The sequence below is a fragment of the Apteryx mantelli genome, chromosome 1 (assembly GCF_036417845.1).
Source record: "Apteryx mantelli isolate bAptMan1 chromosome 1, bAptMan1.hap1, whole genome shotgun sequence".
Taxonomy (NCBI): domain Eukaryota; kingdom Metazoa; phylum Chordata; class Aves; order Apterygiformes; family Apterygidae; genus Apteryx; species Apteryx mantelli.
Genome location: NC_089978.1, coordinates 172,177,325 through 172,299,792, shown reverse-complemented (window position 1 = coordinate 172,299,792; position 122,468 = coordinate 172,177,325). Strand labels below are relative to the sequence as shown.

Below are 122,468 nucleotides of genomic sequence, written 5' to 3'. Positions count from 1 at the left end.
GTGTCCCCAGTTTCTATGAAAAGGTCATTCTTAAATCTTTCAGTTCCACTAGACATGCTAAAAAAAAATTTTATACATATATATATATGTATACACACAAAATGAACAAAAGTACAAAGGTGCCTCACTTTCGGTGAGTTGAATTAGTATGGGAGATATTTTTTTACCTGAAGTTTTTTCATCACTTAATTATCAACAGATTTGTCATTATGGATTGTTTGCTCTCAGTTCATGATTAGGCTTTGGAGTTTAATTTGCTCTTTCTTGTCTTTTCAACTTTACTTCAAAAATTTAAGCATCATCTTTTGCATTAAACCATTCAATACTTCCCTGCTATCCCACATCTGTGGCCCACATAACAAGAGTATGCACTTGTTAATCACCAATTTTTTTTTATTTTTTTTTTTTAGATACTAGAAGAGCCCCACTCTGCAACTGCCTGCCACAACATTCATGCAGGTTACTTCTAAGAAGGGACACTTCCCTGTAGCCACTGTAAATGACCCTCTTGCTTCTTCCTCTCTCTGTCCCCAATCAGAAAAGTTAGCCTTTAAAATACCTCTTCAGTATCAGAAATTATTTCACAGTGACCTAAACAGAGAAGCTATACAGCTGAGGACTACACTGAAGAGTCTAGGTATCCACTACCAGCTGTCTGAGTTGTTCATGGGAAGTCAGCATACCTCCTTAGCACTCACCTTTGCTGAAGAATCAAATTAGTCACAAGTTCAGGTGTCACACCTAATCCAGCTCCTCACCAGCAACCCACTGGGATGTGGTGGTGCCTTCTATCTACTTGAGCTGATTCACCTTTGCATTCAGGCTAGGGCTTAGAGGTTGTTTATACATACATTACCTGGTTCATCATCCTCCAGCCTTAGCGTAGGCCACCGCAGTACATGTTCCTGCTCCTCCACTCTGCACCTGTGATGGGCAAGCTTTTGCCACAACTTACTGGGAAAGAAGCACAGCTACGCAGCCTCCAAGCCAAGTGGCAAATCTATAAGGCAGGAGAGCAAAAGAGAGAGGAGACAGTCAATAAGCTCCAGGAAGCAGATGGCTGAGCACTCCAAGTAAGCTGAACAACTCAAGCCAGCTGAGCAGCAGCAATTAGCCACAACTTGACCACAACCTTCACTGATCCTTATGTCAGCTGCACACTGTAACACCCTTCCACCTGTGGTGCCTGACCAGCACCTCTCCTTCTATACCTTGAAGCCACTGCAGATCCCAAAGAAAGGTTTTCAAAGCCAGAGAAGGGTTGCAGCTGCCCAGGTTAAGCTCTGTGCTTTGCACACCAGCAGAGCTGGGGGGGGCGGGGGGTGTCTCTGTATATTTTTGCCAAAAAATCTGGAGCCAACTCTGCTCAGGTAACCAGAGAACGAAATACTACTTGATACAAATCCAGAAGATTCAGTACTTCCCAGAGGTCAACAAACCTCCAAGGGAAGGAAGCATTCACACAAAGACTGTCTTTAGTCTAGGGAGATGTAAAAGCTCAACAGGCTCTTCTGTGGTCAAGACAGAGAGAGAGACTCCCAGAAAGCAATCAAGAGTAGAGAATAACTTCCCAGCCTGAATTGCCTTTTAGAGGAGCCTTCTTCTCTCCCTCTTTCCCTACTGTCTACACAGACACTCCTAGGAAGATCTTCAATAACTAAATGTAGTTTGTGCAAATGCCCCCATAACTCAATAAAGGTTTGTCATGGGACTGACCACGCACACCTCAGTCACCAGGCTTCTCTCTGCAGTGCAGCTGCACCTCTGAAGAGGCTTTCATCTGGTGAGCTCTTCGTTAGTCTGAAGAACAAAAACAAGCACTTTGAGTCTTCCAGTTATACCAACTGTCAGACTACATCGAATGCCATTTCTGAACATAGATTTTAATTGAACCTGGATACCCAGCACCCATATGCAGTTATCGGGAATGGAAAAAGTATTCTGAATTAAACTTGTGAAAAATAAATTTGAACAACAGCCTTTATCACTGCCTCCTCATGACAGTGAAAGCTTTTGTTGCAGTCCCCGCAGAACTAAGAAATAGGGAAGTTTAGCTTGTTCTCAAATGTGTGGCTTCACAGCAGTTCATTTGTAAGACAATACATCCACCATTTTAAAGTAATTTTGCTGCCTACAGTGGGGCAAGATAGTTTTGAATGACAGAACTGGTCTATTAGAAAGGTCTAACTTTTTTATTGTCATTCATCATTCCTTTAACAGATTAGAAAACAAAAATTACATTTCAGTAACATTTCATCATTCTTTATACAGAACTGGTTGATGCATGGTGTCATTTGCTTGTCCAAATCCACAGCCACCTTCCAAACTGCAGAGTTTAGGAATTACAGTGCACACTGGACTAAACTCTTTCACAATGTAAGGCACAACTACATGATCACAAGTAGTAAACACAAACATTGAAAATAGGACTTAAAGAATCAAACTTCTTTTAAAAAAAAAAAAACACACACATGCAAAAATCTATCTACCCCTACCAAGATGGTATGATCCAGTTTAAAAGAAGTGCAGTATTCTGTAGGTAAAACTGCATCATAAGGTTATTATAATACATTATCTCTAAATACTGGGTAAGAATTTAAAACTTTTTCCATTTATATATTTATACAATTATACAGAAAATAAGTTGTTTGCGCAATATTCACATCTGCAATAATAAACTGATCATTAAAATTCAGAAAGGAGGCAAACAAGACAATGTAATTTGTGGCACGCATCCATTACAGAATACCATTCATCAAGTTCACATCTTGAGTACTGAAGAAATTAAAAAAAAAACTAAATTAATGGTTCATTTGGTGAATGAGGCTATCTATAGCCAAATGACAAAGCTGCATGTAAAATTATTGTTACCCAGCAGACCATGATTATGAATGCTTGTGGTTATGATTTATTTCCTGTGCAGCAGCTAGAATCTGCAGGATTGAAACTACAGAGGTTAAAAGAATACAGAGTTTACAATAACTTGAAACTATTGCATACTTTCAAACACATACAAAAAGACTTAACTTTTTTCTTTTTGGTGATAAACATTTGCAATTTGGCGTTCACTATAACTTTTACATAACATGACAGTGAGCAGACCCTATTAAACTTACCTAATGGATGAATTTCACACTGAGAGGTAGTTTAAACAAAATTGTATGTAACGGCATCAAATGGTGGGGTCATATTTTTTTTGTAATTTTTTTTTTCTTTTCTTACAAAAGTGACAAATCCTATACAAGCAGCATTTTGGACACATTACTATAAAAAGTTCTGGTATTTGCTAACCCAGTGAGACATTCTTTTAAACATCCCTTTTGTGCCAGGAATCAGGATTTAGCGTGATATAACAGAGTACTCTGCAGCAAAGCCAACAGCAGGAGCCTGGACCTGCCAGTGCTGGCCTGTTGACTTATAACCATGAATATGTTCTCTGTATGCCACTCTTCCTAGATCTCTTCACCCAAAAAAGGCAGGAAGTAAAGATGAATTTGTTTTTAATTTAAGGTTGTAGGGGGAAGGAAAAAAAAAAAGGAAAATACCCCCACCAGGCTTCTGCTTTCTTAGTAATGTTGTACCAAAAGGGTTAGTAGGGTTTCAGTAATCTTCAAATGTACTTTACCTAAGCCAGCGAGCAGATACTCCTGTACCTGCTGCACAGTGAGTGCATAGTATGTGGTGCGCTACAGACAAAGGCAGAGTTTATTACATTAACTAGTACCTGTTCTCTTCACTACTGTGATCTGAAGTGGCATCTACCTTTTTCTCTAGAGACACACACACACCCCTTTATTCAGTGCTCCTTATAATGAAAAAAATACCCCAAAAAAGAGTTTCTGAGGAGGGATTTTACTATCCAATTATTGCTGGTTTTGAAAGCAAATAAATCATTTATTGTTTATTGTTTCTGGAGAAACACTGTGGTTGGGCATTAATTTTAAACTTATCCTAGAAGAGATGCTGAGGTCAAGACTTCAAAAATTTAAAATTGGACAACTGGCAAGAACTTTGAAAATACACACAATTCACATACTGTATTTCAGATCTTAAAATCAAGCTCCACAAAGACAACATGTGCATGACTACATGAATTCTGTTGTTACATGTGCTCTCAGATGATGATCTCATTTTTAGTACAAAGGAATTAGGAGGGGACAGATGTAATTCAGTGAAAAGTTCAGCCAAAGATAAACCTTCTGTCTAATGATTACAGCTAATACATACAATGCCATTTCACTATCTGTAGATCATATTCAGTTATGTTAGACAGCAAAAAGTGCACAGTGCAAATGACAGTGTTGTTTCCTAGTCCTCCAGGGATATATGAGAGTGGGAGGGGAGGTACTTGGAGGAGTAATTTATCAGCTTCAACATATTCAAACCATAGTATCATTCCAGAGGTTTTGCTTGGTCTTCTTGACATAGTTTATGTTCTGTTTGAACTTAAGCTCCAGCAGTTTTCTGTCAGCCACCAAGTACTGGTCATAAATTTTTAAGTTTTGCAAAAAGCATTTGCTAACACTTTGTTTTTAACCAACATTTAAGTCTAGAAAAGTACTTGAGTTTTCCAGTTCCCCTCTTCTTTAGGAAGTGCACTTCTCTTACTTAAATCTAGTATATGAGACTCGATCCTTCTTGCTAATGCAATGCAAAAATGGCAAGGTTACTTCACACTTCTGCTCCCAAACCCCTTCCTGCTTCACTAAGAAAGGTTTTCCAGTAAGGATTCATAAATAACCCTAGTCACCCCCAAAGCAACAAAAATGGTTATTCATTGTTCTTGTGTACCTGATGCTCACAGTCCATGACAACTTGGTTACTCCTTACCTTCCAAAAACAGAGGAAAAAAATCCACATTGTGCCCTACAGTCAGACTCTAGTGTCAGAGAGTGAAGCCAACTGAAAAATGAGCTCCCTCTAAACCCACAGCCTCTTGCCTCTGTTGGAAGTGGCAGCAGAACATTTCTTTTGGCTCTTTGCAGGCAGCAGCTTTTCCTGTTGTGACTCATTAACTTTATCCTCTTTCTTCAGCCTTTGCAGAAAGGGGTAGATTAGAGAAGGGAAGGAATATAAGGAGAGATGAAGTAACAGTGAAGCATATCCAGCTAAGATCAGAAGCCCACCACTCAGCTCTGCAATGCTACATGCCTCCATAGGAACTGCAGTACAGAAGTACATATTACCTACACGAGGCAGGAGTAGAACAATAGGATTTAGCATTTTGGAAACAATAACTGAGGACATCACGCCTCTTTGACTGAGAAGAGATCCAACATCTCCAAGAAGACCCTCCCAACAAGAATAACCTTTACACCGTTCAGATGGCCTCTGCAGTTTGCCTCAGTCCACGTAGCAGCCAGTCTCTCACATTCTGCTTCCTCAGCGATTCTGACGGTCCTCTCCGTGGGACACTGAATCCACAGTTGCAATAACAAATCCCACACTTCATTGTCCCATTCCTGATGCCACAGTAATGGCTAGTAATCATAAAAGCAGCTCAAGGAGCTTACATACCCACTGGTTCGAGCAGTGGTTTTACCATTTTTCTCCATCTCTTGCTCTACAATGACTTTTCCCTTGGTGAATCAGAACAGTCTGGTTCTTGCTGCTTAGATTGTTAAAACACAACCCCAAACTTTCTCTCGTTCCCAAGGTTCTAGTCTCTTCTGCCATTTTATTAGTTTTTTCCTCTGTTTCTGGTTTTGCAATCTGCAGACCAGTATATTAGACTATTTTGTCTGGAATCCTTTAACTCAGTGTGGTAAAATCAACCAGACTTTTTACTAGGTTTTTCTTTTTTTATTTTTTTAAAGCAATGCAACAATCAACCACATTCCCACTGACAATCTATCCATGCCAACAGCCCATCAAAACATTCAGAATCTGCAGGCAGAATTATAACAAAACTTTTCTCCTTCCATTTTCCCTTTTTATGCATCTCACAGGTCATTTTACTGAGCTTGAGCACAACTCTTAACCTGGCAGACAGGCTGAGAGCATTATATGGCCTATTATACCACCAACTTGTGAATGAATACAGAGCACCATGAAGAATCATGAGCACTAAGGAAGGAGCATAAAATTTGGCAATAGAGCCATAAATTTACTCCAGTGAAAAGCTGCAGAACTCTCCAACTATTGCTGCAGACTCAAACTTCAAGGATGAAAGCTTCTACCCCAACACTGTTCCTCCTTATTTTAACAATCCTTCTTTCTATAAACATACATTTTAAAAGCATTTTCATTCCCTCAAAAAGCTGGTCACATAAACCGGTCAGCAAAAAACAACCTTCAGAAATCAAGCTGGCTTTGCCACTGAAGGTGGGAGCTCCAGACTGAGCGTCGTTCTGCAGCCAAGCAACCCCACTGCTTCAGCCACCAGCTGAGTGAGATGACTTTGCCTGCCATCACACAGACTTAATAAGGCATCCCAAAAGGCATAATTAAGAACAACTCTACTTGAGCTTCTACCATTTCCTCTTTAGTACAGAGCTTTCTCCTCAGCTTGCAAACAGTCCAAATCAAAGGTACATTGCCTGAACACAAGTGAGTCTTTTAACCATTTCCCTTAGTCTCCCTGAGAGACTTTCAGCTTCCTCTGCTTCATGCATTTTGCCCTTTATGTAATCATGGAGATGGTTCTCTCTTCCCTCTTAAAATCCCTTCTGCTCCATGTGATTGTCCTTCACCCTCGAGGCAGCACTAGCATCTGTGTTATACAACACGACAGAGCATATCTGGAGCAAGAGCGTGACATCTTCACCTTTCACAGTTTTCTAAAGTCATGTGCAAGACAAAGGAAGGCTTGAAAGCAATCTCTCTGGGTTCTCTTAAAATAAAAAATAAAATAAAAATTCCAGAAGCAGAGATTCTGCCCACATTTTCTGTTCAAAGAATTCTTATTCTTAACAGTTACACTGACCAAGAAAAATAATGAGTCCAGGGGCTCTGTTCATATGGAGTTCTCTGAGCAATTATTTCTGTAGAGGAAGCAATTCTCAAGTCTATACCTGAACCAGAAATGCTGGTAAGTACTTCAGATAAACTCTGCTTGCATTCCAAGCCTTTCCACAGCTAGAAGAATCAGCTATGCACTTTGCACTTCAGTTGTCTTTTCAAACATACAAAGGTAATTTACAGAGAACTTCTCTTTAAGGAAGAAAAATGGATACAAAATTATAATTATACAAGAAAACTAGGAAGGGTTATGAAGCATATAGATCACTATGTCTGGGAAGAGGAGTTAAGTAATCTTTTTACTAGAGGGTTAGGCAGGGCTAGACATTTTTCATAAAAGAGACTTTTTATTCACACAGAGAGCTGCGGATAGATAAAAGCAAACTAACTCGCCTAAAGATGGCTAAGCTTCCATCACTCTAACAGAATTTGTTTCCTTAACTTGGTCAAGGATAGTAGAGGATTTCAGGCTACAGTCCTTCTCTTTGAGCAATTGGCACAGTATTCTAAGACAGAGAAAGTTCTGGGGGTTTTATTAGGATTTTCAAGACAAAGGATCCCTTAATATTTGAAGGAGTAACCCCAGCTCAGAAGAAATAACCCTAATGGTTTTGTGGTACCAGATAACCTATTTTGAAAGGAGAAAAAGTTAGAGACAGGTAGGCAAGGAAAAACAGATGTAAGTAAATCACAAAAAGAGGTTTGGATGAACTCTGCAAAAAAACTCTGTTGCAAGAACAGGGAAGAAAATATGAACAAATGTCTAAAGACATATATATAGACCTCTTAATTAGAGCTGTTTGGCTTATAATTAAGCCAGTTGCAGGAGATTCACACTACCGTTCTGAGCAGACTAAATCACAGAACTAACATACCAGTTAAGACCCCCTGCTAAGAAAAGTTCAGCAACACAAGTTCAGATGGAGCAGCAGAAAAATCAGGTTTGTTAGGGGTAGTATGAATTCAACTTCTTCCAGCAAAAGCTGGAGGAAGGGATGGAAGTAGAGGTCAGAAATATTGCAGCAGTCTCAGAAACTTTTAGTATGCTGGCTACCTAGCATGGAATTTCTACATGTCCCTTAGAAAAATAAGGACTTCTTTGGGCTTCCAGAGTACAGACAGATGGGGTACAGGCTACTATGAGTATTGTCTATTTGCTTTTTAAGACTTGCATATGAGGATTTCTGGACTATTAAATTCCATTTATCAAATATATAAAAGTGAAATCAATCAACTTGGGAGAGCTTCATCTATTATTCCTACAATGCCAGCTAAACTTGCTCTCAGCATTTGTTCACACCTATTCTCTCACACACACAAAGAAACTATGCAGTACAGTTTGTGTACAGATATTCCAGTATCCAGGTGCTGTAGTTGGGTAAGGACGCAGGTGCCGATACTGCAACAAGTTCTAAGTTGGCAGAAAAAACTCTGAGTTGGAGGTGAGTCCAGCTGTTTATCCTCATTGTGGAGCTGAACTTTAAAGTCCAAGAATAAGAGAAAAAGAAAGAAAACAAAATCACAAGGGATTATAAAGAACATCAGATATGCAATCAGATACAACAATTAGTTATGCCATTACAGCAACATTTGATACACAAAATCCTCACAGATTTTTGCATCTTCCTTTTTCTTTGAAGGAAACAAAAATAAACTGCAATATCACATAAACGCTGTTTCTCTTGAACAAAAAAAGATAAAAAAATACATTGTTACTCCTCTGTTTAAACTTTATTTACAAATAACTGGGTATTTCTAATCTAGACATAGAAGCTCTTTCCAGGATAAATGGCAATAAGCTATGGATGATCTGAGCCCATGTCTCACAAAAAATACAATAGTTTTACTTGGTATCAATAAACATTTTAAAATATACTAAATTTTGCCAAGTGTTACAATCATTGTCCAAACTGAATAGTAGTCTGAGTGCTGAACGAAGTGCATCAACAGAAATTCTAAACTTTAGTGAAACGTTTCCTTGTCACTCAAGATAAGCCAGTTATCCTTGCAAGTCATTAAAGCAAGTATCACAGACCCGGACAGGCTTCTTAGAAGAAGGAGTTAAGGCATTCTTTGCTGAGCACTCAGCACAAAAGATATTTCCACATTGTCTACAGTGATGCTGTGAAAGAGAAAAAACATATATGCTGAACATCAATTACAGTGTTATGAGAATAGATCATTAACAGAGATCATTATCACATCAAGTCAACTCTCTCATGTTTCAAAAGTTAGTTTGAATTTTTAAATAGTAGACAGTAATGTAGCCCTTTGGGCTTATCCACGCACAGAAGGGCATAGGAGTAAATCCTTTCCTAACGGCATAGGAGTAAAATATTCAGAAGTGCTTCACTGACTCAGAAGACTATATGCCACTTGCATAAATGAACTGGGTCACTCGGGAACATCACTAGCTTAGGTACTTCTTAAAGTTCTCCTCTTGAACTTGTTTTGGTCCCCTAAAACATGTTCTTCCTACAGTTAACCAACTGCTTCAAATTAAAAGTATCCTTGAATCAAAGGATGAAGCTACCTTTGTTCAAAAGCTTCCCAATGGAGACCACTACAAATGATGCAGGACAGGCAGAGCCACCTAAGCCTGAGTCAGGGAGCACTGCAAAAAATGAACTTCATGGACGTCCATCCCTCACCTGTTTCACTGCCAAGTCAGTTGTTGGATGGATGGTAATCTCTGGATGAAGGCCACACCGTGCCAACATTAACTAACCACAGCTGTTTTTGCAAAGGATACATGACTACAGACCTAAAACCTAGCCAGCTGGTCTGTTCCCTGTCTAGTTTGTGTTTAGAAAGATATAGTCACAAAGAACCAGATCACATTGATGCCTCATATACTCACATGCATCTGGTTTCAACAAATTTACATTCCTTTATATCTGCAAATACAATCCAGACATAAACCTTATTTTAAGTATTTAAGGCACTGTAAAAAATATCAGTGTTTTGAGATGTACTGAGTATCATAGCACTTTTAAAGTCACTTTCTAAAGTTTGTATCCAAAGTAAAACAAATTGAAAGGAACAGAAGAAAAATCCCACAGAGACATGGTAAAATACACCTACCCTTCTCACTGTCACCGAAAAGCCTTTCCCACAGGCCATACAATTCTGTACCTCATTGTCTTCTGCCCATTTCCTATTGAGAGCTTGGGTGTGTTTGATCTAAACATATATACATACAAAAAAAGGCAACATTTTAAAATGCATGTTTAATTCATACAGCTTGCTTCTATTTCTTTGGACATTCTACCCAAAGCTGTATAAAAGGACTAATTCAGCCACAATACTGAAAGCTGTATTTGTTCAAGAAGAAAATCTTCCAAACTTGGAATCTAAGAGCAGAGTTCTGAACCCACAGACAGCAACATGGCCCTCATGCATCATGAACATAAGATCTTAATCACTCTTGAAAGATAACCCACCACTGATATGACACAAACCTGAAATTCTCATGAGTTCCCACACAGAGCATCAATAGAGTTAACAGCTTCAAAACAAATTATACCTGTAATGACTGGTTTTCTCGGCCTAGCTCCTGCATTGCAGCAGTAGTATTGTCCAGCTTTTTCTTCATTTCTACAAGTTTGGTTTGAAGCTTTTCAATTTCTCCCTCACTTTTTATACACCTGAGGATGGACAGTAAATATTTCAAAGCATATAAAGCAGTCCACATTGCCTCCTTCGGGCAGGCTGTCATAACAGAGAAAGAAAGTCACTCTCAGAAAACTCAACTAAAAATACCCTTGTTAGGAAAAGTTCTTGAATATCTTTGCTGGGAAAATGTTCTGTTGTAACAATCAATTTAAGATTATCTGGAATTGGTCCCAAATATCTGGGAGTTATTAACATCTGGAGTTACTCCCAAAGCCAGTCCGTCAACAGCACACCCTGGTAAGTACCACTGTGAAACAGGACACAAAGCGGTAGCAGCAAATCAGGTCAGACAGAGGAGCAAAGGAGAAATCTTTTTACAAGGCCACCTCCCATTAGCTGAAATTTGGTTAACTGGTGAAAGGCTAATTTCAAAAGGTGTTTTTCTGTTATACGGTAAAACAGCTAATGGATGAGTACAACACAATATAGCAACAGACGACTGAAGAACAAGGATCTCATCTTTACCCAAAGTCTGCTGCTCAAAAACCAATCAGAAAGCTTGACAGTAGAGAAAAAATTTTCCATTCTGCCCTCAAACATCCCAGGAAATTAGGATGGAAAAAGTTTCACAGGTGCTTGTCTCACAGGTGTTTTTTCTACCCTTTTAGTCTCTACTCTTAGGTAACTCCCACTACCTTGCATGTCTCCTGTTGCCTGAAGAAAAGGAGCTCTACTTGAATGAATCTTAATAAGTATATTGCAGAGACAATAAGAGAATGGTAGAAAGTAAGATTTTAGGTTTGCAAGAGGAAGAAGGTACTTGAGGTGAACCTTAGAAAGCCTGTCTAACCCGGTACATGTTCAATCTCCTACCACTGAGCAGTGGACATACAGAAGTTGCTTATGGACTTCTAGGTATTATTGAAGTCGCTAACTAGTCTGTTCCAGACTTTTGGATGACTAGTGCATGTACTCTGATTCATTCAAGACAGAGGAGTCAGAGTAATGGATAAGGGGAGTTTACTCAGGTATTTGAAGCCCTTCCCCCCACCCCATCCTACCAGACCTAGCAAGGTTCACACAGTAGATGAGATGAGAGGCCATGGTCTATGCCCCTCAAAGTTCAGAGGCGCACAATGCATTTAGCAGGCTCCTAGGGATGGGCAAAAATCCCTGAGTGTGAGGGTACAGCTGTGGCTTTGGTGATAAGGTCCTGCCTTGTTTTTGAGGAGATTGTCACCCTGTCAAAGCCCACAAAGTGTGGTTTGTTCAAACCGCAGCTTACTAGGCTTTGGCAGAGACAACCGAAGAAGGTTCCACTCTGGAAACCACACCCCACGTTCTAGGAACAGAAATGGATTCAAATAAAGCATGCATACAGAATCCTAAGTCAACTGAAACACATTTTCCAAGTAAGGCTATCCATTTCCCAAACTACACTTCCACGTCATCGTGGCCACAGCTTACCTCTCCAGCAACGCTCTTCTCTCATCCTGATTATTCTGCACTGTTGCTTCCAAGACAGCTATATCCCCACGTAAATCATCCGTCTGTTTCTCCAGCTCACTCACTCTCCTCTGACTGCTCTGCCACTCTTTCTTCATGGTAGCCAAGTTTTCATTCAGAGCTGTGACCTGCATGGTGAGCTTGGTCTCCTTTTCCTCATGTTTCCGGTTTTCTTCTTCTTTTTCTTTTATCTCTGTGTTCTGAGAAAACAAGGAAATACTGAAAAACAACCTTCCGGGTATCAGAGACCTCAGCCGTGCTAGGCAAAGACACTCTCTGTTGTGTATTGTCAATTCTGGCAGCTATTTAACTGGTATGTCTGCAAAATCTCTTTAGACATTTTATAACTAGTGGTGATCCGGAACATTTTAATAATGGAGCATTATTTCTTATAAATGAAAGAAACCAAGATTCTTTCCCTATATACTACGCTATAATCATTATTTTTAACTTACTAACCCAGTTATACATGGCTATCATCCCCCTGAATCTTCCTGTGCTATTAAATGCCTTACCAAAGATTTCTGAAGGTATTTGCTCGTCATTTAAAAATGAAAGTAATGTGAAACTGAAGTCAACTCTTTGCCTCCCCTCTGTCCCTGAAAGAATTCAGAGGCATATTTTGCAAAGCAGCAGTCCTAAACACTCTAAAATACTAACCAGTTTATCTTCGATTTCAGCACATTCTTTCTTCAGTTCTTCTTCTCTCTTTTTCAGCTGATCTTTGATAGCTTGTTGGGTTTTTTTCTCCTGTTCTAATGCTGAATTCATATTATCTACTTTACCCTGCAGCTCTAATTTCTGTTGAATCAGTAGCTGTTTTGCATCCTTGAGATTTGTCACCTCCTGTTAGAATACAGAGCTCAAAGTTAAAGCAGCATTTAAAGTGTCAGTAATTTAAATTCAGAACTACTGTAATTTTTTCCAAGGGCAGGAGAGCAATAATTGTTTTAGAACCAGAAGAGAGGACTATTTTATAGCACAAAGTATCAATAAGTCTCATAATCAAAGATTTTAAGCTTATACCTATATTATGAACAATATCCAATTTTTAAAATAAACTTAAAGTATTTTCCACTAAAGTAATGGAAGTTCTATTGGTTTGTTTTCTACATTTCTTTCAAACAGCCACATCATTTTCTACACTCAGTTTTTAAATGTATTTCACATTGCTCTCCACATGCAAAAATCAGATTAAAAAAATCATTGTGACAATATAAAAAAGAAATACCGATAGAAAAAAGTCAACATGCTAATTTCTAATAGTCCTAAATGTAGAAATATTTACTCTATGTTTTAAGCAAAGAAGGATGATCCTTTTGGTTTTAAACATCTGTTTTACTTGTTTCTCTGCAATAAAAATAAGAAGTCCTAAGTAGAATATTCTAGTTAAATTTTGTAAGAATCATTTTCCTCAAAATTAAACAGCCAAGCATGCAGGTATCAATCAACTAATATGAGTTGCCAGATTTTCCATAAATCAGAAATGACATCAGAAATGAAAAACAAGTCAAAGGCAGGGAGAGAACATATCCTGAGGATAGGGGAAAATTCATATCTATATGAATACCTATAAATTCATATCTCCCTGTTCTCTGGTAGGAGATTGGAAATAAGAGTATAGGCCTGTAGGAGGCTCTTTGTCTATACAAGCAGTTGGGCTGAAATACATCAAGAGACAAACATTAAGCTGTCATCAGTGCGCGCACACTTTATATACATCTCTGTAAATTATTTCTTTTTTTTAGAATAGAGATTTCAGAAAGTGATGAGAATTATAATTAGATTTTCCAATATCCAAGAAAATAAAGACTGGGCATAGATTGCTTGACAGAAACAAAGTGCAGACTTCTCTCTCCAAAAATAAGGGATCATTTTTTAAATACTGGAGAACAAAAGAACATCTGAAACTCATAAAATATTGTGTTGCTTCCTTCTTTTTTTTTTTTATTAGCACATAGGCTTAGAAGACAGGGACTGTACCTTCACTTATACTTGTGCAGCAACTTAAACACTGTGTGCTTAACAGATGTAAATATAATTACTAATACTATAATATGGAAAATACAACCAACAGACTTTTCGGAGTTTTTTCTTCTACAGAGACTCAAAGGGGAAATATGCAGAATGTAGAGAGAAATAGTTTGTTTTACTGAAGACTGCAAATTACTTAATTAAAACCTCCAAATTTTTACTCTTTAGAGAGCTCATTTGATCATTATGAATTTGGAAGAGTTGTTTTTTGTTTTTTTTTTAAATGAGGTTCCTAACATATTGTTTCTTTCCCCAGGAGTGATTTCTTTTACAACATCTTAGAAACCACAGCACATCAAGGGAGTTTCAACTCTAGCACGCACAATTGAGAAGTGCCAGATGTGCCTAGAGTATCTGGAAAACTTCACATTCATGACACTTTTGGACATCTTTTCTGCATTTCAGAACAGTAATCAAGGGTATACACAGTGAATCTACAGTGAAACAGAGGAAAAGCCAAGACATACAGCCCACCCCTAAAGCTAAAACAAGTTATGTGGTCCACCTGGCCAAGAAAACTGGGCACCAATGCTCCAGGATTATCACTAATCAAGTCAGCATTGCTCAGGAACCTCAGTGAAATCTGTGCTTTGGTTCCCTTACCTGTAATATTGATATTTACAGCAACCATCTTTGCAAAGCAATTCCAGATTACATCTACTGAGTAGGCACATATTTCTTATCAGACAACCAACCACCTGAAGATTCAGTTTGTCTCAATATACCTTCTCAAATTCTTGCTTGCAGGTTCTAAGCTCTTCACTCAGCTTGGCACTTTCTTTTTCAAGTCTACTCCTTATTTCCTGGAGCTCTGTTGTTTTACATTTTTCATTGGCCAAGTCTTTTTCTTTCAAAATCTTGAAGGGAAATTAGAAAAAGTATGCTAGCAAAGGGACTTCCAAATTCATTTAAATAAATAAATAAATAAATAAATAAATAACACAACCAAAAGCCATGCAGCACCCAAAACCCTCAGTTACAAAGGTTCCAAGTAAGAAAACCACTGCCTCGTATTGCAGTCCACAATTAATAGTGCAAACAACTGGCAGCATGTTTACAGTTTTAGGTTTGAAACTAATAAAGTTTTTCCGCATGTCTAGCCTCTTAGAACAAATTAACAGACTAATTTAAACCAAATTCATTATCTGTTAAAGTCTTTTGCACCAGAGGTTCAGAAAAACCGCCACTGCCTCAGATATTCACATTAGAGCTGTGTGCCAAAAACACTTGTTAGAGATGTACCAGGAATTAATTAAGGGAGGTGCATGTGTGTGTGAAGATTTCAAAAGACAGATATTTACCCTGTCATTCTGAAGATCCTGTAACATTTTGATCTTCTCACCCAGCTGCTGCTCCTTCTTTGATGCATCCTGTTCCAGCGTAGACTTCACTTTCTTAAGTTCCTGAATCTGCTGGTTATTGCTAGCAATTCGATTTCTGCTTGAAACTAATTCTTCTTGAGCCAGAGCAAGTTTTTCTTCTGTGGACTAATCACAAAGACAACTCTGCAAATAATCTGTCAGTACAAGAGCTTCAGGTACTCCATAGTCATTTAAATATTTTCTATATATCTACAGCGAAAAACGTTATCTAATGTGCAACACTTAGCTTCAAATTTTGACAGAGTCAAGTTAGAGAAATTCCTAAGTTAAGTAAAAAAAACCTTCCCCAGTAACATTCCCAGGAACACTAGCTTAATGTACATATTCCAGTTCTGCATCCTTTCACAGACAGGATGTATAGATATACAAAAGGGCAGGGCAAGGAGAGAAAGAAGGAAAACTGTCTAAGGAAAAGAGAATGAACTTGCCTACACAAGTATATTTTACTACCTGGGCATATCAACTGTGTTATAACTCTAGAGAGTTGTTACTTAAGGAACAGTGAAGCTATAGCATGGAGATTTCAAAAGTCACTCAGTGACTTATTTACCAGTTACTTAATGGAGCTTAATTAATGAAAATCCTAAAGTAAAATGTACAACCTAAGAAATGCTACTATCTGGACAAAAGGTTTCACAGTCTCATTTACATCAGCATTTTAAACACACAGTTTAAACTCTCATTCAAAATCTGCTACAGACTATTTTAATTGTCATCCAACTGTTGCCATTACTTAGAAAAAGAATTTGGATGCAACTCTCCACAACAGATCGCAAACCCCAAGTAATAACCTAAAGCTTGCACCCAAGACTCATTATATTTGCTTAGAGCAAAGTCAACTTTTGTGGTTCTTTTTAATTTATAGAGTTCTGGAAGTCTGTTTGTTTGTTTTTAAGCCTCAGGCAAGGGCTAGTTCCATTTAGAAGCATCTTCTTTCAAAAGCATGAAAGAGAAGGAAAAATGCCAATCTCACCCTCCACCCTTCCAAAATCCTGAATTTTTATGGCAATATTTCACGCTAGAAAACAGAATTTGAGGCGTTTTTGGCAATAAAATGCCAGTGCACTAAAGGAGTCCTGAAGGTGCACCAGTAAGGATTTAAATTCTTTAAAGATAAACTAATTACTTGTCTGAAAGCTGTCACTCCTCTCACTTTCTGAGTGTAACTCAGAAACTCTTAATGTAAAACAGAAGGTGCTTTTGCAGTTTCAAGCTTGAAGCAGGGTGGATCTTTCAGAAAACAAACCCTCCCCATCACGGGCAGTGGAGTACCACTATTTTCCTAGCAGTGAGAAAGGACAAGAAGAGTAGCATCACCATAAAACATCCTCATGAGAAGTCCCATCTTTGCAGTTTTAGAAAGAAGCCTGATGAAGACACAGCCTTTATTCAAATCAGTTTCCTGTAGAAGCAATGTAGTTACATCCAGTTTTTTAGCATAGGATGATAAAAACTTGTCCATGAAGTAGACAGTGAGACCCAAGCTAAAAACCTTATCTACAGAATATTCCTTCACCCTCCCCAAAGTGTCTTCACTGGACTGCATAACTAATTGTGCCTATGTCTAGACCAAGATAATGTAAACATTTGTACAAGGGCAGTCAGTATTCAGTGAACTCTGCAACATATTATACATAAGCATTTGGTATAATTCAGTAGTTTGCAATATATGAAACTTGGGATTTTTGCGATTCCATTAGTAATGATACTTCCTACCCTAACTGGGAAACAATTCAATATAATTTTAATGGTAAATCCACCTTTTATCTACCTACTCCTTCTTATCTGCTTAGCCCAAAGGTCCCTCACAGCACCCTTTGGAAACAAACAAAAATCTTGCGGCACATGGCTAAACATTCAAGTTATCCTTGTTCCCAGCTCAGTCTCCATGAGACTATAATTCAGTTCGTTGAGTGTGATTTGTCCGGACTGCTAAGGAATTCTCATCCTTAACATAAAAATCACCTGTCACAACATCTGATGACATTTATTTTATTTAATTATTACTGAGTTTTACCATTGCTCCCAGAACATAATAGGTGTTTGCCCATCGAGATACTCCTCATCATCAGATTGCTCTTTAAGATGACAGACAAACAGAATGTAAGGAAAACGGACAGAACAAAAGAGGCCAATCTGCACTCACTTTTGTAAATACAAACTGATGTTAGCTTGACTGATACAATGTAAAAAAAATAATAATAATAAAAAGATATCACAATCAGATTCAGTACAACTTGGGCTGCTGCAGCACAAACAACAGGTACCAACAGCAGAACTAGCTAGGTGCTAAGATTTGGATTTATTCAACCCAATGGAGATGCATAAGTCAGTATTTTAGCCTGGTTGCCCCCACAAAGCCCACAAGGAGAGACATGAAAGTACTCAGAGATGCTAACCTGATCTGTCTCCCCTTCAAGGATTAGACTGACTGTAGGGAATCTAGGCTCCTGACTTAAGAGGCCTGAGGTTTGGCAGCATGAATAATCTCCCAGAACATCCGCTGAAGGTACGCTGACTGCAAGGCCAATATCAGAGGCAGAGAGATATTCTTTCGAGAACACAGAGGAAACCAGGACTGATTACAAAGAGCACAAATGCCAAGACTGAAGGACATTTGGCAGAGCTCAGGAGAACAGGATGCACATGAAGTATGTATGCACTAACACAAAATCAAGGCAAAAATAACAGTTCTGCATTTTCGTCAACTCTTGTATACAAAAATTGCCTTTTCACAAAACAATGAATCCCACAATATATACTAAAAACTGTACCTTTCACAAGCACTCAAATCCTCCCTAATTTCTTTTTTTCTATTGACACAGACAAAAATCTACAAGTTTGGTTAACACTACTGCCTTTCTGTTCCTACTGGAAACAGGCTGAAATGGAGTTCTCCCAGTTGTATCTCAACATGACTTTTGGGGAGGGCTATACAAGGTGCAATATTTAAACCAAAGTAAATCTGTAGCAAGTAGTATCCCTAAAATTATAACTACATACTCACCTTATAATTTGTTACAACACCTCTCACTTTTTCTCTACAACACTGATGGCTTCAAAGTTTGGAGCTAGCTAAAGTTACCTAACTAGTACTTTCTGCTAATAAACCAGAAACTCTGATTTTAACAGCATCTTTAATTCTTCAGCTGTGCTGATGGAGCCCCAGGGAGCAGCTGCCTGCTCCAAGGCCAGCTCTTGTGGAAGGCTGTATCTCCAACTGCAAGACTTCACTGTAGCATTACTCACTTTTTAATCATACATCAGTCTCCTTTGCCATATCCTGAGAAGGTCAGACTGCCAACCAGCCTAGCAGTGATATTCCAACTACAAGCCAGCAGATGGTGCTCTCAGTACACTCCAACTCATGCTATCCAGTCCTGGGAACTGGACCTACCATCCTATTCATATCACCCGTATGTTTACGGCCTTTTATGATCTCCCCCCACGTCTGAAAACTGGCCTAATATCGCGGTGCTACACTGTGTGAGAACATTTACGTTTTCCCTTGCAGTTTTTATTATTAAAGAAAACCTAGCATTGATAACATCTGGCATTATTGCCTAACCAGGCTTGTCCCACTGGGCTTGAAACCATGCTGTCTCAACACAGCTTTGCAGGGACTTTATACTTCTAATAAAAATCCTGACGGTAGAAGACAACCAAGATCACGTACAAGTTTCAAAAACTTCTATTACTGCCTAATGATTAAGGCCAGCCTGAATTCCCTTCCCAGCCCACCCACCAGCTTCTGTTCCAAACTTGATCCAGAATTTGTAGCTTTGGCTCAAATCTACCTTTGTTTGATAAGTCCCCTAAGGCTTCATTTAAATGAAATTTATACCAAAAAGCCCAGTTACTGAGCAAATCCAACGCTTTCACAGGTCATTCTATTACCAAGTGTTGATCTAAATGCACTAAGAGAAATTAACTCACAAATGAGGTTAGTGTGTTTTAGTAACAAACCATAAGAAAGAGTATTTTTAAATCACCTTTGCTTGTTAAGCATGCCAAAGTTCTTCATGCCTGCTGTACAGGGATTCAACTGAGAGCACTGGAAATAAAGCTTTTGTTACCTGCCACATTTTGCTGCAAGCTCTCTAACGCTATAGAGGAGTTTTATTAATAAAGCTCCTATGACCTATATGTATAGGAGCTATTTCTCTTTTGCTTAAAATAGCCCCAAACCTGGAGTTTGGCTAGGACTCCACAGTTCACATGGGCCTGTCTTAAAGGACCACAAGACCTTTAATGATTTCAAGGGTGAGACTGAAAGGCCTACACCAGGATAGGTAAAAGTGAGCTGTTAAATCTAAGCAGTCAAAGGCTCCCTTTATAGTTAACGAAGGGAACAGAAGCCAACATCTAAAACAGATTAGATGACCTGTCTTCCAGAAGTACCTGTCTCTCTCCATAAGCTTCAGAAGAGCCTAAAGAAGTGGGGTCAGACAGACACGGACAAAGCTGGAGTGGGATTCATCCTTAGTGAAAAGAGCCAAAACTATACATCTTGCCAGACCTGCCTCTCTGCAGTGCAGTATACCCTGGGACTAAGTGGAGCATTGGGTCAGCACTGACATGAAGGAGAAAAAAAGCCTTTATAGACTGACTCCACTCCCAGCAATTACCTAGACTTTTTGAAGGCATTGCATCCTAATACCAAATCAGATAAATTCCGCTTAGAAATGGCAAAAACTTCAAGGACTACATTTAGACAGTGTATTCCAGCCAGGTCCCTAAACCAACTGTTTCTGTTAGTTTGACACCTCTGATGGTCTAGAAACAGCCAGGAAGAAGCAGAAGAGGCAGAGACATGTAAAGAAACTGACAGTCAAAATTCTAGCTAAACCATCTAAGAAGAAAGTGATTACTCACATGCTGGCAGAGACTTTGCCCTAATTAGCTATGCTATTTCAATCGGTTGAGAGCTACAAGATATAACAAGAAAAAGAAACATTAAAAATGGACTTTTAAAAGAATATGAAAATAAATTATCTTTCACTTTGCTCCCACAGCTCAGATCACTGATGCAGAAGTGGAAAGGTAGTTTAGGTACACTGACAAATACACTTGACATTTAAATTAATTCCAGTACGTCCTTTGTCCCAGGGGAAGGGATGGGACAACACAAAATTCTAAATATAGCAGAAGACCTTTTTCTTCATACAGTGCTTGCACTGTTTCTTTGTCTTCAAAATGGATATAAACAGATCCATTAAGTCACATATGACATTAAAATGATTAAGTACCTTAAGGTCTTGTCTGGTTGCCAGCAGCTCAGACTCTTTCCCATAAAGGTCCAGCTGAAGTTTTTCCATGTTTTCCTGATGTTTTTCATGGGTCTTCTGCAAGTCTGCTAGTTTTCCTTTCTCTGCTTTAAGCTCCTGTGCTGACAAAATCGTCTGCTGTTGCAGTTTATTCTCCAGTTCTGCCTGAAACATAAGTATAGGAAGTGTCAGTTAAAATGACGGATAGTAAAGTAAGCACAATCATTTCAGTAAACTGCATTCCTACTGCAAAATGAAATGAGAAGTCAGTTTTTCCACGTATGAAATAGCAAGTCAGTAATCTGATCATTTGCAATTTTTACAGTAATAGTTTGTAACTTATTTAACAACAAATAACTTAATTCATATCAAAAGACTAACTGAAACACATCAAAATCTAAATAATGTTTCAAGCCTGTACTTTCCATAGAATGAGTATGGTTACTTTATTACTGTTGTTGTTTTTCAACCTCTAGCCTCATCTTAATTCCACATCCTGATTTTATCATTTCCAAAAAAGCTATAGTAAACAGCTGTTTATCACACAGATAATGACATAAAAGCAGCAGCATTAATGAGAGAAATTCACATTAATTTTCTTAAAGGAGAGAGGCCAGCCTCACCTTTTCTAAAAGGGCAGTTTTTAATTCAGCTTGCAGTGTTTCACCGTGCCTTTTCTTCTGTTCAAAGGATTCCTTCAGTTCTCTCAGTTTTCCCTGGAGATGCTGCTCACTTTTTTCTTTCTCTTTCAGAAGACCCTGAACTTCCAGGACTTGCGCTCGTGCTGAATCAAGTTCTATCGACAACTGCTTAGAAATCTATATTCAAAAGTATTAAATAACTGCATATGATTTTAACTTAGATCATATTTGTACATGCTTGTAGTACATGAAACAGCCTACTGAACTGTGTGGATGACAATTTACAGAGTTCAAAAACCAAGCGGACAAATTCACAGGAAAAAATAAAACAGTCAGAGCTGTTAAACCTTAAGGCTCAGGAAACCCTGCCCCAAAAGACTGCTATAAGTATCCCCTGGTTGTAGTAACCTGACAGGCATGTCCTATGCTCTAGGCATCTCCTATTTTCCTCTGCCAGAGACAAGATACCAGGCTATATCTTTCCTGTGATCCAGTACAACCATTCTTGTATTTTCACAAAAAAGCTGCAGATTATTTGCGGCAGTTTCCAGGTATGCTGTTCTTATTTCCTGCAGTCAAAGAACTAGACTATCACAATGCCACTGCTGTTGCTGCTGCCTTCTGCTTCAGAATGAGGTGGTCCAAACTGGCAATTAGATTTAGCTTTTTATGAGCTCCTATGGCACACTTCCACATAAAGATCATTCTTTATCCCCAGCTCCTGCCCTTACAGCAACTCCAGGTTTTTCTCACCATGCAAAATTAAAAGCAGGCCATTCTTCTCCAACCAGCAGTGGCCTCTGGTCTCCCACTACCTGCAGCGGCAGATACCATACTCATCCTCCTGCACTTGCCACAGAGCACCACAGTGCTTCTGCCAGAATGAAAGAGGAGTCAGTGGAGTAGCACCAGTTGTCGCTGAGGGAAGATCCATCTTTCAGCAATCACCATTAAACTTGCACAACCCCAAACCCTCTGTCAAGCAGTAGGAGTCCATCACAGTCCTTCAAACTATGTCTACTGCACATATCTTTTTCCTGCTTCCTTTAGGAAAAAGGTGACAGTTTAGGTAAAGAAATTCATAAAGTGGATTTGGCCTTCAGGCTACCAGCTGGACCACATGATTCTGCGAACTGAAAGCTCAGTCTTTAGAATAGAAGTTCATTTTGCCCTTATGTAGTCACAGGCAATTATAAAAAGAGAAGTTTGCAAAAGCAACAAAATCCATCGAGGATATCTGCAAACTTCCTGTCAGTCACACAGAGAACACATTGATTAGGTGACACAGTGACACCTGAGCCTGAAACAGGTCTAAGGATATGAAATATCAGCTTCTATTGCCCAAAGACTGAAGCATAAAAACAAAATGATGACATGCTAATGAAAAAATAACTATTTCACTAATGAAAAAAAAATTGAGAAGGGCTGAAACTACACACTATATTATACAGAGCACAGAAAGGTAGGTATAAAACCTGTATTTTAAAATTCTATATTAACATGGAGAAAATCTTTAGTATCACTGTGTTTCTGTATCCAAAGTGGGTTATAGTTTGAGAACAGCAACTTCTTTCACCCTCATCAATCCCAGCATGTAAGATTGAAAACAAAATCTGTTAAAAAAATATTTATTACTATTGATTTCTAGATTTAGCCATGAAGTGGACAGCTTACCCCCTCCTTTTTTTCCAGTGAGTTTTTCAGTTCATTCCTTTCTTTAGCTACAGACTCAGTTTGTACCTGGAGCTGGTGTTTTACTTCTTGGCAAGATTTTTCCTAAAGAACAAATGAAAAGCAAATATTTCTGCAAGCTTCTAAGTCCAGGTACCAATATCTTCACAGAAGCTATAAAGCCTTGAAAAAGAATGCTTTCTTTTTCAGCGAAATTTAGTTGCAGGCATATTTTCAGCCAAAAACTTCTCAAAAGTTTAGCAGTGGTAAATAGAAAGTCTCACTGACTGAGGGTACCTGACAAGGCCCCAGTTCAGAAAGGCATCTAAGCACAGCTGATATCCTGTACTTAACAAACGCGACCATGTACTAAAGTGTTTCTCTGATTAGGAACAGTCTGTTTGAAGCTGCTTGTGGCAGCCCTTCTTCTCATGGGAAGCAACAGTCTCATTCTTCTCCTCAGGATCCCAAATTTCTTGAAGTTCTAAAACTCAGGAACAAGTACATTTGCAGGAATTGCACGCAAATCCAACTACATTTTAAGCCCAAATCCTACACACTTAAGTCAATGGTGAGCCTCTAACTGACTACAGAATTAGAAGCAGAATCTAGACTCTTATCTTCAAGTCTAAATTGGGGAGAATAACCTTCAAGTTTTTAGAAGGAACATAAATATTTAAACAGCAGTAACTAAGTAAAGCAAACAAAAAGGCTTATCTTAAAAAGGTGAAAGAGTAAAGGAAAAATATTGTTTTTAACTAGGAGCAGAATTTTTTTTAGAGCAGAATAAAAGAGCTATGCATGGGTTCTGGGAAATGGTCAGATGTAAGATAGGAAGGGAATGAGAAAAATACCCTGACAATGTCTGATGTAGAGATATAAGAAAACTTGTATAAGATAACTTGTATAAAATATATTTGTGTGGTACTCAGTCATATTACTTCCACAGCAAAAGAGGAAGGAAAAAAGTGTATTTTAAATCTAGTAAGAGTTCATTCTTATTACTGTAACAGATGGCTCTAGTCAAGCATTCATTGCTACACCACCACTGTGAGACCTCTCTGAAACTCAAGTAATTCTAGTTAAAATACTTTAAGTCAGTCACCTCCCCAAAGGAGAGATACTATTATGCTAACTGCAGTAAGCAGCCTTCCATTATGTCTAGACAAGTGCACAGGAACGTTCTGCATAAGAGATTCTAGAAAGGAAATTAAAATGGTCGCAGAAAAACAATGCTTTCTTCAATATGGTGGCACTTTAGCAAAGGTTTATGACTATGTTTTGTTTTGCTTTACAAGGCTGACATATTTTTAAAAGGGGACATTTCCTGTCAAACTGTTTCACCACCCATCTCTCTTTGGTTTTCTTCACCACACCAAAGGTATGCAGAGGAGAAAAGGGGATCCCATTGTCTGATACGAACTCCTGTTTAGTACTAAAAACATCTAGACAAAAATCTAAGTTAGAATGCACGTACGAACAACAAAAAACTGCAGATTGTTTTTTCTTAAGGCAATTAATTTCCATGCAAGCATCATCATATGTAGAGTACTAGGAGTTTCCAGACAGAAAGCAAAGTCATCTTATCAGAGTGTAAATATGCTAAACCTACTGTCTAATGAAAGAAATAACTAACCAATTCTGCCACAGCTGTTTTTCCTTTTTGTATTTCTTTTTCTAATTCTTCCTTTCTTTTTCTAAAGGATTCAGAACTTTTTGAGAGCTTTTCTTTGGTAACCGTAAGGTCCTTTAATAGAATATTCTTCTCTAATTTCATTTGTTGGAGCTCTGATGTCGCTGCTTGCATTTTACAATCCAATTCCTTGAGCTGTTTACTTGTATCTTGATTTGATTTCTCAAGATCTTGTTTGAGGCTGCTCTTTTCTTCCTCTTGCTTTGAAATTTGCTTTTTTGCTTGTTCAAGGGCCTCAGATTTCTTCTGTAACTCCAATTTAGCACTAGACGCACTGGAAATACAAAGTAAAACAGAGGAAAACAAAATATTTTTAAAATTCTTCTTCATAGGTTCTTTTGTATGATTGAATGTCTCTATTATTTAACATATTAACTGTACAACTGATTCAAAGCATACCTTTTTCACCTAGAACATCTCAACATCTTATCTCTCCCATGAAGACATACCAGGAATTCTAAAGACCATTTTGAGATGCATTTTTCTTCCTCAAATATTAGGAACAGAAACTATCTCTTTGCTACTTATACGTAAATTGCAAATTAGCCTTTGAAAGTTACAAAACTAAAGATATTTAGAGATGAACCTGAGTGTATAAAACTGCTTAGATATTTAGCTGAAAACCTGAACAGTGAATAAACTGAAGAGGTGCGTATTAAATCCCAGCCGTCAGTGATACACGTGAGAGGATGGGACAGATGGAGTCTGGTACCTATGTGGCAGATAAAGCGCAAGAAAACAGGTAGAATATAACTCAGTTCCCCTAGCAGGAGGAGGACATGACTTCTATCTAAAGTTTTAAGAAATCGTAAGAGTGAAGAACATTTCAATTCTAGTCCAAACATTCTAGTTTAAAGTCTGACTTTCTCTGAAAAGTACTATCAAATAGGAAACGCATACGCCTCTCTTTCTGCTTCAAGTTGTTTACTCAGTTCTGCTGTTCGGAGGCCCAATTCTGTAGACTGCTGTCGCTGCTTCTGTAACTCTTGAAGAGCTTGTTCTTTGCTTGCTTTAGCATCAAGAATGTCGGCTTCAAATTTCTGAGAAAGGAAAATAAAAAGCCAGAGATATCATAACACAACCAACAATGCAAAAACAACAATAAAAAACAGAAGTCACCCAGTCTATGAGGAGAAGTCTTTGCAAGCCTGTGGAAGAAATCTTTGCTGTAGAAAGCAGTAACAGTTTTCAAACACTGTCTATGTATTTCACTAACTTTGCTATTTGCCTTTCATTATTTAGTTTCTGCAATTCTGTTGCTTCCCCAGAAGTGAACTATTTTGGTGAAACATTCTGAAATCATCCTTAAATTAAATGCCAAGCAGCCATTTTAACTGCAAAGTAATAAATAAAAATGCAGAAATCTTTAAAAATCCTATTCCAAATAGCTATACAAAAAAGCCATACCCAGTGCTCAGCTTTGGGGCTGGATTCTCAGTTGCCACAGAATAGGCCAATATAGTCACAACAGTTTCAAATCAGGACTACTGATTTACATACCCCAAGAACTTCACCGTTCTTTATAATAAAACAAAAAAGGAAGACATGAACTACAGCTTTAAAGGGATTCTATAAATGTCTGCAATATTTTTTCTTTTTTTTAGAAAGGTAACTTGTTCACTTGCATGGGATATTAAAGAACACAGGAGTCTTCAGCAAATGGGCACTGCTTAGACTCATCAACACACTGGCTGTTCTATGTGCACTTCCGCAGTCGTGCAGTGGCCATAAAATGAAACACATAAGTCTCTCCCAGGGAACACCTGAGTGCTTTTTTGTTTGTTTGAAATACCATGCATTCAGCTGGAATAACCCCAAAGAATGGTGATGATGCCAAGGTTTTCACCCAGAATTGCATTCCTGTTGACAGTATCAACAACCCTGCTCAGATTCACACTGGAGCTCCCAGGCACCTCACAAAAATCTTGTGCCAGCAAACAGTGCAATTCTCCTAAGCACTCATGTCTGCTGGTTGCTTGCAAAGCTCTAGCAGAAGGATGAAAATAATGAAAACAGGAATGAAGAGTGGGCAGGAAAAACACTGTGCAAATAAGAAAGAGATGAAAGCACAAAATAACTGCTAATAATGCAAATGTACAACTGCTTTATTCTTTTAATGGTGTTGAATTTAAAACTTCATACGGGAAGAAAACTTTGCTTCTCTACTACAGATTACATAAGGTAAGAAAAACACCCAACTCACTCATGAAGCACAAAGATTTCTCATCTCCCTCATAACGCACAATCCTGCAAAACCAATTCTGCATTGCTAAGAGCTCTGTATCATATGGTTTTATGTATTGTGAATTTTGAAGACCCAGAATGCTGAATAAATACTGAACAAAGATTAAAGCCCAAATTTAAAAAACACTGAAGCATTAATACAAATTTATATCCTTAACTGAGAATATTAGCATCTCAGAACATCAATAGATTCTGCAAAACTGCCACTATTATGTATACTATCATAGAAAAACTAATTCCAGAAACCGAATGGAAAACTCAAGGTCAAGTCAGATGAAAAATATTTCTCTTGCATGAAAACATGATAAAAAAAGATTCCATAGAAAAGCCTATTGAAAGGTTTTAGAAATAAATTAAAACACACAGGTCATGTTAACTTGACCTAACTGATGTTAACACATATTCCCTGGCACTACCTGTAAAGTATATAAGCTCAAACCATGAGGGCTCTGATTTCAGGAAGTATTAATGTTTCCTCTTGTAATACTCGACAGATAGCATAGAGGTTGGTAGAAGTACACATACAGGAAAATGATGTTATAGGGGCAATTTCCTAAGCCTGTCTTCTTAGTGTAATATGCTAGCATGGAAGAAGAGAAGAGGATTAAAGGGAAACACTGATGAAAAAGAAAAATAACTTACAAAAGTGGTATTGATATAATTCTTCCACCTGTAATTTGAGCACAGCTTTTATCAAATACTATCAAACAGTGGAGAACATCGGTTTCAGTAAGCTCAGATTCTGTGTTCAATACAAACCTTAAACTGTCCCTCCAGCTCTTCAGCTTTCTGTTCTAAATTAAGATGTTGCTCTTTGTACTCTTTGATATTGGCTTCCAGCTGAGCACAGTACTCCTGCTTGTCATTCAGCTTAGCTGTAACCTGATCCAACTGAACGCTGACCTTATTTAACTCCTGAGGTAAAACACAAATGAGACGGTTGTTAGTTTTTAAATAACTTCCAAAAATGACTAACATCCTCAGAATAATATAGATTTTAAATGATCTAATGTGTTCAAAATTAAAAAGGAAAATAATGCTTCTTTTTTTTTTTCAGAGCAAGGAAAGTGAGAGTGGAAAACAAACACTCACAAATAGAAGCTGACAAAACTTCTTTTAAAGTCTCAATGCTCCTCTCAAATTTCACACACTGTAGGCTACATCTTAACAAATTCCTTTCAAGTTATAAATGGAAGAGAAGTTTGCTATTACAAACGCATAAGATCCTGCAGTTAATACAGCAATAGCTTGAAAGTAACACTACAAAGCCTTAGGGAAAAATTTTGCTGTCTTCAAGTGCTACCAAACAGGAAAGCCAATACCATGGGAACAGCCAAATCTCCACGTCCCAAGATTATTTCAAAGCATTTGGTTCAACACAAAACAACGTAATTTCCACAAGAGAAATGAACACATTCAGCTAGCAACCACTAACGTGACAGTTACATCAAAGTCCCTTGTACTCCAAGCAAGCTGGTTTAATTAATTATTAAACCATAAAATAGTTGCAAAAAAAGAAGTCGTTTGCTATTTATAGCACCATTTTTCAGGTTGGAATGTTACTGCTAAGTTCAGACCTGCTGGATGTTTCCACTAAGATGACAGTAGCACTGATTTTAGCAATGCAAATATTCAACTCAGCACCCAGTGGAATGCTTCACTAGGGTTAAAGCACACACAGCCAGGAAGTTTTAACAAGACTCTTCTGGTTTCTGTGTCAGTTTGCACACAAAATTATTTCAGAATAAAAGCATCTTATTTTGAATTTATCTGAGTATGCAATTCAAGTTAAGAGTTTTTACTTACACTCACAGTGCATTCTATAAACTTTTATTCATAACATATAGTTTAGAAAAAAATTATATCCTGATATGACAGCTTAGATTCTGAATCCTAATTCTGCGATAAGGAGTGGATTCAAAAGTAAATTCTTTACACTGCAGAATCTGTCTGGTCCAGATCGCAGCAAAAAGAGTCAAAGACATATCATGTAGTTAAAATATGCTAAATTATGATTAAAATATGCTAAATTATGATTTCCAAATGCAAATTCACGTACGTTTATTTAGTTTGTAAATAGACTAATCTTAGGGGGGTTTTAAGGGTTTTTGCTTGTTTGTTTGCTTTTTAGGTAACCTAGAAGCATTAAGTTTGCAATACCTGTTGCTTATCTTGCAGTGCATGTTGGGCAGTGTCCAAATGATTCTGAAGATCTGCTCTCTGAGCAGCTTTTGATGCCTCTGCTGAAAGTAGCAATTCAGTCTTCGCTTTTACCTGAAAGAAAATTTTTACTTGGCTAAAATGTCTATTTTACTGCAGCTGATTTTAATTCATTTTTATACTAATCAGTAAGTTTAATAGTTACTACCAGTAATTTTCACATGCTAGATTATAAAAAGGAAGAAACAAATTCTCATGCTTTAGGAAACAGGAAAAAAATACCAGGATATGAGAGCACAGCTAGTTTTTATATTGAGCTACAAAACCCAGTCCCACTCATCTTCTAGTCCAGGAAAATATTTTCATTTACAAACAAGGAACAACAGGATAAGCTCATTGCATCCACAGACAGGCACACCTGGATAATGTCGAACATGTACATTTGAGGCCCTCCAAAATTATTAAAAGCAGAAGATCAATAAAAAACAAAAATATGCTTCCACATGTGTGCCATCTTTCTCTGTTTCTATCTTGCAATCCTCCTCCCCTCCGAAAAACCCAACAAGCAAAATTTAGAAAGCAGGTATGAATAGTGTTGGTGAATACAGGCAATATTCAGAGGTTGTTGGCTGCTGCAGTTTACTATTTTTCTGGGTTTTTTTTACTATCGTTTACCATATGCGCAGTTTTTCATGACCAGAGAATACAAAGTTCAATTACCTGTATATCAAGTTGCGATACTTTCTCTTTGCTTTCATTTAGCTGGCTATTTAGTTCAGTGATGTTTGATTCCAGTGAGAGCACACGGTCTTGAGCAGCCCTTAGATGTGCCTTTTGCTCCTGCACTTGCTCATGCAGATTCTCTTGGGCTTGTTTATGACTTTCTGACTGATTCTTCAGCTTCTCTGTCAGCTGAGTTACCTGCAGATAAAAAAAGGAGGTAATTAGAAGAGAAGACAGGAACTTTATGTCCAGACAAGTCATATATCTTTTGAATTTCAGGGTGTCTTATCATGGCTTTGGAGTCCCGACGCTGATCAACTATTACATTTTTCTTTCTGACCTATCACAATAAAGCTATACTTTGCACAATACCAAAGCTTAAATCGGTTACCAGTTCAAAATGAAAGCAAAAGGGATTGGCCAATTTGGCTTTACTGTCACAAAACCAAGCTATTAAGGAGGTATCAGATGTAGGTTGAACTGAATTTTGGTGTTTAAGGCAGGAATTAAACCTCTTTCTCAAAGAAGAGAAACAAACATATATACATGCAAAATATATTTCTTAGGCATTTATATTATTATCATATGTACATATCATAGGAAACATCTAGGAATTTTTTCCTCTTTGCTGATAGCAAGTCAGTCATGAAAACACAAATCCTGTGAAATTTACAGCAAGATACTTTAAGAAGTATCAAAGAAACAGCAGAGTACAGGAAGGATTAATGGCATATCTAATTAGACATGAACTAGGGAAATAAGATGCAATAATGAGAATAAGAGAACAGAAGCAGGTCTCTGAGCTCTTACCTGTATTTGCAACGCATGATTTTTCTCTTGTAGCTGGTTAAGAACTGCAGTTTCTCCTTCACCAGCTTGAATTTTCGCATACAAGTCCTCTCTTTCCTTTTCTAGCAAGGAGATGTTTTCCTTACTCTTTTGAAGCAAGGCCTCAAGATTTTGAATTTTTTGGTCCTTATCTCCAATTTGTCGTAGTACTTGCTCCAAATCATTCTAGAAAATCGCATAATAGCTTCCTTAATTATATGGACCTTAGAAGTTATTCCTAATGCATAAAACGTTGGATAAATGTATTAAACACGGTATATTCTGTTCTAGATTTATTTATTAATTTATTGAAACTACTATAAAAACATGCAAGTCACCTCTACCAAGTAATGCACTGAAAATAATGAGCTGCTGACATACACATTTACATGAGGATACATAATAACTAAGTTACCTGGGCTTCTCGTAGTTTTGCTGTAGTGTTTTGTTGAAGTGTCTGCTGTTCCTGGTGCTGCTGTTTTGCTTTATCTAACTGATGCTGTAATTCAGTGGAATTTGCCACTTTTTCCTTTAGCTTCAAAAATAACAAAAACAAACAAACAAACAAACGTTGTTCAAATTTTCAATAGCATTTAATGTTTATTCTAGTGCTAAAAGATTCTAAACTAAGCATGAGTATTTGAAAATTGATATAAGTGTGTGTGATGCTAGTTATAGAATCAAAATCTAACCAAAGCATTCTTATACTATTAACAGGTGAGATTCTATATCACAAGCAAGATACTATAAAAGCAGAATCAGACATATGTATTTTTAGTTCTCAAAACTCTAACAGGTAAAGGAATTTTAGTACATTTTTCTTCCAAGAGTTGTTAGGACATAATATAACTGATAATATAGATACCCTTAAAACAAAATTATTATCATCATTATTTTTATTATTAGAAGTTCTAGCAGCAACTTTGGATTAGCAGTCTCTCCCCTTTTATTGCATTTTGTGCAAGTAATACTGGTCAAGGCTTTGCAAATTAGCTATAGAAAAGGTTTAAAGCTTTGAAAACATACCACTCAGATATTTGGCCAATCCCCATAGAGGTAGCAGTAAACCAGCAATATATACAAGATGCTCATTAAAATAAATAAAAACTTGACAATTAAAAATTAGTAAAACAAGTGTTTTATACCCTTCCACCCTACAGTTTATTAACTATGAATGACCAACTGTTGTGCTATGTTCACTTTTTTCCTGCACGTGGAGCTTTATCTCACAAGAATATCTACACACAAAATTTCACTTGTATTGGCTTAGGTGCACCTAAGTCTTCTTCCATTATAAGATCCTTAGACAAAGTTCTTAAGTGCAAGTAATCTTTTATTCATCTGTAACACACCAAGAACACTCTTTGCTCCTCTGATGCATGTATAAGTTCTTTAGCCTTATAAAATCTGCAATGCAAGTGGCATTTAGGCAGATTTTGACAGTTTTGCCAGATTTTAACAGTATCAGTCAAATGAAATTCCTGTAAGGACAAACTTTATAAACCTCAACATCACAATGAATGTATATACAGGCTACTATCAGAACCACTAAAAAGTAGAGTCTGCATAAAAAAACCTACCTGCTCTTCAGCACGAGAAAGTTTTAATTGCAGATCAGCCACTTGCTGTTCTCTGTCCATCAGTTTTTCACTAGATAGTTGTCTCTGTTCCTTAAGCCGACCGTGTGCTTCCCCTAGCTGGCGCTCTGTCTCTAGAAGTTTATTGTGCAACTGCAAAAAAAAAAAATCATCTGTTTTATCAGTCATTCTTTAGGAAACAACACTGTATTTTAGACACACTATGTGAATTATAAAATGTTTAACACGAATTTTTTTTTTAACCAAGAATAAAACAATTACATGAATTCAGGAATTCTTTATGTATACAATATACCTCAGAGAGGCAAATCATGTTAAACAGTGTCAACTGCACAAGCATGAACAAATATTTAAAAAAGTAGGTAAGAACAACCCAGAAACATCCTCATTTATCTACAGAAGCTCTTCAGTATGATTATAGAGATTTAACAGAAAGACAAATAGGGCAATCCTTCCCAAAACATAAGAATAACATGTAAAATAGCAATGCTTAGAACAATCTCATCTTACACAGAACGCAAGAGCGCACCCTCAGTCCTGTAGATGCAGTGTCCCAAACGCCATGCCCTTACCTGCTCCACTAGCTCCACCAATATGATGTTCTGCATTGCTAGGCTAGTAAGAGTGTTATTTTTAGCTTGCTGTAGGTACACTAACGGCATCCCTTCTCTGCAGAGGGGACAAAGGTATGAACTCTCTCTCTCTATAGGGTGCACAGTAACTTTGGTGGCTTATACTCCAGCATCTTCTACAGCAGAGGGCAAGTAGGGTGGTGCGCTCTTCTAGCTGGACACAAGCCTGCCTTAGAATTTTTTCAGGCATCAAAAGCAATGACGTGCTATCTTCTAAGTGCATGGATGAGCTTTTACAATTCACCCTTATATAAAAAAAAAAACTCTATAAAGTCAGCTTTTCTTCCCTCTGAAACTGTCGCTATAGGTTCTGAGTTACCTCCTGCTTACTTCTACATTATCAAACGGAAGGATACACACATGAACTTTCCAGTTAATACAAACACAGGGACTGAATCAGATCTTACAGCACAGCAAGAACTCTCAACAGGTATCAGAATTCATGAAGCTTGATACATAATGAAGCTTGGAACAGAAATCCTACGGATTTATGTCTGCGACCTTGAAATCATTCACCTTATTCCTTCAGGTCCTCTCTATGATACTCCTAAGGCTTTTCCACAATTTCCTCAAATTCCTAGTACTACCTAGGCAGAATGCAGTATGATCTTGCTGCTCACTGCAAGCTATCCACTTGCTGACTGGCTGGCCATATATGCACACCAGCTGGCAGACTAGCAGGACTGAAAAAGGAATACTGCTGTTGATAACACTACATCTTGCTCCCCAGGAGTGTGTGTGATGGGGCAGAAGACATGGATGCGAGTGTCTCTCTTTTAGACAGCTGCCTATTCCCACAGAAACCTAATGCCGAAGGACCTAATGTTGAAGACTTTTTGACTATCTGTTAAAATTGGCTGAAGTTATCAAACAATGCAAGAGTTGCAGGGGACGGGGACAGGGAAACAAATGCATCTCTGCCTTATTTTCTTAGCAAACCAGGCTGAATTATTCCTTTACATGTCCACAACCACATACAGTGTGAATGAGAAGTTCTGCATGTGGCTGAGACACTGACTGTTAACTGTGCGGTCGTAGAAAAAGAAGGAGGACAGGGAGTAGGAAAAGACCATACCATTAAGCAAGAACATTTGTTTTCTTCCCTGCAGTAACCACTGAATTATTAATACTTCCTCCCTAAAAACATGAACAAGAGCTGAGAAAAAAACAATCTAATAAAGAAAGGGTGCAACAAGAGATAACTACAGAATTTATGGTCTTGCAGTAACCACTGAATTATTAATACTTCCTCCCTAAAAACATGAACAAGAGCTGAGAAAAAAACAATCTAATAAAGAAAGGGTGCAACAAGAGATAACTACAGAATTTATGGTCTTGCTGAAACTGGGAGAGAATATTTGGGAAGGTAGAAATCAACAAACATAGCATTTTCAAAAGTCACTCTTATTACAGATACACTAATAAGTATTTTGCAATAATAAGTTAGCAGACATCTTAAACATGCTAAGTTATGGATACCATTGCATGTTTTACATTGTTACTGGCCACAGTTATATGCAAAGTTACAAAACTACAGATCTCCACAAAAAATTATAGCTAATAACCATTAATTAATAATCTCTAACAGATCATTTATAAAAATTTATATAGGTACCTGTAAAGTCTGACCATTTTTTTTTCCTGTGAAACACTTGTAAGCAAAATACTTATGTTATAGCATATTCTGCTTTAGTTTCACTAAAAATACATTTACAAAAGCAAAGCACATAATGTGTGTTCAACGACATTCATGGGGATCTAAAGTTAAATATTTTTTGAAGGACCTTAAGATGGACTTTAAGTCAACAAAACCATAAAATCTAGGATTAACATATATTACAGAATACCAATATTAGAGTTTTTAGATATTCAGAAAAAAGTATATTTAGATTTTAAAAGTTACGATCAAGTAGGTGCGAAGTTTCTCAACAACAACAGTATTTACTGGGAGATAACATTTCTTCAAGACTGAAGGGGTTAATTGGTGCATGCACACGTGCATGTGTGCGCGTAACCCTCTTCCCTATACTGTCTTAGAACCAACATCAGTCATTGAAACTTCCTTCTATAGTTCCATGATGAAGAGCACTCTCTTCAGTCACCCTAAATTCCAATTTATACAAACTCGACCAGTCCACAGAGGTGCACATATCACTGAAAAATTGTTTAATCTTTGCAGAAGAATCTTCATCTCACCTCTTCCTATTCCTCAGAGTAGAAGCAAAATACAAATTTGCATTCATTAAAGCTACTGGATCAGTTTTCTTATCATTACTTAGACAGTAAGCTTGCAAGCTTACTTATAAGCTTGCTCTGCATCTACCTTCACAAACACAGCAATTCATTATGTCAACATGAGCTATTGAAATATATCCATAAACAGATAATTCCATTAAAGTATTAAATGAACAAGAAATTTTATCTTTTCATGACAACAGTAACTGAATGCTTGGTTGGAAGGAGAAATAGGAAGAGAAGTTTTTGCTTGGTTTCATTTTTTTAATTTTACCCCATATGTAAAGGGTTTTGTATTTTTTAATCCACTACTCTTTTACGATACAATTCTAAAATGCAACCTGAGAATCAGCAGTTTGTGCAGGTTTTCTTGCTGAGACTGAATTCCTTCCCAAAGGTATCACTGGAGATGTTTTGCTTTTCCTCTCCTAGGAATTCATGCAGCAATGAATGACTCACACACCCTCCTCTTCATCTTCCCACCCCCAAAATCCTTCCCAAAAACGCCCTCCAAATCTGAAGCCAGATTTCAGCTGAGCTTCTTGGCTGTGCTTCAGAAACCTGCATACTTGTTGCCTAGGCAGATTGAGGCAGTTTTACCAACTCCTAAGCAGACAACTAAAATAACTTTTTTTTTCTTCCCCTCTTAGAAGACTGATGAGAGAGGGAAAGACATTTTGGAGGTGTAATACATACATACACAGAGTCCTGCCAAGCCATAATTCTTCCAATGCATAGCTTGCTACAAAATCTATTTCAGACTTTGACAAGGGGTTCAAAATTGAGGCATGCTCACTTTCAAATGATAAACTTACAGCAAAGGATTAGTAAAGTATGTCATAGTAACAGAAATCCGGGGTTTTTTCCTGTTTTAGAACTCAACATGATTCCTCACACACAAACATTTCTCCAGTCTCACATATTACTCCCCAAGATGCCAGAAAAAAAACAGAGTTCAATTAGCCTTAGAAGTCAATCTGATCAATGTTAAATGAAAATCCTACTTCTGTAACTCATTGTACTCAACAGGAAAACAACATGTGAACTGCTGGGGGACAGTATGCTCTCAGTGTACTAATAGCAATAAGCAATATAAACAGAATATGCTTGGGGAAAGACACAAGGGAAGCAATATTAAGACATCATATTAATCTTGCTTTTCACATTCAGAATTCTCTATTCACTATTCAGTTTTAAAGGAAGCCAAGCATATTCAGATCTAAGGCAAATGAGAAGGTTTTCACTTCTTTTAAATTTCCTATGGAATAATGAGATTACTACTAGGAATGAAACTACTTTCATACTCTACCTGAACTTGTTTTTTCATATCCTCAACTCTTAAGGGCTTCAGCTACCCTACTGAACCAGAATAAATAACCTTGCTGACTTCTTAGTGGTGAAGGCCCTCCAAAAATTTTAAGCAGTTGAGGATGAGTTGTCTGTTACAGTATTTGTCACAGAAACTCAGTATTCTGGGTTGCACTGTCATTTGACAGCACTTTACTTATTTCTGGAAATACATCAACAAAAGTAGGGGAGGGGAAAAACTGCAATATGAAGGAAGAGTTCATTTAACAAAACAGTTATGCATGAGAAGGAAGGTGGACAAGAAACAAGTCTCAGATCAGTTAAAGGCTTATTTATTCACACACACACACAAAAGTAAATCTCAAACTCTCAGAACACGAGAAAAAAGCTACAAAGTTTATGTGGGCTTATTAAACATTAATCTGCATAAAGTGAAAGCTATTTGTACAAAGATTTTTTGACAGAAAAGTTCTATGTTAGAACAGAATTAGTAAGACTAGTATCCATTTCAGAAAAGGGGGAGTTATACTACAGATAGATAGATAGACGGATAGACAGATGGATGCAGACATTAAAGGGCATTAGCATTCCCAGAAATGAAAATGCAGAAGGTGGTTGAATTCTAAATCTCACCAAGTGTGATTGTGTCAAAGTAGCTATGACTGTACCAATTTGCCCCTGATAAGGGTTTGGGCCTATTAAAGGATTTAGGTATAACAATATACAGATCCCAATGAGCTTTTGCACTCTTATCACAGCCTCTTCTCTCTACATGTTCTTTTTTTACTTCTGTAATGAGATAATGTGATTATATTTCATTTTCTTCAGAGTTGGGAAGACTGTCTTATATTTATTTAAACACCAATTAGCTATTTGTATACTCCCCTTCAGTAAGGAAGTGCTCTTGCAAGGAAAAGCATAGAGAAAGAGAAAGTAAAAAAAGAAAACAGATGTAAAATTGAGGAACCTTACCTGACTGAGCTCACTTTGGAGTTGCAGGCCATGCTGTTCTTTTTCCTCCCTCTGCTGCTGGAGCTGTTTGCACTCTGCCTTGAGATGCTGACACTTTGTCTCTACTTCTGACAATTCTTCTTTAAGTTTTTGGTTTGCTTCTGCCTTCTCACCTAGCTCTGTCTGTAATCTCTGCATGGAGGCTTCAGATCCAGACAGCTTGGCCTGAAGCTGTTGGCAGTCCAGGTCCTTCTGGTGAAAGCTTGCCTGCACGTTCTTTTTACTCACAGATATTTCATTGTGTTTTTCTTCTAGCTGCGTGTAATCCAGTTCTTTCTTCAGCAGCTTCTCTGTCAGGCTCTAAAAAGGGAGTTACACAGCAATTTAATTGCAATTTTGCTTAGATCTGTTCAATGTATTGTTCAAATTTCTTCAAGTGCTGATCCAAAATAGTGAAGGACTCTCTCACGAGTAGTCTCTCCAAAATGGCATTAAAAGAAATGTTGATTTCTATTTCATATTACAGATGTCAATTCTGGAGACCAGACAATGCACAGTTTCAACTGAAAATACTGTTTTTCACAGTCTCATAAGCCACTTGCTCTTAGTTAGAAAACTACATACACTCTGTTCCCATATCTTGAAGACTAATTAGATTCTCCTGAAAGTTCAGATTCGAGGTTATTGCAGGAGTATTAGGGGAAAGGGGGAAATAGTAATTTGAGATTTTAACACACAGAAAATGGTTTAAAGTATCCCTGTCCTTCATAAAATTCCCTAAACAATAACATGTATGGTTTAATTCCTGTCTAATTCCGTGCAGTCATCCAGCTGGCTCATTTTCAAAAGTATCCTAATTTTGCCCTAGTTTGCCATACTTGCAGCATGATCTGCTATCCAAATTATGGCAGAGAATTATGGAAGAGAATCTGCAAAAATGAATAACTTTTGTGATGTTGATAAATCACAGAATGAAAAACTCATGATTTAACCTTCAATTTACAAGAAAATGTTTTTATACTTTAATTCATACCATCTAATTTCCTGTATATAAGTCAGTTCAATGGTTGTTTTGAGTATGAAAACACCAAAAATTATGATTCCCTAAAGGAAAGGCATAAGCTTCCTTGAGTCTCAGATTTCTCTTACTGCATTAACATCAAATATTGCAAGTAAATATCTTACCATCAATTTTATACACCCAGCCAAAAAAATGGAAGAAAGTTCTTTACAGACAATTTTGAGCTATCACATAATGCTATGATCAAATTTCATGAACTAATCAAAATTATACTGAAATAGAAATAAAATATCTTAATGAACAAAATATAGTTTAAGAAAGTTTATGTCTTCCCCAAGGTTATTTGAGGCATTACCTGAATTTTAGAGACTTCCAAGTAGGATAGAGATGCTATGAGGGCCATTTCAATTTTCCGGTGGCAGTTCTTTAAACACAGAAATACAGCTGCCAGGAGGCCCTAGTCATCGTCCAACTCAGGTCATTCTTTCTAGCTTCTTGAAATCAGGTCCCATTTCTTGCTGTATATCTTATTGATATCTATCTCAGCAGAGCATTACTATGCACATCTTTTAAATACTCATGTTCATCCTACAGTTTCAGGGGCTACTACATTCTCCAGTGACCCTTTCAATTATATATATTTTAAAAAAAAAACACTTCTGCAGATGGCAGGTTGAAAAATGTGGATACTCAGTATCAAAACATATGTATCAAAACATTAGACAGTTCTGCAGGTTTGGAACAACAGGATTCCTAGAGAAGACAGTCAGAGCTGCAATTCTAGCTATAGTGAGCATCTTAAAAGGATACTTCCTCATAGTATCCAGGGATGAAATCTATTTTGCTAGAAGAAAAAAAATGTAAAATCACTCAAATAAGTTGAACTGACCTTTTGTTCTTTACAGATTTCAACAGATGACTCTATTTTACCACTAACATGAAATAAAAGTGTCTGTGTGTGGTTTATAAAAACCAATGAACTGAAGAATCTTTAAAAAAAAGGGAGGTTGAAAAGACGCAAACTTGCAAATGGCAACTCTAGGAATCTAGCAACCCATATAACAACAAACATAATTAATTCTCTAATAGGTCTTAAGCATCCATTAAAATATATACTTTCTAGAGCATAAAACTTAGCCAATAATTCTGGCTCAAGATTGAAGTTTGGCCATTCAAGATTGAATTCTGGCCCTGAGATAGTATATTTTGAAATGTTTCTTGAAAAATAAAGCATGTTTTTGCTGTTATAGGCATACAAAAGTTTTTTCATATGCATATATAAAACACAGGAATAAATCACATAAAGAATAGACTGATGTCAGGTGTCACCTTTACCCTCCTGAAGTTGAGTGGCAAGGCTCCCACTGCTTTTACAGTAAATTTCACCCTCACAATCTAAAATAAAGTTGTAATTCCCATTTCATTAAAGAGAAATGCCCAGCCAGGATCATTAACACCTGTACTGAAGCTATGTTCCTGAAATACCAACAAGCCATAGTATTTTTTCATTACAACTGCACAAGTTAGAAATAAAGTATTAACATTACTACCACTGTAACTAGATCCACACACCACATGCGGAACTGCTATGAGCTACTTTATGAACAGCCAGTGTAGGACACAAGATCCAAGGCTAGTTTAAATTTTGAAGTAATGTTGGGGGGGAAAAAAAAAGAAAGAAACAAAAAAAGGAACAGTTAACATTGTCTTGAAGCAGACTGAGACTCTGGGAAGCATTCAAGAATGTTACATAAAACAAAAAAGAAGCAAAGCCTCTTCATCATCCCATTACGAGTTATTCAAAGGACAGCCAAGAGCAGCAGCTACACATGCCTGGATATGTTGATCTGTATTCTGCAGCTACTTCTCTTTTCCTCGCTGGTCTGATGAGCAACATAACAATGAACAATGAATGCTAATGTTTAAAGCAGCCAGGTCCCGTTAACGGGCTGCAGCCCAGAGCCACTGTCCCTAAAAGCTGAACCCCCCTTCTGCAGTCACAAATGGCCTGACGAAGCCACAAACAGCTACCACTGCTTTCCCAAGAGAAAAGCTGGGTTTGCCCAACAGCGCACTTCATCTGTGTATGACTGAAGCCCATGAGCAGAACTGAGGCCACAGAGCTGCCGAGGCAAGGTTATTCAGGTTACATCGAAATCAGTGGATCCAGGAGCATCTCCTATCTGGACACGTCCCAGCTGCATCCCAAACATACAGGGATATATCGGCACACACCAGCCACCTCTCTTCCCCAAGCCTTGACTTCCAAAGAAAAGAAACTGAGACAAGCAGGAAAAAGGGAATGCCAGTAGGCTCCAGCATACACTGAAGAGCCCTTAGCCTTCAAGGCTAGGACAAGATACAAGCAAGAACACAACCCTGATCACTGCTTTTATACTGTTCCGTGGAATCATACACGAACAACGTAGTATACCTGTCTAGTGGTTAGACATTAAAAGAACTGTGGTGACTATTCTGAAATTCAGTGAGTTATGTCAGTAGAAGGTTGGAAACTAAGCCTCTTCCCTGTAGATCAGAGATCACACTTTTCCTAAAAGCAAACAAACAAACAAAACAAAAAACACTTGTGCAATGGCTTTGGAATCACAGCAAGTCTTATACTCCAGAGGATATACTGGTTTTCTGTGTGTTAGTCTCTTCTGGGCTACAAGCCATTACTGGCCTCTAAACTAACGTTTGGCTCTGCAAAGCAAGCCAAGCACCATAATTGCACTGCTTTTTAAATTAAGAGGAGACAGTTTCTGCCAGTCTGAGAGCTGTTCTTACATACTTGTCATCTGCTCTTTCAGTATATTTTCCTGGAAATATAAGTAACAGCTTGCTTACTTGAGGTCATACATGATCTTGAAAAAACTCAGTGTCAATGCACAGAAACATCTTTTTGCATTGCAATGGAGTTATAAAAGGATGCACATAGCAAAATGCAATGTATTCTATCCTGCACTGATAGCTCCTCCAAAGGGGGAGCTATTCCTGTCATTTGGGAAGCTAGTCTTGCCTTTTCCAATTTTAGGTCCAGCTCCTCCAGGCCAAGATTCCTTGGCTAGCATACCATTCTTATGGATAGCTCCTTTTAAAAAGTTACATAAAGAGGTGGCTGTAAACTGCCTTAAATCACTGAAACTGAAAGAGGAAAAATAGCTCACTGCCACTTCTCTTCTTCCTATTCCTCAAGTGGTATTTGGCATTAACCTGACATAACAGAGGACTCCTGTTAAAGTACGGTTATCTTATTCATCAAGCTGTTTCACTCCATATTGTAACGGAAAAGCAATATATTCAGGCAAACATTCTATCCTGTATAAGAATAATTTTGCCAAAAACTTGATTCAATGTTGCTTGTCCATGGGAAGGAATAGCATGCTAATTCCCACCATCTTAGTTCTGCAGCTGATTTTTATGAGCCAAACCAAGAGTCATCCTACTAAAAGTAAACTATATTTTACTGAATTTTAATTGCACTTTATTATACTCCTTGCAAATGCTGTTTTAATATTAAATTACACTAAATACACAGTGTTCAGTCCCTGTCCTTTCCTTTTTTCAAGGCTGAAAAGGTTGCTGCTAGATACACTTGTGCAATGTGAACAGTGTACATATACAGTGTTATATAAACAAACATGACAATAAGTGGTATATATCTTTTTCCTTGTCTCCTTTCCTTCCTTATCTCCAGTTTTGTCCCACAACCCACATGCTTTCTTAAAGCACATATGTAATGTGTAACTTGAAACATGTGCAGCAAGGTCACAAGGCTTTGATAAAAGCTCTCAAAAGACACTTATGAGCTGAGAAGCTTCTGGAGTTTAACTAAATTCTCTGCCTTTATGACTGTGATAAAAGGCCAGAAAATATGGCACAAGTACAATCTAAAAGTTAAGAAACTGGAAGAGAAATAGAGAGAGCTCACAATGTCTTTTGAAGTACTATTTTTAAGTAAACATTGTCATATTTTGGAGGCTACAGCTCTTTTTAATGTGAGATGGTGGCTAATGATATGTTAGCATAAATCGCAGCAATTAGAAATCTGTAAGCATAACAGTCTTGGGGATTTCAGTTGTAGTATAATGACAATCACTAAAACACAGTGCTTCCTTGTGCATTACCATATTCCTCCCATTAAGCAAAATTGTTAAAAAAAAATTCTCAACTTCTGCAACACCAAGGAAGTGTTTTGTCAGTCTTCAGTTAGCGCTTCCCAAGGCAATGTGTTTCCATTTTAACGTGAACTGACAAGTGTAAGAAATAACAACATTCTCACCTGGTTTTTCTGTTCTAGCTCTTTGATTGAACTTTGAAGTTTCTGCAGCTCCTGAACGTACACAGCTACCTCCTGAGGTCCTTTGGCAAGTTCAGCTCTTAACTGATTAATGGTAGCCTGAATGGACAAACAGAAAATCCATATTTAACACTGGGTTATACATGCAAAACTTCCAAACAAAAGTGAGATATCTGGTAGCAAAATAAAAAGCATCTTGTACAAATAAATAGCTTAAGAAAAAAAAAAAAATCCTTCTGATGCAACCTCATCTTGGAGTACTATCAACTACAACAATACCAGTGAGCAGAGTTTCCCAGCCAAGATAAATTCGTGTTCTATTCAGAAGCCAAATTTGTCCCAATCCAACAAAAAAATGCCAGGTTGAGCCCACAACTGATGAAAATCACAACAGATTATCCATTAACAATTATCAAAATTCTAGCTCAAAGTGAACCCCCCCAAGCCATTGCAGTTATATTGGCAACATCTTCCTCCAAACCGCCCCCCCCCGGAGCACAGTGTCCTGGAAGAGGAAGTAGAAGGAAGTTAAGACACCTGGCCCCGTATGCAAACTTGATGTGTGACCTTTGAACACATCAATCCTGCAGGCCAGCGTAATCAGGTAAGAAACATTTCCCCATTCAACAGCATAGGTGCAAAACTGAATTTACCAGTGACTGCACAGTATTTATATACAATAATGAAAGCACAGAAGCAAAGCACCTCACATCTGTAACAGTGGCTGCCCTAAAACATATTATGCTTGGGTTAACAGGAAATAATACCATGTATGGTACCACGTGCCCATTCCTCCCACAGACCTCTGAGACCTTAGTAGAACATGATAAAAGAGAAAAAGGGATCTTTCACAAATGTGACCTCTCCACATAGAGCTGAAAAATGTGAAACCTGATCCTTACATTAGACGGCAAAGCTAACTCTTTAATAGAGGGTGAATGAAATACTGAATTCCCTAATTAAAATGTGTTTGCAGTATGCTACCCAAAAGCTAGCAACCAACTTGTACTTGCTATTAATGCTTCTCTTCTTTGTAACAAAATGTGCCAAAGAATGATCTTCTTGCATATTTGTAATACAGAAAATAAAATGCACTGTATGAATGCACTCATTCGAAATACACTGTATGCTAACGGCATTTTTAAGTAAGTTTTCCTTCCCGTTGTTCTCATAATCACAGATTTTGGCAGGAATGTATAAATACCAATTTTAAAAATGAACTAATTTCTTTTTAGCAAAAAAGGGTGACAATCACAGAAACAATAACATTTCTGTTTCATACATACATACATCCCAACTTCTGTGCTATGTATTTTTAGAAGTTACAGACATAAGTAGTAGACCATATACATAATATTTACAACCTTCCTACATAAATAGCAGGACTAAAAAAGAACATATGAACACATTCATTATAGGACTACATGTTGTTATTAACTCTGAGTTCTGTAATGTTGTTCTTTACAAGGTTGTTTTATTACAGAGCAGTTAGTTAAAACATACTGGGATCTGTCTTTGGCAGATAACCTTTTCAGGATGTTCTCGGAAAACAGAGTATGGATGTTTTACTGCTGAGAGAATGTAATGCAGAAAATGTGCAGAAGCTTGCTAAAGACCCCCCTGGAGCCTTTCAAACTAGAGTGAGATAGATAGACAGACAGACAGAAAAACAGACAGATATTCATTCATGTAAATATTCATGGATGAATATTCACTCCTGATATTGTGACATTGATGATGTGTCTGTATGGTTAATGAACCAATAAGCAAATAGGTGCACATCTAACAACAGAAATCTAATACAAGAATAAGAAGGTTTCAGAAAAAATTTTTTTTACCTCAAATTTAAGTGTCTCCATTAGAAGCAGAAAAAAAAATAAAATGGATGGATGAAAGATGGAAATAAGCAGTGCCAAAAGCTGTTAGTAGATACATTTCCTCAAATTTCTTGTCAAATATGGCTGTTTTTAATGCCTTTGCTTAGAGTTTTGGTGGGGGGTTTTTTAAAGACAGTCCTGCTTTTATCAAATGTACCCATATTGTAATCCACTCATCTTATTCAATACTGTATGCACTCAAGATAACAATTTGCCAAGCCTATTCCCTGCATTTTATGGCTTGTAGAAAGACTTATCAGAAAACTGAAACAGATCCCAATCTGCAGAGATTCATAGAAATGTTTAGCCCTGGAGCAGTGCAGCTGCTCTCATAACATGTTTATTATGTAGGATTCACTACAGTGAGAAGCTAAACATGGAAGGCCTATCTCAAAATGAACATTCATCTGAGATATCTAGACACCAGAGTTTCAGGTGTAGCTCTGAAATAAGGTATAAATCCCAACAAAAAAAAATATATATATATATAGAATGCACTTAGGTGACAACTGTAGAGCTATTCTTCTCAGGTTCTCTCCCTCCCGCAGCTTTAAACATCATTAACATTTTAAATGTATCATTTACATAAAGCTTTTCAATAGTTTAATATTCCTTAATAATCACCTTGAACAATTAAAAAAATCCCATATTCAGAAGGATAACCAGCACACTAGCATTCCAAGGCAGAATAGCCACAAATACAAAAAGAGGTACATTGTTTCAACAACAGCATTTAAAGACACACAGAGTGATGACAATCATTGTTATTCTCTTCACCCAGGCCATAAGTATAACTTCTAAAGAGTGTTATACTTTGGAAAACAATACTAATGCGTGTATCCGCATCCATCTTAGCAAGATGGCCAAGGATGGCCTAAGGACTGTTTTACTCTTTCAGCTCTTGAGGCGAGGTGGTCTCAAAGAGCAAAGCCGAGATGAAATATAGCCAAGCTTTTATGAGCAGAACTATACCCATGCTGTGGATGGAGGGCTTCCCAGGTCCTGTTTTCTTAAGGCTGAGACTTTTCACAGAGTGTTTTAAAAATAAAGTGGAAAAGTTTTCAGCACTATGACTTTAAGTGATTTTGTTTTTTAGAAAAGTCTTACCTACTGTCACTTCGCATTGACAGAAAAGCTTTTATTTTCAACTTGTCTTACTACTGAGGTCTTAGGCTATTGTTGCCATATGTTAAAATTAAGCAGAGGAGACGGTAACATTTCTGAGAAGAATGTGACTGCCACTGCTTGCCATGTTTTACCTTGTAGAAACTCAGTCTTCTCCGGTTCAGGCTACATACACTAAACAGACACCTGATATTACTTTCATAATTGCAGTGCAGTTTATAAGTTTTCTGTACATCTAAGACTTCTTATATGAACACATAGGAACAGGCAGTGGCATCAGTGCAGCTTTCTCCTCTACCTGCCATTATATCCAGCAGAACTGAAGAATTTTTTTTTTCCTCCTGTTAAAGGCTGCACTTTGAAACAGCTAATTATGTCAAAACTTAAGCATACCTAATTTGGGTCAACAGAAGCAGTTCCTGCTTCTGTGCATGCTTTAAGATGAAAGATTTCAGTTATGTCTGTGTCATTGTGTCGTTTAATCTTCACATGAAAACTAAATATAATATCCAAAACTACAAAAGATCAGAGTGACAGTATTTTGAATTTCAATTTAAATGCTGCAGCAGAGTTGTGAGCTCTCACAGTTAAAACCAAATTACAATTATGCAACAACTTACATGACCACATAACCACATTATATTCAGAACTCCAGCTGTGATATTCCTTTTTTCCCACGTCTGATCAAGTTCTTGGCATACATAATTTTAACTTGAGAACAATAGTAGATTTAGACTTAGTATAATACTGTACCCTCATACAATTCCTGGGACTCCACATATCTATTAATGAGGGGAAAAAGGAGGGAGGGAGGGAAGCTGTAAAGAGTTCAGAATAATGCAAGGCAGAGCTCCTCTGAAGTTCTGCAGTGCAGATGAAAAAACAGAAAGTTAAAACTGCAGTTCTGAAATCTAGGACACATAAAACACCAGGAATCCGTCATGCCCACAAATCTCAACAGGACAGAGGATACTAGAAGCAACTGTGCGTCCTACAGAACTTCCAGTCCTTCCCTCATATAAGCTGGGGAATTCTGCAAGGAATTCCCCATTTCACTAGAGACTACAGCTCTGCACTGGCAAGTTTTGAAGGCACTACCTGGCCAGGCAGAACAGAAAAGGGGGACAAAATTAAAAAGCCACAGGCATCACTGACAAAATGCCTAGTGAAGATTGTTGCACTGTCACAAAGGCCATTGGTAAAACTATACCAAACAACACACTAGTGAGATGCAACACACTCCAGCAAGAGAATTCTTCTGCAGATATGGATTTATCAATTCTCTAGTACAATAAATTAGGTTAGACAAAAACCTTTTTTTTTTTTTTTTTTTTTTAAGAAATTCATCCCAGTATCTCTGTCAGACAGCAAATTTTACTCACTCTTCTGGTAAATCACATCAAAAAGGCTTTAATTAGGTGGGATCTGAGACAATTCCATGTTATGACAGTATAAGGAGTAAGATTCCCCCTTAAAAATCCAAGCCAAAGTTTCTGCATTTCTGTTTCTCTCATTTGCACAGAAGTGCTCACTGGTAGAAAAGGAAAGTGATCAAAAACAAGAAAACCAAACATTTAAGGGAGAGGCAGTTAACACATATGGCAGTAAGGTGCAGTTTTAGCTTTGCTTCCTCAAATAAATATTTATCATCAAATTCTATATGCAAGAACAATGAAAACAGGAAAATGTTTTCAAATCTCCCATCAGCAATTTAAAACATCTTCAATTGACTCAGCCAAAACAGAAGCAAGCCTTCGCAAACATGAGAACAATAGCTTTCATTTTTCACTTTAGACTGCAGTAACGACAAGATGAAAACTATGGTGCTGTTGCCCAAAAACACATTACATCTTGACCTTAAGCCATGGTGAGCCCTGGTAGTCCCTCACTTTCTAGTCTAGCAGGCAACAGGCAAGACTGGAAAACCATTATGTAGTTGATCTGGGAGAAGGCGGGGAACACAGATTTGTACCTTACATACAAAACACACCTACAATAAGTAATAGGTGTAAAAAGATTTCCAATTTGATAGTAAAAACTAGATAAAGATATGGTATTAAAAAGCAAGTAAGCTTACAACATGCATTATGATTTTTAAAGTGGCTTTTTTCATTATGATGAATTACTATTTTCCATTTTCATATGAAAATCATTACAAAATTAATACACACAACATCTTTAGGTATGACTTACCTCTGAGTTAGCCTGTTCTGCCTGCAACTGCTTGCACTCATCTTTCAACTTGTCAGATTCTCTCTCACGCTCCAAAGTCATTTTGTCCATCAATGTCTGAACTTGGACCAACTCCTTTTTCAGGACAGCCACATCTTCCAGACCAGGCCTTTGCAGCTGAAAAGTAGAAAAGTGGCAATGGGCAACATGACAAGGTGATACCTACAGTATGACAACTGAAAAAACAGAAAAGTACATGTGATTCGCCAAGGAAACAGGATTTAGTAGATCATCTTGTCAGTTCTTGCCTACTAAGCCTTGAACTTGTTGGTTGATTTCAACCAAATCTGACCGAGGGGATAAGGTCTCAAAGATTAAATTTCTATAATTTTAATGTAGATAGATGGCTAGGTACGGGAGGGAGACCTTCACTGTGAGAAAAGGCTGAAGTGACAGGGAATCCACTCAAGAAATTTACCTGAAGTCATAATTCCTTGAAAAGTAGACTATATTGGTTCCTCTAGCAAGAAACTCAACAGGTAAAGATAACTGGATAGCTGTAGTGACCAGGCAGGGCAAAGAGACTCATCAGCCCTTCAGGGCAGCTGACTATGGGAAGAAGAGGAGGTAAACAAGTCCTGCCTCCCTCCAAAGTCTAAGCAGTGGCAGAGGGAAGGAATGAAGATAAGCAGGAAGTTAGGAGGTCCCTTAGCTACTGCTGTAGAAGCTACAAGGCTGCTGAGTCCACTGGGATTTTTCCCTGAAGCCACGGCTGTATATAAAAGTCCCCAGGAGCCAAACTCTTGGAATACACACACATCGGTATTACCAGCCAAGCGCAAGAGGGAAAACATTAACATAAGCAAGGTGATGACAGTTGCCAGCCTTTTAGCCACCATGTCACAAAACACCTCTCCGAGCATTTCTTACGAATGCAGCTGTCACAGGAGCAGTCACAGCATAACATCTAATGGAAAATGGGTAATCTAAAGACAGCTGTTCAAGTCAGCAACGGCATTCTCCAAGTAAGTACAGGCCTACATAACTTATCTATAAGGATTAACACTCTGCAAAACTCCTTAAATATAGAGCATCAATATGAAGAATATAAAATAATGTAGTGTAAATTTTAATATGCTAGTCAGAAACAATACATATTTCTTGACTAGAAAAATATTGAAAATTTAGGTCAGTGAAATAGACAAGAAAAATGATGTTCTGAACTCCTTTCTAACCCACAAGCAGATCCCCCCAAGTTTCAGTGTCTGAATACTTTAAAATTGTATTTGCAAGCAGTTGAGTATACCCCTTTTTAATATGGAAATGATATAAAACCATTAATACTGTGATGTGAATACCAGTTCTGTCTTTAAGTCTTCTACTGCATTTCTTTCTTTCTGCAGTTCTTGCGTCAGGTTTGTCACTTTCTGTTCGGCACCTTCCCTAAGACTGGTTTCTTCATCATATTTTGCTTTAAGATCTAATTAAGAAGGAAGTTGAACAAATGATCATTTGCAAGAGTTGCACAAATAGGGAACAGAATCAGACTGCAGGTTAATATACTTACCCACAATTTCAGTGGCTAGTTGTGCTGCTTTCTGCTCAAATAAGTCTTTCATTTGCTTAATATTAAAATTTTCTACTTGGATCTCTTCTAGTTGACGTTCTAATGATTCTAGTTCCATAAAAAAGAACAGTATTATTTTCTAAGACACCTATAGGACAAGGTTATACAGTTACTCACATCAATAACAAATCACAGTAGATAAAAGAGTAATTAATCCAAGTTCACTTAACATCCAATTAGCTTTAGGAAAATGAATAACAGTGCTAGAAGTTAAATATCTACATGCATGATGCTGGAACCTGTCACAAGTTGAGTCCTATGCAGGATTAAGGACATAATGGCTTCCACTAGTCAGCAAATATCCCGCCATATCATTTTAACATGCTGAATTCCAAGCCCCAAACTGTGATTAGAAGCCATTTAATCATGATCAGTCAAATACTTTATGCACACATAAGGAAATTGTATTCCATGAGTGCCTCATGAAGACAAAACACGGAGCAAAAATTATTGGCTTGAGAAACAAACAACATTTCATTGTTTTCTTTGCTAGCAATGCGAACAAAAAAGCAATGAATAAAACTAACATTGACAAAAGCTGTAGTTTAAATGTCAACAGTCACTGTCTTTCTCAGCAAAAGACTCATCCCAAACGCTTGAATATACGAAATGATTAAAAACATGTTCAAAACTATGACTGAGAGGTGCTTTTACAGTTATGAGAATTCCTCTCTCACTTCTAGAAATAACAAATGCCAAATGTCTCTTAACAATTCCCCACACCGTAGCTATCAGGAGCTCCCTTAAGCACCTGCAATAAACTTCATTTGTCAGCATTCTGGCTCTTGAATTCACCAAAAGTGCACTTTCATCAACCCAAAGGCTACACTGAACAAAATTTCAGAAATTCCAAAACAGTGACAGAAAATAATATAATAAAACATTAGCCACCTGCAGATGTAGCTGTTGTCAATCCATCAGACTTAGAATCCTTAAAAAAAAAAGAAGAAGAAGAATAAAAGGATCATTAGACAGTAGGAATAACTATTAGTACTTCAATAGTTCACAAGATCTTTAAAATAACGATTCCACTTTTGGAAAGACATGGAAATAAAAGCTTCTGTGCTCAAAACCCACAAAGCAATATAAAAATACCTGATTTAAAACAGCTATAGCAGGAAGACTGGAAAAAGCCAAAATGATTTTCCATTTCTTGTATCACTACACTATCAGGCCCTCGGATTTTTAAGATTCAAGTAACAATCCCCCCCTCCTTTTTTTTTTTTTTTTAATATTGAAATCTGACCCTAAAAACACAAGTAACAGACATTAAACAGAAAGGCAGCAACACACATTCTGAGAATACATACTACTAGAATGCAATTTCTGAGGTTTATAACAATTCAGTATTTAAGTAGCTTATAGTAACAAACTAAGTGAGTTTCCATAGGTACAGCACACTATAATTTGCCTCGCCTTTTTTGTTCTGTTCGTATGGGGTTTTGTGAAATCAAACTATCGTTCCCCAAAATTTCTTACAACAAAGACCCCATTGCTATGTTTCTCATAACAGATGAAACACCACATTCAATTTATTTTCTTTAATAAGCTGAGTTCTGAATAAGCCCAAAAGAAGGAAAGGTCTGAACTGAGCTTGTAGTAAGTAGTATAGAAGAATCACTATCTATGACTTTGTTTTTCAGATATATACTTCAGATATATATTTGGTTTTCAAGAACGTGTCAAGAGCCAAGTTATGGAACTAACTAAATCAGGCCACGTGCCTTACAAAAAAAGGTATTAATCTTCAATGTCAATGTTGATGATAAACCTGCTTCAAGTATTTTAAAGCAATTACTTGCTGCCGCTGCCCCTGCAATTTTTCTAGTTCTTTCTTCAGCTCTTCTGAATACCATCTCTCCTCCTAGAAGAGAAAAAAAGAGATTGGGAAGAGCGAAGCATAAGTTTGGTTGCTTGAGATAGCAGAATACTTTGCAATTTGAAACAAAGAACCATATACAAGTAAAATACATTTCCAACCTTCAGTGAAGCTTGCAAGTCCTGGACTTCTTGTCGGAGCAGTGATACTTCATCTCTGAATAAATATATCCATGGAGTGGAGAAAATGAATATGCAGTGGTTATGTTTTGTCAATTATACTTTCAGTACAAGTTATAATATATATTAACTGGAAGACAGTTATAACCACATATTTTATAAATATAATATACATAGTTATATATAGGGGGGTTATATTTTTTGAAAACTTGGAACAAACTGAATTAATAGATAGTTGTTAGCTCAGTTTCATATCATTACCTGAAAAATGCTAAAACATATGAAGTGGATAAGTAAAGAGACATATGTATGCAGGACACAAACATGGTCTGTTCAAAGAAAGAATTAGAGCTTTTTTTTTTTTTTTAATATGAAAAGAGTCTTCCAAAAATCAAATGCAAGTCTAAGTTGGTGCATCAGCTTGACCACATGATTTCAGAACAGCAAAGCTTTGCACTGGGATGTTTAACTGTTTTACACACCTTACGAAAAGGGCAGGTCTATTCTCCTTCACTTACCATCTCAAGTCACAGAGAGCATGCAGTCCTATTCCTCCTCAAACATGCAGTTACATAATTTTTCTGCCACACAGCAATTCAGTATGCCCCACAGATACACTCACTTAATGGTATGAATGCTTAAAGCCTTGGGATTTTAAATTCTCAAATTTCACACTCGAGCCTCCAGCCACGCACAAACACAAGATCCAAGGCTAAAACTGTTGCTGATCAGTTTAGACAGCACCCTTCTAAATCTCAGGTCTCTTTATAGAATTACCTAACCATACACCCAAGGCTAATGTTGCCTAACTGAGACACAGCCACTTCAAAAATGGGACACAGAGGTCATTACAACAGTGTCAACACACCCGTTCTTACTGTTTACACAGCAGCAACACCGCAGGGCCTACTCCAACAGAGATACGCGTGGGTGTGAATATCAACATAGTCTCTCAGTTTTATACCATACAAATTTGCTGCAGCAGTGCTGCAATGCTCCTTCTTTTATCTCATATTATGAGATATACAGTATTCCTTACTTAAGCTGGAAAGGAACAGATTAAATCTACGCCTGCATATTACCATCACGTTTGGGTCATCAAGAAGGAAGGGAAACATATCGGCACACAAACCAACAAAGTGATGCCAGCAAGAACTCCAAGGTGGACCAATTTCAATGGCAAAATGAATATGTGATATTAGAAAGAGATGATTTTCTGCTATTTACGCATTATTCTGCCCATGTGAGACATGTATCAACTGGAGGTTTGCAAACATCATTTTACTGAGACAGCCATAGCTGCAATCCAGAATTCATACATGGAGGGGGGAGAAGAAGCAGCTTTCTCACAAGTATAGGTAAATTAGCTAAAATTCACACATTATGAATAAAATCTCAGGCAGGTGAAACACAGTTGACTATACTGAAGCTGGGCCAGAACACATATCGGATGTGTAACACTGAAGTATTGAAGACCCATTGGTCTTTGTAATAGATAGAACTTTTTGAACTGTATGAAAACAGTTTGTAATACAGGAGAAGAGGGAGGGCAGGAGAAGGTGAAGAGGGGAAGTCTGGAATGTAAGCACCCCTCCGTAGTAATTGCCTTGATATTCCCAACACGACTGTGCTTGAGAGTGATAAGACGAAACCTAAATTGGGTTTAGCTGTCCAGTGAAAAATAAATGGGAAAGAAGTATAAACGATCACTCTGTAATTGTAACTTTATTTTTCTTACTGCCATCCAAATCCTCATCAAATCACCCTTTCCACTACGACCATGCTGCAATCCCTTCCTCCTCTCTGACACTCCTCTCCGCACAGCTCCTAAGCCTTGCCACCTGGAAAATCCCTACTACCTTTTCCTTATGCTCCACACCACTCTCCATCTTTAATGCTAGTACCTGAATTTTAACACTGAGTACTAATGGTCTAGCAAGATCACACTGGGTATAGTTACAGGATTTACTCTTGGCACTTAACCATGGTAGTTCATGGTGTGGGGGGGAAAGAAGACACCATGTAATTCATAGTACCTAAATTTCTTTATTGACTAAATAAAGAACTTCGCCTGCTAACTTGTCCTATGAACCACATGTAAACTCGCTTGTAGGTAGCTGACCTGATTGGTTCACTGCTGTAGATCAGAATATTTCTTTAACGTGGTATTCTAAGTCTTGAAAAAAATGTTTATGTTAAAAGAGAGGTTTCTCAAACAAGTATACAACTGAGAAACATTAAAAAATGCCACACTACGAGGAAGAAATAGCTCAAGTGTTGCACAACAGCTCTCACCAGACTCCCTTCATACCATCCAAACTCCCTGACCTTGACCGTTTTTTCAATTATATGAGAGAAAAAAAACCACTTGTCCTTAAACTGTCAAGACTCAGAAAAAAAATTTCACCAGCCAACATCTGGTTGACATTGGAAACTCGTAGGCGTAAAAATAAATCTGTCATAAACTATATAAACAATATAGTTATGACCAATTATTCCCCCATGTGAATGCTATTATTCTACTAGAAGTACCATTTCTGGTCCAAGTTATATCACTCAGAAAGGGTTTAAAGCAGACTGAGAAGAAATATTTTTAAGTAAGTGTGCACACAGGAAAACCAGTGCAACTCTAATGGTACCATACCATTTCCTCATGTATAAAGCCCTGATTTTGTTATCTTTTGTTCTCCCCAAACTATATGACTCCCCATCTTTCTTTCAAATTATCCACCACATCTGGTAACTTATTTTTGGCTCCTCATGCATTTAGAGAGCACAGAGGATAAAAACAATTGTAAAAATAGCACCATCTCAAAAAAATCCATCCCCCTTGAACAAGTAGGACACAGAACGCCCACTTTAAAAAGCAATACCAATTTACTTTGCTTACTAGTTTTCTTTCCCTACACAGTTAAGAAAACTGAGGACACGCAGGCTATGGATTGTAGTCCATCCTCCCGTCACACTACTTACTGCTTGCCTGATGCGCATGCTAATCAAACCCCGCTGCCGCAACAACTCCTCTGGAGGCAGGACTTGCCCTACAGAATCCCCTTTAAATATAAGCAGAAAATAATTCAGCTCCTTTTTGAGATCATACTGACATCTCATGGTTGATATCTAAGAATAATGTCTGCAGCATTACTTCTACTTGTGAGCCAAGAACATCTGACAGATAAAAGATACTGTACAATACCATATAGTTTTGTCTAAGCAGACACACATGTTAAAATGAGATTCTATTTGAGGAGCATATTCCTTTTGTTCCAGAAGCCTTAATGACAGACTAAGGAAGAAAAATACAATGCTAGAACTTATGCAGCTATTCTAAGTTTATTTTAAAATTTTGCATTAAGCTATGTGCCTTGAAAAATGGTATTTTGTTTTATCTGAATAATTGTTTCTTCAACTTGATGAGTTACTTTCAGCCCCTTCTTCCATTGCACTGTTAAGAAAAGTGCTTATCGGCCTCTGAGCCTCCTCTCAGGAGCTTCGACACTCTCAATACAAAGCGCATGTTCAGGGAGTACAGCTAGAAACCCACAGCGGTTAGAAGAGAGTGGAACTACCCATAAGAAAGGGCCTCTAGACCAGTGCACGAAGACAAGACCTCTGCTAACACTGGCTCTTACTGGCTTGTCAGCTCTGCAGAGTACTGGGGAGATATATACCTTCATTTGGATAATATGTGAAATATGTTACCTTTCACATTCTTTTCTTACAAAAAAAAGAAAAAAAAATTTTAAGGGTTAATTACATAAATGCATGTATTTTTTCCAATGTAACTATTTATCGTTTTGGGTCACATTTCTACTGACCACAAAACATTTGAATGATTTACTTCACAGCTGTGGTAGAAGCTGCTTCAGTCATCAGGTGAACAACAGCAAGGTTGTAGAGTCTGAACCTTTATTTGCTGAATAAGGCCAGTCATCTGCTCACTCTGACACTGTTGCGTGACAAGCAGAAGAGAGTTTGGGGGAGTGTGACAAAGCAGCAGCACTGACTGCCATTTACAACAATCCCAAACAAACACTGAACAGAAGAAGAACCGGGAGGAAACAAAATAAACCCTATATAAATTTTACCCTTGCGAAAAACTCCCCAAACCAACAAGAGGGTCTACTGAAACACAGGGACACTACTCAAAACTATTCTGAAGAGATTAAGTTTCATCTTATCAACTCCTGCTATAATCTGCTGGTCTCAGAAACTAAACAATCTGATAGGTTGCCTGGGAATATATCTAACCATACGGTTTTGATCAAAGAATTAAACAAAATAAACTAGAGGAGATTTCTAAAGATCAGTATGGAGTTTCTGGAATATGGAAGCATCAGAAGGAGGGTTAGTGACACAAACTTCTCAGATTTGCAACTAACTAGGCAATATGGAAACCTATCAAAACAAATAGTCATGATATAATTACCCAGTACCGTAACCACTAAGAGACAAAATCAGGTTTCTTCTCTTTCTCAAGGGTTGCCCTTCCCACCCTCAAAAAAGTGCAATTTCACCTCTATGCTGAAAATAAGGTGGAAAATGTATTTTTCTGCCCCAATCCTAAAAATCATACCCGTTTGTAACATTGCACTGTCAGCTGCATGAGAAGCAGGTGATATAATTAAAATATAAACATATATACCTGCTTGTCATCTGTTGTCAGATCAATATCAGCCAACATAAGTTTTAAGCAGTTTTTTAATTGTATTTAGAAATGGGGCATGAACATTTAAATATTTTACTACATAAATAAGTGTTCAAATTAATACAGCCTTCATTGTAATTAGAAGCAGTTCAATACTGACACAAAAGCACATGCACAAAGGAATACTGTTCCACCTGTTCGGTGACAGATGACTTTCCCCTCCATGAGTTGAGTCAATGCCAGAATCATGAACTGCTTCATAGTGCTTGAACAGCTCCTCAGCTGATCCATGAGACTTCATACAGAGAGGACAAATAAAGCCCTATTATAAAAAGAAAAAAAAAAAGAAAAAAGAAAAAAAGAAGTGAGAAGCAAAATTTGGCTTTTTGCCAAATTTTTATATTTAAAAGGAAGGAAATACAATTTTTTTCAGAAAAAGATTCTTACTAAGTATTTTGCGCTCTGATAACAGTTTAGGCAATTAATAAGTTAGAGTAAGGCCTACAAAAGTCATTTTATTATTCACTAATTTTTTCACAATAGCATTATGTACTAGTAATGAAATCTTTATTTAGAAAAATAAGAACAGTCATTTTTGAAGGACTGTAAGAATTTTCATTACAACTTTTCATAAAATCAGATTCTTCTTCCAAAGAGGAGACAGGGTTTGGGGGCTTGTTTTTAGAAAAGGAGATACAAAAAACCACTCATGTGAATGAGACAAAATAAAACCCTCTAAAGCATAGCTATTCATACACCTGTTATGACCATATTTAGGCCACTGATTTTAATATGGACCAGGTGAGAGTAGAAACCAGTGTTCATCTTGCATATAATTAGTAGATGCAATCCAGAAACGAAGAACTGAAATCAGCCCTCTACAATCTAAAGAAGCAGAAACCATCCATTTACATTCCAGCATATTTAGTGCAAGTTTACTCACAGCAAAAACTTAAAAGGGCAATACCTTCATTCTACCCCCAAAGTCAAGTGAAAACAGTTACAATGATGTATTTTTAAATGTGTATGGCCAAACCGACATTTACCAGAAGTGTTATGCATCTCACTTTATCTAACAACCTATTCAATCTGTTTTTAACTGAGGGGCTTTAATTTGGTTCTTTACTCACTTGGTTATCATGATCACTCCGAGCCAAGTTCTCATTTACACTATAGCCAATACGCATCACTCAAGTGAAACAAAGAAATTTCAGAGTGGAAGTAAGCAATTTAGTCTCATATTAAAGGTGCCTTATAATTCCAAACTGTATAAAGAGATCTTCGTGCAAGTGAGATTAAGGCCCTAGGTTTTTTTTAATTTGTTCGAAATACGCATTTACTTTTTTAAACATTACCCTTAAGTAATGATTTGTATCACATGAATTGTATTAACTGTATCACATTCCAACACTAAAACAAAGATCCTCACTATCCAAAATGAGAATACTCCTGGAAGATTATCACATTTCACATAACGTATGCTCCTGCAAGACATCTGACAGATCAACTGAGTGTCAAAACTACTTGTGTATGTTCTTAACTACGTATTTGGACACTACTAGATAAGCCGCAGAACTTTAGACATAATTACAAAGTGAATGTACTGAATGCATATGTTGTCGATCACAATAGCACTCACTTCCTAACTTGACATTGATAGTATTTTGTTTCACTAGTCATTAAAAATTAAATAACCAAATACTTACACGGATTTAATCCAAGAGAATTGTCAAGTTAGGCTATTCAAAGGCAGCTGAAGCTCTAGAGCAGTGAACAGGAACTTTATTACCAGTATTATTTATGTTCAGAAAATTAAAAAATTAAATATAGTTGCTTGTCAAATCCACATGATCATACTGAAGACTGATTTTAGCAAAACTGGATCAAACAAACAAAACAGTATCTTCCTTCAAAAGCAGAGCATAGACATTTACCTCTAACTCCAATTCATTTATTTCCAGAATTCATCTGCACGGCTTCACTTAGCATTAAACTAAGCCACTCATTCTTATGCACACGTGCCGAGAGGGATATAGGGAAGTTGACAGCCTACTTAGCTCCCAGTAACATTTATCCGATATAATTAGCACATGACGGCAATGAGAGTTACTCTGAGCAAAAGAATCAGAGGGAGAATATAGAAAATTCTTGGCAAATAGCAATGACAATAAACAACAGTACTGGTCAAAAAGCAAGGAATTTGTTTTGCAGATGACATGAGAGCAGACACTCTCATGCACTAACACTGTAACAGAATCCTATTGGGATGAAATGCACCTGAGCAATTCTCACTGTCCAGTTTGGTTTCCCAGTGACAGAAAAATCTGCTATCCACCGAGCACATGTTCTTACACAGCACAGGTGAATCTGGAAAGAACGAGTACGGAAAATTGCTCTGTCCTGTCCTTCCTTTTGCCCTTTATTTCTTTCCATTTAAGCTGCAGAGTCTGTTCAGTTGCTTTTGGCTGCTTGGTTGGGTTTTATTGTGTGGAAAGAGGGGCCCTGGAGAAGAGGAAAGAACAGATGATACTTGCAATTGGCCCAAGGGGACAGCAATCAATCAGTCATCTCGATTATTACTGAGCAAAGCCAGCCCAAGATTTTCCAAAAACTCAGGCAAAACTGAATGCAGCTCCCCCCCGGACCAGGGGCCAGAGGTAGGGGGAAGCTGCAGAGCCAGCAGGATGCCTTGTAACCCAGAGGGTGGATGGGAGCGCAAGAGTCAAACCCACCGCCCCCGGGGGCAGTGGGAAGCATGCACAAAATTTCCTTTCTAATAACAGAAACCACCTTCCTCTTGCATGGGGTGGAGTAAAGAGTACGTCACCCAACAGCCCCAGCCTCTCCACAGGCACTGCGGTAACCACTGCTGGCCTCACTTTTTAGGCATCTGGCATGGTTAGGATCAGCAGTGGATTACGGCAATTGGACTGCACCCTCACGGTTAAATGGCATTTCCTAAAGGTCTGACTCAAACACTGGCAGAGGAAGATGTTACCCTTCTGCAAACGGGCACCCTTGTCATGGAAAACATCATCCTTTCTCCTATTCATAGGGAGCCAGTAGACAGTTGGGGCAGGCAAGAATGCCAGCTTCTCTAGCTAAATGCACCGTCACTCACAAATCAGAGCATTAGACTATACGTGCCCAGGACCAGATTGCTTCATGCAAACCAACAATGCTACTGAAGTCAGAGCTGACATACAAATACTAGTTCAGTTCTCTTCATACTAAGAAAATCAGAATCATCTGGACTCTTCTTGGGTACCAGACAGTAACTGACAAAAGTAAAAAGCTTTCCTGGGCCTGCAACGGTTAGCCCCAGGTGAGAATCTTGGGTAGGGGCTTGGAGTGGTGGCTCTCTCTCATTTTTTTTAATAAATACAGCCAAAAAAACCTCTCTCTCCTAGCATCTTGAGATGCATTTTGAAAATACATATAAAAGTACATTTTAATAATTTGAAGCTGAATGTGTGGGAAGGAGGAGGAAGAGAAGAAAACTCACTGTCCGAAATGCTTACATCTTTTGACGCTTTTGTTAGTTTGCAGGAATTTGTATCAAGTGCAAGATATTCATATCCAGGGCAGATTACACAGTTACAGCCATTAAAGGGTTGTAACACTGGCTACCACAACTGGGGTGAGGGAAGGAGATCTCCATTCCAGTAAGTCTACACTTGTCTTCCTTAACTACACAGACCTTTATAGAAAAAGCAAGTACCAAAGTAACACTCTCGTATTTGAAGAAGGAAGTCACCATATATGACATGCACAATTATATTTTTCCAAAGCCTATATTAACCAAGAGGCACTCAGTAAATTTCATTTAAAAATACATTTAGGAGTTGCACTGCATAAAGCACAGCCATGGAGAACTGAAAGGGAGTTAATATTCTTCAACTAATAAAAGGAAAGATATCACTTCTAACGCCTGCAGCACTGCATACACAGACATAATTCGTAACTCCCTGACCAACATTTCTAATTGGGCTTTCTCTTTTGCTTTATGCAGGGGAAAAAAGAGCCCAAAAGAAGTTAAGGACAATTAGATGATTTTTGGTTTTTTTAACTAGAGAATATTTCCATCAGGAAATGACAATTTGTTGAATCTAAAGCTTTTTGCAGATCCCTGTCAGGGAAAAAATGAAGAAGGAAACAGAGTCACAACCACCAAATGGACAAGTTTTATCAGGGAAGTTTTTCGGATCACCACAGAATTCCTGAAGCAAGATAGAGCAAGAGAAAAGAAAAAGTCCAAACCAAAACACCACATACATGCACAGCCTAGCCACTAGGAATCAACATGCAATTTATAGCTCAAAAGAGCCTGCGACCTGCTGGTTAAGGCATTCCAATGAGAATGAGGAACAATACATTTCAAATCCCAATTTCTTGATTCAGAGGGAAATGTTTGGATCTCTTTCAGGTGGATACCTATGCGGCATGCATAGCACCAAGCACACCCGCAGCAAAACACTGGCCTCCGAGACAGGTCTCTGTTGGTGCAAAGTCTTCAAAGTATACCAGTTTTATTCAGAGCAGAACAGAAATTACTATCTAGAAGTTTTGTAGGAAAGTGTCTTGCCTCATGTCAAGTTCTAATGCCAAATTTTACCAACGATCTTAGACTACATGGAAGCATTACAGGATTATTTAATTGACTTCATCAGAAAAAACTTATGACTAGGTCTGTACAAACATTTCTGTATAGCTATTTCTCCGCTCTCCTAGTTAAGATTTACTTTCAGCCCTGATAAAGTTAAGCTTCTCAGCGATCTCTCTCTTAAAAGGCATCTGAGGTAAATGATTCTTTTTGAGTAACATTAATATTCTTACAAATCATTAATACAGCATTCCTTGGGAAGTAAGCCAGTATGTTAAAAGCAACACTGGAAGGAAAGTCTTGCAAAAAGAACTACCATATTTATTTTTATTGTACCAACATAATTTACAGGACTATAACTGTTTGGAGAACTTTGGCCGCCCGCACAGAAACACTCCTCAGTCCGAGTACCAGCACAGACAGACAGGCATGCTCTGTACAACCAGAAGTTTTGATTGACTGCAGTCATTCGCAGAACTATTCAGAAAGATTCACAAATAATTTACATAGCAGAATGGACTGAGTGGATTCTGTTTCTTTAGCTATTCTCTGTATTGTTCTGCAGGACTGAGAAGGGATGGAAGTAAAAATATATGTTTGAAAATTTCAGCCTGCTCAGAATATTGCCTTAACATGGCAGTTTTTCCTCATCATTCAGCACAAACCAGATCTAAACATGAAGTTGTCTAGTAGGACAACACATTTTGAAGAGCAGCATTTTCCTTACTCACTAGCATATAAAAGCAAAGATATTACTTCAACAGGCTGAAGGCTTTAGCTTGCAGATTAAAAAACGTAAACATTTACATGTAGGTGTCTACTCACCAATCATTATCAATGGAGAGCGACTCAGGTCTCTCCACTGGAGCCACACACTAGTCAGACGATCAAACAAATGTGTATCCTACGCATAGGGTCAGCTGAATAGTTCCATCTCCTATAGTGGGAGCTTGAGACACCTACATACACATGCCTTAAGTCTAGGTGCCTTCATCTACAAACTGCTTTTTTCCCCAGAGTACTACTGAAACGGTCTTTGTAGAGCTAATATGAAATCTTGGCTTAAGTAACTAATGAGTGGAAGCATAGCTTACTTTTTCACAAATTAAAACCAGGATTATCTGGCAGAAAGAAGTCTCTTCTCAAAGGAAAGTCCCATGGGCAAAAGAGTTTTTACAGGACAAAATTCAGATTTGATCATATAGCTGAAGTACCAGAGAGAAGATATCCCAGAGATGTTCTGAAGTCATAGACATAGCTACCTGCCTTCCTTAGCATTTTGTTTAAAAATGAAACGAGTATCTATTCTATTCCCCAATCCCATTTTAACCCAATGAGGCTGCTACCATCGATGTTGTTCTACAGCTATATGTAGTAGAGAGCACATATATAGCACAAATTTTATATATATAACTATATTATATATTTTATATATAATATATATAATTATATATATAATATTATATATTTTATATATATACACACATGAATAGAGCACATAGCACTCTTCGCTAATACAGACAGAGTTTCTGCACTGTCTTAAGTTTTTATCCCAGCAATTATGTCATGAGTCAAACTTAAACAACTAGGGAACTTTGCTATTTTCCACTGAGAAGTCAATTTTGTTCCACAAACACACTTCTTGGAAAATATTCAAGTACTGAAGTGAATGAAAAAACAGAATTGCAATGTAACTGACACTTTTACTATATGGAAAAGATAAATCAATATTCTACCATATATATACACTACATGGAGAGCTTAGTCTGGGCATAAGGAGGTAGTCAAGCATGTTAAAGTACAGATTGGGCTCTAGTTTACATGAATTTTAGTTTCTGTGCTTCATCTTTGACTGTCCAGAAATACTGGGCCAGCACTCAAGGCAACAATCTTACAGTAAGTGGCATGAACAGAAAGTAGTAACTCTGATTCATATCCAAAGCCATAACATCCTCTAATCATGATCTAATTTTGTCAATGCCTCAAAATTCAAACTTACATTAACAACTACTTCACAAACTTTATTGACAATATACAGCTTGTCCTGCAGATAAGAGTTCAGCATGTTCAAAAGCTGAAAGCAAGTTCGAGAGCTGTATGGCATGTCCATTCACTCAGAGGCACAGATACCTTTCTGGAGTTGGTTTTAATTTTTAAGCATGACAAATTCTTGGAAAGTCTCTAAATCCACTATTCATGGTTTTCCACTGCAGTCTAACATTCACAATTCTTATGTCAGTAAGGTATGCATTTTCATCGCCATTTAAATGGTAACTCTAAACTAACACTCAGATATTCTCCAGTTACACTGTGATTTAAAGGCTGAAACATTTTACAGGACCAAAGGTTAGGAACTGTATATACTTCGGGCCAGAGGAAAAAACATATACTCACATTTCAGAGCCAAAAGATAGATCAAGTAGTTTCTACATTTTATTTCCTGAACACATATCAAAACAATTAACTGAACCCTCAAGAAGTTCTCAGAGGCAGATTAAACTGTCCGCCTAGACATCAAGGCCAAGACCAGGTTTCAGAATTTATTTCAGAAGTCTTACATACTGATAAAAAAATTTATTGGACATTCTTAAGTTAAAGAATAAATAAAGTAGGTCATTCCTTTTATATATTGTTAACAGGAAAATACTGTTGACAGATTTTTGTTCCATGCCTTCTACCATAAAAGCACTTTCCTGTGGGTTTACACACACAATAAAATGATGGTGGCTTCCCTGGACAAGATCTCTATCTAATCATTAGAAAAGAGGTAAAAAGGTCATCTTTCATATAATTAAGCTCTGGAGCCCATTTCAATTTTACATGAAAGTATTTAACCTTCAGATTAAAAAGAAAAAACATGTCTGCCTACAGTTCATTTATAATAGACTGCAGACTCAATGCCTTTCAAGAAAAGAAGCTGATTTTACCTGACAAGAATAGAACCAAAATAATTTCTAGTTCAGTTCTGTTCTGTTTTTACTACTATTGATGAGTCTGTCACAACCTACAAGACAGTTTTGTGACAAATTAGAAATTCTAATTCAGTGGATTCTCTTTTTCTTAAAAAAAGTTAGTCGCAACACATGATCAAGTCAAATCAAATCAGTATCTCTAATTTGCTGCAACATCTAAACAATACTAAGAGAATGCAGAAATAATGTAGCAATATAGTTCAACCAATGATTTTTGTTCCTAAGCAAAACAGGCAAGTACCACTGAGGCAAGAACAGCTATTGTGACCTAATTTGATAATATGAGAAGGAACTGAAAGATTATCCAAAGAGAACAGAACACAATACCAGCATTAAAGCATGGATATGTTCTGTACAGAAAAAGCAGTCTGCAACATTGCAGGAGCATCCACACAAACAGAGGATGCAATCAGTTGGATCTACAGTAAGAGACAAGTGGAAAAAAACATCATAAAGAATGAGGCACTTTCAAATAAAGACAAGAAACATATTCATCTCAAAACAAAAGTTTAGCTATTTAGAAGTTTTTGCACAACTAGCATTCCAATTTACGCTCTGGACAATCCTGCTATGAAAAGCCTATTCAAAAACATCATCAGGGTCATATCTTGGTCGTATTAGCCAAGAAATGCATATTTACTAAACATCTGGAAAGTCAGGAAAATAACCCAAAAGAACTGTTAAAAATTTGCCTTAGATTTAGCTTTGATAAGGCAACAGATTGTAACAACCACTATATTCTAAATGCTGCAGAAGTACCACATGGTGGTTGTCTGGTTGCCTTAAGAGAAATCAAAAAGGTAAGTTTGAAACTTAAGCCCCTTCTAACAGACTTATTGTTTAGAAGCCATGAATGTCCATCAAAGAGAGTCAGGGAGTGGTGGAAACAATTTAGAAATGTACCATTCCTTTAGGAAAAAAAACAACAATACAGAACAAAACACACTGCTTTTGTTGGTTACAACACGGTATATATGAAAGAGGGGGGAACGAAGTCTCTGTTTGGGAATGTAGTGATGCATGTGACCTCCATAGGACATTTGCTGGCTGAGCTGGCTATATACAGACAAAGAAATTGGCACCAACGTTATAGTACTACTTCTTGCAGTAGAATAGGCCTTTGTCTTTTAAGGTAAGACTTAATCAGTGCTTCGGGGGGGGGGGGGGGAGGTATTTCAGTGTCACTTTCACCAGTTACATGCTATAATCCCTGGTTTGAAGCACAAAGACTCTACAAAGAGCTATTTAAGAGAAATATCATAAATAAAGCTGAAGGTGAGCGGTGAGGATCTGTTCCAGCAGTCCATCAGACACAGTCAGATGTTTCAGCAGTAGAAGCCAGTGATTTCCAAACACTAACTCCCATTGCCTGGAGGAATGAATGGAGAGAAGAGCAACAAGAACACACAGTGGCAAATAAAATTCTGATCAGCAGATAAGGTTTTACCAATGGAAAACAGGTTAGTAAAGGAAGCAAGAGGCAAACTTAAAAGCATGGTGCTAATATTTTGGTTAACTGACTAACAATTTTTCAGGTCACGCATAATGTAAATTCAAACCAAACATTGACTTTGCAACACTTAATATTCTGGATCCTACCTCTATTGTTGAAGACAACGCACTGGCAATAGTTGAGTTCAGTAGCATCTCCATCACCATTTTTCAACAAAATGCATTTAAACTTTTCACAGTAGTAACACCAATCATCAGAACGCCAAGCATTAGTCTAAGAAAGCCAAACTCAGCAATGTTGCATATGTCTGCTAGAGAAAACAACACTGAACACATCATTTTTTTCTTACAAAGCTGTCTCATAAATGGTCAAGATGCAATGAAGAGGAATGAAGAGCGACAACCTCACTGGGTTGCTCTTTCAAAAATCAAGATGTGCTTGTTACAAACGCAAACACTCATTTTCTATCAACAAGTGCAAACCAATTTCTCAGTGATCAAATATTTAAAAATTTTACATATTAGTACTGATGTCCCACTGTTTCAATCCTTCTATGTATGCTGATCAAAAGAAAGATCAAACTGAAAAAAATTCCATATATTAGCTTTATTTGTTTCTTACCTCTTTCAGTTATTTTCTGAATCACTGTACCAAAACCCACAACTTTAGCAATGGGACTTGAGCTAGAAACAACTGAACTTGCACTTCATGTGCCACATTCAATACACAAGTTTTGCCAAGTTAAAAAGTTATAAGTTGCTGACAGGAGTAACTAATGGAGGAAAAACAAACAAACAAAAAAAGGGGGGGGCAGGAACCTTCAGTCAACTCCATGAGGTTATTAAACACAATCCAACTTAAATAAAAGAATAATTTCTTCGGGTAACCAAACCATCTCACATCCCAGTATACACACTACCTTCACATGAGCAGTGCAACAATCTGTCACTGATAAGTCACAGTTTATTTAAGAAAGGCACTTGCACTGTAACCAGAAAATAAAGATAATGCTGACTTGACCATACACACAGCAATACAGATGGTCCTTGATTCAGGAGGCAGCAGTGATGAGTCAAAAGTCAGTTGCCAGTTCTACTGATTATGAGGAAGTTCCCTAGTGAAACTGCAGAGCAGCATTTGCCAGTTTTAGCCAGATCTTACAGAAATATTGACTGCTCATTTTAACAGCTGACACTTCATCCTTGAGAAGAGATCTCAAGTAACCTAAGGATAATCACTATGCTACTGATGGCTTTCATCATCTTTGGGTACAATGTCCCACACTGAAATTTGCCTTTTGAAAATAATTATGAAGTGCAACTACACATCAAGTTCCAAGTAGGGGAGAAAAATACTACTTAGCAAATACATATAGCAATATACACAATAAAATCATATAGCTCATATAGCTAAGAATAAACATTTTGATTCCAAAACTCAACAAAAGAAACATCAGCAGAAAAAAAAAAAAAAAAGCAAAACAACTTCATCTCCATACAAGCCCAGCTAGTGCACTGGAAGCTGCCTACCCCCAAAAGTCAAAAATCCACTCTCTGAAGATTCACAGAGGAACAAATCAGATAGCCTTATCCAGCGGAAGGCTGTTATTTTCTTTTTTACACTACATATTTGGAAGAATTTAGAAATGCTCTATTTCTTACAATATCTATCAACTGAAACAGCATTTGCATTTTGTTGGGGGCTGTAAAACAATTTCAATAAAATTCTAAGGTGTGGTTTAAGAACACTATTGTATACTTTTGCTACAGTGCTGAAGGCTCTTTTGAAAATGTTCAGACGAGAAGCTTCTAAACAGCTTTTGAATATCCTATCTTTGGTTTCCACCTTTCACCCAGAGTATCTATCTCCCACTATAAATCTTCTTTAAAAGTAGTTAGCTAATAAAAGCTTGAAACATTTAATTTCACAAAGGATTTACCAGAGATGTTACTGCATTTATCATGACACTGAACTTGAAGTAGAGTGTATCAAATAGTGTAATTATCTCATTTACAAAAAAATCAAACAAAAGCTGTTCAAAAAGATTGTATCAGTGAATGCAAGTCTGCCAACACTGCACAAATTTCAGGTGAGAACCGCAAACCAGAAAGCTAGCCATGGAAGAAGGCCTTTGCTGAATATATACTTTTTAATCATGCATAAGAGATCAATTATGTTTCAGCAAGAAATCACAAGAAATACAATTAAGAAAGGTGACACCCAAGCCATAAGAAAAGATGTATGCCCATTTAAAGCAGCCCATTACCAAAGCTATTGAAACAATATAAACAAGACCCACAGTAATGGCTGGAAGGTCATGAAGCTCCTCTCTTCTCCTTTCTGTCCCAGAGTGTTCATTCTGGTAATGTTCAGACAGATCAGTAGGAGTTATACACACTTTCATACATAGTGGACAGATGAAGCCCTGTGAAATGTATATTTGTTTTTAAGAAACTGACAAAGATAAAAACAAACAGGTTTGGAATCATATGATGTTCAAATTCTGATGCTGAAACTTCTCTGTAATCACTGAAAGCAAAGTTTGCAGCTACTTCCATTTGGAAAGACTTTTTTTTTTTTTTTTTTTTTTTTCCAAATCACATGTCAATATCATGGAGAAGACAACAAGGAACACTTATTAAGAACATGAAACAAACAAACCTATGCTGCATACTACTACTTGTTTTCCACAGATTTTTGGTAGCCCTCCATATGACAAAGGAACATACTACACAATAAACCATGAATGGACCATCATAAGGCATCACATCAGATCTATCCTGCAGTTTCTCATAAGAGTTTTCAGAGGTTTCAAAGATAGAGACAAGGATGGTGTGAGATCGCAGAAATACCTCTCTAAATTAATACACAGATTCATAAGCCAGCTTTCACAGGAGAATAAAGATATTTTAATTTTCATCAGAGAGCAACTTTACAGTATAAGGCATGGCCTAGGCACTCATGCAACTGCATGCCTGGCATTCTCATTTAAGGCAAAAGATGAGTCTTTCTTTGTAGAATTTCAAAAAAAACTCAGCATGCTCACCTGAGATTTACCAAAGAAAGAAGTCCAACCAGCTGCTGAAGAGCTGCAGCTTTATATCTTCAAGACACATTCTACATTCTCAAACACATGGAAAAAGCAGGGCAGAGCTTAAGGTGCTCTGGGACTCTGCCCACGCTGGTGGTTGTGGATGCTTGCAGCTACTTGGCAGACCACTATGGAGGCAGACAGAGCAGACTGCATGCAACCCTGTCTGCCCTTATGGCACATGCTAAGGCCCCTTCCAAACAGGGTATCTGTGACCAACTTGTCTAGCCAATGCAGCTGCATTGCACTAACAAAAGTATAAACAGAATACATGCTGGTGGACTCATTGAAAAAACGGATCATTCAGCACCTCAGTGCTGCAGATGGAGTTGCACTGGAACTACAAAGGTAAGATAGACTCAAACTTTTTCTTCTCGGTCAGATTGCACAGTGAATAAAAGAGGCATCTAGACTTGATTATAGGTTCAGGTCTGTGCATGATACACAATGCTGACATTGCCACAGAAGGGACTTAAATAATAGCATTTCCCTCTCTCCTTGAACAAGGAACAACTGGAAGTTTTAATTAAATCAGCCTTCCCCCTCCTTTTGTTTTATACTACAATTCTCAAATATCAGGACTGATTTCAATCAGGCCTGAAGGAGGTAGAAGATATGAGAATGTGCACACATCTACTAATTTTTCTCCATTTGAATCTTAACAGCAATACATTTTGGAAAATCTAGTCGCAAACTGGCCTGGAATGAAAACAAGTCAATTGAATTTCTGGTTTTATGTAATACTGGAGAACCAGGTGGGACCTTAATCATATAATGGAAAGCAAACACTCTGCAGAGGCTGGCTACTGTGGTTTGGGAGAGAGAGTTCTCAGAAAGAGAACATCTCAGGCCAGCAGCAGAGGGAAAGGAAGACAAACAGAAAGGCTCGAGCTACATTCTGTAATGTATGAATCTCCGGAGAGTAAGAAATCATCATCAGCTTCAGAACTAATTTTTGAACAGGTTTTGAAAATTATATTCTAAAGAAAACATCTTTCTTGCAACCACTGAGACAGCTGGTGGAATTATTGACAACTAAAAGATATTTTTTAACATGTTACAACCAAAAGTGATATATCAGCCTTTGGTCCGAGTTTCAACTCAGTGGTAAGAAAAACTAATAGTACAACAGTGCAGGCACATCAACACTTTACAAGTTCTTCTTATATCAAGAAAATAATACTGCATTAGTATTGACGTACCTTGTGACATCAGCTGTACAAGCAGTGATATTATCAACATGTTAACAGGATCATGTAGCTTTAGGCGAACTTTGGAAAGAAACAATTATCTCTCATTGCATATTCTTATGCACTAATTAACTACAGAAGTACTGAGATTTTACTCCGCAACTTAAGAATATTTGTTTGCTTCAGGGACAGTGTAAATATGCATACAAAACACAGATTTTGATTTACAAACATGTGACATGGGTGACATGCAGCAAGAAATTAAGGAATGTTTGATTATACTGACTGTATTAAGGCTTCAATAACTAAGAAATTAGCACAGATGGAAGGCAATTATGATTTTAAACAGCATAGTGAAAAGTTCTCTTATGATGTATAACAGATATATGGGTATCTGAACCATCATATACTTTATTCAGTGTAAGAGAGGGCACTTTGTTCCCTTTAATGCTGTAATAGCAGTAATTAACCTTGCACTGCATTTGTATGTTAAGCTTGAAACATTTGCAAGCTAGGTAATCAGGCCACATTAGCACCAAATAGCTTCAACAGCCAGTGAAGTCAGTCTGCATTTTTCAAAGTTAATATTTGACAACACTGTAAATCCAAAGACATTTTAATATGGGATTGATGCAAGAATAGCAAAACAACTTACGCTGTTGGTTAAGTATACAGCAGATGAAAGACAGATACGATTTAGAAGTGGTAGATTAGACACAGACACAGAATAAAAACCAGCACATTTCATATTTAGGTGGAGAAGGAGGTTTCCAGCATACATTATGGTTTAACTTCTGCTAAAAGCAAGGTTTAAGAGACTACAAGAGTGAAAATGTTACGCTTTGTTTGCTGAAACTCTCATATAAGATTTTTTAAGGAGAAATGTTAAGGTTTTGTCTCAAATTCTTCTCTATAATTACAGGAAGGATTGTTTGTGACTACTTATAGATAAACCTAAATAAAAGCTATGCATTTATATGACCTGTCTTTATATTTAAATTACCTATTATTGGAAGGTAGTATTTATTTCATACAACTATTTTTAGGTAGGGTATCAAAAGAAATTCCAAACTGTTTCATAGGACAGAGAAATAGCTCCCAAGGTTTAAGACTATGGTTCCATATACTGGTGTACAGTACCTCGGAGGAGCCTTCGTTGTTCACATCCACGGCATTTCCTGGTGTAGCAGATGAATCCGAATCAGAGCTCTGAGACCCAACTCTGCCCGGAGTCTGAAAGACAGAGAGGAAAAATGAATGCATGAAGACTGTATTCAATAAAGCATGGTATCTATCCTGTGCAAATGTCTCTCTTATATTAGCTAAAATATGAAAGTATTTTCCCTCCACAGCAGTAACAAAAGCTGACACACAATTTTGCAGTTGTCACTACAACACTTCAACTAAAGCTTATATCCAAGAATCAATATATCAAACAATAAGCAGATACCAGAAGCAAAGGCCGGGACTTCAGTTCACTTCCTCTTATTAACATTCAACACAAGACAAAGAATTAAGCTAAATTCTGCCCTTCTATCACTCACTGATGTGAAATTAGGTCTCTCTATCCAATAGGAAACCACTAGAAATTACAATCTAAACACTTTCAGAGGCTATCCACTGATATCATCATACTACTTTCCTGAAAACTTGTCTGCAATCTGAACAAATATTTAAATATTTGAAAGAAAATTAAAGAATGAGACCCTCCTGATACAATAAGCAACTAAGCAGGTACACTAGGGCTGTGATTTGAAAACTGAAGTATGAAGACTGTGATTAAATTTAACCACGTTAATCAGTGAGACAACCTACAAAAGTAAATCCCTATGAATGAAAATAAAAACAATAGTATTGGTTTAAAAATATGTATTTGGAGAAAATAAGCAAATAAAGTTGAAATATTGCTTGATTCAAAACTGGATGGATGGATCCCAGTTTATAATCCTTGTTTAATTTAACCTTTTAATCAAGACATTCATTTTTCCTTCTCTTACTCATCTCCAGAGCTCCACTTCTTGACTGATGTCAAAAAAGTTAGCATTCTTAAGGCAAACATTAGTAAAGAAATTACCTCAAATACTGATACGCACTCCTAGTTTATAAAAAAAATAAAAAGCTTATTATCCAAATCCATACTGACAATTAAAAACAGGGTGAAGTAATGTTACTGCAGTATTTTAGCCTATCTGAAAATATTTTTTATGTTATGAAGGATTTAATAGGGAGGATTAAAAGATACAGTATTTTAAATCTATAGATTTAAATCTACAGACAGAGAGACAGAATAAATAGTTTTAGTTTGTAAATCTCAGTGTCTCCACAATCTTATTTGTTTTAAAATTTTCTTCCATGAATATTTTTTTTTCAGACAAGTATATAGCCTTTTATAAAACATCTGCAACATGCAAGCTTTTCCATATTTTCAAACTATATTTTCCTGTTGTGTTTTGTAAAGAGCTTTCTATTTCCAACTTCCATGAAGATTACAGCCTTTTATTATTAATCAATATCAAAAAAATATGTAATAAAAAGGTCAGGTTTACCAATTAGGGACTTAATTGAGGAAAAACTTCTTTACTGTGAGGGTGACAGAGCACTGGAAGAGGTTGCCCAGAGAGGTTGTGGAGTCTCCTTCTCTGGAGATATTCAAAACCCACCTGGACACGATCCTGTGCAACGTGCTCTAGGTGACCCTTCTTGAGCAGGGGGGTTGGACTTAGATGATCTCCAGAGGTCCCTTCCAACCTCAACCATTCTCTGATTCTGTGAATTCCCAGTGAGATATGGTTCAATTTTAAAAAGGCTTCAAAGACTAACCAAAGGGTGATAAGTAGGGGTGAGAGAAGCAAGCTATCAAGGGTTGGCAACAGTAAGTATGAGATGGGAAAAATCTTTTCTTAACCCAAGCCTTCCCTGGGGTCATCACTTGAGTGATCAGCATGTGGTGGTTTTCCTATTCCTGTATCTTTTTATTTTAGTTGTTTAAATTTTGTCTTTTTCATGTTTCTAAAGAAAGTATGAACACAATTTAGCTTCCTTCTAGACAACACACAGAAGCAATAGGCAAGATGACACAAGCTCTCCAAGTTAATATTATAAGAGGCTAAAAAGGTGCAAGTAAAGAATTTGATGTACAAGCAAAGCATGTCAGGTGTGAAGGCATTAGTACTTCTTACTCTCTACAGTTTCTTGGTTAAGTTATCTTTCATTGCCTCCTCCAGACATCTACAGGTTAGCTCACTGGACCAGATGGACTACATGCAAGGGTGCCGAGAGAGCTGGTCAATGTCACTGCATGGCTGCTCTCTACTACCTTTGAAAAGTTGTGGAGATCTGGGTGGTCCCCAATAACTGGAGAAAGGCAAATGTTATACATGTCTTCAGACAAGGCCAAAAGGATGATCCAGGAAACTAGAGGCTGTTCAGCCTTACTTCAGTCCCTGGGGAAATCATGGAGTGAGTCCTTTTGGAATATGTTTCTGGGTACATGAAGGAGGAGGTGACAGCATGGATTTACCAACAGGAGAGCACACCTGACCAACCTGATTGCCTCCCATGACAAAATGACTGGATTTGTAGATGAGGGGAGAGCAGTGGGTGTCATTTACCCTGAATTTAGCAAGGCTTTCGATTGGCTTCTATGATTCTTGTATCCAACTTAGGGTGTTATGGTCTGGATGGATAAACAATTAGATGGGTAAAAGAACTGTTTAGATGGTTGGGCTTAGTGGGTAGTGGTTAATGGGTTTTACTCTATCTGGATACCAGTGACAAGTGAGGTACCACAGCGTCTATCCTGGGACTCTTCTGTTTAGTGTCTTTATCAATGACCTGGAGGGGAAGACAAAGCGCCCACTCCTGAAGTTTACAGATGACGCCAAATTGGGGGAAACAGTTGACATGCTCAAGGGCAGGGCTGCCATGCAGAGGGACCTTGACAGGCTGGAGAAATGGACCAACAGAAACTTTATGAAATTCAACAAGGACAAAGACAAAGCCCTGCACCTGGGAAGGAAGAAACCCTTGTAACTGGAGAGGTGGGGGACTGACTGGCTGTGGAACAGTTTTGCCAAGAAGGACCTGGGGGTCATGTTTGACACCAAGCCAAATGTGAGCCAGCATTGTGCCCTGGCAGCAAGGAAAAAAAACAGCAACTTGGGCTGTACTAACAGGAGCAGAGCCAGGAGATCATGGGAAGTTACCTTCCCCACCCACTCAGCACTCATGAGACCACATCTAGATACTGTGGTTAGTTTTGCCTGCCCCCCCACCCCCGGTACAGGAAAGACTGATAAAATGGAGTAAGTTCAGCAAAGGGCCACCAACATGGTCAGGGGCTGAGGTACCTGCCCTGTGAGCCCTGAGAAACTGAGGGACCAGGGCTGGTTCAGCCTAGAGCAGAGATTGCTTTGGAGGGATCTAACAGCAAACCCCCTGGGCCTACAAGGAGAGTATCAAGGAGAGAGAGCCAGGCTCTTCAAAGCAGTGCACGGTGGGAGGACGAGAGACAACAGAAATTGAAACAAGAGAGGTTTCTACTTGATGCAACGAAAAGCTTTTTCCCCCATGAGGACAGCCAAGCAGTGGAGCAGGTCACCCAGATAGGCTGTGCAGTCTCCATCCTTGAAGGTTTCAAGAACCAACTGGATGAAGCCCTGAGCAACCTGGTCTGACCTCATAGCTGATCCCACTTTGAGCAGGAGGTTGGACTAGCCTGAACGATTCTGTAATCTCTTACATGTTAACCTGCAGGAACACATAATGGAAGAGCATCCGAAATGCAAGTTTGGTAACTTCATCAATGAAGACATGGATTGCATGAATAGCCAGTAGGAAGAACCATATTCAAATCTGTGAGGTGTAGCCATGCTTCCCAATAAGACAGAACCAATAAGAAGTTAGAACCCTGCATCTAATGTTACAAATAGCTTTCTTCAGTTTATATAGTTCAAAAGTACCTTTTCATGCAATCCATAAATTATGGTCATACTGCCCAGGGATTAGGCCTATTTGTGAATCCATTTTGTGCAAGAACAAAGAATCCAAAGAAGATATATATACATATGTCTACACAAGGGAACAGCTAGAAGTCAGATATCAAAGCTTTCTCCAATAAAGAAGCTGAAATTTTAAGATGTAAGAATCAATTTCTTATTGAAGGGAATTTTTAAAAAGACTTCTAAAGTCTGAGCATGATGAAAAGGCTTTAGAATGGCATTTAGCTATGGAGACAGTTATGTTCTGGAAAACCTCAGAATCTGGGCCCCTATCTGTCCCAGTATCTACAGTCCACAAGTAGAAATGGAATTCTTCTTAAATGAAGAATGTGTCAGGATTAATGGATGTGCACTTCCTTAATCCTGTACAACAAAGGGAAGCCTTTAGTACCATTTCTCAGTTCCAAAAATTGAAGAATGCTCCTTCATGTATTTAGCCTTGGAACAGAATGATGCAAGAGCAGAAGGGAGAAACTGAATAAAAACTGATAGCCTAGGCAATGACAAAAAAAGGTAGTCCAGCAGTCTGTTTAGACAGGCAGGAAGAAAAATGGATGGTAGATATACCTCCACTTTCATAAAACCCAAGAGTATGTTTTCAGTATAGTGAATCATTTCATCCCAAAGCCAAGTATTTTCCATGACAATTAACAAAGAGCAATAGTATTTTCTTCACTTTAACTTCTTATATACACTACTGTGCATTGTTAACCAGCTATCACATTTCACCCGAGTTGACTGCATTTCACAATGAGATTTGCATATTAAGTTGTGCTAGTTTTAGCACTATAAATTGTAGATTATTACAACCTTCAGGATGAAAGGTGTTACATTAATGCACAGTGTTATTACTATGCGGCTGATTAAAGTATTTTCTTTACGAAACATTTCAGACATGCTATAATCACACTAAAATGCACTGCATGGCATGTCTTATTATGTGTAATATGCAAATACAAGACAGGAATTATTAAACAGTACCTGGTAAGTCTTTTTAACCTTTCAAAAACAATGTGCTCACTTTAAAACAGAAAGCACAGTTCCAAGCTAGATATAGAAAGCTTACTAAGGAGGTGGCATTTTCTGTTGGGTGACAGGCAGAGGGAAGAACGGTGGGAAGAAGAGAGGTCATTAAGTACCTTTCAAGATCAGGAGAAACACACCATAACATCCATATCCAAAGCAGCACAAACTATCAAGAAAAAATTAATACAAATTCTGAAGTGTGTTATAGAGACTGAAATTACAAATGCAGTTTACTTATCTTTTAAAGCTGTACTGTAATACAAATATCCTTCACCAGTCAAATAGGAAGTTGGGGATGTCTTTTTTTTATTTTTTTTTGAATGCATTTTTAAGCTAGGTTCCTAGACCACTGTTATACCATGTTCTATAAAAATCATAATCATAACACATCAAACAACAATGAATGCGGCCCAGATTTTGTGAACTACAGAAAGATTAGGAATGGTGCTTTTCATTTTCAGTTGCTTTAGTTATTCTCTGCTGAATAAACACCTGGACTATACTGGGGAGTAGACTTATGAATCACATGTGAAAAGTCACTTTTCACACAGGCTTCTATAAACGTATTTTTACAAAATTAACATTTGAAACCTAAAGGCATACCTGGTGTTGGAAGACTGATTATGAAAAATTAGTATCTCACCCAGTGTATCAGTTTCCTAGGTGTCTGACTTAAATGTGTTTACTTTGCTGAAAAGCATACATTTCTATTAGCACTACAGTTGTAGAAATAATATGCTAAACTTCACAGCGTTCTTCTTTGTGTGCTGTCAAAACTGTAAGCTAAAATAATAAAGAAACATCATTAACAACAAAAAGCAAGACAACGACTGCAGCTGTTTTCTGAAAAGGAATAGAAAATTATATAATGAATGAGTTGAGCTAATACAGTGAAATGGGAGAGTATAAATATGGACCTCTACAGTGTCATTTTTGCATAGTCGTTTATCTATCTATAGCTACACTCGGTCCATTTATAATACAGTTTTCAGCAGTTTTAAAATCAGAATATACTAAACCTTTGAAAAATAAGTAAACCTTGAGAATTTGTGTTACAAATATAGATTTGTTTTCCCAGCAGAGATTTTAATACTACATAAAGGTACTATTGTGCAAACATACTAAGCTCCTAAGCAACAAACAAGATGCAAGAACAAAAAGATAAAAAAGCCAAAGCCCTTGCTATCAAACACCTTTCAGTGCATTTTTCATCCTTCTCTTTCGCTCCCGTGCATTCTTTAGAGACTTTATAGTCCAGATGTATTCAAAATAACTTTCCTCTTCAGCTTCTGAAACTTTCTGAGAAGAGAACCAGTTTTCAGTTTAGATAAAAAATATTTCACGCTTCAAGTCAACGTTTCATACACAACATATTTTCAAGGCCTCAGTATAAGATTCTAAGCTCCCAAAACATTTTAAACCGAATTAATTATACCAGACAACACTGTCACTTAAAGTAATTAACATGTATGCCAGAAACAGTACAGCGTGATACAGAACAGAAATGTTATTTATTTCTTTAGAAGTGTGATGGCTATTTTATGACTCCTAAAATGAAATGACTCTTGACTTCAAGGGGATAAAATCTTTCTTTTACATAATGCAACCAGTTCCACACAAGCTGCTCCTGTAGCCATGAAGAGTCACATCTACTTCCTTTGACCCTACAGGGACAGCATAAATGCTGACCTGAGGTTCAACATCCACCCAAATAAATATGCTATCTAGCAAGCCCTGCAATTATAAAGGTGAAAGGAAAAAAAAAGGCAAGTTACAAGATGCAATATGGCCCAGATGAGCAAATATTTTTATCTCAGTTTCTGAGCTGGGAGTAAGAGAAAAGGCTACCGTACTATCCAAGCTACAGAACTACCTGCAAAAACCAATTCTCATCCAGCAACCAACTATATGAAATATTGTTAAAAAACACAGAACAATAGGGTCTTACCATCTAAATACAGCACAAGAGCTAATAGTTACAGATAGGCTGTTAAACGCAAAGAATTAAGACAAAAACTAGCTCAAACGGTAGTCATGCTGGCCCAACCGATATGTCTTTCATTGTGATGTCTACAAAATATGAGAGATGAGAGGAAGGCTCAGAAGATCAACGTAATTAGTCTTCCAGTGACTGAAATGTGCCTCCTTCATACATAAAAATGCTATTTTTTTCCAAGTTTTGCTATCTTGCATATTTAAGAAGTGGGCAAAGGAGGCTGCTTTAACAGACCAGAGGCAACAGTCACTGTCCTGCTAGTAAATGAACAGCTGAGAGGGGGAATTTAAGCCACAAAGGGCCTTACAAGTTTGATGCAAGAAAGAATGGACAGCTCTCTAAGAATGCATATATGTAATGCTGATAAAAATCAAAATACCTGGATAGGAAAGCTGTCTCTCCAAGACATTCCTTACAGATCTACTTTGGGAAAGACTACCTTTTCCTAGAGCAGATAAAGAACAATCCATAAAACTGAAAAGTGACAAGAGCCTGAACAAGAGATTTCTATGGTGCAAACATACGCATGGATCTTTGAGATGTTACATCAAAAACATAAGTAGAGCTTAGAAAAAGCTTGTAGAGAAAGGGCCTAAAATGAGGTTCTAGTTGAAGATGGCATGGAGACACTGACTTCAAAAACTAAATGAGCAATGTTCAGCAGTAACAGGTATATAATGTTTTCTATTTTGACAATAGGCCATACAAAGCCACAGAGAAGACACTTTTCAAAACAAAAACTACAACTGTGGATGAAATAAAAAGGTCATTAGTGAGTAGGAAGAGTATTAAGAAACATCTGATGTTTTAAAACTTCAAGAATAAGAGTGTGATCTAAATATCAAACTATCTTTATTGCTTTCATACTCCTCCTTTCTAGCTTGATGGCTTGCTCTCCAAGTTATAGGAAGTGGAATGTAATAAAGATTTCCCTTTTGTTACATACTTTCTGGATTCAAGTTATGTCATCAGTAGTGACTAGCCATCGGGCTAGAAAGGAAGACATTACATATAATCAAATAATGCTCACAATGAAAGATTAACCAAATATATACATAAGAACATACGTCTCGGTGACAGCAAGGTATTTTTTCGCATGTATTATATACCAGTTGTGTTAATGACACACACAAAAACAGCAAGAGGAGGTTCCTAGGCTTTGAAATTATTGCTTCAGAGATATGAAAGATTTTACCACTTACACTCTTTGCATGTATTCCCACAAATTAGATAGGAAGCTACAGGTCACTTTTAACACCAAAGCACATCGGAAGTCTTTTCCATAGTTTGTCAAGTGCAGATTGTAAGGGGAAAAGGTATGTATGAGTTTGTTCATACAATCACTACTTCTCTTAAGGGGGCATTAGGCTTTTATAAGAGATGGATTTTTAAAAATAGTTATTTGCACCAATTAGAAGACAGATACCTAAAAGCTTTAGGAATCTTGCCCTTTCCCTATTATTTGTTGTTTCCCTCTACTTGAGCACTAAGAAATCTGCTTCACCTTTGCCAGCAATTAGCTCTGCTGCAACTCTGTAACTTTAAGTTTCAAGCACCCCTGGGGAATAGTTATTTGTTTAAATTGTTCAATGTTTTCAGATGGCTGTTTCTAGTATGTGAAAACTTTTACATTGAGGTAACATTTTTATAGAAAATGTTTAGCTAATTTATATTTAGGGCCAAATTTCCTTTGGTGCTGGTCCATAAGCATTTTCCTGCCTCATATAAGCTTTCCTTGAAGGCCTGTTATTTCTCAGTATCAATAAACACCCAGTTAAATGTTGACAGTATTTAATTAGATCAGTACTGAGAAAATTTCCCTGCTTGTTAATGTCTTCCCATCAATTTCAGGAAGGAAGTTTTCCCCTGTAGACGCTGACTTGTAAATACATCAAGGACATACTTTATCTGTCTAGGATCTGTGACTGCAAAACAACTGGAAACATGGTGTATTTAGTTGTTCCACAACAAAAAAAGCTAGCAGTGTTCATATTTGTATACTTCCTGTCCCTCTAAAGAAAAACAATATACTCTCATTATTGTAGCAACTCTTCCATTTATGGCAGATAAGGAGAGCGTGCCAGCATTAGAAATACTTCAGCACCCTTTCACAGAAGTGCTATGTAGACAACATGTTTCGAAACAAATGTCAAATAAAATACCAAAGTCAGCTGTTTGCCCCATTTATCTGTGAGTGCGCTCTGCGTGGCACTGACACTGCTCTCTTGCAAGGCAGGAACTAGAGCACTGCCTTTCAACCAACTGAGTGACTCAACTCTTTTCTGCTCACCCTCCAGCTGAGCACGGGGGATGAAGGCCTTCCTCTGTGCTCCGAGCAGCCCTGCCCGCACCGGGAGGTCGCACCGCACCGCGTGCCTGGGGCTCCCCTCCACCGACACCTGTGCGCCACTAGCATCTCCCGGGAAGGCAACCCGGCTGGTGCTCGCCCGAACCAGAAGCTCACTGCAACACCACCGACATTGCCGCATAGAGAAACAGGGATTTGGGGAGGCGGGAAGGGTTTCGTAAGCCGATGTCACACCTCGGCTTTTTAAACTAGCTGGAGCATCTGGAAAAGCCAGTTCCTAAAATAAAGGAGCCGGCTGCTCCATGGTGGCCGGGCTCTGGGCTGGCGTCAGGGAGCGAGGCGAGGCACGCAGACGGTGGGGCGCAGGGCAGCCGCGGGCTCTGCCTCGCACCTCTCCCAAGCGCAAACACCTCCCGCAGCAGCACGGCCTGGCCAAAGACCAGCACGGGGAAAATAAAAAAAAAAGATAATAAAATAATTATAAAATAACAATAAAATAAAATAAAATAAGTGTTTTTTCACAGGTTAAACCGCCCTTCGGGGAAGGCGTCGCGCGGCCCAGAGCCGGACGCGCGGGCCGTTACCCGGCCCGGCCCGGCCCGGCCCGCAGGCCTCGGGCCCGCCGCGCTGCCGAGCCCAGGGCCGCCGGGGCCGCCCCGCAGGCGCGGCCGGGCCGCGGGCCCACACGGCCTCCCGCCCCGCTCCGCCCCGGGGCCGCCGCGCACTGCCGCTGCCCCGCCGCGGGCCGGGCCGGGCCGGGCCAGGCCGGGCCGGGCGGCTCCTCCCTCCCCGCGGCGCGGTGCGGTGCGGCGCCGGAGGGGCCCTGTCCCCGCGGCCGGCCGGCACCAGGAAGCGGAGGCGCCTCCCCGCGCCGCCGCCGCCGCGGCTCGCTTACCCGCTGCAGAATCCTCCTGAACATGGTGGCGGCGGCGGGCCGACAGCCGCGGCCACGCCGAGGGGAAGGCGCGGGGCGCCGCCGCAGCGCAGCGCGGCGCGGCGCCGCCCGCTCGCCCCGTGACGGCCGCGGGGGCGGCGCGGGGCGGCGCGGGGCGGGGGCGGCCGGGCAGCGCCGCGCCGCGCTCCGCCCCGGGGAGGGCCGCGCCGGGGCCGGCGGCGCTGCGGGGCTCCGGGAGCTGCGCGGAGCGGGCGCCGGGGAAGAGGCCGCTGCGGGCGGCAGTATGGTGGCACGGCTGCGATGCGGCCCGTGCTCCCGTTAAAGCTTGCTTGACTGGGTAACTAATGGAGCGACACCGCCTGGAAGCTGAATTCTGCATGGAGAGCTGCCCGGGGGCCCGGAACAGGAGAGGCTATCCTGCGAAATAGCCATCAGATATGTTTTTAAATATCAGAAAAGAATATTTTGCTCTTAACTTTTTTTCCCACAATTATACAAGATAAATCTCATTTATATTTCTCCATAGCTAGGTACTGCCAGAACTGGCAGTTCTGCTGCTCCAGACTCTCTGTAAGACTGGCCCCAGTTTGCGACTCACCTGGTCCCCCCAGCACACATGCACACACACACACCCCTTCAAACAAAAGATAGCCACAAAAGAACAGTTCTGCCAAGAAAGAGTCTATATTTACTGGCGCTGGGACAAAAACCTATATGGGACTTCTGGCAGGAGAGCTGCTAGAATACCAGTGGACTCTGGGACGTGTAAGTCAACATAAAACCCTTTTCTAAAGCTACAACTTTTATGTGCTGAATGCAAGGCAAAGAGCCTTAGGTAAATAATAAACCTGTTCAATGGCTAAGTGTGCTGAGTACAACAAATACTATAGTAGAGTGCCAGTTGCGCTGTAAAGATTGAAAGCATTTTTCCACTTAAAGGTTGACATTTCTTAGCACTCTAAAGTCCACAGACTTAGCATGAAGTACAAGCACATGACAAGAAGGATTCAGCAGCTTAAAACTTTCTGCTTATTAGTTGAGGCACAGTAACATTATGTGTTTGTACTCAGATTACTCCAGCTACAAATCCCAGCATGTTTTATGCTAGTCATCTACTCCACAACTGGGGTGGGTTAAGAGCATATGCACAGTAATAGCTTCAGCCAATGAGTAGTAACTTTTTAGGTCACATCCTCTGGATTATTTTCATTTCTGTGCTCACTCTATGAAATAGCTTTAAAATGTGGTGTACCCTGTGGCAGTAATTAGGTTTGTTTCCGAATTCTGCACATGGGATTAACAACAGGAAAAGAATTATTCATGCACAGCTCTGTGCACATCCAAGCTTGAAAGGAATTGTAAATATGAGTGAAAGGGAAGTACGGTCTAGCAGGTGTGTTCTTTCTGTGGAAAAGATTAAGTGCTTGGCCACAGGACAGTGTGTCTGGGTGCTCCTGCTCAGCACCGTACAACAGCAGCGTGAGACTGTGTACACTTACCGGCATGCCAATGCGTAGCAGAGATGAAGACTGTGTGAGGAATTATTTCCCTGTTTTCAGAGGTTTGAGTTCTGCTGACGAGACGCAACATATCATTAAGCATTTTTAATACTGTTAATGATTTTTTTTTGTCCTAGAATACAATAAAAGACAGTTACTTGGCTATCTGGGCAAGCTGTAGACATTTACTCTAAATCTAATCTAAATGACTGCAAATTTTAATAGCTCATACCCTTTACTAGGTAGTTCAACAAGAGCAATTGGTAGCCTAGAAGATGAACTGCTGGAGCACTGAATTTGACATACCAGATAGCATAAGCAGCCCATATTTGCAACACATAATCTCCCAAATTCGCCATTTTTGAGTGCTCAGAAACTTGAGGACACTGGTGAAATAATCTGACCTCAGAGAAGGACTTTCTTGGACTAGTTTTGCAAGGAAATGTGTGATCCTTTACTTCTGTGGATGGTTGTGTGAGCGTATGCATTGTCTGCCTGTCCGCCTGTCCACCTGTCATTCCCTCAGTAATCTCTGAATCCATTGGCCAATTTCAATCAAATATGACAAAGCCAGATAATGCTCAAAGATACTAAGTTCCTACAAATTTCTTAAATAGTTGGCCAGGAAGAGGAGAGAGACCCTATTAATTTGCCCTTGTAGAGGAAAGGCTGTAGTGTGGTCTCAGCCTCTTTTAAACACCAAAGAATGCACATGAGAATTGACCCTTGTGATGGAGATCTGGAAGAAACGAATTTCATCAGTCTCATGACCCATAGAATTGCTTGGTTTTAATTATTATGTATATGGTAATGTCTATGAATCCATATCACATGCTGTGCTAGTGCAGCACAAATACTGAAATCTCAGGCTGCTGGGATATGGTTTATGTCCAGGGGCATGGGACTTTGTAAATCTTCATTTTATCCAGCCTCATAAACTCTGTGAGGGGTTTGGTGACAGGAAGGTAAAGGTGCCTTTCTATGGAGTCCAACGGTGTCAGTAGGAGTCTCAGACCAGAATCACGGCAAAGATTTTCCCAGGCATTCCAGCTGGAAATGGGTACTTCACGCCTAAACCAAAGTCAAAGGCTCAAAGTCTGAACTACATGAACTTCTTGCATACGATTAGCTACAGGGACTAACATGCCTTTATTTCAGTAGACATGTGAAATCTTTCTTTTGACTGTATAACTGGTATTCAGAATGGCCCAGCATACACCAGTATATCACGCAACGCCTTTCAGACCTTCCAACAGGTATACTGGCTATTTTTTTTTTTTAACATCTATGCATATAGTCCAAAAAAGCAATGATTCCTGGCCCGTGTCTTATAGGAAACAGTGCCCATGCAACCTTCTGCCATCACAGAGAGCCACAAGGAACCACCATCACTTAGCACAAAATGACAGGGAAACTCGTGTGATATGACAGCACATGTGCTCACTCAGGCTTGTGACCTATAAACTTGCAAAGATTCTGGGCTACTCTCCTACATGTTATCACTGTTTGTATGGATGATTGTTTTTAATCTCATTGAGTTCCTGGCCTCCAAATCTCTTTGCCACAAGTTCCTTGGGCTCACGATGAGCTTCACTAAAGTATTCCATTTTTTAAGATATTGCTTTTCAGTTTTCTATTTGTAAAAGGCATCAGAAACCCCCAGATTTTTTTTTTTGCTAGCTTTTTCTTTGTATATCAGTACATTTTTGACTGTTACTGTATGCTGCTTACATATTTTCAGCAAGTGGCTTTCAAATTTACCCATGTCTTTTTCTGAGGCTGTCTATTTGTAAGTTAAACTCCATAAATCTCAGTTAAACAGAGAAAGCAGTTTGTTTAAAGGATTTGTGTGTTAAAAACCATAATGACTAGCAGATAAAAGTAATATCATGCTAAAAATCCACATCCCAAACTATAGAACAGACAGAGTGATAATAAGATAAGATTAAAGATTAGGGGTATTAAGAACTTGCCAACCACCTGTTTTCAAAGATTAAAACTTGCCATAACCTCCCTTTTCTCTCCTTCATGCAAGTTCCTGCAACAGACCCATGTTTGAGGTACTGGAGAAAACTGGATTCTACACACAATTTAAATATGAAAAAGAAAAAAAACAAGAAATGATACATCTTACTATATGGAAATTACTGATCAAAAGAAGACTTTGATCTCAAAATGCTTCACACAAGATAAGCACAGCAAATTTTTAGATCTTGGAAATTCTTTATGATCTTTATACAACAACTACTGTGTATGTTTATGAAATGGCAGACAGTGAGTCAATATAGTTTTTGGCCATCATCTCCAGTTCAGTCCTCAATGACTTAGAAAACCTGCCATCTAGAGTCTGGACTCTAAAATGATAGATCATCATAATGGAGTGGTTTGCCACACTCATGAGATCCCTTGCCAAATAAAGAGGTAATAAATTTGTGATTAGAAAAAGAAGCAAGCTTTAGTAAGTGCAAAACTGTAACCCATAGGTAAGTAGTATGAAGTAAGTTATGACATTGCTGGAAAAAAAAGAAAACATATAGCTGGATTTTCAGATTTCCCTGAGTGGCTTAGGAGCAGGTATTCCACAGAAAATTAGGGAATTGTGTGTCCCTAATCAAAGCGACATTTCATCAAAATGCTTGGGGAATTCTCATTTAAGAATGTGGCTGGACAAATGAGAATTTAGGAAGGAAAAACAACTTTGAAGAGGAACATTTCAGCTCTCAATTCTCTTGTCTCTCAAAAAATATATTTGCAAACATTATGCAGAGTACAGTCTGATTTCACGTTTTCTTCATTTTGCTGAGAAACTACAACTGAATCTTGCAATTCTTTCAGGCAGCACCAATAAGCTTGAAGAGGCCAATGGCAGAAAGCGCTTCAGAAAAGAGAAGTTCTTGGTGAGAGTAATGCCATAGAGAAATAAATGCTAGGGGATTGCGATATGATATCAGTGAGATTCAGAGTACATCAACAAAAAGTAGCTTTAAAAGTGACACACAAAGGTGAATAGTCCAAAAAGGTGGAAAAGATTGGAAACCACAGAAATTCCAGGTTTCGTTTCAATCTTTGTAGACTTACAAAGACACAAAGTCAGAAAGACTCATGACAAAATTTACAAGCTTTATGAAGTACAAATTCAGGCACAAATATATTTCCAAACTGAAGGCAGAGCTGCTCAGGAACACAGATGGGTCAGCACCATGTAATGGGCATATATGGACCACCAGTGCTAAGGAAGGCGGCTGCTGGTCCCTCCCCACCTGCCACTTCTCCCTTTCTATGGGGCACACCTGCTAAACAATAGCCACAGGAGAAGTATGAATTAAGAACAATTAAAAGGCTTCTCAGAGTTTTCAAGCTACGGAAATTTGTATTTATTACTGAGCTAGTAAGCTCGGTAACGTTCCTTCATATAGGAATACATTTTAAAGTGGACAATGGCTAATTCATTTTAAGTATTAAAATGACAGCATATATAATGTCACCTTCAAAAGAGTCTGATGGCCCAGTCTGAACTCTCATTGTTTCATTATTTACCACATGGCTTCCTCTCAGCTCTGGTTAGGGGAAACCACAAATGTGTATAACCTGGAAGAAACATTTAGGGTGTGTTTAAACTGGTATTAGCAAAACTGTGATTATCCTGTGGCTTGAGCACTAGTCTAGGACTTTGGAGACTGGATATAATTTTGTACTCAGCCATAAATCTCCTCTGTGGCCTAAAGCAAGTACTCTTTGTGCAGCTCTCCCCACCTGTAAAATGGAGATACTGGTACCTCTTTATCTGATTGGGTATTGTGAGAATAAAGAATTTGAAATTTGCAGATGAAGAGCATTCTAGAAGAGGCAAATATTATTATTAATGTAAAATTATTGGTAATCAGTTAGCTGGAAATAACCAAATCATTTATGAGCAATGGAACAAATGAAGTCTAGATATATACCACAACTTCCCTGCCTTCTCCGTTCCATTAACACCATCTTCCATATCTCTAAGGTCACTTAGGGCCCCCACTATGCAGGAGACCGTATGCGCTGTGGTCAGTCCAGATCTGTACAGGATCTTCTGTACACTAACTTTCTGCTGATCTTTCCAGTAGCATAAATGGGGGTCTTTCTCCTCTACCCAATAATCAGTTTTGCCAGAACATGTAGATATATAATGACCTTTGAGAAATCTATGCCTCTTTCAGTATAGACTTAAACTGGCCAATGAGTTCAAAGGTATGTGGTGGGGAGGGGAGGAGAAGTAGTTGAAAGACACAAGAAAGGGTCACTTCTGCTTTCCTAAGGAGTTAGGCAAAACCTGCAGTGTGGTTATGGTCTGTGTTTGGACTACTCATCAATCTTTCCTGACCCATTCATTTCTCAGTACAGAGAAAAATAACAGCTCTTCAACTTTTCTCTTGAGGTACTGAAAGAGTCAGCCAGAGAATCAGTACTTTAGCCTGTGTCTATTAGGGCGAACATGTGTTAGGGTGAACGTGTGTTACAGTGAAGGTGTTTTCTCAGCTACTTTTGAACCAGGCTGAGACTATGATGACAACAGTAACAGTGAGCGACCAGAGGCCAGCTCCTCTTCTGCAGGAAACTCCTCTCAAGTCAGTAATGTTACTTGCATGAATAACAAGTGTGTGTGCTAACAAAGACTGCATGGCTAGCATTAATAGCAAATTCAAAAGCTCAAGTCATGACTTCTATCTAGTGTTACAGGGTCTGAACATTGTAGGATTTGCACAGCTCCCTCCAGGTACCCCATTCAAGACAGAAATAATAGAATTCTCTCTATCTGCAACAAAGAATTCCTCCAGTGAATGATTTTTTTTTTTTCCCCCAAGAATGAATCGCTGTGTGGACTGTGCCATGTAGCTTTGCTGGAGTAACTAGAGAGAGAAATATGCACTGTAACCAGAGCACTCAGGAGAGCTTGAATGATAAATATGTATGAGTTCATGTAAAAAAAAAGCCTGATATTAATAAAACCAAAATCTGAGATGGAGAAGATCTGCTGCTGAGTCATGCAAGCACCCTTTGCCAGATGCTTCAGCTAAGAAATTATTCTACATAAAGTTGAAAGCCTGCCACAAAACAAACACTTTCAAATTCCACCTGGAAGAGCTGCGGTGATACCATCATCATTCTAATCCCGTTACTTCAAAGGTATGTTAGCTCTTGCTGGGCAGTCTCCTAGGCACTTTCAAGTAAATGGCACAGAAAATGTGTAAATGGAAAAAATAAAAGGTATTGGAGAATTCCACTGCAGAATAAAACACAAGTAGTTTAAAGTACATATGCTTTGGGGGTGTTTCTTAACTGCTCACTTCAGTATTTGCTTAAATATTGTACATAACTTATCTTGCATTAGGTCTTATAAGACTTTTATTGATCTCCATCATTTTAGGCATTTTTGAGGCTATTCAAAGATTTTTCAACAAAATGCTTATAATTCCAAAAGAAATAAGCATGTGAACCCATACTTATGCAGACTGCAGGGGATGCCAGTACTACTGATGGTTTAAATTAGTCTTATAAGGACTCTCTGAGTTACAGGCGACACATAAGATAAATTTTCAATATAACGTATGAAGATTTAGTGATAATAGAACCATGGGCATTGTTTTTGATAAATCACCCTTCTGAATAATTGCAAAAAAGCTGAAGGTCTGTGGTCGTTTTCAAACACATACCTAACCAAATGTAATAGCAAGCTCTTTCTAAATATATGAAGGTCCATACTATGCTGATTCAAACAGTGTCCTCACTCTCGCTGAATATTAATGCATTATTTGTTCATGGCTTTGTATGTGAGCAGACACAATAAATGTTGGCTTTGTTGGGAGTCACTGTGTTTATGTGTTGCATCAGCAATTCAATTATATTTTTCAGTGGTCAGAATAGAGGCTGCTAAATAAAGAGGACAAATTTTAACTGCAAAGGCAGGTTGTCAAGCTTTTTTTAAACAGTTAATAAATACTTCTGCAGCTTTATAGTAATCACATCATGCTTATTGGTATCTATTGTTATAAATTTAACATCTCAAAATCTTCCATATTTGTATTTGAATGTTAGAAATTTACTAAATTCAGGATCCAAAATGCAAATTTGAAGCTGTACAATATTACACTGTTAAATGCTCTGCTGACCAGCCCTTGCTTTTCTTGCAATACTAGCCAAACCTGTCTATGTAGCAATTGTAGTGATGATTTAGACATGAGAAAGAATCATGGGAACTGAGCAAAGAAGGATTAAAAAACTCTCCCAGTTAGCACTTTTTTTCAAAGTTAAAATGCTCACACTGAAAGGATAAGGAAGAATGGGACCCTTCATCCATAACCTTCCTTTCCTGGCCAGATAAGTACAGAGCAAGTAAGATTTATAATTTCATAAAACACTAAAACTTATTGTCCCACAGACAAATTCTAATTTATAAATGAACAATAAAATGTGTATGCCAAAGCCTATGGCAAATAGGCACTGTGAATCAATAAAGGGAAAAAAATAACAAATGCACTTCCCGTGGGATGATTGAATGCTACATATTTCATAAGAATCACCCCTTCAGCTACTGAGACTTTCCCTTTCATTCATGCCAGCTACTTGCATTACTGGGAAAAGTGACAATACAAATTTAACCTACATCAAATGCGAGTGTACCACTGTACTTCTTTTTCTTCTGAATTAGCAAAAATATGAGACATAGCATTTTTGTAGTTTAATACTTTCAGTTGTCTGTAAGTTGGTTGAAGGAAAAATACTCATCAAATTCATTATAAAGCTGGCCAGAAGAAAGTTATTGCTTTACAACAACGTTAACATGTTTCATTAAGAGGAATGAATTTGCACCAATCCTGCATTTTTTAGTGTTTATTCTGGTAACTTTTCTGATCCACTGATAAATACCCTCAAGCCAGATTTACCAACCCATGGACCCAAAGCCTGGCTTCTATACCTGTCCTTTATTTGGTAGATTTTTGCTGCAAAAGAAAGAGCAATGAAAGAGAAAAAGATGGTTCCTGATATCTCTTTCATGAATGCCAGTGATACACATGCACAGAAAGTAAGTGTTCACTCCTTATTTACTGTTTGGCATTGTAATGATACTGAAATGGCTCTTCCAAAACTTGATTTATATATTGTAGAAGTCTATAGTATGAGGCAGTCCATGCCTCAAAAAGTTTACAAACCAAATAAGCAAGAAAATGCATCATCAAAAGAAAATATCTTTTTAAGATTAAAGACTACAGAAAACCAATTAAAACCATCCAACCTGCAAAATGTCTCACTGGTGTTTTTACTACTTGGCCAGAATATGTTTTTAGTGCACCAAAATATCTTGATGACTTTGCCAGGTGATTTGGATGAGATACAAATGGACCATTAGGTGTACAGTTGGAAGCTGGCAGATTTTATTATATTAGAAGTTTTTGATCAAATATAGAGATTTCGCACAAAGACTAATGAAGCCTTTTTTGGTAGAAATTTCAAGCAGTTTGAAATTTCATGGACAATTCTGATTTGCATAAAAATCCTTCCTTTTAAGCCTGTATACTGTAATCACATACTCTGACAGTGTAATTGCAAAAATGTAAGGTTAAAACTGTCAGTTTTAGGATGGAGGTAAGGGTCATCTACTGCTACATCATATCGCAGCTGCTCAACAACATGATGTCAATGGCCAATCTCTACAGAACATCTATTTCATAGCCTGGCCCAAGGCAGAGAAGGAAGCCATCAGGCATTCAGCATTTCATTTGAAAGCATTCAAAGAAATTGCATTTAAAGAAAGATAAGCATCAGATATTGAAGGGTGGACTCTTGGGTCCCTTGCAGACAGAGGGAGTTTTATTGCTGACCTGAAGGAATCCTTGAAATCAATATTCCAATCTACGCTAAGGAAAGAGACGATCCATTACAAATGATTCATGACTGGACAGGGCTTTTCTGGTCATCCTGACTTTTGATTCCCATTAAGGATCAGGGTCACTTAAGCAGGAACAGAGCCTGATGCTCTGTTCACATGGGAAGGTGGATAGTGTGTACTTATCACAGGGCACATGAGGCTACAGCAGTGGAGCCGGCTGAGTGTGGGAACTCGGGCGATTCCACTGGGTGCACAATGCAAGAGCCCAGCTCTGAGGTCTTCCAAGAAAACCCATGCCTGCCTATAGACATACATAGGATCTTAAGTTTAAATCTGGCTGGACACTGGTAGGAGTCAGAATCCTATATCCTAAATATCAGGATACTAGATATGGGCTCATCTCAGTTTCATGGGGAGTTTGCAAGGAAGGGCCCTAAAACAGAAAGGGTTTTTGTGAAGCGGTGGGCAATCAGTTGTACTAAGCAATCCATTGAAGTGATCCAGGAGTCTTGTGTTTATAAAGGACCTGTTGATGTTTAATTACTGTTCTTATGAATGCAACAAAAAGCAAACATTAAAATGTACTCTCAGATTTGAGCAGAAACTACTAACTTGGAATATATTTTAAGTGCTTTAAAGAGATTTTAAACTGAGGTTAGAGTCAGGAATGCAAATATCAAATTGAACCTTGTTATAAAGATGTTGGTTTCCTCATGTCCTCTACCCTACTTACAGAGAACAAGTGCTGGCTACTATAACTGTCTCTTCAGAGCCAAAACATTTACAGATGCATATAACAGGCCAGTCCATTTTTATTTGCTAAAGGCTGGATCATTTCCTACCAAGAGAAAACTATGTAAAAAGCTAGAGCTTTGTGCAGTTACTATTTGGTATTTCTTGCTGACCCTTTAGTGCAGAGGACGGCTGCAATTTGCAGCTCCACTAGTTACACTCCTCCACATCCAAAGGCCAGTAACACAGAGCTTGAAAAACCTCTGATGATCCAGAGTCAACCGAGGCTGGTGTCTGGGACTACTGTGCTTTGCTCCAGAGATATCCCTCCAGCAAGACTTCTTCTTTATCTCTGCTCTCACTGATTCCTCACTTGTACCCACCAAATGCAGATTTGCTAGGATTGTTAGCACAGTCTTCCTCCCAAATATGTCCCCTCTTTTCTTTCTTTGTGATACCACCGGGAACATGTGTTTCCTCCATAGTGGTTATCTCTGGCTCTATGAGCTGAGCTGAAGAAAAAATAGACCCCTGGGGCTGTCCCCACTTGGCAGTATGCCTCCATCAAGTGACCACATCCATCAAGCAACCCATTGTGTGAGTGAGACTCCATCACAGAAAAAATCCCATTTTCTTTCCATATACCAAAGTATATTTCGAAGACCTATAGCTGACTGCAATACTTTTGCTAGCAAGGGCAGCCCAAGAGACAAAAAGCCAATCATCCAATACTAGGGAAAGAAAATATGATCATTCGACTTACAGATGGAGCAAATGTGTTCTAGGAGTCCCTGTCAAAGCACAGAATCTCTCGGCCATCCTCACCCTTCCACTTTTACCAGCATAGCTCAAAGGGCAGATCCCATGTGATGACTACCAGTGCCTTTTTGAAGCATCTGATATGTTTTATCATTCCATTTATCTGAAAATATTTTTTTCTGTTTATCCCCACTGACCTTAGCAATTTGCATTTAACGATTAGACCACATATATTTTTATTGCTGCTGTTTTACAGCAGCAGAAGAAAATACTTACTGCCTCTGGGCAGTGTGCAAGTGGATCCTACCTTGAAACAATCTCAGAAGGAGCCTTTCCTGTCCCTTCTCCCTGGAGAACAGAGCTGGAGCTGCCCAAAAGGCCTGCTGAAGGAAGAAAAGGCCGTTAGGCACTGTGAGTGAACTTGGTCCCTTTGAAGACAAAGGGACTGTGGACTTCAACAGACTGAGGATATTATGCGTTGCACTCCATTACAAAATATCAGCTTGGTTGAATGGAATTCAAAAACTCACTGAGATGTCATGTTACCAACCTCAGCTTAGCAGACAGCATCGGTTAGGACATATCACATCCAGCATTCAGACATCTCCTGGCAAACAGGTTTACTCTCCCCACACCGACCACTCAGCACGTCAACGTTGTTTTACATCACCTTTGTTCCCAGCTACATTCAAACATAATGAAGTCTTATAACACACAAGCGCTTTCAGTTACACAAGCAATAGTTAGTTCACGGACTGCCTTTTTTCCCCACTTCCTACTGCTTCCTAAGGGTCTGCTCTAGGCAGAAGCTACCTCCATTTTCTAGCAGCTAAGGAAGACAGTAGTGGGACAGTGGGGGCCTGCTGAACAGCAATATGTCACACAGTGTCAGAACTGGAGGAGCATATGGTGAAGGTCTCCTCACAGACTGAAAAAAGGGATATTTAGGGGCAATAACAGAAAGAATTGATAATGACAAATACACTTCCACTCATTAGTGGAACTGTCCTTACCCATCTTCCATGGAGGGCTCATAGCTCCCTATCTATTTGTGGAATAATTAACAAGTTGAGATCCTGATCCAACCAAATAACTTGGATGTAATAACGTAATTCAGCTATATTAAACTTTCATCATATGTAAACATACAAAAAAAGGGCTGATTTAAGGTGGTGTGGGCTGTCTTAAATCTGGCACTTTCCAACATTTGAAACCATTGAACCTTGATAACAATCTTTCAGTCTAGTATTTTTAATGCAGTTAATACACAATTACTTCTATCAATACATCTGTATAAATTTGAAACAACTACAGATATTTTGAAACTTTTTATCCATTCACTTTGTTTGTTCCGCCTTTGGCAATTCCTAGTCAAAGATAGAATTTATTTTTCATCTCAGATCCATTCACCCTCTTTCCAGAAAGTCGTCAAAACTTTTAAAATATGCTATTTACTCTCATTGCATTGTTCTCCTTACTCAGCTGTCCTGTTGGCAGATTCCCGTGCCTGTAAAGCACGATGAACTGCTGTATGTGTAGCTTGTCCAACACTGCTGGAGAACTCAAGGATGGTCCACAGGTCTCAGCGCATTTTTAAAGGAGAAATGGAGAGTAGGTTTCCTCCAGCCCAGGAAATAGGAATTGTTTTGCCCTGTTCTCTGGTTGAAGTCAGTTGCCCACTGAAAATGCTTCTCTTCTTTGAACTTTGGTGTGAAGTTCAGTCCAAACCCATCTGCAGACCAGTGAACCCTAGAAAGGTACAACACCAAGAAGTATATATTTTTTTCCTAATTATAGGCATACTAGGAAGACACAAGGAATACAAACTAGAGGGATCCTATAACTAGCTAAAAGTCTATTGTAGCCATTCTGGGCCTGCCGCAGCAAACAGGCTGTGAGTCAGAATTGCTGAGGCTTACAGTTAACAACACCACTAAAAGGGAGAAATGATAGCTACTATTTTTCTCAGTGAGTGATTAAGACTGTTTTTAACAATGCAGTCATGCATGCTATGCACTAAAAGGGGTAATTCATTAGTTACTCGCAAGAGAAGCATCTTCTGTTTTCTTTTTTTTTAAATTCAGAAGCCAGAAGGATTAGCCAGTGCACCATTAGCATGGTTGATTAGCATGGAGAAAAAGAGGCAAGGAAATACTGGCTACTTTTGTCCCTGTCCCCACACCTGCAGTGCTCATCTCCTTAAAGCAAGAAAGAACTGTGGGAATTTTGTATTCAGCAGTGACATTGTTTAACTCATACTTCACATAAGTCTGACACCAGCGCTGGCTGCCAGCAGTTACTGGCAGCTCCTTCCTCTGGCCACAGTCACCAGCACCTGCAGTCCAGCCTGGAGCATGATCTTTGCAGCCCCAGCAAGCAGCCCAAATAGCAATACCAGCTGCTCTGCACACCACTTTCTGATGTTGCCCTGGTGTGAAATTTGTCCACTCTGATTGATGTGGTGATTTGCCTCTTTTGAAATAAAAGAGAACAGACTTATAGGTAGAACTGGCAAAGAGGACTGGAATGGTAATACATTTCTTCTTATTTGAACCATTGTCATTGCTGAAATTAAATTTATAGCAACTCTTCCCAGCTTTCCATCATCTTAAGTTTTCCAAGCATAATTTTACTTTTTAAGATGATGTCATGTGTACAGTAAAGATAATGTCACTCCCAAGCCTTTTCAGGTTTGGGTAAGACTCTGCATTGTAAAGCATTCTTTGCAACACCTTGATGGTGCAATGTAGTGGCATGATGACATAACCTTTCAAAAGTAATGCTGGAATTTCTTATATTCTTCTTCCTGTAAGGAGAGATCATGTTGTCAAAGCTTGCTTGCAAAACAATCCCAACAAGTGGAAATTGATGTTGCTCCCTCCTCATCAAAACATATTTATGGCCAAGTACAAAGCTTCTTTTTTTTTTTTTTTCCTGAAAAGACTGATCAAAACTGTCACATGTAAGACTAACATCTCTTTCCCCTTTTCTTAGCCCAAACATCAGCTGCGAGCATGACTCTCATGCAATTCATTTTGCACGGTTCTAACTGCAGTCTCATGTAATAATCATTTGGACACGCTGCACTCAGAAAATTGGCAGCAATTCTGAGATGGACAAATGTGACAGATTTCTGGCATCAGCATAAAGACATTCAATACTGTGCTGTGTAAGTATGCATACAATGCCCTTGCACCCGAACACAACCACCACACTATTCCTAAGCACACTTACTCCTTTCCTGGACTCTACCAAATTCATAGAAACCCTGCATCATTCACCTCCAGGCTCACTCTTTGTCTCTGTGCTCCTCTCCCTGCTTTCACTGAGAGTTTCTTTTGACCTAATCCTGGCTGTTCTCTTTGCCTTTCACCCTTCTCCTCTGTCACAGGTTGCCTCCTTGGGACCAGCTATTTATACAAAATGACTCATCTTCTTCTCCCTTACCCATCCCTCTCTTTCCTTGAAAAGGACTGTGTGGGCTGAAAGAGATACAGCCTCCACAGCCCAGGACAACCCTCAACCATGCGAAGCTGTAGCAGCTCCAGGGATAAGCAGCCCCCAGCAGCCCCTTCCTCCCCAACTATAGCTATATACTGCGCTGAATATGGCCTACCCTCAAAGCCCCCGTGCTGCTTACAACCTGGTATTTGTTACCAACCCTTCTTATTTTATCTTGTCAGAGACAGAGACTGTGCTTCCCATAATGTTGGAGTGGAAAAGGGTCTCTGTAGGTATCTGTCCAGCTGAGTTCCTGACAGAAAGACTTCTTTAACATCACAGGGACTTTGTTTAATATTATTACTTATGTAAGGGTGTTTGGCTAAGTAAATTCCACCATTTGAAATATTAGTATTCAAACAAGATGCTGTTTGAAAAAAATAGGATTATTTTTTGTGATTCAAAAAGATGATATTTTGGCCTAAAACAAGGATAATTTTTGTGGTTTTGAAGGTTAAAAAACATACTTTTTGAAAAACAGATAATTGAATTGAAACCTGGCTGGGTTTCTTTTAATTAAATAGTGGAATATATTGACCAAAAGAAGGATCTTCTGTGAAAGTAAGTTCTGGTAAGAAAGTTCTAATCTCCTGAATATATGCATAGTGCACATTGGATACCAAATATAATCATCCTGATTATATCTATGTATATAACTATTGAAGAGCAATTTATTCCATATAAAACAGAGCATTATAAATTCTGTATGTGAGATGTTATGTAACTTACATTATTTTTTCTTTCACCATTAAGCTTCATTTTTCACCAGACACTTCAAAACCAAATAAATCATTAGTCATTTAGCTGGTGATGTATAGCACTCATATTTGTCATCCCTGGCAGCGTGACAGCTGAAGCAGTGTAAGCTGAAGCAATTTGTTTGTGTCTTACGTGACATAAGTACCTAAACTTTATTGTAGCAGATCTCTGATAGTGCTGAACATGGAACAAGGTTAGGCCTTGTGAAGGAAAAGTGAGCACAGCACTAATGATCCACTAAATACAGCAAAGATTTTTTTCTTTAACTCAAGCAAGCTTGTGTCTTGCTCTCCTGACACTTTCTTGGAAATGGCTGAATCATTTTAGCTAAAATATTTCCTTCCTTCTCCCCCCTTCCTCCCCCCCCCCCCCCGCCATGCCCCACAAGAAACAGCCAGAGGCTGTTTCTTAGAGTTGAAAACTTCTGACCAGGATATCCAATTTTATCAGAGTAATGAGGAACAGAAAACAGTATCACTGAATGGAAAGAGTTGGGTAGTCTTTTCCTAGGTGCTAACACCTGTGCTCTGCATCATGGAAAATTTGCCTTTTTTATGTATCAGTAATCCAGTGAGATTGTTACTCTGCCACCCTCTGAAAGGTCATCTGTGACCGTTACTGTATAACTCACAGATGCGTTAGTTCTTCCCCAAAGTGTTATTTCAGGGACTGCAGGGGAATTCCCTCTGATATCCATGCCAGCGCCAAAGTACGCTGGCAGCTGCAGTTTCAGGAAAGCGGACTTCAGCTGCAACACCAGCCTAGGGAAAGCCTGTCTCCCACCTCTACCTTGCCTCAGGCCTTCACACTCATGCTGCTCTGCAGCCCTTGATGGGGCTGTGCCATAAAGCAGGTCACTGAGCTGATCCAAGCTACAAATAATCTTTTTATTTACAGGGTTGCTCTTAGTCTGAACTGCTTTTGTGATGAGAATGACACCCCAAACCGCAGTGCTGGTGCAGCTGAGCTGGCAGGACCCTGGGACGCAGAGGAGAGAAAAGCAGTCAAGGCAGCAGGCTCTAGGGAGGGAGTGTGCCGTGGCTCCTGAAACGTCAGCCTCAGGTGGTGTCTCTTCCATTAATAAAGTTAGAATCCAGTCTAAGGGGGTGTCATCATAACACCTTTAACAAATGGAAAATTTACACATAGAAGGATAATGTATCAGTTTAAATAAAGTTAAGACTAGACAGTAAAAAGTGCTCCATATGTGACTTCTGCAGAAAAAGTAGCTATATATATATAGATGTGTGACAATGTGTGTGTCTGTGTGTATATATATATGTGCATGCATACACCTACATATATATGCATACACACACACGAAAATCATCTCTAAACTTAAAACAAATGCAAAAGAGGCCTCGCGTAAGAGCTTCTGCCAGATTTCAAAGCCTGCGCGCGGCTCCGAGCCCCAGCTCGCTACAGCAAGGCGCAGGAAAGCCTGCAGAGGGAGCAGGTCGCCTTCTGTGGCGGGGGGACAGGAGCTTTCCACCTTCCAGCCCCGAGGGGAAGCAGCGCAGGAGGCAGAGGATGGAAGCGGGCGAGGGAGCAGCCCCAGGGCCGCAGCAGGCTCCCCTGCAAAGAGGGGGGGCTGCAGCAGCACCAGCGGGGCCACGGCCAGCACATCCTCCGCTACCTTCTTCTCCTCCGTCCCCCCTTCTTCAGGTTCCCACCTGAGCTCTGCAAGGCAGATCAGCGGTTCTTGGTGTTTTCCCTCTCCCACAGCGGCTGGGGCGCCCCAGCACTTCAGCCTCCTCTCTGCGCATTGCGGGGGCCAGATTTGCTTGGTTAGAAACGCAGCAGCCAGAGCCAAAGGAACAGAGCACTGCCCAGACATATGGGAAGGATGCAGCAAGTAAAGCCTGGGCTTGCCTGTTGAGCAAGAGCTAGGAAATGTATAACTGTAGGTCACAGACATCGTAAGAGTATTAAACCGAACCAATACTAAAATTGCATTCAGAAGACAGAACATAGAGGAATATCCAAGATCGCTGTTGTCAATGGGGGCTTTATGCCTGAATTTCCACAAATCAGATGCAATGTTTATTCTAATTTAAATGCACATATACACAGTTTTCTAGAAATCTTTAACCCCTGTATACATTTATTATAAGTCCATAAGCTTAGCAGTTATTTGTATAACTGTAAAGTGCAGAAGGCCCAGCTTAGTCAGAATTGCATTTGCTGAAAGTCATACAAATCTGCAGAGAGCCTTTGCCTTATCTTGTTTTTTCTGTCTGACAAAAGAGAGGATAAGACTTTTTTTTCTTTTGCAAACAGATGGGGATCTGTGGCCAAAAAAGTTTAACAGAAACTGGATCTTGCCAAACAAATCCAGATTCAGCCTTTGAGATCAAAAGACTGGCAACTAAAAATATCTGTTTCATAAAGATGCTTGATTGAGTACGTATGCGTTCTCAACTTAAAAACAGCAATGGACAAAAGCTAATATGTGCATAATATGTTGCAAATACACATGTCATTTACTGTGTCATACCTAATTGTGAGTTCCCTCTGTAGAAAGACTGGCCACCAGAGTGTGCACCAGCTAACTTACATTTCTGTAAAAACTCAGACTGACATAAAGCATACAATATTTATATATCAAAATTACTAAGAGCTCACCCCCCCCCCCCAAAGCGGGAAGCAGTATTTTTAGCATTCATCTCGTGGGGAGCAAGAGCAGGTCTTAAGATTGCAACATAAATAGTTAAAGACAGGTCATTCAGCAGGAAAAGAGAAAAGGAACACTCCATGCCCTTTGATTCCTACGCACTGCAGCAGGAAGCATTAAAAAAGGCATTGCTGTTCCTCTACTAACCCATATAACATGTTTCATCTTTTCATATACATTGCCTTTTCTTTTCTTGCATCACTAAAGAGAGACCATCTGAGGAATACTTTCTGCACAGTGATGTGATTCAGCAACTTTCTAGAAAACATGAACACAGCCCTTTTTTTCAGTGCACTAATGAAACACAAGTGGCAATAATTTTCTTCGAATTGAGCCTAATCGAAAGCAGACTATGTACCATGTAACCTGAAGCTCAGCAGTCTTGGATAACAATGTCATTTTTCAGGTTCTTTTATGTGTTTGAAAATGAGCTGAACGGATCCTGCTGCTCAAACCAGGCCAATGATAATAAATGCATTACTGTATGAGCAGTCATGTTACCAAAGAATGTCTCAGCAAATAGATTTTCATCTTTGTCTTATCATATGTAGCTTTTGCCCATGCCAACATGTGAGACCATTGATTCAGAACGCCTCCCAAGGGCATACCCATGGAAAGGTTATCCTGCAGTTCCACGTGGATAAACATCCCTGTCATGGGGTTGCCATGCCATAAACATGTTTGCACAAGGGCACAGAACTGAATAGTACTCAGTAACTCCATTGCAGAAACACTATATAATTTTGCATATTTGGTATTCTTTACCCAGAAGTGCTCCAAGTCTGGGAAAACAGAACAGGATCAAAAAGTTTTTGCCTTAAAGGAAGAAAATCCCCCCTTGACACAACAGATAGTAAAAAAGAGTTTAGGAAGCCATAGTGCAAAGGTGCTACAGGGGCATGTTTCCCATCAGAAATATTCTTAAAAAGGGCCTCCTGTCTATTTAGCTTGTTGGAAGAGTCCTATCCCCAGGTAGGCACGATGTGGTAGGCAGCCCTGGTAAGTAATGAGTACCTGTGCTGGGATGTGCTGTGGCTCCTTTCTAGGGCACACACTGCTGTTTTTGCGGGAGTGACGGGCAGCATGTGTCCCCTGTACTGCCATGACCCTTCCTGCCCAGAGCCGCAGGAGAGCTGCAATGGCAGCTTGGCAGCCAGCAGCAACTGCAGCTTGCAAGGACCGGCTCCCACTCGTTCTGTGAACCAGTCCGAAGATGAAAAATGCTGCGTAAGCATTAGCCGTTATTGTTACTGGCAGGCCTGAGTGGGGACGTTTGCATGCAGTGCCTGTGGGGTTGGCTAACCACTAAACAGCGGGTAGCCTTTACTCTTAGAAGTACCAAGTAATATTCACCAACCATATTCCCACATACAAAAGAAACACTCATTTTAGCAACAAATTCTTCCAGTGACTAAGTGACCAGTGCTGCTGGCATTAAATAGCTGGCAGAATTTCTATCATAAACACTGCTATCAGGCCACTGTAACTCAGCTGTAAAACCTTGCTCCAGGCTGATATTTGGCAAACAAGACCCAGCATGATAATCCTTTTTTAAACGCATTATCCTATCTGAGTAATCTCCAGGCATGTAAATCAAGACATCTACAAAGGTGGACCTCTTGATTTCTCCAAGTCTCACTAACAGCTTTGCTGATTCTTCTCTGCTGATGATACTGGGCAAAAAGAGAAGTGACCACCTGGCCATCCTAAAGCGCTTACTCCAGGGCTTTCCTTTCTCCTCCAAGCACCATGAAGCATTCAAATAAAAATGCCAGTGGTTCAGATAAAAATGCCAGAGAGCCATGGGGCAGGGAACATGAGCTGCAGGCAGTGAGGAGACCCAGGAGAAAAGTCCATCTCCCGGGGGCACACACATACTGAGACACTGATTGCCTTTGTACATAGGTGGAGGACCAGCAGCAAATGGAAACCCACAGAGTACTTCATAGCCATATACACACCTGCTTCCAGATCTGCAGTGACCAACCCTTCCATAGAAACAAAAGAAAAACTGCACCTATTTATATCTCAACAGAGGAGATGTCTGCTGTTACTTCAAAATAAAAACAGCTTCTTGGTCATAATACCATAATCCTACACTGGCTACACAGTCCCCTTTTGTTTCAAAAGATTTCCTGTGAAATCTACCACATCTGACAAATGCTTTGGTGGAAAACATGCCATCCATCAGCCCTTCTGAACGGAGTTTTCCAGATCAGCTCAGAATATCCTCAGGACAAATATGTGGTTAAATGGAACAACGCTGGAAAACTTAGCACTAAGCAAATGGTAACAGCTCTTTATGTAGCCATGCTAAACTATTCAGGATTTATAGTCAGAAATACTTCTTTCATTGATTTCATTATTGAAAGTCTACTACAGCTAAGTTTTTTTTTTTTAAATGCTGAATCTCATTTCCAAATGCCCTGAGGGAGCAACAGCCACAACAATAAAATTAGAAACCCATTACTGAAAATAAAATTAGAATAACTAAGACCGACACTATACTGGGAAAATGCAGTGTTAAAATGTATGAGGTAAAACGTTTTCTAGCTAACCTAATGTTAAACTTCATTTTGTCCTTGGAATGGGCAAGGGCAGAAATTTGTGACAAGCTACCCCGTTATTGAACACAACTGTGTTTTGTGCAATTTACTTGTTAAATCAGGATATTTTCCCGGCATAGTTAAGGCCTAAGACCCTTAATAAGATATTTTTAAATTAATTTTTAATTCATAAGATTTTTTAAAATATTTTTAATTCTCCCTTCTCCCAGTACTTGGATTCAGGGAAGTGCAGAGAATATAGCTGGTTCACTTTTCAGTCCTATTTACACAGGAAATCTGGAGAGAAACCTCATAGGTAAAAGATTCTTTTGTAACAGTGGAGAAAACTCACAACTACTGGTTCAGTGGCAAATGGGGCAGAAGATGTCAGATACCCACCTATTGAGAGACAGACAGATGGATACTGCATAGATACTTTGGGGGGAAGTTTCCTAATGTAGGTAGGATAATGTTTCAGGGCATGAGCCTTACGCTCTGCATAAGGGTTAGGCTTCCATTATCACTCCCAGACAAGCACCTTCGTGAGACAGACATTCTTACAGTGCCTGTGTGCAGTGTACTTACAGGTAGAGCAGGCTGGAGAATGACAGTTCCTCTTGACTGTCATGTAGAAAGATGAAACCGTGTTTTTTTTCAGCAGCAGAAAAAGAAACTGCTTGATTTTTTTTCCCAAAAACAGAACTGTGTCATAATAACCAAAATGGAATAAGAGAGGCTGGGGCTTTGTTCCAGCACTTGCTTTCTTCTCACATCAGTAGTAACCGTAACTCCCCCCTTCCTCCACCTCTTCCAGCCTCAAATACATGGCTGTTATAAACTCTTTATAAGGATGTTGTCAAATGTATTCAGCAAACATTCTGACATTGGTGAAAAAGAATCATTTAAATGAAAAAAATATTGTGATGAAAATTTAGAAGATTGCTTCGCATTAGTGAACGACTAATTTTGAGTGAACAACTCATTTTTTATTCCTGGGTATTAGATTCAAGTTCAGTGCTTTTATAATAGAAATTTTTAAATAAAGGTTTGCTTTATATTACGTACTTGAGAGGTCTGTGGAATCAGACAAACACCGTCTTTTCGTAGTATTGGAATTTCTAAAGGTCTTGAAACCAGAAGATAGACCAAATATACATGGGTTTCACAAACTGCTCTCCAGCAAAAATCTACACATATGAGCTGAGTCCTTATCTCCACTTCAATCAAATGAGTTTATTGTTAAAGTTTTACAAAGCAACCCAGCAGCAAGGTGAAAGATGAAGAGATTATTGAATAGTAGATAAGAATATTTTTAGTCAGCTCAGATGTATTCATGTGTCTGAGAACACCCAAGGAAAAAAGGCGCTGGCTGAATTCCAGCAAAAGCAACCTGACTGTCAGGGTGCCGCGAGCCCCCAGGGCGGCTCCCCGGGGCTGGTACCAGCGGGGGCTCCCGGTGGAGCAGGGCCGGGCCTGGTCACCATGGCCTGTCCCCCCACCCCGAGGAAGCAGGGCCTGGGGGCAGCCGGGGCAGCCCCAGCCCCAGGCGGTGGTCAGGCACTACCGTGGGGCCGGGTCGGGCCAAGAACGGCCGGGCGGTTGCCCGCAGGTTGGAGTTGGGGTCGACAGGGCCCGGGGCCGGGCAGGGTTGGGGAGGCCCAGGGGAGTGGACAGGGACAGGGAGGGCTGGCGGTGCCCTTGGGCCCTGGCACTGACAGGCGGAGGTGCAGCGTGACTAAGAAAAAAGTTCTCTGTCTTTCTGCTCCTGGTTTTGATGAAGATAATATTTTTGCTTCCTTTTCATTCGTAGCTTTACAAGCCCAGCAATGTTGTCTTTAAATTTGTATCTGGTGGAGCCATAAACTCATTTCCAAGGTCGCTCCTTCCTATTGGGTTTCCTACAATGCTGTTAAATGCTGGAGCACCAAAGAATTGTTAACACTCTGGAAAAGACCTTCCCCAAGTGCAAAAGAAAAAAACTAGCAAATTGCCTGACTCCCATGCTGGTCTGTTCCTTACCCTGTATCCTTTCACTGAGCTGGGATCACTACTCAGTTATTATGGTCGAAGAGACAAAGATTTTTAAAAGATCTTTTCACTGCATGAGCAAGCCCACCCCCTGTTGTCTTTTCCTTGTGATGAAGATCACAGAGCAGTGAAATCTTTGATCTCACAACGGATCCTCAGAGCCTCGGAAGAAGTGGAAGTATAATTACAGCATTCACTTAAAATATAGAGAGACACTGACTGAAGCTGCATCTACTGAAATAAAGTAGCATTGAATAATGAAATAAAGTAGCATTGAATAATGAAAAGCCACTTGGATATTCAGAACTTCATTCATTAAAAATATCTCCAAAAGAAACTGGTTCATGTGTCCCCAGGAACATTTATACAAGAGTTGCCATGCTAAATCAGACTTGGCACTCAGTCTAGAATCATGTAGTCCATCCTCTTGCAACTCTGAGTAGAGAGTGGCCTTATCTCACCTCATGGATAGCTACAAGACTATACACAACAGTGGGGTGGAAAATCTTTTAAAAGACAGGCAAAACCAGGGAAAGCTTATCCAAGTGGTATCTCTCCAAGTGGTATCCGAGAAACACAGTCCATTATAGCACAAAGGTATGACTACCCAACAGATACGAATGGTGTGAAAAGACACTACGTATAAATTGCCTACTTTGGGTAGAGATAGCCATCAGCCTGCAGCACCATGCAGTTCAGTGCTGCTTCATTTATCCTGATGCTGTGACAGTAAATTTTTGTTGAGCTCCTTACTCCCCTAGTTATACCATTGTGGGCAGCCGAGTTACCAAGTTCAAAATTAGCTCAGATGTGTCTAAGCTATATCTTGGGCCCTGAAGAAGAAGATCAAATATGAATGGGCACTTGAGACTGCAGCAGAGACATAGGCCATTTTTATCCCCATCAGCACACATGTAGCTGTAAGCCTCTGAACATACCTGACAACTTAATTAGTTTAATAATGATGAAGCATGTTTTGAGGTGCCTTCTGGATTGGGATTTACCTCTGCAGTATTTTATAAAATGTAGTAGAACCTCAAAAAGCAGAAAATAATGGTTATTCAGTCTCTCTCCTCTCCACTTGGGATGCACTGGAATTAGGATGTTTTGGCATAAAACATCCTATGCATTATGTATTAAAAGCAATTGCTAGATGCTATCCTGAGGCCCAGCAAAGTCAGTTTTGGGACATATGGACAGGGTACCTGTCCCAAGGCCAGACAAGTCCAAGTGCCAGGTGACAGAAGTCAGGGTAAACACTGGCAACTGGTAGGGCGGAGACCTCCACGTCATCCTTCTGTGAGGACTTGGCCATGTTATGTTTTGCCATTGAAAGCACACATGGAGCAATGGGCAGGGTCCAGGTGGTTCCTGCCAGTAGCACAGCTTAATAAGAAAACAGTAGTAAATGAATGCTATGGAGTTGTAGTCTCCTGGTGATAATCCTTTTCAAAAGAAATCCACAGCAAGTAACTCTAAGAGAAGAAAAATACATAATAAGTAAGTCTTCACAGAAATCCTATCTGTACACATGCACACACACGTATATGCACACTTGGAGACCAGCAGTTTTATCCAAAAGAATCTCCCATAGGATCTGAATTCAAATCTTGCAGATCACAAGAGAGTGTAGGGACATGTGCATGCAGATCCCCTGCTTTTGCAGTTGTTTTGGTCCACCATCTGCATCTTCTCCTTCCCAGCTCCCTCAAAGTGAAGATTCAGGATGGCTGAAATACTGAAAATCTCCCTGCCTGCAAACTGCATCATTTGGAAATGGCTGCATTAACCGAACCTCCCCTCCTGCAATTGCACCATTTGGCATTTGAAGCTGCGTTCTCATTTCTGGGGAATAATGCACATGCCTCAACCCCCTTCTCAGATGTGTCATCCCACTACTATTCCTTTCTTCCTTAGGCTACATTTTGGTATTCTTTTAAGTCAGCAACTGTTGCCAGTAAAAGTCCCTGCTTTCTTCCGTTTCCCCATCTTCTCCCAGATCATCTGCTGTATTGTGCCATTATAAATATTTGTGTGGCTACATGGTGAACCAAATCAGGGAACTGATCCAGCCGAAAACAACCCTGGGGAAAAAAAATGGCAGTTTTTCAATATAGTTCCCCACAAGGTCAATGCTTGTGCTGCTATTGTGGAGAGGTTTCTGTAAGAACAGGGGTGAATGACTGAGAGAAGGAAGCAGGGACAGTCTGTTATTTAAGCAGCTCTGCTGGCCGTAATGTGTGCCACACTGGTGTTTGTTTTTACAAGAGTCTGTCCCCAGAAAGCACATAGAAACCCCTGTTCTTGGGAGTAAACAGGGTACAGAGCTACTGAGGGTTCCTAGGCCCTCCTGATCAGCTGCAGGAAAGATCTTTGCACAGGGATTTCTAACCCTTGCCTGGATTTGAGACCAAGACCTAAATCTTGAAGTCACTGTCCTTACTTCTGAAGAAGAGCTTTCTCTGATCAACAAGCTCAGGGATCCTTTGCAATCACTGCTAGCATATCAGAAGCAAACAGTAAACTTCCCCTTATCTCACTTTCTCCAGATCTGAAGACTGATGCAACAGAATCCTGCTTGGTTACCTATTCCACAGCTCTGTATTGTAATTTGGAGGGGAAAGTCTTGACACATTACCATTTGATTGGATTTTAATCAAAAAGCCTTTAGAAAACATCTCTCCTCCCCATTTAACAGATTCTGATAAACTAAACCTAGAACTAGATCCAGAAAGTCCTGACACTGATTCACTCAGCTTTGATTCTTTTTGTCTCATTTTCTACCTTTAAAATAAAGCAACAGTTCCCCTGCAGATATTTCTCAGGATAGATGTGATAATCTTCTTTGTGAGACACTTGAAAATTGGAATTAAATACAAATTCACTGCTGAATAAAGCTATACAGAATAATATCCTTCTCTTCCCTCCTCCACTTCGAAAAACAGAGTCAAGATTTACTGTTTTCTCCCCATTGGTTTGTGGTGTGAGACAGCAAGGATATGAAGCTGGCTGATCCCATGAGTGGGTCGACTGACTACAAAGAGAAATCGTCTCTTCTTTTATTGTTTCCAGCAACTGTACAATTAACTTCAATTGTGGCTATCTTAATGTATTCAGACTAAGGATACTGTCTAAGTGAACACTACAATTTCCTGAAGAGATTGCAAATCAGCAGTCTTCTCTTAAATCATATACTCTTCAGTAAATGTGAAACACAAAGACAGTATGTTATCATATGCTAGAAGACTTCCTTTATGCAGTGTTTCTATCATGGCAAGTTTTGGGCTAGAGCTCTGACACATATATTGATCACAGTATCACAGAATCACAGAATGGTTGATGTTGGAAGGGACCTCTGGAGATCATCAAGTCCAACCCCCCTGCTCAAGCAGGGTCACCTAGAGCACGTTGCACAGGATCGCGTCCAGGCGGGTTTTGAATATATCCAGAGAAGGAGACTCCACAACCTCTCCGGGCAACCTCTTCCAGTGCTCTGTCACCCTCACAGGGAAAAAGTTTTTTCTCATGTTCAGATGGAACTGCCTGTGTTTCAGTTTGTGCCCATTGCCTCTCGTCCTGTCGCTGGGCACCACCGAAAAGAGTCTGGCTCTATCCTCTTGACACCCTCCCTTCAGATACTTGTACACGTTGATAAGATCTCCTCTCAGCCTTCTCTTCTCCAGGCTAAACAGGCCCAGTTCTCTCAGCCTTTCCTCATAAGAGAGATGCTCCAGTCCCCTAATCATCTTTGTAGCCCTTCACTGGACTTGCTCCAGTAGTGCCACATCCCTCTTGTAGTGGGGAGCCCAGAACTGGATGCAGTACTCCAGATGTGGCCTCACCAGGGCTGAGTAGAGGGGGAGAATCACCTCCCTCGACCTGTTGGCAACACTCTTCCTGATGCACCTCAGGATACCATTGGCCTTCTTGGCCACAAGGGCACATTGCTGCCTCATGCTTAACTTGGCGTCCACCAGCACTCCCAGGTCCTTCTCCGCAGAGCTGCTTTCCAGCAGGTCAACCCCCAACCTGTACTGGTGCAGGGGGTTAGTCCTCCCCAGGTGCAGGACCCTGCACTTGCCTTTGTTGAACTTCATGAGGTTCCTCTCCGCCCACCTCTCCAGCCTCTCCAGGTCTCTCTGAATGGCAGCACAGCCCTCTGGTGTATCCGCCACTCCTCCCAGGTTTGTATCGTCGGCAAACTTGCTGAGGGTGCACTCTGCCCCTTCATCCAGGTCATTGATGAAGAAGTTGAACAAGACTGGACCCAGGACTGACCCCTGGGGGACACCGCTAGCTACAGGCCTCCAACTAGACTCTGCGCCGCTGATCACAACCCTCTGAGCTCTGCCATTCAGCCAGTTCTCAATCCACCTCACTGTCCACTCATCTAGCCCACACTTCCTGAGCTTGTCTATGAGGATGTTATGGGAGACAGTGTCAAAAGCCTTGCTGAAGTCTAGGTAGACAACATCCACTGCTCTCCCTTCATCTACCCAGCCAGACATTCCATCACAGAAGACTATCAGATTGATTAAGCATGACTTCCCCTTGGTGAAGCCATGCTGACTACTCCTGATCACCTTCTTGTCCTTCACATGCTTGGAGATGGCCTCCAGGATGAGCTGCTCCATCACCTTTCCAGGGATGCAGGCGAGGCTCACTGGCCTGTAGTTCCCTGGGTCCTCCTTCTTGCCCTTTTTGAAGACTGGGGTGACATTAGCTTTCTTCCAGTCTTCAGGCACCTCTCCTGTCCTCCATGACCTTTCAAAGATGATGGAGAGTGGCCTAGCAATAACATCCACCAGCTCCCTCAGCACTCGTGGGTGCATACTGTTGGGGCCCATGGATTTGTGGGTATCAAGTTTGCCTAAATGATCTCTAACCCGATCCTCTTCAACCAAGGGAAAGTCTTCCTTTCCCCAGACTTTCTCGCTTGCCTCCAGGGTCTGGGGTTCCTGAGGGCTGGCCTGAGCAGTAAAGACTGAAGCAGAGAAGGCATTCAGTAACTCTGCCTTCTCTGCATCCTTCGTCACCAGGGCACCCACCCCATTCAGCAAAGGGCCCACATTTTCCCTAGTCTTCCTCTTGCTACTGATGTATTTGAAGAAGCCCTTCTTGTTGTCCTTGACATCTCTCGCCAGATTTAATTCCAAACGGGCCTTAGCCTTCCTCGTCACATCTCTGCATACTCTGACAACGTTCCTATATTCCTCCCAAGTGGCCTGTCCCCCTTTCCACTTTCTGTATACTTCCTTCTTCTGGTTGAGTTTTGCCAGGAGCTCCTTGCTCATCCATGCAGGTCCCCTGTCCTCTTTGCTTGACTTCCTACTCATAGGGATGAATATGATGGACCTATTTAGCTTGAGGTGGTTTATCCGGTAAAGATCAGGGGAATTTATGCACAAAGATTACAGTAATGGACTGATAGCTCTCCTAATGTGAAGTGAATTTTGGAGAAAGCTGAGCAGGATTTGGCTATGTAACAAACAGGCAAATATTTTTAGACATTAAACTGTTTTTTTTCTCTAGGAACTCTAGAGAATATAAGATCTATCATTGAGCAGAGACTGCATATGACAGTCAGGGGCCTGTTTTTAACATATGCCTGTGAAAGCAGGCAGGAACAGCTGCCTTTGAATTTTTCTCCAATTCTTCAACTGCTGGCTCTCCAAATTTAATTTGGTCACTACTTCTGGCTGTAATGGTGTTGCTATTGGAGCTGTGATGGTCTCAGGACATAAGTGAGACAAGATCTGTGAGAAGTTCTATCTTTTATTAGATCAATGATATATTTGGAAAAAAAATTGACACATGTTCAGGCACAAAAGCCCATTGCTGGGTCACCAAAGAGTTGGTGTGCCTGGAAGCTTGTCTGGGCTTTTTCTAGCTATTGTTGTCTAATAAAAGATATGACATCTCCCTTCAACACACTTCTCTTTGATTTGATGCACAGCCTTCTCTCCCTGATAAAGACTGTTGTCTCTCTTTCCATTCTGACAGCACTGCCCATCTTGTCTGAACGTACAGTACGAAGTTTTCATACAGGCATTTCCACCTTTCTTCCCATTCTTCTCACCCTGCCCCACCATCTCCTTAAGGCCTCACTGAGCAGATCCCCTGGATCCGTCACCCTTCCAACACTGAAGCCCCCTTTGACAGACTCCCATCAGGCAGGTGGAGTTCCCTGAAACTTTGTCTTCTGCAGGGCAAAGCCATCAGAGATATTCCTGCCTAGCTAGAGCCACTCTTTCTGTACAGCCTGTCAGCTGTAGCATGGGGGTATGCTGCTAACCATACCACATCAGTGACTAGGAGTAAAAATAACCCTCCAAAATAAAGTCCATTTCAGCTTTGATCATTTCAGTGATAGGGTTTAATGCACTGCCTCACACACAGTTGCAGAGGCAGGGCTGAAGGGATGGTGTAGGGATGGAAATGAAAGGCTGAATGTGGGACAAAGGAGGAAAATAGTGGGTTGAGGCTGAGAACCGCTTGTCATGGCTGCATCCAGAGAAGAAAGCCACTGGGTCAGGACATAGCTTTCTGCAGCAGTAAGGAAGCAGCCAGCACACAACAGGCAATATTTTTCACTGCAGTACATAATAACATGGCACTTTGTAAGCTTTGTCCACAGCTGCTGTGTAGAAAACATGGGAACATTTTGCAATATTTTTATAGTTATAGTGTCACGGTGTTCCCAAATTCTTGTGTGAGTGGTCAAAAGGGACAAGAACAGGTTAGGACCCTGTTAAGTGAGTGGAAAGAAAAGGCAAGGGAAGGGAAATTCTCAAGTATTTTATCTCTATGGGCCATCAAGACATGAATGGGGTGATACATATGCAGTTGTGCACAGCTTGGCAGCACAAGGAGAACCCATCAGACAGTATGTTTCTGCAATTGGCGCAACGATCTAAGAAAGCCCCTGAAAGAAGACTACTGAGTTGAGAAGGAAGGATGTCTAGCATTGTCCTGCTGAACACTGGATCTCCCCATATTCAAACATGGCTAAGGGTTGTGGTAACAACTGGGAATGCCCTAATGGGACAGCTGGTGAAAAATATTGCCTCAGCTTTCTGCCTAGTCCATCTTACTGTATGGATATCTAAGCTGCTGATGAATCAACATGAATCAGCCCTGTTCAGACCACAGACTATAAGCATGATGCAAACTGAGGTGATTCAGGAGATGATTCAGAGGCACCTTGCACATCCAGGGCAAAGCACATCGCTGGGAACAGCAAGCTGTCAGTCATCCCCAAATAAAGCCACAAAATCTGGACAATAAGCCCAATGGCTTTTGCCCTCTCTGGTTCAAATAACGAACACATATCATGCCAACCTGTAATTTGCAATCGCTGACTTCCCTTAAAAGAGCAAATCCTCCTTCAGGATTGGTCTCAGTCTCCCCAGTGAGGTTACTGATGATAAGCAAAGGTGCTGTGACTACAGCCCGGCTCACAGGGCTCAAAGGAAACAGTGGATTGTTGTTACGTAGAGTCTCCTCTGAGGACTGGCCAAAGGGTAGCTAGGAAAATGAGTAAGGAGATGGATCATTAGCAAGAACTGCTTGACAGGATGTAAGCAGAAAACTAACAGGGGGCAGACAAAAGATACCTGCTTTGCCTCAGGTCTCCTAGAATTCACTGATCATATTATTTGTGTAAATAATGTTTACAAATAGCAAACCTCTATTTTAAGTAAATCAAGAGCCATTCATTGGGACGGGCCATGCTGAGACTTTAAAAACACCTTGGAGCAAGGGTTGCTTTATGAACTTCACCATGGCTGGACATCTGGCAGCAGAGCCACTTAAGAGCACATATAACACAGCAAAATAATAAAGGGCACATTATATTTCAGTGGCATCAGTTTCCCAGCCCAGTTTCCCACATGGTGATATGAACAGCCATGTTGATAAGGAGAAGGGGGCCATCTGGCGTGAGACCTTGGCTGGGATTAGGTCTGCCACCAGGGAATTCCCCTTCAGACTATGTCCTGAAGTTGCCCAAGGAGGTTCTGTCCCTCCACTATACTTCTCCAAAGCACAGTTCCTCCAAAATATCCATTACATGCTGCAGATAGTAATCTGCTGTCGGCTTTTAAGTAATGCAACTTACATGCCTCTCCCTAGGCCCATGAGCAGTGCTTGCTGGCATGCAAGAAATGTAGGCTGAGCTGCCACAAGAAATTTTGGGCACATCCCTCCCCAGATCCTCCAACTGTGGTGCTTCTTCCTGCCATTCATGCTCCTGTCAGCTGCCACCAGGGATCTCCAGGCCCTGTGTCTGGGTAGCAACAGCTACTGGCATTCCCTTACATGTCCCTGAACATATGCTCCCCAAGCTGCAACACCCTTCAGGAGGCCTCTGTGTGGCTGACGCCCCTCTTGCCCTGGCTTTGCTATGGCGCTGTGTGCCTCTATGACTCTGTCTGTCCTCACCACAAACTCCCCTCTTCAGTATGGATCAGAGCTAAACATGCTCATATTAGTTTGGCTGTAAGGGGATGAGGCTCTCACATCCCCACGTCAAACCTTGACAGAAGTTAGGCCTACAGTAAACCAGGAGTGAGGTTTACCTCACCAAAATTTTAGACATCTTTAATGTAAACATGTAAAACTGAGCTAGTTGTCTAGACAACCTTTTTAGTGTAGTGGAGAGAATCAGGCACTTTTGGAGTACAACTCATCTGACAATTTGTACGTCTAACTTAGAATGGGATGACTCATGCCTTATGAAGTACTTATTTCTCTCCATTGAATCTATCAATGAATCCTCCTCTAGATGTCAAACAAAAGGAGCTGTATTTGCCTGCACCATTTCTTACAAATACTCGCTTGGATATATTTATATCAGCTTGGAATTGATTTATTCCAGTTTCCTTTGCATATTTATATTAATTGAAATTGATTCTGATTTAAACCAGGTCCTCCACATTCTTATAAATATTTTCATGCCTGTTAAAAAGAAATAATTTTTCAGAAAAGCAAAACTGTGCAGACTTCTGAACAAGTTATACAGCACCTTGAGCGCTTCTCACACTACTCCTCTTTGGCCTTGGATCTCCTTGTTCAGTATGCTGTGGTCTTGTTGAATATTATCCCATTGGAAAGGACCAGAGCTAAAATATCCATGGGTAAGACCTCAGACTGGTGGGAACACTGGGCTTCAGCACTTTTTTTGATAGCTGCAGTAATGCAGCTAGAGCAAGAGCTGCACTGTCTTTCACTCCCTGCACCTGACTCATGAAGCCAGATATCTGAAGATTAACATCACTTTGTGTACCAGTATCACAGCAGGGAAGAAGGAAACTGAGGTATATATTTGACATAGTTATGCAATCTATTACCACACACAGTGGGCCTGATCCTGAGAGACAAGAGATGGCTTTCAGGGATAGTCCTGCACCTCTGCAGGCACTGCCTGCTTTGCCACTGGCTATGGAAGAACAGGAACAGTAGCATGGCTATCACAGAGTTTGACAGAGGTGAAGGTAAAGAGTTGTCTAGAGTTTCTACCTAGAAAGGTTCAGGTTGGAAGAGACCTCTGGAGACACCTAGTCCAATCCCATGCTCAAAGCATCAGCAGCACTGTATCAAGTCACTTGATCAGGTTTCCCTCGCTCTTAGAGCACTTTCTTGGGACTGAGGCTATGACCAGACATTTTGCAGTCTTGATGCTTTTGCCAGCTGAAGCCATTCCTACTTCACCACCAGTCCCGGCCTTTGCAGTCCCCTCCCAGCATTTATGTACTCTCATGAGGAAGTGATGCAGCTGAAATATAACCTGGGCCTCCAATATAGTAATTGGTTTTTTTTAGCTGGAACAGTTCCCCACTGTTCATTCTTTATTTATTCTGCAGACTTACTCACAACTGTGCTAGCATGGTGGAGAGAGAGCTGAACAAAAACAAGCAACCAAGAGGAGGGAAGGAAAGGAGGAGGAGGAGGAAAGAGGGGAGGAGGAAAATGTCTGCTTGTGCCAAAGTGCTGATTAATTAATTGTGCGCCAAGCCCAGCCCTCAGAAGATTCAATGCTCCTTCACAGCTACAACTTCCTCTTCTGTGCAAGGATGAGATGACTGACTTTATAAAGTTTGTAGATAAAATTGAAAGGCACAAAAAGTATGGCTTATTGTCTATTTTCACACCCACTGAATTCAATCAGAAAATTCCACCAAATGTATCGGAGTCAGGTGAATCTGCACATCTGTTAGAAAGGAGAACCTAGACTGAACAAAGCATAAGAGAACAGAATTTTCCAGCTGAAATAACCAGACTGGCTGAGCTACAGAACTCATGGTGTCTCCACTCAACATTTTGTGAAAAGGCACTTTCTTCATCATTATATCAAGCCCAAACAAAGCTGTAATGAACCCACCTACCTTGGATCCAGCTTTCCTGTTTTCACAGTATCTCCATATTTGTCAGAAAGATTCAAAATATTATTCAGAATAACTGACATGGAGAGCTACCTCTGATCAAATTTAATCTGAGCAAATTCCATAGCAGTACTAGATTGCTGCTGATGTGCTGAAAAATCAGGCAACTGAGCTTTATTAGTGCTACTGCCATCACACAAAAAAGGTCAGATTCATCCCATCTAGCAATAGGCATTTAATGCAGACATCTTAATTAGAAGCCAAATCATACTAGTCTCTCTGTGTGGTCCATGAAGAGTGATAAGCACCTTGTGAAGATAATTCATCCAGACATCTAGCTTATCATTTCTGTATGAGCCCAATAGAGATCAAGGCTGCCCTGTGAGGACTGCTCAGATGCTCATGCTCATGCTCATCCCAGACCAGTGAGAAGCCACATGCATTGCTCTGTCATTTTGGAGTCAAATCTCAGTCTCTCAATTCTACTGGCCAGAGTTCAAAACACAATTTGAAAGCTGAATATAGATTGAACCAAAACTTGAGGTGTCAGAGACTGTTTATTAAAATCAACCCAATACTGAAGCTTGAATATATATTTAAAACTACATGATTGACCACTGATCAGGCCAGATTTAAGGATAATACTCCTAAATAGAGTACAACATTCCCATATAGACTCAGCAGAAGTTGAGGTCTCTAATTAGTCCTGACTCTCATCGTAACCCTAACTTAAAATTAAATGTATGCCTAGAATCCAGTCCTACCAAATGTGGAAGAAGGAATAAAATTCTGGCTCCTAATGGTCAAAATCCCTAGCATATTCCAGCAGTTCCATATAAGTAGTACAGAAAAGCAGCATTAACAGCAAGGAGTGGCATTAACCAAAATCCTGTGCCAAACCTTTGGTCTCAGCCTAAAGCTATATCACTGTTTACAGGTTCAAACTTATGGGTGGTTAGAAGAGCCACAGCCCACAGATCAAAGATGTCTAGATACGTAATAGACACGTTATACACATGTTGTAGACTGACTTAAATAAATAAAACTCTGTCCTGACAGTACTTGTCACAGTTAATATCATGAATGTAGTTGCATTTCCTCTATATAAATATAACACAGGATTTAAAAATTAGTATGTTCTCTTCCTCCAAGTTATAAGAGTAACTTAGTTTTCTAGAATTGATTCCATGGACAAGACCTGTATGATTAAGAAAAGTGAAAATATCCCAATTCTACTTCACTGCTAAATCCCATCTCACAAATTATTGCCTTTTTCAGAAAGTTAGACTCTCCCTGCTAATTATAAATTATTCTTCCCCAGTTAGGTAACGGAAATAAAAACAAATGACTTAAGTAACTAATTACAGCTAAATAGCACAGCTTGTATTGTGGATACCATACTGTAAACATACTTACAGAATATGGAAAGTGAAGTCTGTTTGAATGTCCTCCACAAGTGGAATAAGCTATACTCACTGAGTGAAATATGGCCTACAAAAAATTCATTTGGGGCTAATATGAAATGTAATTAACATGTCATACTCAGGAACTTTCAGCTCCAACGTGTTCCTTTATTTTCAAGGCCTCACATGAGCTGGGGTTTGCCTTTGTATTACACTACTAAAAGATTTTACAAGTGGGTAATTAAAGAGATATCAGTAAGACCTGAGAGTAGAATACTTCTATGACTGACTTATTCTAAATGCACGCAAACTGAAAGACCAGACTGAAAGCTGATAACTGTACTTCTAAACATGTCACTGAGTATCATATACAGTCTGCACATCGACTTTTATGTGTATTACATGATTATTATGTAGAAACAATTAATCTTTGGTGCATGCCAGTTTGAGACTTTTAAAAGGCTTGAGACATTTTCATTTTACCAATGCTGACTACAAAGAAAACTTTAACAAAAACTCCAGTTAGAAGAACTCACACATATGAATAAGCTGAACAAGGTTTTAACACTTTGAAATCCAAGTACTAGCACACTTAGCTTAGAAACTAGAAGATCCTGGCAGCTAAGCGAAAACACAGAGGATTGTGGATGCTCACTATCCAGGTTACAAGGCAACTTCTATTTTGCTCCCTAGCTGTCAGATTATTTGTAATAGCTCCATGGATACAAGGACAGGAGTAAGATACAAAACCTCTGCCCTTTGTAGATGAGTATTAAAGCACTCCCATATGTTCATAAGTGCCAGTACAGTCAGTGTATAAGAGCTGGAATAAAGAGGAGAAAGAAAGGTTAATTGCAGCAGTCTCAGAAGGAGGAAGGGCCAGTTGTCCAGGCACTCACCTCTGGTTTGTGATGTGTGGCTCCAGCTCCTTGCTATGCCTCAGCGACACTGTGAGACTTGCTGATTCTCTCTGTGTCTGAGCTTCCCTCCTGTAAAATGGCAATAGTAGACCACCATTACTCCACAGACGCAGCATGCAGAAGTCAAGCTGTAGAGAAAGAGGGGCCAAGATACTGAGGGTATAGCTAGATGTCACAGCTGAGAGGATTTAACAGCTCATTGCCTTAGAAAGCAATAGTCCCGCTCCTCCACTTTCCTTCTCCCTGCTCTTCTTTGCCTGTATCCCTGCTCCTATCCACATGGCCTCAACTGCTCTCTTGTGTTACTTCTGATGCTCTGACTGTACAATAAAGCCAATTCAACTTGCTAAGGAGCAAACAGCTACTCTTTGTTCTAGTTTTAGAGTTAGGTTAGCGTTGCATTAGCAAGTTTTGTCAGGTCACTGCACAGTCAGACAAGACTAGAGAAAGTGCAGAGGACAGCCAAAACTACGCAGCTAGAAGAAGAAGAAAAAGAGCAGGTAGATGGCAGGATTTCCCCTCTTTAGCATCAATAATTCATTGGACTGGAGCTACAGCATGTAATTGCCCTTGACTGATGGTAGTCACCTTAGGTAGCAGCATGCACCGATACAGAGAAATGTGGCTGCTCAACTCCAGGAGTGGTGACCAAGACCTAATCCAGCACAAGATGTGGAGCTCCAAGAGGGCTGATTGACAGAGAGTCCACAAGCAGTATAATGCACCTGGAGCCTGACATTACATTTTTAAGGAGGAGTCTGACACTGAAGCAGCCCAATGATATAGCCAGGGAGGTTTATTGCCAGCTAGGGAGAATACACCCTCTCTTTCCCATAACACAGAAGTTGAACTCTTGGTTTTGATTGACTGCACAAGGCTACCCCACCAGAGTTAATATTATTATTCAGTTTTCTTGCAAATAGTACTGTTTTCCTAATCCTAATTTTTGCTCTCATAACAGGTTTCAAGGAGAGTCTGTGCATTTTAGTAAGAGGGTAGCAGGTGGCTATCCTTAGTAAGATTAAGCTTTGGGTCTGTGCAGCAAAACACAGAATACCAGAGCAATAGCACACATTGCACTTACATCTTATTGCTGTGAAAGTTAAGGTTGCCACCATTTGAGCTACAAAGGCTTTCTAGGTCTAAAGCACATCATGAACCTTGCTGTGGCAGAATGATGATATAATCCTGATCACTGCTGACTCCATCCATAAGAGAGCACTGATGTGCATCTACAACAAATACATCCAGCATCCACCTGACCCTTGGGATGGTACCTGGATTAGCACTGTTAAAGCATGCCTACTTCTGCAGACAACAGCAGAGATGGGTGTGAGGCTGTTGGCATTACCCCAGGCACCTTCCACTCCCCAGCCTGAATGACTAACCGTCATTTAAAGCAGGAACAACCATCAGCACGCATACAGAGCAGAACTGGTGCTCACAACTCTAGCTCTGTGGCTAGGTGCCCTAATTGTTCTGCCATCAGGCCCCTAGGGACTCAAATATATTACATTATTAACAGCTGGCTATAGTTGTTGGAAGCCATGAATGAGGTTTATTAAACAGATAAATGCACCACCTTGAAGAAGAATGTATACTTTACCTTTCACAGTAGCTTTACTGCAGCAGTTATCCCCAACTGTGGTGGCGAATTACCTTACGTGAAGACGACAATCAGATAATAAAATCTGCGAGTATTCCTACCCAGTGTGATTAGCAGAAGAAGGGAATTGAAATTGTTCACATCTCCTATACACACTTTTTCAGATTCTTAAAGAAAATGATGATTACATTTTGCTTTCTCATTTTAAAAAGATAAATAAGAATATTGTCTATTAAGCTTCAAGAGTAGCTCAACCAGCCTTTCATTCTCAGTAGAATTCCAAAATATCAGTATTCAAAGGGCAGAGAGCATGCCTAGCAATATGTGCTGCAAAGCTCCCAGTACACTAGAGGCGCAATGAATAAATGATCATAACAATAAAGCTGTCTTGTACACAGATAACAGCTTGCCTTGATGTTTAAATTTAGTAAGCACTATTTCCTACTGTAAATCAGTTTTGGTTCTCCTATGACAAGGCTAAATAATGAAGTGCTGCTCTGGTGATCATAAGGTAGCAGTGCAAGGAATGGAACGTGAAAAATAGGTAAGGACAGTTCAGGAGAATGAAAGGAATGAAAAGATACCCTTGGGAAAAAAACAGAAATTAAGTGTTTCCATGATCTTTCATAGAGGACTTTATTAGTTTTTTTAAAATTTATATAGGATGGACAATGGGCATCATCCAATTGTAGGCATTTCCTTACGCAAGCAAGTCTCTTGATATCCAGTGGAGAGGGAGAGGTTCCTTCACCCAGGACACCAGGACTCTCTTAACTCAAGTGTCCTGAATCACCTCAGGGTCTCTCTTTCTGCTACCTGTAGAAGAAGCCTAGACAGCCTAGCTGGCGATTTTAGTGACTTAGGCCATAGTATTTTCAACAGCTAGATTGGCTAAGACCGTCATGAATGCACATCTCAAGTACCTAATGCTGGGAAATGTGACTTCCTTCCCCCGGTCCCCCATATGATACTGCATTAGTCTGAAAGTCTTTTTATTATTCATCCATTACTTCTCAATGAAAGGTTTTGAAATTAGCTCTCTTTTTTTTCTTTTTGTTTTTTTGATTACTGTTTTTTGAAAACTGATGTGACTGACAATACCTAATGCAGAAAACTTCCTAATAATATAAGGGACAGGATAAAGTAGGTCTTTAAAGGATATTCACATTTTTCCTTGACTTAGCAGCCTACACGATGTTAGCATTTCACCACCCTCCATCATTGTTGTTTTATCTATCACATTGCAAAATCTTGGTGCAGACAGGACAAGCTAAACTTTTATTCTATTGTAACTGGTTGGTTAGAATGTCCCAGGCTTCCTGATCTACTGGGGCTGAATATAGAGCTGCAACCCGGTCTTTCTCAGCACATTACAAATATCACCATCTAAAACCCAGAAGTGGGTTCTGCTAACCTTTGGAAGTATATGGAACTAATTACTTAGAATAATACCCAGCTTTGTAGCTCAAATTATCATGCACAGATAGCTAAAGAAACAAAATGTGCTGCCACGAGATAAATGCAGCTGAAGAGAAAAAAGAAGAAAACTGGAGAGGTCTAGATGGCCAGGGTAGACAGCACCTTGCATAGGAAGAATAAAAGTGCAGCTTCCCTCCTTCCCCTCCTGTTTTGCAGCTGGGTTAGGTTACTCTTCACTCAATATAGATTTACTTCCTAGAGTTCTGTACTGCTCCTTGCTGGTGGGAAAACCAAACTCCAACAAAACAAAACAGATGCCCAGGCATCCATGTAGTGCTGTTAAGGGTTGCTCTGCTCTTTAGAGTAAGGACAGATGGCAACACAGGATTTCTGAGAAACACAAGCCTTTAGATTCCTTTCTGAGCACTGCTCAGTTCAGCTGTTTGGTTCCTTCCTCTCCAGATCAGCTAAATATTCTAGATGTCACCTTTTGCCAGATGACACTTAGAGCTAGATAGCTTTACTCTTGTCCCTTTCACTTTTCATATTCATTTCCTTAAGGTTCACAGCAATTTGCACTGATTATCCATAACAATGCATTCTGAAAAACGCTTTATTTTTATTTGCTCTGACCTATTCTGCTAATTCCTATTCTGCTAATAATTGCTCCAAGGAACAATATTCAGCCGAATAGATTTCATACAGTATGTAGCCTGCAGAAGCTGCTGTGTAATGTTGTCAAAGAGACAGTATGTGTTTCACTGCAGCTAAGACTTTTAGGCATAATCTTAGGTAACTAAAACATGGGTTTTCATTACCAGCTTTCCAGCTGGCTATCGCTACTGCAAAAGAGACTAATTTCTTTTTTAGGTTTCCAACCAATATCAGCTTGATAAATACTTTATCTGCTATCTCATACAAATATAATTGGTTTATTTCTCTATTTTAGATTTTCCTTTCTATTTTATCTACTTTCTGGAATATTTTTCTTTCTCTTTCTTCAAGGACAACATATTTTATGTGCTTTTAAATGGAATAACAAATGTGTCGCACTATTAGGAATTCTTCTTCTTAATTCTGTACTTTCAATAATGTGTCTAGATATAAAAAATAAGAAGCCTGAAAGCCTGAAAAAACACACTGGCACTGAATTGAAACTGCAGTAGAAAGCTTCTTAAAATGCTTTTCAAACATTGTTTTAAGCTGGAAGCATGACTACAATGTTTTTCTTGGCATAGCTTGTTGCCCCTGAAATACACAGACCACTATTCCTGATATGCTCTTGTTTTCCTTGTATTTTTTTAATAGGATATGTCCCCTGGGAATGCATAGTGAGTTCCTTTTCACAGGGCGGCTCTGTCATCTAACTGTGGCATCTCTCCTCTGCCAAGTTTATGATGTATATTTTTGCAAAGTGAGGTTCAGAGATTTTCACAGGCATAAGCAAGTGTCACAGACTTTGATGCCAGATGTAACATTTAGTGACAGCCCCAGAAAATATTAAAAATCAAGAGTTTTGTTCCAGGAAAGCAGGGTAAACCAGTTTTAGGGCTGTTCAGATAATGTAAAAACCCGCTTGAAACAGCCTCACGGAATTCAAGCCAAGTTTCAACTGGCCTTTTCATACTTACCTCTCCAATATGAGCTGTTCAGAAATATTCCAAGAGCTAACATTCTGTTCAAACAAAATTCTGAAAAAAGCAGTTTCACCATTTTAGTCAAAATTGCTTGACAGGAGCTATAGGAACTTGGGGAGGAGAAAAGAATGGAGGGGGAATAAAGTAATTTATAAAGATGACAGCTTCTGATCAGAAGACAAAACAACATAATGTGACTTATAAAATTCAACTTCAAAATGCTGTCCTGTAAGTGTTCCAGTCTCACGATCTTTAAGCCAGAATTAGGATTTTTTGGAGGGGCAAACTGCTAACTTTACAATGATTGGGCTGACTGTACTGAAAAAATCTTCTCCCTTACAAATGGTGAGCAGTTCATGCAATCCATTGGTCAAATATAGCTGTGAAGATTACTTCAAGGTTCTCTAAAACTGAAATGCATTCATGGGTAATTGCCAAAAGAAGAAAAACGAGCTATGTAGGTTGTTTGGAACAAACAGTTACATTAGTCCTCCTGGATCCTTCTCGTTGCTGATACAGCTTAGTGGATAAAAGTTTTCTATTGACTCAAAATTTTTCAAAATAAAATCAGTCTGCACTGGCAGAAAATAAAAACCTTGTCACAAAAGCTCCAGAATATTCAGTGAATGTGGCAGTCACACCATTCAGCCAACTTGTTGACAGCTCAGGTTCGAACTTTCTTTTGACACCCTTCTCTTATTCCACGGTACTTCTGGATCTCCAGGGGGGACAGGAGGGTGAAGGGTGAGGAAAGAAAAAAATAGTTCCTGATTATATCAGGGACTATCGTTATTTGGCAGCCCACTTGTACTCCCCAAAAATTCAGTTTCTCTTTTCTTCACTCTTTTGTTGATTCACGTACACAGCACAGTTAGCACACTCTCACGCAAAACTATATTCTCAGTTTCAATTTGATTCGGTCTTCTTGGCCTTGGACAGCCACACCATACGCAAGCCTCATGTGTTTGCCTGCGTGTTGGCCCAAGTTCCAGGCTCCTGTAGAATTTTAACATGTTTACTAGAGGGCAGTACCTGTGTGCTGCCAGGGGTCCCAAACTTAGTCTTCATTTCTCTTTTTTTCTTCTCTCTAAGTAAACGGAAAGTAGTTAGTTAGTAGTTAGTAATTAGTAGTTAATACTGCTAATCATGAAGCAAACAGATTCCAAGATTTTATGCTATGGCAGGAAATCAGAAAAACTGTCCTGCTTCTTGCATAAGCTGTACATATATTATGTTAAATTTGGTACAGAGAACACAAGCCTTCCAGGTTCTTGGCAACCTAATTCCATCCCTACTTGCAGATGAAATGAGATGACTGGTGGTGGTGGGAGGGCAAGGAAGAAGAGTGGGTTTTAAATTACATACACTTGGTAATTCATTGCAGAAATTAAGCCTAATAGGTACAGCTGCTTCGTGGACATGGAGACGTTTCAAATGGCCAGCATTGCACTTGACAGCAGGTGGTGTTTTGGATAAACAGCATCAGGAAGTAGCAAGCAAAAGGCAAAGAAACACACTTGGAAAAACAGTGTTGGAATTTGATCAAAATGTTTTCCAGACAGCTCAGCTCCTAAGAGACATGCAGGTCATTTCAGTTCAAAAGCAACATCCAACTGAGGAAAAACCCCAAAAACAAAGAACCCAGCGGCAGTAATGCTTAGTCAGAAGGGCTTGGGATACCCTCACAATTACTTATGTGATACATAGCAAAAACTGCTTCAGCTTTAACTACCAAATTTGAAGCCCCAGTGTTAGATGTCAGCCTGGAAAAGCCAGAAAGGATGAAGGAAAGGACAGGAGGAAGGTCCGACAGCAGCACTTTTTCCAGCTGTTGTGTCCTCTCAGGGGCACTGAACCTGGGTCCTGCTCTCCCCTTCATCACAGTAAAAAAAGCATTATAAATGTGTAAGGATGAGATACAGTTGCTGTGAGAGCCAGCACTGAATGGGTGCACGTCTAAGAACTATATTTAATTTGCAGTGTTACTTTCAG

The 122,468-nt window shown here is 39.3% G+C and overlaps 1 protein-coding gene and 1 long non-coding RNA gene across 4 annotated transcripts; both read right to left on the bottom strand.

Annotated features, from left to right (window-relative positions):
• Positions 1 to 2,171: 2,171 nt before the first annotated feature.
• On the bottom strand, positions 2,172 to 80,828 carry EEA1 (early endosome antigen 1). 3 transcript variants are annotated; one of them, XM_067312625.1, is made up of 30 exons: positions 80,751 to 80,828; positions 70,666 to 70,758; positions 67,544 to 67,669; positions 56,411 to 56,538; positions 51,551 to 51,605; positions 51,369 to 51,434; positions 50,462 to 50,501; positions 49,511 to 49,618; positions 49,302 to 49,423; positions 47,965 to 48,120; positions 42,752 to 42,868; positions 37,470 to 37,808; positions 32,305 to 32,454; positions 31,140 to 31,259; positions 30,707 to 30,910; positions 29,894 to 30,094; positions 29,174 to 29,287; positions 27,773 to 27,928; positions 25,670 to 25,809; positions 24,713 to 25,043; positions 23,080 to 23,181; positions 21,388 to 21,582; positions 20,747 to 20,929; positions 15,417 to 15,602; positions 14,841 to 14,972; positions 12,742 to 12,927; positions 12,043 to 12,281; positions 10,487 to 10,607; positions 10,045 to 10,143; positions 2,172 to 9,082 (listed from the first exon to the last, which is right to left on the bottom strand). In XM_067312625.1, the coding sequence occupies exons 1-30, from the start codon at positions 80,772 to 80,774 to the stop codon at positions 8,960 to 8,962; spliced, it is 4,356 nt and encodes a 1,451-aa protein (XP_067168726.1). In that variant the 5' UTR covers positions 80,775 to 80,828; the 3' UTR covers positions 2,172 to 8,959. The 3 variants fall into 3 exon arrangements, with proteins under 3 accessions (XP_067168726.1, XP_067168736.1, XP_067168746.1); XM_067312635.1 differs by lacking the exon at positions 67,544 to 67,669; XM_067312645.1 differs by lacking the exons at positions 67,544 to 67,669; positions 70,666 to 70,758; positions 80,751 to 80,828 and having other exon boundaries at positions 56,377 to 56,491.
• Positions 80,829 to 92,866: 12,038 nt separating this feature from the next.
• LOC106488485 (uncharacterized) lies at positions 92,867 to 120,881 on the bottom strand. The gene is made up of 3 exons (XR_001293191.2): positions 120,471 to 120,881; positions 115,794 to 115,883; positions 92,867 to 93,350 (listed from the first exon to the last, which is right to left on the bottom strand). It is a non-coding gene; the product is annotated as an uncharacterized lncRNA (long non-coding RNA).
• Positions 120,882 to 122,468: the final 1,587 nt, after the last annotated feature.

Coding starts and splice junctions, on each gene's coding strand:
- EEA1 (XM_067312625.1), bottom strand. CDS start 80,774: ATGTTCAGGAGGATTCTGCAGCGG. Junction 56,539..67,543: donor ATGACCTTCCAGCCATTACT/GTGGGTCTTGTT, acceptor TTTTTATAATAG/GGCTTTATTTGTCCTCTCTG. Junction 50,502..51,368: donor TGCAGGGGCAGCGGCAGCAA/GTAATTGCTTTA, acceptor TTTTTTTTTAAG/GATTCTAAGTCTGATGGATT.